This window comes from Engystomops pustulosus, chromosome 10 (genome assembly GCF_040894005.1).
Source record: "Engystomops pustulosus chromosome 10, aEngPut4.maternal, whole genome shotgun sequence".
Taxonomy (NCBI): domain Eukaryota; kingdom Metazoa; phylum Chordata; class Amphibia; order Anura; family Leptodactylidae; genus Engystomops; species Engystomops pustulosus.
Genome location: NC_092420.1, coordinates 56,041,276 through 56,185,454, shown reverse-complemented (window position 1 = coordinate 56,185,454; position 144,179 = coordinate 56,041,276). Strand labels below are relative to the sequence as shown.

At 42.5% G+C, this 144,179-nt stretch overlaps 4 protein-coding genes and 1 long non-coding RNA gene across 5 annotated transcripts; all 5 read right to left on the bottom strand.

Moving 5' to 3' along the window:
• Nucleotides 1–12,577: 12,577 nt before the first annotated feature.
• Nucleotides 12,578–14,257, bottom strand: LOC140104706 (uncharacterized). The gene is made up of 3 exons (XR_011850384.1): nucleotides 13,938–14,257; nucleotides 13,404–13,641; nucleotides 12,578–13,117 (listed from the first exon to the last, which is right to left on the bottom strand). It is a non-coding gene; the product is annotated as an uncharacterized lncRNA (long non-coding RNA).
• Nucleotides 14,258–23,767: 9,510 nt separating this feature from the next.
• On the bottom strand, nucleotides 23,768–31,984 carry LOC140104181 (pancreatic alpha-amylase-like). Its single transcript, XM_072127582.1, has 10 exons — nucleotides 31,803–31,984; nucleotides 27,089–27,235; nucleotides 26,759–26,956; nucleotides 26,427–26,657; nucleotides 25,581–25,714; nucleotides 25,351–25,473; nucleotides 25,156–25,255; nucleotides 24,950–25,071; nucleotides 24,702–24,827; nucleotides 23,768–24,141 (listed from the first exon to the last, which is right to left on the bottom strand). Exons 1-10 carry the CDS (start codon nucleotides 31,968–31,970, stop codon nucleotides 23,952–23,954), a joined length of 1,539 nt encoding a protein of 512 aa, XP_071983683.1. The 5' UTR covers nucleotides 31,971–31,984; the 3' UTR covers nucleotides 23,768–23,951.
• Nucleotides 31,985–37,894: 5,910 nt separating this feature from the next.
• Nucleotides 37,895–45,199, bottom strand: AMY2A (amylase alpha 2A). The gene is made up of 10 exons (XM_072127303.1): nucleotides 45,013–45,199; nucleotides 42,961–43,107; nucleotides 42,522–42,719; nucleotides 42,195–42,425; nucleotides 41,469–41,602; nucleotides 40,500–40,622; nucleotides 39,029–39,128; nucleotides 38,822–38,943; nucleotides 38,470–38,595; nucleotides 37,895–38,288 (listed from the first exon to the last, which is right to left on the bottom strand). Exons 1-10 carry the CDS (start codon nucleotides 45,178–45,180, stop codon nucleotides 38,099–38,101), a joined length of 1,539 nt encoding a protein of 512 aa, XP_071983404.1. The 5' UTR covers nucleotides 45,181–45,199; the 3' UTR covers nucleotides 37,895–38,098.
• A 21,016-nt stretch (nucleotides 45,200–66,215) lies between these two features.
• On the bottom strand, nucleotides 66,216–86,927 carry LOC140103982 (pancreatic alpha-amylase-like). The gene is made up of 10 exons (XM_072127302.1): nucleotides 86,713–86,927; nucleotides 86,090–86,236; nucleotides 80,650–80,847; nucleotides 78,951–79,181; nucleotides 74,332–74,465; nucleotides 72,713–72,835; nucleotides 69,081–69,180; nucleotides 67,822–67,943; nucleotides 67,506–67,631; nucleotides 66,216–66,472 (listed from the first exon to the last, which is right to left on the bottom strand). Exons 1-10 carry the CDS (start codon nucleotides 86,884–86,886, stop codon nucleotides 66,283–66,285), a joined length of 1,545 nt encoding a protein of 514 aa, XP_071983403.1. The 5' UTR covers nucleotides 86,887–86,927; the 3' UTR covers nucleotides 66,216–66,282.
• A 17,836-nt stretch (nucleotides 86,928–104,763) lies between these two features.
• LOC140103764 (pancreatic alpha-amylase-like) lies at nucleotides 104,764–141,375 on the bottom strand. Its single transcript, XM_072126990.1, has 10 exons — nucleotides 141,150–141,375; nucleotides 139,937–140,083; nucleotides 111,869–112,066; nucleotides 111,542–111,772; nucleotides 108,801–108,934; nucleotides 108,604–108,726; nucleotides 108,425–108,524; nucleotides 106,197–106,318; nucleotides 105,908–106,033; nucleotides 104,764–105,561 (listed from the first exon to the last, which is right to left on the bottom strand). The coding sequence occupies exons 1-10, from the start codon at nucleotides 141,315–141,317 to the stop codon at nucleotides 105,372–105,374; spliced, it is 1,539 nt and encodes a 512-aa protein (XP_071983091.1). The 5' UTR covers nucleotides 141,318–141,375; the 3' UTR covers nucleotides 104,764–105,371.
• Between the last annotated feature and the right edge of the window lie 2,804 nt (nucleotides 141,376–144,179).

Below are 144,179 nucleotides of genomic sequence, written 5' to 3'. Positions count from 1 at the left end.
ACTCTCTCCTCTGCCAAAAGGTAATTTGAAGGGTTATATTTAGTGTAATTGAATGTATTCTCGGCAGAACTGCAAATCTCTTGAAGTCATAAGAAGACAAGCAAGTCTGCTTCTCTACTGACAGGCAGCTGAGCATACAAATAGAGTCTCATGAGCTTGGCTATCTATTTTCATTTTTAGGCTTCACAGCTAGGAATTGTGGGAATATCCATGGCAAACTAAATAAAGCGAGCACGATTCAAGACTAAGACTTCGCCTCAGTAAGATGACATTGCAGAGCAAGTGGAGACCATAGGAATAAAGTTGAGGAAAGATGGCAGCAATCTAAACAATATTACAGAAGGTGAAGTATGTAGATTTTTACATGACAATATTGTTCCCTGGTGAAATGTACCCTGATAAATAACCATACCAACATACGGCATGTGCAGCAACATATTTTATTGTAAATCCACCAAAACATTTTACAACATGCATAGAGTTGTTGTTTATCTGTTTCAAACACATTGGGGCAGATTTACTTACCCGGTCCATTCGCGATCCAGCAGCGCGTTCTCTGCGGTGTATTCGGGTCTTCCGGTGATTAAGGCAGTTCCTCCAACGTCCACCGCCGAGGCCCGCCGGAGTGCACGAACATTGCCCCCTCCCCCCCCATTTCCGTCACGTGCATGCCGGCGCCGATGCGCCACAATCCGATCGCGTGCTCCAAAAACCCGGGGAAATATAGGGAAAATCGGCGCAAAACAGAAAAATTTGCGTAACCCACTGGTAAAACGCGATTCGGGCCCTTAGTAAATGACCCCCATTGTGGTACATATATCATGCATTGCTGTTTAGATCTTTTGTGTTTTATATATTTTGTCACTTACCATGAGGCGTACATAACAGTTTCTCATCAACTACCAGCTATGCCCATAATCTATGGAGGATGCCTGCTTCTGTAATTGTAATCCTTCTTTTGTTAAGAATATGATGGCGGAGAAGTGATCTTTACTGAACAGGAGTTAGACTATTACCGTTATTAGGCTCAGTGCTGTTACTGCAGGTTTTCAGATATTGTTTTTAAGTTTACAGGGGAATTCCCATGAAGACAAGATTCTTAAATATACTCAGGATAAAAATTCTGACCTGTCTCTATCAGTCCTGGTGTATACAATTTTGGTTGCCCCAAGATCTGACCGTAAATCAGAAGTCTAGTGTAGGGCATGGCAGATTGTTCTCCTGTCTGATGCTGCACTGAGCTCCTCCCTGCATTGGCCCCTCTCCTTTGCATTCCAAGATGAGCTCATACACACAGACTTCCTACCGGCAAGCAACAGCGCGAGGAGAGAAAATCTGTAAGCTACATACAGATAAGATTTTTATTAAGATGAGGGAGGCACAGCAGTGCTGACAGTGTATGTTATGGCTGAGATAGAGAATGAGAATATCATTGTGTGTTATATGCATCTCTAGGATCATCATCTCTCATTCTATGTGTCAAATACCAGTGAATGTTCAGAAGCTAAATAAAAGTGTATATAAACCTGTACTCTTATAATATAAGCACATTGTCGGCATACAGCATCTCACAGAACAGAGAAATCATGACCAGCCTAGAGAGTGATGGAAGCTAAAACAGCAATAAAACTCAGTAAAATTTAAAGTTAGGGGTTAAAATGATCTTTATTGTGTAAACATCACTAAGGGATTTTTTCATTGTTAACATTTTTTAATCAATATTTAACACAGGCACTTAAAATATATTGTATATAATATGTATAAACATGGTGCTGTATTCTTAAGCAAATACACACTCTTTGCTGATAATCTCCTTTCTCCTAGAACTATAGCACAGAACAGTTGTTTTGAAACCTTGACTTCTTTTTAACTTTACTAGTTGATTCACTCTAAACAGGTCCAAGGACAGAGCAGGCTTCACAATCTGTTCACTTTCTCATTGTAGAGTTATGAAATGGAAAAGGGTGAACTTGGGGGATGCCCTTCCCACCAGTGAGGAATTTCTAAAGCAAGTGATAAATAGGTGTTTCTGTTCAAAGTTATGTCAGCAGAGGGATGAAACCGATTAGAAAAAGATTATTTCAGCAGCCTGGTGCAAAGACACAAAGAATGACCGATGGGAAACAATCTGAAAGACAGTGAAAGAAGGAGTCTTCCATCAGATACTTAAAAATCATTGTTGGCGACTCAAAGCTAGATGACAGAGAAACAGTTACATTGGCAACCCATGGCTGCAGGTGTGCAACATAATTGTTACATTTAAGACTACCTCTCTCTGTGACAACACCTTTTTGCACTCAATGAGGCCAAACCATTTTGCCAAAAAGTTTCAGTAAAGAATACCGTTGCATTATCATTGTCTGTGCTGTTAATCTGTAACCTTGCCTACATCTTCCTCATCACATTCCAAGGGTTAATGTGTGCTGTTACTTCAGTCCCACCTATGTGAATTTAGTATTGGCTGCAATATCAAACAGAGCCTTTGAAGAAGTGCAGCCATGTTTTTCAATTCAACTTTGTAGATATTATCTGTCATTGTATCTCATACTGGTTGAATATATTTTTGCTCTCATAAGAGACATACAGTTCTCGCTTGAACATCTCCAAATTATCAGCCATAACAACATCTTATGGGAGAACGTTCCACAGTCTCACTGCTCTTACAGTAAAGAACCCCCATCTATGAAATGGTAGAACCGCATCTTTGACCCAAACAAACTGCCCACAATGGGCTAGGGAAAGAACTTAAAATAATTACGTAACATAAAAAAATTAAATAATCATATTTTTGTTATAAAACCATAATCATATTATTCTATCTCTGTGATAACAAAAAAGCTATGTGACAACCACAAACCCTTCCTCTAACTGTGGTTATAGACACTCTGGGTATTCAAACCCAGTTATTTACATAGAGGTTTTAAGTGGCAAATGAAAAACCAGACACCCTTCCTCTCACACATTGTAATGAAAGGGTTAAAACTAGACAGCCTTGAGATTTTCAAAGACCCAAGGCTGGCATGGCGATGGCAGTGCCCTTGAAGTCCCTGGCAGCTATGCTGCTGGCGATCGCGTATATTACTGGTAAGTCTTTGATGCAATATGTAGCAAAGACTCAGGGGCTATGGAGAAGGCTCAGCTATTAGGGCGCGTGTCAGTAAGGGGTTAAAGCTTTCTGTCTCAACTATCCTGAATGGAAGCATTTCAAAGGCCAGCAATTTGGAATTGTTTCTATTCAAGACCAGGACTTGTTCAAACTTCCACTTTCTCTCCATTTTTGGAGAGATGGAGAGCTGAACGGATGTCGTGGACAGGCTTGGTGATGGTGGTGCTTCTGGTGGAGGAAGTGGCTGAAATGTCATTGCTACTTTGAAGAGGGTGAGGTGGAGGGTACTGCACTTCTAACTGAGGATGAGATCGCCAAAGATAATCCCATGGAAGTTGATGCTCTGTCTGTCATGTAATTGACCAATGTCTAGACTTTGTGTGGCTCCTTGAGGCCTACCAGTTCATGGTGCACACCCTTGTACCTACTTGCACCACAGGAACTAAGAGGAGCAGACAGAGACAGAACATGTTTTTTCCCCACAACATCAGCTACATCACCACCTCCAGCAGCAGCACCATGGCCACTTCCCTGTCTCTTAATTCTTGTTTTAATTATTTTGAAAGACCAGGAGTACCAAACTATAAAGTGAAAGCACCTTCAGGATCGAGGTATTACTTCATGCTATTTACTGACAACTGCACCTTCAGGCTCGGCCTGGCCTGCCGGGACACTGGTCAAAACCCATGGGCCCTTATCATAAGTCACCATCTCCTGCCTGTGTCTGTGAGCAGGCACATTCAGCTGAGGCTGGAGGAGGGGGGCAGCAGGGGGGACTATGACGTCCTGCAGGAGGGAGAGACAGGTTCTGGGGTTCTGGCGCTGGGGCAGTGAGTAAGACATTTCCTCCTCCCTGCACTGAGCACCTCAGCCCCTGCGTCACTGCAGGAGAACATGGCCCCTGATTCACTGGAGGAGCAGACAGTGAGCTGTCACTAATTACAGACCAGAGGACATGGCCCCCCTAGTTGTCACAGTGGGCCCCCTTCCTCCTGGTCATGCTGGAGTGTCCTCCCCCTGGCACAGCACAGGCTGCTCTCATGTGCAGGAGCTCAGGATGGATGAGGAGCTGCTGCTCTCCCCATGATGGCTTCCAGCACAAGAAAAAGGCACAAAATAAAAGTGCATCACATCTACACACACACAGTGCACCTCATGACATCCCTGCAATGTGTACATACATATAGAATAACAGTGGAGTCAAGAACTACAACTCCCAGCAGTTGAATGAGATGCTGAAAGTTGTACTACTTTGACTGTATTAAGTATTGCTGTAGAATAAGGAGTGATGTCACACGTAATGCGCTGACTGTGTTTAGAAATGGAATCAAAGCGCACGGGGGCAGGATGCGCTTCTATGCAGACGCATGCGATCGGTAACGGCACCCAGTGTCTTGTATTGTCCAAATGCAAGGGCTGAAGGAATCAGTGCGTTACGTGTGACCGCAGCCTCAGTATTACCAGCATACCCCGCATTACGTGTGACCGCAGCCTCAGTATTACCAGCATACCCTCCGTTGTGTTTGACCGCAGCCTCAGTATTACCAGCATACCCTGCGTTACGTGTAACCGCAGCCTCAGTATTACCAGCAGACCCCGCGTTACGTGTGACCGCAGCCTCAGTATTATCAGTATACCCCGCGTTACATGTGACCGCAGCCTCAGTATTACCAGCATACCCTGCGTTACGTGTGACCGCAGCCTCAGTATTACCAGCAGACCCCGCGTTATGTGTGACCGCAGCCTCAGTATTTTCAGTATATCCTGCGTTATGTGTGACTGCAGCCTCAGTATTACCAGCATACCCTGCGTAAAGTGTGACCGCAGCCTCAGTATTATCAGTATACCCTGCGTTACGTGTGACCGCAGCCTCAGTATTATCAGTATACCGCGCGTTACGTGTGACCGCAGCCTCAGTATTACCAGCATACCCCGCGTTACGTGTGACCGCAGTCTCAGTATTACCAGCATACCCCGCGTTACGTGTGACCCCAGCCTCAGTATTACCAGTATACCCCGCATTACATTTGACTGCAGCCTCAGTATTACCAGCATACCCCGCGTTACGTGTGACCGCAGCCTCAGTATTACCTGCATACCCTGCGTACGTGTGACCGCAGCCTCGGTATTACCAGCATACCCTGTGTTACGTGTGACCGCAGACTCTGTATTACCAGCATACCCCGCGTTACGTGTGACCGCAGCCTCAGTATTACCTGCATACCCTGCGTACGTGTGACCGCAGCCTCAGTATTACCTGCATACCCTGCGTACGTGTGACCGCAGCCTCGGTATTACCAGCATACCCTGCGTTACATGTGACCGCAGCCTCAGTATTACCAGCATACCCCGCGTTACGTGTGAGCGCAACCTCAGTATTACCAGCATACCCTGTGTTACGTGTGACCGCAGACTCTGTATTACCAGCATATCCCGCGTTACGTGTGACCGCAGACTCTGTATTACCAGCATAACCCGCGTTACGTGACCGCAGCCTCAGTATTACCAGCATACCCCACGTTACGTGTGAGCGCAACCTCAGTATTACCAGCATAACCTGTGTTACGTGTGACCGCAGACTCTGTATTACCAGCATACCCCGCGTTACGTGTGACCCCAGCGTCGGTATTATCAGTATATCCCGCGTTACGTGTGACTGCAGCCTCAGTTTTACCAACAACCCCCCCCCCACCCATCATGATGTCCAAATTGCAGATTCATCACCATTTCAATGCACAAACATTTGAATAAAAAGTGATGACAAAGTCCTTCACTTCACAAACTGATATCAATGAAAACGTCAGCTTCTCCAGCTCCGTACATTAAAGTTTAAAAAAGAGGTGTGTGAAACCGAGCCTGTAATAAAAATAATGCAACTTTTTTTGTCATGTATGCCACATTTGGAATTTTTCTCCAGCTTCCTAGTACAATGCACGGAATATTAACCCTTAAAGAGTTAAAGGCCAGACCATTTTCATCTTTCATTTTCCATTTTTACCTCTGTGTCTTTAACCCCTACGGGACGCAGCCTCTTTTGGCCTTAAGGACGCGGCCCCATTCTTCAAATCTGACCTGTGTCACTATAAGTGGTTATAGTTTTGGAGCGCTATGAGATATCCAGGGGATTTTGAGATTGTTTTCTCGTGACACATTGTACTTCAAATTAGTTTAAAAATTTGGATGAAATCTCAAATTTGGCAAAAATTTGGAAAAATTCTTTATTTTCAACGTTCTAAATTCTCTACTTTTGATGCAGATAGTCATAGCTCCCAAATAAATTCATAACTTACATTTCCCAAGTATCTGCTTTATGCTGGCATGGTTTTTTAAGATTCCACATATTTTACTAGAATGTTCTGAGGCTCAGAATTTAGGTATCATTTTTCACATTTTTTGTAAAATCACCAAAACCTGTATTTAGATGGACCTGCTCAACTTCTAATTGAGACTGAGAGGCCTAAATAATAGTGAGACTCGTAAATTACCCCATTGTGGAAACTACACACCTCAACGTATGAAAAACCACTTTTAAGAAGTTTGTTAACGCTTTACGTGTTTTATAGGGGTTAAAACAAAATGGAGGTGCAGTCTCCAAATTGTAATATTTTCTCACAATACACCCATTTTGGGTGGAAAATTAAACATTTACAATGGATTAAATGAATAAAGGCTCCACAAAGTTTGTTACCCAATCTCTCCCGAGTACACGGATACCCCATATGTGGTGGTAACCTGCTGTATGGGCGCACGGCCGGGCATAGAAGGGAAGGAGGCGCCATCCAGATCAGATTTGCTATGTCACATTGTACAGGCTATAATTTTTTTCTTTTTTTTATTGTGGACCTATAGGGGCTTATTTCTTTTGCCACATGAGATGCACTTTTCTGGTACGTAATTTGGGGGAATCTATAGGCTAATTGGTGAGATTTTATTAACTCTTTGTTGGTGGAGGAAATGAAAATCATCACTTTTCAGGAAGATTTTTATGGGTTTTTTTTTTTGGCTGTTTACCATACCATAAAAATAGTATATTATTTTTATTCTATGGGTCGCCACGATTACAAAAAGACCTCATTTATATAGATTTTTTATTTTTTTCCCATTTTTACTGCATAAAAAGTAATTTGGCAAAAATGTTGTTAATTTTAGCATCACCGTCTTTCATATGCATAACTTTTTTATTTTTCGCCTCACAAATCTGTTTAAGGGCTTATTTTTTGCGAGAAGGATTGTTCTTTTTAGTGGGCTTATTTTAGAGTGCATAACATTTTTTAAATCCCTTTTTATAGCATTTTTATAGGGTATTAATTGAAAATGATCTTTTTTCTGGAGCTTTTTTTTGTTTTGTTTTTTACGGGGTTCACTTTGCGGATCTAATAACGATTCTGTTTTATTATAAAGATTGTTACGGACGCAGGGATACCAAATATGTGGGGGTTTTGTGTATTTTATTCAATTGTACTGAATAAAAACCAATTTGGAGAAAATCTTGTTCATTTTAGCATCACCATCTTTTCATATGCATAACTTTTTTATTTTTCGGCTGACAAATCTGGTTAGGGGCTTATTTTTTGCGAGAAGAGTTGTTCTTTTTAGTGGGCTTATTTTGGAGTGCATAACATTTTTAAATTACTTTTTAGAGCATTTTTTTATAGGGTATTAATTAAAAATTATCTTTTTTCGGAACGTTTTTGCGTTTTTTTTCTACGGCGTGTACCGTGCGGGTCCAGTAACGATTCTGTTTTATTATACAGATTGTTACGGACGCGGCAATACCAAATATGCGGGGTTTTTTGTGTTTTTGTGTTTTTTATACTTTATTAAGTGTTTTTATGGGAAAGTGACATTTTAGGGGCTTATATTTTTATGTATTTATTTTTTATTTATTATAATGTGTAGTGTTAAGTGTTTTTGCATATTTTTACTTATACATACTTGAACTTGAACCAGTGATGCTCTGATCACTGGTTTAAGTTCAATACACTGCTCTACAATACTATTTTATTGTAGAGCAGTGTAAACTGTCTGAGCAAGCTTGCGCATGCTCAGACAGTTTACAGTCAGACCCGGAAGGGGTCTGGCTGCCATGGAGACCGGGCAGCTCCGGGGCACATGCCAGTCCTCGGAGCTGCCCAGAAGTGGATCGGATCCCCCGGTAAGCGGCACGGAGGATCCGATCCACAGCGCAAACACCCTTACACGCCGCGGTCATATTTGACCGCGGCGTGTAAGGGGTTAACACCCGCGATCGGAGCCGGCTCCGATCGCGGGTGTTAGCGCAGTACAGCTAGTACAGCTGACAGCCGCTGCTTCTGGTACCGGCTCCGTTCGTGAGCCGGTGCCAGAAGCAGGACGTTATAGAACGTCCCCGTGCGCTAAGCATCTAGCCCCGGGGACGTACTATAACGTCCTGGTGCGCCTAGGGGTTAAAAATCCATAACTGTGTTACTTCCATGTACAGAGCTGTATGAAGCTTGTTTTCTGCATAACAAATTGTACTTCCTAGTGATGGTATTTAATATTCTATGCCATGTACTGGAAAGCAAAAAAAAATCCCAATGGGGTAAAATTGACAAAAAAAACTTACTTATGCCATTTTTTTGTGGGCTACGTATGTACGGCTTTCACTGTATGCTCCAAATCATACATCCTCTTAATTTCTTGGGTAAGTGTGATCACGAGGACACCAAATTCATAAAGCTTTTATTCAGTTTTTATATAAAAAATGAACCTTTGGTACAAAAAAAAATGTCTTAAAAGGGGTTTTTCCACGAAGACAAGTTAGGCCCTATCCACGGGATAGGGCCTGACATACTGATCAGTGGGGTCTCAGTGCAGATTGTAAAAACGAGGGGTCCCACTGACCTTTTTTTACTGTATTTGCTTCTCGTCCTACCAATTACAGCAATATAGCTGCATCGCAATATGTTGCCACCTGGATGAAAGCCTGTATGCAAATGAGCCTGTGCAAGTGTAGTGTGCAGAAAGCCTGGGCTGCGTTCACACATTCAAATGGAAGAGGAACAGATCGTCATTTCCAAAGCGTTCAAAAAGCAACAAAAAACGCAATGTGTGAACATGTCCACAGGCTGCATTCACACCTTGCATTTGCAGCACGTTCAGAAATGCAATGAAAATATACATGGGGGTGGCTCGCACATATCGATGAAGCAGTTGGTGGGCCCCCAGAATTAATTTCACTGGTGGGCCCTTGGCACCCTAGTCCGACCCTGTGCACCTTTATTATCTAGTTATTACTGCAAGCTATTTACTGAGAGCAGCACCTGTCAGGAGGAGGAGGAGTCATCATCTCCTGCTGCAGGTCCCTCCTATTTATCAGTGCAGAGACAAGTGAGCAAAAATCCACAGAGAGTTTACAGACAGCACTAGAAGAAGCCTCAGGGATGATGAATCTATTGTTGAACATTCAGAGATTATTATTAAGGAAGTAAAGGCAATTTACATGAAATGTATGTTTTAGGAGTGACCAACCTCTGTAATATGTAGCATAGCAGCCTCTCTTACTAGTTACTTCAGTTAATTTAGCTAATTAATAAGTTCTTAAACATATGTTTGAAATATGGTGTTATAAAATAAGAGGGATGAAACTAATGTTCATGTGGTGCCGCATAAAATTTGCCAGTCAGGAGCCCCAAAATTCCTACTAGTGGCTCTGGTGGAGGGTCTCAAAGAGGGTAATAAACTTGTATTTCTAAATCTAACTATGATTTTGTTATCTAACTATGGCAAAACATTTTTGCAGTCCTGTCCAAAATATCATGGACATGCAGGTACTAATATTAACCCCTTCCCGACATTTGACGTAATAGTACTGCATCGCGGGAGGTGCGTTCCCGCAAAATGCAGTACTATTACGTCAAGCTTCTGGCCCCGGCTCCTGAACGGAGCCGGGGCCAGAAGCTGCGGGTGTCGGCTATATGTTATAGCTGACACCCGCCTCTAACACCCGCGATCGGAGATTTCTCCGATCGCGGGTGTTAACCCCTAACACGCCGCGGTCGCGCTGACCGCGGCGTGTCAGAGGCATTTAAAGTTAATTAAATGCGAATCGGACCCCCCCGCGGCGCTTACCGGGGGGGTCCGCTCCTCCGATCGCAGCCCCGGGACTGCCGGTGCCCGGGGCTGCGCGATCCTCCTCTCGGTGCCGGGTCCGTGCCTCCTGGCAGGACCCGGCTGTAAGACACTGGGCATGCGCAGCATGCTCAGTGTCTTAATTTACACAGTGCAATACATCTGTATTGCACTGTGTAACCTGTAAAAAAGCTTGAACAAGTGATCAGAAGATCACTTGTTCAAGCTTAGATGACAGTAACTGTAAAAAAAGTAAAAATAAATAAATAAAGGTTTTTTACAATTAAAATAAATAATAAAAGAAAGTGAAAGTCCCCCCAAACACCACATTTCCCTTTACACAAGTAATAAAGTATAAAAAAACACTAAATCACGAAAAAACCCCACTTATTTGGTATCGCTGCGTCCGTAACAATCTGTACAATAAATCCTAATCATAATTGGACCCGCTCGGTGAACGTGGTAAAAAAAAAAAACCAAAAACTTGCCAAAAATTAAAACTTTTTATCAAATTGCTTTACAAAAAATGTTCTAAAAAGTGATCCGAAAAAGTTACAAGCACCAAAATGATACCGATAAAAAGAGCAACTTGTCACGCAAAAAATAAGCTTACAACCAGCTCCGTAAACCAAAAAATACTATAATTATGCCACTATAAAAATGGCAATACTAAAACAAATGCAATTTTTTCTATTCTAGTTTTCCTTCAATAAAATTGGACAAATAAAAATAAAACTATATAAATGAGGTATCACCGTAATCGTAGTGATCCGTAGAATAAAAATAATATATTATTGTTATGCTACAGTGAACAACCCCCCAAAAAAATGCTAAAAATCCAAAACAAGAATTGATGATTTTATTTTCCTCCACACGTAAAAAGTTAATAAAATTTCTTCAATAAGCTAAAAACCCACTAAAATTAAGTTTTTTTTACAGTGCATCTTGTCTCGCAAAAAATAAGCCCTTATTTGTCTAAATTGCTTAAAAAATAAATAAAGATTGTATAGCCTATTCCCAACGAACGTTGTTATAGAACAGTGCGGCGGGTAGTGACTTTCCAACACCGGTCAGGGTAAGACGGCGGCTGTTCACTGATCGGGGTAAAACGGCGGCTGTTCCTGACAGCCATCCATCCTGCCCCATGGACCAGAAGGGTTACGTCCCCCCCACACACCCCCAGTTTATTATCGCTGCTACTGGCTCATCAATTCAGACGAGCCAATAGCAGCGAATTTACTTATGACGTCAGTAATACCGATCACCATGTCTGTAGACACTGTGATCGGGGCAGGGTGGCGGCTGTTCCTGACAGCCACCAATTTTGCCTTGCGGTCCAGAGGGGTTTTGTTGCCCCCCTCTGTCCATGTTTGCCGCTATTTGCTGGTCGATATGGTCCAGCCAAAAGCAGCAATATTCGTCACAATGGGCATCGCTAGGGTGAATAAGAGCAACACTTGGCGATAATTTCCCTACACCAACAGAATTTGATAGACCTGATATATGTGGACAATACTGTCGGCCACACTCGGGTCCCAATACAAAACACTAATAATTTGACCAAAAAGTGATGTAACACTTACAAAGAATAAATGTAAAAAATTACCATCTTTATTAGTAGCATACAAATAATCAAGACACACAATGGGTGAACTACAATGGGTTAAAAGCCATGTGTGGTACAATAAATAATTATATCCATATATATAGGTAGGTAATAAATTTGTCATATAGCATAGCCCCAAGTAAACATGCATAAGACAATGGGGTTAAAATAGATGCACAGATAATCCTGCAGAAAAGAATGACAAAAAGAAAGTGAAAAACAAATACCATACCAAATCAGAACACACATGGGAAGTTGCCCCGACACGTGTTTCGCTATGAGCGCTTTATCAAGGGGAGTGTAGGAGAAGAGGGACTCATGGGTATAAAAAGGGAAAGCGGACCAATGGAATAGTTTGTACACACCTGAATTATGAAAGTGTCTGAGTGCAGTGAATGTCCGGACCGGAAAGGAGCCGCACATACAAGTAGAACGGTCCGGCTAGCTACATTGCACGATTACCCAGTGCGCATGCGCAGGATTTCCACAGTGTCGCGAGATTTCGGTCTCGCTGGAAAAGTGGCGCACGCGCCGAAAAAGTGGCGCACGCGCCGAAAAAGTGGCGCACACGCAGAAAAGTGGCGCAGATCGTACAACTATGTTGGGAATACCAGGTAAGTATGAAACCAGACGCATGATTATAAAGAGAGGACCAAAACGGCCACTAAGGGTAGAATAGATCGAGGAGTGATATAAACATGGACCAAAAGATATATCAGTAAGATAAAATGGCCGGTGGTCAAACCATGCCTATATGAAAAAAAGTGCAAAAAACATGAAAATGGTCCAATGTAATTTGGATATGTGGAACATAATAAAGTGCAGGTGCTATAAAAATACATCAACAGTAAAAATGACACAAGAATGTGGCAGTTAATAATACACAATAGGCATAAAGTTTGAGAGCTGAGAATATATAAAAAATAAAGTGCTGCAATGAATAAAGCTACAATACTATAAGGTGCAAGACGGTATAGAGATGAGGTAAAAAAGTAGAATATACCTATGACATTGCAATGAAGACTGATATAGTTCATACAAAAGTGTATCTATATACAGTAATATACAACAAGAACCACATAGAAGGAACAAATTCCAATAAATTGCGTAGGTTATGATAGATCAAGCCGGCATATGCATGTCGGAAAAGAGTACTCCTTATGGTAAACGACGAGTGAAGTGAACACACAGTGAAGTGCCATGCAGTGAAACACACGTGATGATGATGATAAAGGTAGTGGGAAGGGCAGTATGGTAAATGGGGCCAAGGTCAAACTCCTAAAATATGCAGAACGGGAGGTCCAAAATTATTCCTGAAAGAATAAAGAAAACATGTGAAAGACCCACGAGTCTAAAGACAACAAACAAAGTAATAATGCAGAAGAGAATTTAAAAATTACATTAAAAGAAAACCTACACTTAAAAGGGGACCCAGTAAGGAAAGTATGATTACAAGAATGGCGCAAAGCTCAAGTTCTCGTTGAGACCCCATGGGGTGACGGTGTTCAGAAGGTAAATCCATTTTGTTTCTCTTTGTGCCAACACCTTTCTCCAGTTCCCACCCCTGGTATCAATCAAAACCCTATCTATGCCTCTCACCTTCAGTTTTGATCCATCGCACTGATGCCGTTCTTTAAAATGGCGGGGGATGGTCTTCAACTTGTTCAGGTCTGCCTCTTCTCTAGCGGCTTCAATGCCCAGTACGTGTTCCCGAATTCTACGCCGTAGTTCTCTTGATGTGAGACCTACATATATCAGGCCACAAGGGCATGTGGCAAAATAAATCACCCCGATGGTCGTGCAGGTAATCGTGTGCGTGATCGTGTATTGTCTTTGCCTAGTGGAATCAAAAAAAGAGGTGGTAGTCTCAACATTCACACAGGCCACACAGTCACCACAAGGTCGACACCCCCATTTGGGACCCCGAGAGCCAAATATATTGCCGCACGTGGGGCTATTATAGGTGCTCCGAACCAGAGAATCTTTAAGGTTTTTGGATCGGCGGTACGTAATGGACGGATTGGTTTGGATATACTGTTGGAGAGTCTGGTCAATCCTTAGTACCTGCCAATGTTTCATCAAAATACCTCGTATTGTTTCCCACTGTGAGTTGAAAGTAGTGATAAATCTCACCTTGTTATCCTGTTTTTTGGGTTTACATTTTGGAGCTAGAAGATCCTCTCGTTTTATCCTCTTTGCCCGTTGGTATCCGCTTTCAATTGAACGATTCGAGTAGCCCCGTTCTCTGAACCTCTGTCTTAAATCATTTGCTTGAATCTCAAAGTTCGTCTCACAGGAGCACAGTCTCCGTATTCTGAGGAACTGACCGATTGGGATACTGTCTATGAGTTTAGGAGGGTGTGAGGAGCTTGCGTGGAGTAGTGTATTACTTGAGGTCTCTTTCCTAAAGACATCAGACACGATGTTGCCATGGTCATCTACATCAAATAGAATATCCAAAAATTCAACTCGTTTCCTTCCCACCTTGTATGTCAATTTTATATTCTTCTCGTTGTTATTCAGCTCCTGTATAAACTCGTGAAGTTCGTATTCAGATCCTTGCCATATCATGATGATGTCGTCAATATACCTAGCGTACCTGGGGCTATGCTATATGACAAATTTATTACCTACCTATATATATGGATATAATTATTTATTGTACCACACATGGCTTTTAACCCATTGTAGTTCACCCATTGTGTGTCTTGATTATTTGTATGCTACTAATAAAGATGGTAATTTTTTACATTTATTCTTTGTAAGTGTTACATCACTTTTTGGTCAAATTATTAGTGTTTTGTATTGGGACCCGAGTGTGGCCGACAGTATTGTCCACATATATCAGGTCTATCAAATTCTGTTGGTGTTCTAAATTCCTGTATTTTTACAGATGTTTTTTGTTTTGTAACAATGGATTTTCGAGCCCGAGAATCTCAGTGGCGTCTTCAAGCAGATGCTGTCTTTGGCACTCTGGATGAACACAATGAGGACCCAAACGCTAAAAAAAGTAAGGAATTGAAACAAACCCTTAAAAATTTACTACATCGCCGCACTAAACTATGGTGGAACCGTTTGTCTTTGGAGAATTATAACTTGAAAAATTTGATCCCAAGAGGACTTAGGGTCCAAATTTTTCCATCCTTCGGTTTGGACGACCAGGTGTTCTGCACCAAGTGGGAGGAAGCTTGTAATCAAAGCTCACATACACTTATACAGCTCATTATTGATCAAAACACTAAGCAACTTGAGAAACTGGATAAAGAGATCAATGAAATTGAGATATCAGTTAAGCAATTGTTGCCGAATACTGAGCTCGATGCTTTTTCCTTGGAACTTGACGAACTATTTAAATCATGGGAAAAACAGATCAAGACCCAAAAAACGAGGAAGTTCCAACGTGACTTACAAGACTTCACCTTAGGCAAAATATACAAGTGGAAAAACCCGAAATCTGGACTTCAGAATCGGAGTCCCTCTATTTCCTCCTTGTCTTCCTTAGGTGCTACCTCTCAGTTATCCTCGGAGGGGTCGGAAGGGAGACCCAGAAGAGGTAACAAAAGGAGATTTGAGCCGTACCAAAGACAACAGCCGAAGAGATGGGCTCGAGGAGATCGAGATCCGGATGGCAGAAAATCTACATTAAAGGTAATTAACCTGTCTGATATAGAACTCACTAAGTCTCAAATGGAAGTTTTGTCTTTGGGTCTGTCCTTTTCTCCAACTGAAAGCTTCGATTGCTTTACAGCAATAAAAGACCTACACCTCTTTGCCCGAAAACTCGCTTTCAAAAAAATCTTCCATGAAAAAGATGCTGCAAGATCCCCAGAGGACCATGAACATCTGGCCTTACAGGCGCTGGAGGACCTTTTGGAGGAACAGGAGGGTCCCCCAAAGAAAGGTATAATTCCACCCTCCCTATCACCTCGTTCTAGGAACTTCCCCCTCTTCTGTCACTTTCCTAACATTGACCTTTTTGTTAAATTAGTCACACAGGAATTTAAACGGATACCGAGGTTTGGCGGTTTCAGCAATTGCACTAATGTACAACGCAAAGCCATATCCGAGTTAGGTAAGTTGACAGAAGTGGTTATCAAACCCTCAGATAAAGGGGGAAATGTGGTAGTGTGGCCAACCAAGGACTACGAAAAAGAGGCGTTTCGCCAGCTGAGGGACAATACCTGTTACAGAAGACTTACCTTTAATCCTTTGGCCAAATTTAGGGACGAACTGGTGGGAATCCTTAGGGAAGCAGTAACGAACAATGTTATACTTGAAAAACAAATGGATGTACTTGTTCCCAAATTCCCTAAGGTTTCCTCCTTTTATTTACTTCCAAAGGTCCATAAGCGCCTCAACAGTCCTCCAGGACGTCCGATCGTCTCCGGCACCGATAGTCTCTGTGAACCTATATGCAAATTGATCGATTACCACCTGCGCCCTTTGGTTGAAACCTTACCATCCTATTTGAAGGACACCACGGATGCCTTGAGGAAATTTCAAGGTATCCATTTAGATCCAACCATGACTATCGTTACTTGTGATGTTGAGTCGTTATACACGTCTATTCGCCATTCTGACGGTATAGCGGCAACCAGATTTTTTCTGGAAACCTCAAACATTGACCCAAACTTTGCGAACTTACTGGTGTCATTATTGGAGTTTGCACTGTCACATAATTTTTTTCTTTTTCGTGACCTACTCTACCTACAGCTCCAGGGAACGGCTATGGGGGCGGCTTGTGCCCCCTCATATGCCAACCTTTTCCTGGGGCTGTGGGAAAGAGAAGTTTTCATCACTAATCCCTCCAATTTGGTTAACAATGTACTTTTGTACGCTAGGTATATTGACGACATCATCATGATATGGCAAGGATCTGAATACGAACTTCACGAGTTTATACAGGAGCTGAATAACAACGAGAAGAATATAAAATTGACATACAAGGTGGGAAGGAAACGAGTTGAATTTTTGGATATTCTATTTGATGTAGATGACCATGGCAACATCGTGTCTGATGTCTTTAGGAAAGAGACCTCAAGTAATACACTACTCCACGCAAGCTCCTCACACCCTCCTAAACTCATAGACAGTATCCCAATCGGTCAGTTCCTCAGAATACGGAGACTGTGCTCCTGTGAGACGAACTTTGAGATTCAAGCAAATGATTTAAGACAGAGGTTCAGAGAACGGGGCTACTCGAATCGTTCAATTGAAAGCGGATACCAACGGGCAAAGAGGATAAAACGAGAGGATCTTCTAGCTCCAAAATGTAAACCCAAAAAACAGGATAACAAGGTGAGATTTATCACTACTTTCAACTCACAGTGGGAAACAATACGAGGTATTTTGATGAAACATTGGCAGGTACTAAGGATTGACCAGACTCTCCAACAGTATATCCAAACCAATCCGTCCATTACGTACCGCCGATCCAAAAACCTTAAAGATTCTCTGGTTCGGAGCACCTATAATAGCCCCACGTGCGGCAATATATTTGGCTCTCGGGGTCCCAAATGGGGGTGTCGACCTTGTGGTGACTGTGTGGCCTGTGTGAATGTTGAGACTACCACCTCTTTTTTTGATTCCACTAGGCAAAGACAATACACGATCACGCACACGATTACCTGCACGACCATCGGGGTGATTTATTTTGCCACATGCCCTTGTGGCCTGATATATGTAGGTCTCACATCAAGAGAACTACGGCGTAGAATTCGGGAACACGTACTGGGCATTGAAGCCGCTAGAGAAGAGGCAGACCTGAACAAGTTGAAGACCATCCCCCGCCATTTTAAAGAACGGCATCAGTGCGATGGATCAAAACTGAAGGTGAGAGGCATAGATAGGGTTTTGATTGATACCAGGGGTGGGAACTGGAGAAAGGTGTTGGCACAAAGAGAAACAAAATGGATTTACCTTCTGAACACCGTCACCCCATGGGGTCTCAACGAGAACTTGAGCTTTGCGCCATTCTTGTAATCATACTTTCCTTACTGGGTCCCCTTTTAAGTGTAGGTTTTCTTTTAATGTAATTTTTAAATTCTCTTCTGCATTATTACTTTGTTTGTTGTCTTTAGACTCGTGGGTCTTTCACATGTTTTCTTTATTCTTTCAGGAATAATTTTGGACCTCCCGTTCTGCATATTTTAGGAGTTTGACCTTGGCCCCATTTACCATACTGCCCTTCCCACTACCTTTATCATCATCATCACGTGTGTTTCACTGCATGGCACTTCACTGTGTGTTCACTTCACTCGTCGTTTACCATAAGGAGTACTCTTTTCCGACATGCATATGCCGGCTTGATCTATCATAACCTACGCAATTTATTGGAATTTGTTCCTTCTATGTGGTTCTTGTTGTATATTACTGTATATAGATACACTTTTGTATGAACTATATCAGTCTTCATTGCAATGTCATAGGTATATTCTACTTTTTTACCTCATCTCTATACCGTCTTGCACCTTATAGTATTGTAGCTTTATTCATTGCAGCACTTTATTTTTTATATATTCTCAGCTCTCAAACTTTATGCCTATTGTGTATTATTAACTGCCACATTCTTGTGTCATTTTTACTGTTGATGTATTTTTATAGCACCTGCACTTTATTATGTTCCACATATCCAAATTACATTGGACCATTTTCATGTTTTTTGCACTTTTTTTCATATAGGCATGGTTTGACCACCGGCCATTTTATCTTACTGATATATCTTTTGGTCCATGTTTATATCACTCCTCGATCTATTCTACCCTTAGTGGCCGTTTTGGTCCTCTCTTTATAATCATGCGTCTGGTTTCATACTTACCTGGTATTCCCAACATAGTTGTACGATCTGCGCCACTTTTCTGCGTGTGCGCCACTTTTTCGGCGCGTGCGCCACTTTTTCGGCGCGTGCGCCACTTTTCCAGCGAGACCGAAATCTCGCGACACTGTGGAAATCCTGCGCATGCGCACTGGGTAATCGTGCAATGTAGCTAGCCGGACCGTTCTACTTGTATGTGCGGCTCCTTTCCGGTCCGGACATTCACTGCACTCAGACACTTTCATAATTCAGGTGTGTACAAACTATTCCATTGGTCCGCTTTCCCTTTTTATACCCATGAGTCCCTCTTCTCCTACACTCCCCTTGATAAAGCGCTCATAGCGAAACACGTGTCGGGGCAACTTCCCATGTGTGTTCTGATTTGGTATGGTATTTGTTTTTCACTTTCTTTTTGTCATTCTTTTCTGCAGGATTATCTGTGCATCTATTTTAACCCCATTGTCTTATGCATGATAATTTCCCTACGTAAAACCAAGATATGGTACAAAAGTGCGGGCCGTGCACATTGTACAGATTACGCTGTACAATTCTTACGAGCTGTTCCAATGTGCATGTCCTGCCGTATCATTTCTCTGTTTTCAAGAGGAAGATATTAGGAAACTAATATTGGGACAAGAAGGACGGGGCCCCAGTACCTCTGGTTTAGATGTTCCAGGACAGCATTTTCCCGGTGAATTCTGCTGCTTCTAATGGTAGGACTCAATAAAGAGTCTGTTCCAAAAGAGAAGTTAGGATGGACACTACATACTACTAAGAGACCTGCGACAACTCCAGAGTGACAAAAGTTTAGTTGGTCCCCTGGTATATTCTACCTCCTTATACACTAGACATTCACAATTCACGCCCAACCTATTGTGAATTAATTTCGGTAAAATGAATAATTGTAACAACTGTTATGTCCCGTTGCTCCCTATACCCCTCCTTTATCTCATAAGGGGCGCCACATAACGGGCACTGAACTTTCCAGAAATAATTGCAATTTCCATCTTGGACTCCATTGCACATCATATTTGGAAACCACCTATATGTTCAAAATGCTCATTTCACCACATGTATTACACTACACCACATATTACACCTTGCTATATTCCCCAAGGGGTGTACATTCAACAATTAGGGTCACTTTTCGGGTTTTCCTCTGTTTTGGTACCACTACGTCTCTCCAAATGTATCCTGACACATGTGAAGGATTTCTTACAAATTTGGCCTCTAAAAGACAAACATCCCTCTTTTCCTCTACTGTGCGCCCATAAAGCATTTTATATGCACATGTGGGGTACTTCTACACTCGGGAGAAATAGTTTTACACCTTTTTTGGGGTTATTTAATATATTATCCCTTGTGGCTTACATAAATTAGGGGTAAAGTGACATTTATAGGAAAATTTTCACCTTTTTAATGATTCGGGCCTAATTGGATCATTCACCTGTAGGGGCAAATACATATATTACACATTGCAAAATTCTCTAAGGGGTGTGCATTCAAAGATTAGGGTCACTTTTCGGATTCTTATCTGTTTTATACCACTAGGGTTCTCCAAATGCATGTCAAACATTTCTGTCAAATTTGGCTTCTAAAAGGCAAACATTCCCCTTTCCTTTTACTGTGCGCCCATACAACATTTTATATACATATGTGGGGTACTTCTACACTCCAGAGAAATAGGTTCACACATTTTGAGGGGTTATTACATTTTTTTATCCCTTGTGGCTATATAAAATTAGGAGTAAAATGACCTTTATAAGAAAATGTTCACCTTTTATCTATTTAAGTCCTAATTAAATCAAACACCTTTACGGACAAATACACATATTACACCTTGCTAAATTCTCTAAGGGGTGTGCTTTCCAAAATGGTGATACTTGTTGGGGTTTCCCTCTGTTTTGGTACCACTACGGCTCTCTAAATGCATCCTGACATATGTAAAGGATGTCTGTCAAATTTGGCTTCTAAAAGGCCAACGCCCCTCTTTCCCTTCTGAGCTTCACTGCGTACCCATACAACATTTTATTTGCATGTGTGGGGCAATTTTATACTCGGGAGAAATGCTAGTACACATTTTTTGGGGTTGTTTCATCTTTAATGCCTTATGGGATACAAAAATTAGCCGTAAAAGTGACTTTTTGGGGAAAATGTTCACCTTTTTCCTTTTAGGGACCTAATTGAAGCAAACACCTGTAGGGGTAAATACACATATTACACCTTTCTGAATTCTCCAAAGGGTGAACTTTCCAAAATGGTGACACTTGTTGGGGTTCCCCTCTGTTTTGGTACCACTAGGGCTCTCCAAATGCATCCTGACACATGTAAAGGATGATTGTCAAATCTGGCTTCTAAAAGGTCAAAGCCCCTCTTTCCCTTCTGAGCCCTACTTTGCACCCATACAACACTTTATATGCAAAAGTGGTGCAGTTCTGTGCTTAGGAGAAATAGTTTTACACATTTATGGGGTTGTTTCATCTTTTATCCCTTGTGGCTTACAAAAATTTGGGGTAAAAGTGACTTTTTTGAGAAAATTTTCACCTTTTTTCCCTTTTGGGGCCTAATTGAATCAAACACCTGTTGGGGAAAATACACAAATTACACGTTGCTAAACTCTCCAAGGGGTGTACTTTCCAAAATGGTGTCTCATGTTGGGGCTTTCCTCTGTTTTGGTACCACTATGGCTCTCCAAATGCATCCTGACACATGTAAACTTTTTCAGCCATATTTACCCTGCAAAAACGAAACAACGCTCTTTCCATTCCAAGTGCCCCCCTGTGCCCGTACAGAAGGGTACAGTGACAAAATGGGTATTGGCATACTCAAGAGGAATTGCCCTCAACATTGTAAAATGCATTTTCCTTTTTAACTCATTGTGAAGGTGCAAATTTTAGTGTTCAATGAATCTATAGTAAGATAAAATTACATTTCTCTAATTTCACTTTCATTTATCTTTCACGCTCATGAAACGCTCAAAGGGTTAACAAAATTCCCAAAGGTTGTTTTGAATATTTTGAGGGGTGTAGTTTCTAAAATGGTGTCATTTGTGGGGGGTTTCTGTCATGTGGGCCTTATAAAGTCCCTTCTAACTAAATTGACCCTCCAAAAGTAGGTTTTGATGATTTTCGTGAAAATCTGAAAAATTGCACCTAAAGTTATAAGCCTCCTAACATCCTAAATAAAGGAAAAGATGTTTGAAAAATGATGCCAAGTTAAAGTAGACATATGGAAAATGTTAGTTATCAAGTTATTTTAGTGATATGACCAACTTTCCAAAAAGTAGAAAATTTTGAATTTGGAAAACATTGTTTTTTTCAAAATTTTTGCCAAATTTCCATTTATTTCATAAATAAATACTAAATATATTTATTAAATTTCTCAACCAGCATGAAGTACAATGTGTCACGAAAAAACAATCTCAAAATCAACTGGATATGTTAAAGCGTTCCAAAGTTATAACCACTTAAATAGACACATGTCAGATTTTAAAAAATGGTCCATGTCAGGAAGGTGAAAAGTGGCTTCAGCGTTAAGGGGTTAAAGGGCAATTTGATGTCCAAAAATAAGAGATAGATTTGAGAATATCAGCTTTTTATGGCGTCTGTTGAAGATACTTCGTCTGATTCAACACCTTCCTAAGGTCCTGAATTTCAGGACATCAGGTCCTCCTAGTCCCTCTTCTGGGCTGTGTTACGACTCTCCCAGTCACCTGAGATCGGAAAAGTTCATAGGGTGTCAATGGTGTCACATGTAACTCTCTATTAGGTCAGGCTGGAGGCCTGTCACTAGCTGACATAGTAATGCACTGCACTACATAGGCAGTGCAGTCTATTGTACAAAAGATCAAGTGATCTCCTTTCAGTGTTACCTTCTGAAACAAAGTAATAGAAATATTGTTAAAAAATTTTCATGTAAAAAAAAAAATCAATGAAGTAAGAAAAATGAAATAAAAATTATATCAACACACAAAATCTCTGGCCTCTTTAATAAAATAAAATTTAAAGACACACGCATACCCATACCATAAAAATTACAATTGAAAATTATAATAGTTTTTTTAATGAATTACTTTATAAAAAATAACTTTATGAACTTTATGAATGCTAGATTTGCATTATTTCTTTTTTTAATATACTCTACAGAAATGGAGTTCATCAGTAAGACAAATCAAAACAAAAATACAATTACTATACTATATACTATTAAAAACTACATTTTGTCCTAAAAAAACAAGACCCAATGCAGCTAAAGGGACAGAAAAATAAAAATTGTATAGATTGAAGAAGACATTGACAAAAAAAATTAAATTAACTTGGAAAACAGGTGCAGAGATAAGGGGTTAAGGATCTTGTTTCCCAGATTTGTTATTGTTTTTTTCTTTTCTTTTGAATTACTTCCCTGATCCCGATTCCCTGTATAAAATCTGTGTTACCTTGGAAAGCCTGTTCTAACATGCCTGATGAAGGGACCTTAGCCATTAGAGAGTATCAAAATGTCAAGAAGGTTATTTTCTTTGGCCTTTATAAAAACATTCTTTTTCTTATATTCCACCTGTGTAGAGGCTTCTGTGAACCTCTGGCAGTTCATTTACAAGCACTGGTACACGCTGTGTAGAATAATGCTGATATCTCTGCCCATGCTCATAGTGATCTCCCAGTGTCATAAACCAAGGTTTGAGGATTTGGTGCCTCTCAATTTGAAATGAAATGTTAACTGGCACAACAACAAACACAAGACAAAGCACAACCAATAACAAAAGACTTTATATTATGTTTAAGGATTCATGTTCAATTTTTTGGGCTTTTCACAGTGAAGAGCTTTGGATTTTCAGTAATACCTAGAATAGTATTACTAGTAATTACTAGTAATATCTAGAATGTATTTTGTTTTTGGCATATTATGGTGCATAATTTGGCAGGACTAGTGGAAGAAAACAATGACATTCCTGGCATGTGGGATGGTTATAATTGGGGCTTAATTTTTTTTGTATTTAATTTTATTTTAAAATAATAAAATAATAAATAATAATAAAATAATATACACTGTGGCATGCATATGGTGTGTATTTTATATTATGGTTGGGGCTTAAATTATTCCATTTTTACCAGTGTGAAGTTAAAATTTAAAACATTTTGTCACAATAAGATCACTTTTGAGATTAGCATTTCTTTATTTGATGATGAAAATATAAGCAGAATTATTAAGAATACAGAAAGTTTTCAATATTTTAAAGACCTGTATTTATTTAAATATGAACTCATGTTTCTTTAGGACGGGAGAGTCCGCTGACAAAATGGGGTATGAAAGGTATTTGTTTTTTTTAAAGGAAATTACAATCTGGCATCAACATGAATGGCCACGAAAGGATCTTCATCATTGTTGCTGATCTGGAAGCGAGCAGAGCCAGTGCTTCCTACGGAGATCTGTTTACCGGTGCAGCGACTACCTTCCTTCTGTCCAGAGATCACGTCACAGTAGGTTCCAGCTGGGAGACCAGTGTTTAGTGTGACATCCATGTACCTAAAATAGATTTTATAAGATGTGAAGTATGTAATTAACCAAATTTTTTTTTGTGACTATCTAGACTTCTTTGCATATTTTCAGAAAATTCATTACAGGCAGTCCCCAGGTTATGTACAAGATAAGGTTGTTAAGTTTGGTCTTATGTTGAATTTGTATGTAAGTCGGAACAGGTATATTTTATAAGGGCAACTCCAGACCAACTTTTTTTGGCAATTGGCATTCTCTAAATTTTGTGCTGTTATGGGAACAAGGATTATTAATAAAACTTCAGTACAGAACCCTTACACCCAGAGAGCTTCTCCAGAGGTAATAGTGGGCAGAGAGGGCCGTCTGTATCTAGGGGTCATCTGTAAATCGGGTAATGTCTGTATCCAGATTTTACATATATCCACTCATGTATCTAGTTCAAGAGTAGAATAATAGATCACACATAAATGATTGTAGAAGAAGTGAGGTAGACAAGTTTTCTATGTTTCAAAATGTAAAAAAAAAATTACAGAAGTTGTGAATTAAGTGGGATTACTATAAATATATATAAAGCCAAACATAATTCCTACCAGTCATCGTTGTTAAAGACAATGAATCCTCTGTTTCCACGTCCAAATGCTACTTGATTGCTTCCATTGTCCCACCAGTTAGTAAAGGCCTGTCCATCTACCACATTACGGAAAATAACCATGTTCCTGGATAAGAGAACATAAAACAAATTAATAATTTAATTTAAGAAAAAAATGTGAATGCAATACACCAAACATATAGTACAACATATATTGTAATATATTTGTGAAGATATTTTTCAACTTACTTAATCTGGCGCCATCTGTGCTCACAGACCCAGTCATTACCGCAAGTACTATCAGCATTAATAGTCACAGACTTGGTGGATCCATCAGAGTTACTTGGTGGTCCAATCCAGTCATTGACATCCTATAAAAGAAAGAAGCAGATACCTATTATTTTCTAACTACACTCAGCCTAAACCTTTATTTAGTGTATGGTAAGTAATGATACCTTGCCATTGACCCAGTTTCTAGGCCATCTGTAGCTAGACATGACACGTGTAACTCCATAAGGATGAGCCAACATGAAGGCAACTCCCATCTTGTAAAGACTGTGAAGCCAGAAGGTAAACATAGGTGCTAAGCAGAATGAAAGAATATAAACTAATTTAATAATATTTTTTTTATTTTTTTTAACTAACATTACCGTGCATCAAAGAAGGTGAGAATTGAGGCTCCTCCAGCACCATGTCCTCTTTGGTTATCGTGGTTGTCCACAAAGACCAAGGCTCTGTTTGAGGCCATAAATCCCCAGCCTTCTCCCCAGTTCCTATAGTGGAAAAGTGCACGTTATAATGGCTCCTTAAAAATTATGAAGTTTACTTCTAATAGTTTTCTATTATGGTTCAAATTGTGCTTATGAATATAAAAATTTACCTCAAATAAGACATCTTCTCCCCATTCCACTTGCGGATAACATTTCCAAGTTTGGCACCATATTTGAATTCTGTGACTCTTCCGATTCCTAAGTATTCACTGTAAGAAATGGCTTCTCCACCAAGATCAATGACCTACCACCATAATGATAAATGCTATTACTGCTTAGGCCAAAAAAAAGAATAACATCAAATACAGGCGGTCCTCTACTTAAGAACACTCGACTTACATACGACCCCTAGTTACAAACGGACCACTGGATATTGGTAATTTATTATATTTTAGTCCTAGCTGTAACAGTTATCTAATGTGTCTGTAATGAAGCTTTAGTGTTAATCCTGATTCTTATGACACATTTTTAAAATCCAATTGTCACAGAGACCAAAAAAGTTCTGGCTGGGATTACAATGATAAAATATACAGTTCCGACTTACATACAAACTCAACTTAAGAACAAACCTACAGTCCCTATCTTGTATGTAACCCGGGAACTGCCTGTAATCAAGGGGACTGGGTTCAATGCAAACCCCGTGGGGAATTTTAATGACCCTGCTGCACTCCACATTCCCATCCACAGCTGATATCTGCCACACTTGCAGTCCAGACAGAAAACACAGAGCTGGAGACATGCCACTGGTTATATTTATATTTTGAAATATTTTGTACAGTTCTCAAAGGGGTAGCCTGGTGTTCCAGACCTTTAGCTACGGAATAATAGTGTGATTTCAAATTTTGTCCATGGTAAACTATAAATCTACACATCAAATAACCGATTTTCATTCATCTGAAAATGAAAATGTAAAAATGTAAAATTCAGAGAATTGAAACATGACATAAAAACATTACCTCCTGGAAGATAAAGGGTCTGGATCCACCAGCAAACCATCTTGTGTTGAGATTGTTCAGTCTGTCAGTGATAGCCTTGATGTCTCCAGGCCACATGTGTTTGGCAGCATCCAATCTAAAACCAGCTACACCAATGTTAATAAGGTTGTTCATAAAATCAGCAATCTTTCCACGGACATAGTCTTTCTCCAAGGCAAGATCCAGAAGACCAACAAGGCGACAGTCTCTGACCTGAGTAGATGAAACAGATGTGAACAGTTTTTAGATTAATATCTGAAACCTCTTTGTTAAGTATACACTTGCTTTTCAGGAAGGAACAGGAACATACGTACCTGGTAAACATCACCATAGTTCTCAATTTCTCCACTGCCAGTCCTGCACTTGCCATCATTAAAGTCCCAGTTAGAATATGGCACAGAAGGAAAATCTTTTGAACCAGCATTGAAATAACCTCCACAGCTTGAATGAGTACCAGCTCCACCTCCGGCGCCACACATGTGATTGATGATGGCATCCACATAGATATACACCTAAGGAATAAGGGATTAGAAGACATCGCTGTTATGTTAATGGTCAACAATAACAAATGTATTAAAAGTCCTAGATAAAGACAATTCTAATTTTTTAATTATTTCTTTTGATTACTTTTTAAAAACTCTTACCCCAACGTTGTTACATCTGGTCACCATGTCTCTGAATTGTTGCTCATTACCAGAGCGGGAGCAGAGCTTGTAGCTGATAGGCTGGTACCTTTGATACCAGGGTCTCCATGGATTGCTAAGCACAATATGGTCATTTGGTGGTGAAATCTAGAAAATACATAAACATCTAAATGTTATACATAAATTATGATACATTTAGTATGCATAAATAAATACAATATATAATATTCTGCACTAAAAAATAAATATATATATATATATATATATATATATATATATATATATATATACAGTATATAGGCAATACCAAATAGTAAATAAAATATTTTTATTGATTGCAACCATTGCAGTGGTTTTTAAAATGCTCCAGTAATATTGCATTTTATGGCAGAAGTAAAAAGGCTCCCTATGGTTAAAGTACCGTAGAGTGCCTAAAAATTTGTTTAAATAAAATTTTAAAAAGTTAAAAAATAAATAAATATTCAAAAAACCTAGAAGTTCAAATCACCCTCCTTTGCCTAGAACTGATATAAAAATCAACAAATAAGATCATCACCAGAGCCGGATCATAGGGGAGGCTCCCGGGGCGCACTTTGCCTTTAAAGGGGGCCCCCACCAAATTGGGGCAATGTATTTGGCGCCGGGCTCCCCCGGCCGCGGGTCAAATCCCACCGACGTTTCTGCCTTTAGTCTGTGGCAGAGCGAGGGAACAATAAGTTCCCTGCTGCTGGGTCACGTCGCAGAGTGGGACGTCACAGCATATGACATCACCGCGCCGCGACTCACGGTGCAGGCTGTAGCAGGGCGCCGCCATCTTTGTTTAAATACGATCTCCACCCTGACACCGCGAGGGAGGATGAAGACAGCGCGCATCATGGGAACGATGGAGGGTGAGTACAATTTTAGTATTTTATCTAGGACTGTATACAGTTATTATAGGGGGATTGTATATATTTATTATGAGGGTGGGGGTGTATAGAAATAATAGAAATCTGTATATAGTTGTTATAGGGGGTGTATATAGTTATTATAGGGAGATTGTATATATTTTTTATGGGGAATGTATATAGTTATTATAGGGGGTGTATATAGTAATATGGGAACTGTATATAGTTATTATAGGCCGGTGTATATAGTTATTATAAGGGGACTGTATATAGTTATTATAGGGGGACTGTAAATAGTTATATGGGGTGTATATAGTTATTATAGGAATAATATATTCAAAAGGAGAAAGAAGTATGCTATAAGACCCAAATTCAAAGTATAAACAAATTTATTTGTACCGTGGTACACCACAACACAAAATCACATATAAAAACATTTAAAAAGTGTGGAAAACACACAAACACAATACAGTAGGAAGACCTAGCATATGGTAATGCTGGTCCTCCTGACAGCCGCCAGCTCCCCCTACTCTCAGCGACCTCTCCTAACTGCACGTATATCACAACAGTGTAAACTGAAAAATGATGGCAATACATAAAACCAAGATGGCAAAACCCAAACAAACAACTATATGAAGGTATGAAGTACTCAATTGACAATAGAGCCAAATCGCTATCTGAAAATAAATATTTTTATAATAATAATGTTAAATGTTTTTATATGTGATTTTGTGTTGTGGTGTACCACGGTACAAATAAATTTGTTTATACTTTGAATTTGGGTCTTATAGCATACTTCTTTCTCCTTTTGAATATATTATTGGTGTGTTTTTGTATGACTTTTGACCCTGACCATATATATTTAAGGAGTGCTAGTCCTGCCCCTTTTGTTTCTCCTATAGTTATTATAGGGGCACTGTATATAGTTATAATAGGGGGATTGTATTTAGTTATTATAGGGGATGTATATAGTTATTATAGTGGGTGTGTATATAATTATTATAGGGGGACTGTATGTAGTTATTATAGGGGACTGTATATAGTTATTACAGAGGGACTGTATAAAGTTATTATAGGGGGTATATATAGTAATAGGGGCACTGTATATAGTTATAATAGGGGGATTGTATTTAGTTATTATAGGGGATGTATATAGTTATTATAGTGGGTGTGTATATAATTATTATAGGGGGACTGTATGTAGTTATTATAGGGGACTGTATATAGTTATTATAGGGGGACTGTATATAGTTATTATAGGGGGTTTATATAGTTATTATAAGGGCACTGTATATAGTTATTATAGGGGGACTGTATATAGTTATAGGGGGTTCATATAGTTATTATAAGGGCACTGTATATAGTTATAATAGGGGGATTGTATATAGTTATTATAGGGGTCTTTATATAGTTATTATAGGGTTTGCAGTGATTACAGTGATTGCTGGGGGAGCTGCATACAGTGATTGCTGGGGGAGCTGTATATAGTGATTGCTGGGGGAGCTGTTTACAGTGATTGCTGGGGAAGCTGTATACAGTGATTGCTGTGGGAGCTGTATACAGTGATTGCTGGGGGAGCTGTATATAGTGATTGCTGGGTGAGCTGTATATAGTGATTGCGGGGGGAGCTGTATACAGTGATTGCTGGGGGAGCTGCATATAGTGATTGCTGGGGGAGCTGTATACAGTGATTGCTTGGGGAGCTTTATACAGAGATTGCTGGGGGAGCTGTATATAGTGATTGCTGGGGGAACTGTATATAGTTATTGCGGGGGGAGCTGTATGCATTGGTTGCTGGGGGAGCTGTATACAGTTATTGCTGTGTTAGCTGTATACAGTGATTGCTGGGTTAGCTGTATACAATGATTGCTGGGGGAGCTATATACAGTGGTTGCTGGGGGAGCTGTATAGAGTGATTGCTGGGGGAGCTGTATATAGTGATTGCTGGGGGAGCTGTATATAGCGGTTTCTCAGGGGAGCTGTATATAGTGGTTGCTGGGGGAGCTGTATATAGTGATTGCTGGGGGTGCTGTATATAGTGATTGCTGGGTGAGCTGTATACAGTGATTGCTGGGCGAGCTGTATACAGTGATTGCTTGGGGAGCTGTATATAGTGATTGCTGGGTTAGCTGTATACAGTGATTGCTGGGGGAGCTGTATATAGTGATTGCTGGGTTAGCTGTATACAGTGATTGCTGGGGGAGCTGTATACAGTGATTACTGGGTTAGCTGTATATAGTGATTGCTGGGGGAGCTGTATATAGTGATTTCTGGGGGAGCTGTATACAGTGATTGCTGGGGGAGCTGTATATAGTGGTTGCTAGGGAGGCTGTATATGGTTAAGCTGGGGGGCGGTATATAGCGATTGCTGTTCCCTGTCTGGACTACATTCAATGGGGGCCTCCACCATATTTTGCGCCCAGGGGCCCCCCCCAACCTTAATCTGGCCCTGATCATCACCATGTTAGGTATCATTGCGCCCCATAATTTAGATCCATCAAAATATAAAAACCTTTATACCCGGTGGCAAACCCCATTTCTATTTGCATTAGTTAATGTTCCAAGTAATATACTAAAGAAACACTTTTGGTTCATTCATTGTGCAGTATAAATTATGTTTCATCTTTAAAAAAAGGCTACATAATAACCCACATTTTTTATATACTGTGCATAATAACCTATTTTATAAATAATAATAAACCTGAATTCCAAAATTTTAGTTCTGTAATGATTTTTTTAAATTTTAATAAAAATAAATTAGAAAACTGTTTAAATCCCCAAATTGCATTCATTAAATCTAAAAGCAAAAAAACAGCCTTTACAATGTGGTGGCACAACAAATTATATTTTTGTAGAAAAGAAATGTTTGTGTTACGCAAAAGTAAAAAAAAAGAAAATCGAAACTATACAAATGACTAAAATATAAATTCCAATAAATCTAAAGTCTACAAATCTTCAATAAAAATGTACATTTATATTAGGGCAGATAATAGTGTATATATTTTTTTTAATTATTATCATTAAATTATTATGTGCTGGTCGTATGATAAACTGATTTCATAAATATTTCGATAAATCTTTAAGGGTATTGTGACACTTATGCGTTAGCAGCTACTTTCTGTGGTTTGCCACTGATTGCTAAGCTGCATATGATCTTGCAGGTGTAAACATTTGCCTGTCCTGGCATAGCCCAGGAACTAGTGAGATATCTCAAGCATCAACAGTGGCCATTTACGCTAGTATAATATCACCATAATAGTTTTTACAATGGCACAATCTCAAAGGGGAAAAAAATATTACTGGTGATAGAGTGTCCTAATTAGGTCTAGGCAATGGAAAGACTGTTTTTGAAACGTATTTTTGCCTCTTTATTTACGAAATATGAACTTTGTAAAAGTGCCGGAGGTGCTCAGGCTGACGGTGCCTGAGTGCCTCACGGCTTTCCCAAACTTTAATTTATGAACATCCCCGCTGCAAGCCTTCTCCTGCTCCTGGCCGGGAAATTATGAGAGAGCTCACGCCCTGTTCTCATCATGCCCTGGCCCCCTGATATCACTGGCTGAGAGCAGGAGGAGGCTTGTAGCAGGGGTGTGCAGAAATTAAAGTCGGGGAAGCCACAAGGCGCTCGGGCGCTGTCAACCTCTGGCCTCTGGCACTTTAACAAATGTCATATTCCATTAATAAAGAGGCAAAAAAACATCTTAAAAACAGTCCCCCTATCCCCTAGACTGAATAAGCACTCTAATCAGGATACTCTATCACAAGTAATCTGCTGATAGATGTCCTATAAGTACAATTGATTAATATAACAGGTGTTGCCTACCTACCTGAACTCCTCCAAATCCATTGGGTGCCAAAAATCTCTCACACTCTGCTGCAATGTCATCCCATCTCCACTCAAATAAGTGGACAAGTGATGTCCGTCCTGCTCTAGTGTTGGGATTGTATTGAGCTGAGCATAGCCCAACAGCCACCAACAGAAGAAGGAGCTTCATTCTGCCTGCTAATGTGGGGTTGTACTGTTTTTGTTTCTTTTATACTATCAGTTATGTAACAATTTGCATTTCTGAATGAGCACCTGTAACTTTTTTCTGTGATATAAGAAGCCAGGTGACAACAGTCTGGAAATTCTCACATGTAGATGTTTGTTACTAGTACATAATGAACTGAGGAAAATGAGTCTACTAAAGGATATAGGAGCAAATATAACACAAGAATTACAAAGATTAAAACAAAACACATAAAATTTGATAAATAAAGCACACAATTTTAGCAAATTACAAATCACATCTAAAAGTAAATCAGATAAATAGCATTTGTATTGGTAAAAATGTATTTTGTATGACACAGAATAGAGACAAACATCAATTGAAGGTAGTTGTTACTATTAGCATAACCGAATCACTGAACTGGGTCAATAGGATGAATCTGATTTGCAATAACCTGATGTGACCACCCATCACAGAATGGAACTGTCTGCTTCCGATTCCATCCTCTATTGATATGGGAGCAATTGATATGTGGGCTTGTTGGGTGTTGGACCCTTACCAATCTGATAATAAGGATTTATTCAATTAATACATCAATAATTTAAGCACCAGTGCCACACAAATTCTTCTGTGTATCGAACTTTAAATTAATTAGATTTTCTAAATTCACAAGTCCTGCAGATTTTAAATCATATTTGTCTGAATTGACCCTATAACTTTAACTTTCATCCCTTGAAAAAAAAAATATATATTTTGATGAAGATTTGGACCAAAAGGATTATAAGCTAATTAGACTGTCACTCAGGTCACCGGAAGCCTAGATCAGAAGTGCTACAACAAGGAGGTATTCGCACATGAAAAAAAGGGAGACCACACTGGTTGACTAGTTTTCAAATAAGACTTTATTAGATTATGAAAATCAAGTTTAACCAATTCCAGCCTCTTCTTCAGATGAACATGGACGTTTTCTCTAAACACATCACAAGTGTTTTTGAACCCAGTCGTCCAGCACAGTTCTTTTTTTGCAAGAAAGAACACCATCTTTGAACTGTATTGTTTTAACTGTATTTTTTAACCTGTCATAAACTTGAATATTCAACATGCTGAGGCATGTAAAGACTGAGATGAAACTCTTTGGGAGGGGTTCTCTGAGAACTGCATGTCAACTTTCTTGAATGTTTTCATAATAGTTTCTAAATGTCATTTCCAGATGGGCCTAAGTCCTTAGTATGATGTTATTAGTTGCTGAAGTTCAGTTCTTTAGTGGCAATTGAAGACCTGGATGATACTTATTCCATGTTTCTCCGATTTGGCCTAGTTTTGGTTTAATGGCATGGTAGAGTGTGTCATGTGTTGTACAGATGGGTTTATTTATTTACACAATTGTAAAACCTTCAAAGAGTCAAGTGCTACTTTTCAATTAGCACTAATGTATAAAAAAATAATGATGGTTTACCAGCTGATAAATAGTTTGTAGGTCTTTATTATGACAACAAAAATGTTTAAACTATTGAGGTATGGAATCCACAAGCAGCAAGTTTGAAAGTGGGATCTCAATGTATAGGATTTGTGTTTTAGCACATCCCATAGATGCCAAGGCAGTTATACCAAAGTCAATAACTTAAACATTTTGTTTCAAGGTATTTGATCACATAGGGTCTGAGAACAGACTGAAAACACAGGTAGAAACAGTTGACCTTGAGATTTTCCCCTTCCTATCTGTTCTTTCCTATTGTCCCACCCACATTAGGTGGTGGGTAGATGATCCCTCCCTGCATGAAAGTGAAAAACATAGAGACATAGACAAGACAGTATAAACAGATTAAAATAGTCACCAGAGCCAAGGCACAACACAGAATGTACAAGACAGTAGAATAGTCCAGTCAGTATACCAGGAAAAAAGAGTCACGAGAATCACAAGAATGGTATGGTAAGAGGAAAACTTTATAGCCAGCACTAGAGATGAGCGAGTATACTCGTCCGAGTATACTGCTCGATCGAGTATTAGCATACTCGGACCGGCTCGTTACTCGGATGAGTATCTCGCCGGCTCGAGATGAGCAGTAAATATAAAAATATTACACATGTTTGCAGATGTTTTACTTGTAAGAACACATTGAAATAACACTATTCTTCACTTTCCAGGTGATTGCGCGTGTCTCCGCTAAGTTAGGAGATGTTCAGAACATCTGGAATGTGAAGAATAGTGTTCTTTCAATGTGTTCTGCACTTAAATGGTCCTGTATTCACTGTTTTTAATGTTTTAATTCTATTCTTCACTTTGCAGCTGTGCGCGCGTATCTCCGAACCTATCGGGAGACACGCGCGCACACCTGCAATGTGAAGAATAGAATTAAAACATTAAAAACAGTGAATACAGGACCATTTAAGGGCAGAACACATTTAAATAACACTATTCTTCACTTTGCAGCTGTGCGCGCGTATCTCCGAACCTATCGGGAGATACGCGCGCACACCTGCAATGTGAAGAATAGAATTAAAACATTAAAAACAGTGAATACAGGACCATTTAAGTGCAGAACACATTGAAAGAACACTATTCTTCACATTCCAGATGTTTGTGCACATCTCCTAACTTAGCGGGAGACACGCGCGAACACCTGCAAAGTGAAGAATAGTGTTATTTCAATGTGTTCTTACTAGAGATGAGCGAGCACTAAAATGCTCGAGTGCTCATTATTCGAGACGAACTTTTCCTGATGCTCGAGTGCTCGTCTCGAATAACGAGCCCCATTGAAGTCAATGGGAGACTCGAGCATTTTTCAAAGGGACCATGGTTCGGGAATAAAATGTGTTAATTAATTGAAAAAGAATGTCTTCTGATAAGTTAGCAGATGTATGCAAACATCTGCAATCTATTCTTCACTGTTCCGCGTGTATATTATCTCCCGACAAGTTAGCAGATGTGAAGAACAGTGAAGAATAGAATAAAAACAGTGAACACAGTGACCACAGGATCATTTAAGTGAAAAACACAGTGAAGAATAGATTGCAGATGTTCGGCACATCTGCTTACTTGTCGGGAGATACGCTGTCCCGGGATCCGCTGCTCTTCTTCCACTGAAGTCTCCCCGATGTCTCCGTGCCCCTATGTCTCCGTGCCCCTATGTCTCCGTGCCCCGATGTCACCGTGCCCCGATGTCACCGTGCCCCGATGTCACCGTGCCCCGATGTCACCGTGCCCCGATGTCTCCGTGCCCCGATGTCACCGTGCCCCGATGTCTCCGTGCCCCGATGTCACCGTGCCCCGATGTCTCCGTGCCCCGATGTCTCCGTGCCCCGATGTCACCGTGCCCCGATGTCTCCGTGCCCCGATGTCTCCGTGCCCCTATGTCTCCGTGCCCCGATGTCTCCGTGCCCCGATGTCTCCGTGCCCCGATGTCTCCGTGCCCCGATGTCTGCGTGCCCCTATGTCTCCGTGCCCCTATGTCTCCGTGCCCCGATGTCTCCGTGCCCCGATGTCTCCGTGCCCCGATGTCACCGTGCCCCTATGTCTCCGTGCCCCTATGTCTCCGTGCCCCTATGTCTCCGTGCCCCTATGTCTCCGTGCCCCGATGCCTCCGTGCCCCGATGTCTCCGTGCCCCTATGTCTCCGTGCCCCTATGTCTCCGTGCCCCGATGCCTCCGTGCCCCGATGCCTCTGTGCCCCGATGTCTCCGTGCCCCTATGTCTCCGTGCCCCTATGTTTCCGTGCCCCGATGCCTCCGTGCCCCGATGTCTCCGTGCCCCGATGTCTCCGTGCCCCTATGTCTCCGTGCCCCGATGTTTCCGTGCCCCGATGTCTCCGTGCCCCGATGTCTCCGTGCCCCTATGTCTCCGTGCCCCGATGTTTCCGTGCCCCGATGTCTCCGTGCCCCGATGCCTCCGTGCCCCGATGTCTCCGTGCCGCTCCGTGCCGCTGCCCGATGTCTCCGTGCCACTGCCCGATGTCTCCGTGCCGCTCCCCGGTGTCTCTGTGCTGCTCCCCGGTGTCTCTGTGCTGCTCCCCGGTGTCTCTGTCCTGCTCACCGTGTTCTTCAATGTGTTCTTCACACATATATATTGTTCTTCACATACTATTTTGTTCGCACCGTTCCGCGCGTATCTTCCGACAAGTAAGCAGATGTGCCGAACATCTGTAATCTATTCTTCACTGTGTTCTTTACTGTGTTTTTCACTTAAATGATCCTGTGTTCACAGTGTTCACTGTTTTTATTCTATTCTTCATTGTTCTTCACTGTGTTTTTTTAATTAAATGCTCGATCTCGAGCAGGGGAAATACTCGTCCGAGCAACGAGCCGTTTCGAGTACCTTAATACTCGAACGAGCATCAAGCTCGGACGAGTATACTCGCTCATCTCTAGTTCTTAGAAGTAAAACATCTGCAAACATCTGAAAATTTTTTTTTTGCACTGTTCTTTTACTGTTCAGTTTTATTAAAAAAATGCTCGGGTCTCCCATTGACTTCAATGGGGCTCGTTATTCGAGACGAGCACTCGAGCATCTGGAAAAGTTCGTCTCGAATAACGAGCACCCGAGCATTTTAGTGCTCGCTCATCTCTAGCCAGCACCCTAAGAAGGGTAAGCAGGATTCTTATATCATCTCAGAGCTTAGGTCCTGATAGTGATTGGGCTAGCACTCCGAGATTCAGACAACACAGAGTGCAGGTAAGCAATGTGAGAAGTGTGAGAAGTTGTCAATCACAGTGGATTAACTGTCAAAAAAACAAAGCTAGGCTGCAAAAAAAAAAAGATCGGTGTGGTGCTGAACAATCATCATCTTCTCAGCTGCAATCCACAGAAAGAAAATGACATTGACACAGATGTTACAGTATTCCTGAACTTTTTTTTGTTGTGGAACAGGGGACTTTGTTACTATTGCTATGAGGTGTTTATTTTGGGGTGGATGGTGATGCATGCAATCTCTATCCACATCATGATGATCTTTTATTTTTAAGTGTTTAAACATTATGGTATGTGGGGTACAAATCTGACACCTAGAAGTGGGTCTTCAAAGAGAAAGAATCATTGTCCAAATACAAATGGAAGCACCATTTGCAAGTTCAAAGTTGAAGGACACAGTGACTACACTACATGGACATGGCAGGAAAAGCAAACTATTGCCAGCTGCCACCAGATTTCTAAAGGGCTACATGGTCAAAAACCCAAGCGTGACTACAAAATAGCCTGCAAAAAGATTTTCTTAAGTAAAACTCTGCATAGTATGGCATACAATAAAATTTAAAGGTTTCTATTCCCAGACTTAAAAATGGACACCTTTTCTGACTCTGAGGTACACAAAAAGCCAACTGCAATATGTTAAAAATAATTTTGCTGTGTGAAAAGATTAAACAAATATAACATTTTGAGGGCTTCTGAATTAGCATTACAGGCGGTCCCCTACTTAAGGACACCCGACTTACAGACAACCCATAGTTACAGACGGACCCCTCTGCCCACTGGGACTATAGTAAAGCATCCAGAGAGCTTCACCAGAGGTCACAGACTGCAATGATCAGCTGAAAAGTGTCTGTAATGAAGCTTAATTGATAATTCTTGGTCCAATTGCAGCAAAAATTTTGAAACTCCTATTGTCACTGGGGCAAAAGAAAAAAATTTGTCTACAACTTCAATTGTAAAATATACAGTTTCGACTTGCATACAAATTCAACTTAAGAACAAACCTCCAGACCCTATCTTGTATGTAACCCGGGGACTGCCTGTATGTCTAAAAAAGGAAGATTAAGCAGAGTGGTGGCTTTGCAATGCCTTGGAACTCCTCTGATTTTTATGGCCTTAAAAAATTTTGTGTGTGGAGGACAAGGACAGGATAAGTTGAAATACAAAATGGAATTCTTTAAATTTCTTTTTTGAATGCTTTCAATTTTAACTTATCATAGACGATGATGAAAAAAAATCTTTACACCGAGTTCTAGCTTTATGTTAGTTTATTAGGTGATAAAAACTTGAGCAGGAATAATAACAATACAGAAAGGGTGGTTAGAGTTTCTATCCCACATGGAGTGAATCAATGTTCTAGAGACCTGCATTTCTGTAAATTGAGACACAAGTTTCTTTGGAACATAGAGGTCACTTCACAACATGTGATATAGAAGGTCTGGTTGTATGAGATATTACAATCTGGAATCAACATGAATGGCCACAAAGGGATCTTCATCATTGTTGCTGATCTGGAAGCGAGCAGAGCCATTGCTGCCTACAGAGATCTGTCTACCGGTGCAGCGGCCACCCTCCTTCTGCCCAGAGATCACATCACAGTAGGTTCCATCTGGCAGACCAGTGTTTAGTGTGACATCCATGTACCTAAAACAGATAACTTAACATGATACACTTTCTAGGTATTCAAGTTTTGTCTGCAGATTTTAGATCAATTTATTATGCAATGCATCCTATTGCAAAAGAAATGTTGGTTATCATATTTGGTTGTGAATAATTGAAATGACTATAATATTATATATAGTAAGAAGCTAAACAAGATTCCTACCAGTCATCATTGTTAAAGACAATAAATCCTCTGTTTCCACGCCCAAATGCTACTTGATTGCTTCCATTGTCCCACCAGTTGGAGAACGGCTGTCCATCTACCACATTACGGAAAATAACCATGTTCCTAAATAAAAGAGCAAAATATTCATTAGAAACAGTAAGAGGTGCAATACATTGTGCTTTAGAATAGCCTGACTATTTGTTATACATTTTAAAATTGGTCTCGAAGATGTTTTCACTGATAAAATATAAACTTAATATCGAATTGTCAGTTACATTATGTGCATGATATTACCATTAAAATTTATAAGAATATTAACAAAGAAAGACGTACAATTTGAGACACTTACCTGATCTGGCGCCATCTGTGCTCACAGACCCAGTCATTACCGCATGTAGTATCAGCATTAATGGTGACAGGTTTTGTAGAACCATCAGAGTTACTTGGTGGTCCAATCCAGTCATTTACATCCTATGAAGAAAGTAGCAATTTCTAATTATTTTTTTTTATCAGTTTTATCTTGAAGCAATATTAAACACATTGGTAGTAATCTTACCTTGCCATTGACCCAGTTTCTAGGCCATCTAAAGCTGGACATAACACGTGTGACGCCATAGGGATGAGCCAACATGAAGCCAACACCCATCTTGTAGAGACTGTAGAGTCAGAATGTAAACATAGATGTTTAGCAAATTGAATGGGTGAATCAAAAACAGTGATTAATATGAATACATGAAAGATTCTGACTATTTACTTTCATGGGAAAATATATGATTATAATCTTGTTAAAAACCCCAAATCAAAATGTCAGATCTGGAAATTATCAAATTACAATTTTCTATAAGGTTTTATATTTTTAAAAAGCATTAAGATTAGAGATGAGCGAGCACTAAAATGTTTGAGTGCTCGTTATTCGAGACAAAATTTTCCCAATGCTCGAGTGCTCCTCTCGAATAACGAGCCCCATTGAAGTCAATGGGAGACTCGAGCATTTTTCACTGACAGAACACATTGAAAAAACACTAAAGAAGAACAAATTGCAGATGTTTGTAGATGTTTTCACTGAAAGAACACATTGAAAGAACACAGTGAAGAACACATTGTAGATGTTCCGTACATCTGCTAACTTATCGGAAGACACGCGTGCAGAACAATGTTCTTCACAATAGTATATGAAGAACAATATGTGTGAAGAACACATTGCATATGTTTCCATACATCTGCAATGTGTTCTTCACACATAATGTTCTTCATATACTATTGTGAAGAACACCGTTCGGCGCACGTGTCTTCCGATAAGTTAGCAGATGTTCAGAAAATCTGCAATGCGTTCTTCACTGTGTTCTTTCTGTGCTTTTGTTCCTGCACCAGCCCACTTCGCTCTAGCCTCCACTTTAGCCCCCGCTCCGATCCTCCCTGCCCGCTCCAGCCCCACTCCTCTATGCCCACTCCACCCCCCGCTCCACTTCTCCATGCCCCCTCCTTGATGCCCGCCCCGATCCTCCATGCCCGCTCCAGCCCCTGCTCCGCTCCTCCATGCCAGCTCCGTGATGCCTGCTCTGATCCTCCATGCCCACTCCAGCCCCGCTCCCCTCCTCCATGACCGCTCCAGCCCCCGCTCCTCCATACCCGCTCTGTGATGCCCGCTCCGCTCCTCCATGCCTGCTCCATGATGCCCGCTCCAGTCCCTGCTCTGCTCCACTTCAGCCTCCGCTCCTGCATGCCTGATCCAGCGTCGGAGCTCGTGTCTTTGGCTAAGTGAGCAGATCTGCAATCTGTTCTTCACTGTGTTCTTTCACTTAAATGATCCTGTGTTCACTGTTTTAATTGTATCCTTTACTGTTCTTCACTGTCTTTTCTTAATTAAATGCTCGATCTCAAGCAGGGGAAATACTCTTCCGAGCAACGAGCCGTTCCGAGTACTCTAATACTCGAACAAGTATACTCGCTCATCTCTAATTAAGATACAAAAAAGTCTACGTAGGTTTGAAATGACTTTAATTGTACTGAGAAAAAGCTAAAGGTACCGTGCATCGAAGAAGGTGAGAATTGAGGCTCCTCCTGCACCATGTCCTCTCTGGTTATCATGGTTGTCGACAAAGACCAAGGCTCTGTTGGAAGGCATGAAGCCCCAACCTTCTCCCCAATTTCTAGAGAGTGGATAAATAAACTAATAAATAACTAATATTTCTTAACTGGTAACAGACCTTTATACAGCAAACCTTTATTATAGAGCTATGGTCCATTTTTTAAAAAACATATTTAGCTTGTGAAAAATAGCTTGTTTGACATCATGTTGTTAAGTCTATTAAAATGTACATAACTCTTAAAACATTGGGGTTGATGTATCTCTAAATTGTCTGCCTATGTGTGGCATTGTTTTGGCACCGTTGTGGTGCAGTTGCTGCTTTTTTACTTTCCATTGTGCCAAATGAACATAGGACAATGCAAAGCCACTTCGACCCTGCTTGTACCAAATTAATTAAACTTTCATAGCCAAGTTCTCACAATTGGACTTAATTCATGTAATGCAAGTTTTCGTTTTAGTTGCAAGTTTTGGCGCAGAAACACTCCAGCCACTCCAAGTCAAATAAATCTTACAGGCAGTAAAGCGCCAAAGACAGTTATAGAACACTCCCAATGAGCCTGTCTAATGATAAACTACCCCCATTTAGTCTACTTTGGAGTGCTCTAAAGTAAGAACATTAAATCTACACATCATTAGCAGTATTACTCAATCTGTCTGAAAATGTAAGACTTCCACCTTTCTAGTATGCTACATCAAAAAAAAAATTAATTCACCACCTCTTAAATTTTTTTCCAATCTGTGAAAGCTAACTTTTCTGAACTAATTTCCATAGCATGAAAAAGTATTGGGGAAAAAAATAAAGACATTTTGCATTTATTATCTTTTTTAAAATAAATTTAAATTTTAAATAAATTATTAACACTGTATTATTAACATTGTAAATTGGCTGATTTATGCTACTACTGACTTCAAGTAAGACATCTTCTCTCCATTCCACTTGCGAATAACTGTTCCAAGTTTGGCACCATATTTGAATTCTGTGACTCTTCCATTTCCAAAGTATTCATTGGCTGATATAGCTTCTCCTCCAAGATCAATGACCTATAATAACCCAAAAAGATCTAAACAATATTTTTAATTATTGTTCCATAACTTACATTTAATGGTTAAAGTCCACCATCATAATGAACAACTTTGAGTATTACTTTAATTCAATAAATACATCAACATATTAGCAGTCTCTAGTCTTCTACCTCTTTACTTTGTGCTGGTTACCCAGGAGAACCCATATCCAGTTCTTGACGGTCCAAAAGGTTACTAAATGACCAGATAGGAACAAGTACTCCTCTGGTCCTGATTCTCCTCGCCCCCATCATAGTTTGCGTGCTCCTGCACAATGTGTTGTCCTGTGCCAACACATGTCTTGCCCCTACACTAACACTGTAATATGACTTTCTTTCACTTCACTTGATCCCCTCTTACACAGTACAAGAGGCCACATTGAGTCCAATTAATGACTGGCCTGAACCATTTTTACCACTGGGAGGAGATTCACCAGAATTAATAAATTAATAAGCTTCTAGTCCCTTCTAGAAAATTGCATATTACAGAAAACAGTCATAGAATGTATAATCAATCAGTTGGTAACATACCAGTCTAACACTGGGAAAAATATTGTAAAAAAAAAAGTTACCTCCTGGAAGATAAAGGGTCTGGATCCAGCAGGAAACCATCTTGTGTTGAGATTGTTCAGTCTGTCAGTGATAGCCTTAATGTCTCCAGGCCACATGTGTTTGGCAGCATCCAATCTAAAACCAGCTACACCAATGTTAATAAGGTTGTTCATAAAATCAGCAATCTTTCCACGGACATAATCTTTCTCCAAGGCAAGATCCAGAAGACTAACAAGACGGCAGTCTCTGACCTGAGAACCAAAATAGATGTCTCCATCAATGGTAGATAATGGGCAGACTAAGATATATCTATTTCTGTATAATCCGGCAATAATCAGTAAGTGTACCTGGTAAGCATCACCATAGTTCTCTATATCTCCACTGCCAGTCCTGCACTTGCCATCATTAAAGTCCCAGCCAGAATATGGTACCGCAGGGAAATCTCTTGATCCAGCATTGAAATAGCTGCCACAAGTTGAATGAGTGCCAGCACCGCCGCCAGAGCCACACATGTGATTGATGATGGCATCCACATAGATATACACCTAAGTAACACAAGATTAGAAGACATTATTGTCTCACTAATTTTTAGCAACTGTCAAGGGGTTGAAAGCTACTAGAATGTAAACATTTTTATGTGTCAATTATAAATAAGTTTACCAGTTGATTAAACTTTTTGAAGTCTGAGGGGATTAGCTACCAGTCCAATTAGGATTATCTTTAATGGTACCAAGGTTAGGACAACTTTATGCTCATTTAATGGATTTATATAGAAATTTTACCTACCCCAACATTGTTACATCTGGTCACCATGTCTCTGAATTGTTGCTCATTACCAGAACGAGAGCAGAGCTTGTAGCTAATAGGCTGGTACCTTTCCCACCAAGGTCTCCATGGATTGGTGACAATAATGTTTTCATTTGGAGGAGAAATCTAAAAATGAATAAAAAATAAGTCTTGTATAAAATGTAGCCTAAAAGGCATTAGTAAGGGAAACTGGTATATTGGGGCATCTTTATAAAACGTGTCCTAGGGTTAAACAATGCAGAGTAAGACAGTCTTATTCTGCACCAGATCAATATGGTCTGCTGCTGGCTAATAAATCTGCACCTCCGATTAGGATGAAATTCTGTAGTGTCAGGAGTATTTTTAGCGCTCGGTCACACCCCCTTTTCACAGGCCACGCCCTGTTTGTCGTGCTAGGCATGTGAGAGCCAGAAAACTGTCTAAAACCCATTCTAAATGTGGTGCAGACACTTTTTTAGTGCATACTACAACAAAAGTATGTCGCAGACAGATTGATAAATCTCCTTCATTGCGTCTTACCGACTCTTTCAGTTCAAATATTGTCCCTTTTATATTTAAAACCTCTTTCTTACATTTTGTAGACAGTTTTTTGGATACCTCAAATTGCACCACTAAACATTCTATTTAGAAGATCTATTTTTTTGTTGGATGGTGTCCTGTGCAGAATCTTGTTCTATTAACATGACTATATACTGGCTTGCTTTTTGTCTTACTACTTCTTTTTAGTAGCGTCATTTTTCAGTTTGGGATAACCTTATTGTTCAGTAACCATCTAGCAAAAGGAAAGGTCCAAAGAAAAATGTCCAAAGAAAAATTGCCCTGTGCACAGGGCTGCAGGGCAGTCTATAAAGTTCTACTTTGGGGGGGGGGGGGTCATTGCACTCCTATATATCCATCAATTTGTTTTTTGCAAGACAGAGTGAAGTGCATTTAAGTTTTTGGTTCTTTGTAATAACATTTTTTTAAAGCATCATACCTTGGCTTTCAAACATTTGATAGGCTTTCAAATAAATTAGATGCTGTGGTTAACATTAGAGAAGCAAATAATTAATTAAATAATCTAAAAACCAACTCATGTTAATCTTCAATCAATTTCTTAATGACTTCAACTGTTGATAGCTGTGTGTATGCTTTACATACATACATACAAACATTTGCAATATTTTGTCCTGAAATGCCTATGCTACATGTGGTTACAAGTAGCTACATTGTATAAGACATAAGTACTGCAGATTTATCTCTAGTCTTAGAAACATTTAGATAATATGGCACATGTCAGTTGACAACCGAGCTAAGAAGCATACTATAGAGTTAGTGGGAAAATAGATTCACTACATTAAGAAAGTTAGTTGCATACCCCCGCCAGAGCATAGTATTGTATGTTTTTACATATTGAGAATACTAGATCAAAAATCATTCCAAAAGAACAACAATCCACATGGATCTGGGGGAGAAGAACAACCCAACCAAATCACAAAAAACAGCTCACAAACCAAATACTAACCCCCCCCCCCCCAAAAAAAAAATTAACATAAAATGGTTCCAAAAACAACTTTATTAACAATAAAAGGTCAGACACAACACTCATCTGTATGTTCTAAGGGAAGGATACCGGATAATACCAAGTCCCACTGGATAACAGCCCATATGGTAGGTATACATTTCAATGATCTTAATCGAAACACTGAAGGCAAAATTCAGTCCCAATGAAGAGCAAGTGCTAACTATCATTGGATATCCTCCCACATCACATCACATCAACTGCATAAACACACAAAAATTATGATAAACGCTTACCCATAGTGATGAATTAAAGCAGTTGGACACTGTAAGAGTGAAGTTTAATACAATGTAAGACGATAAGGGTGCTAAGTATCTTGCTACCAACACCACATCCTTCTTTGGTCCCGTTTAAATAAGACAGTAAACCACGAACAGTTTTAGATGTGGAAACTATCAGTTAATAATGTAATACAGTAAAAAACATTGGACACATCATAATCAATCATATAGGTTGTGTCGTCTACCCACCTGAATTCCTCCAAATCCATTGGGTGCCAAGTATCTCTCACACTCCGCTGCAATGTCATCCCATCTCCACTCAAATAAGTGTACAATTGATGTCCGTCCTGCTCTAGTGTTGGGATTGTACTGAGCTGAGCATAGCCCAACAGCCACCAACAAAAGAAGGAGCTTCATCCTGCCTGCTAATGTGACAACGTACCAGTCTTGATCAGCTCTTTTATATGATGAGTTATCTAATGGTTTGTTTTTCTTATTGACCACCTGTGACCTTTACTGTGCAAAACCAGGTGAAGATATTGTGAAAATTCTCAAGAAGACATGTTTTCTCATTTTTGTAGCATGTTCATATCAATTGAACATGATACACAGAACATATATGAACAATGATAACAAAAAGTCACATAACTATAGTAATGTAGGGAAAATGTCACTCTGCTTACCTGGGTGCTGGTTCATCCTATCCCCCTATTATGTACGTGTCAATTTACCTCATATTAGTGAATATCTATACAACAAGTATAGAAGTATATATCACATAACTTTCATTGATAAAATGTAAAAATAATGTGCTGACATGTGGCTGCTTTATTTCATAGTTAATAAATTATTTATGGTCCTAATAATGACATATCCAGTGATTGTTTTCTTTATTCTAATGAATAATTGTTCACCAACTGTGGGTGAACAGATCTCAAAAGAATAGAAGAATAATGTTAGCAGCATAAAATAATTGCAGTGGGATGATGTTTACTGTACTATAAGAGTGTAATGAACCATGTTTCTTGAATGAATTATAAAAACACAGAGAGAAATTCATCCCTTCAGCCTGTCTTCTTGCTTATTTTGTTGCTAAATTGGTGCATCTGCAGATTTGGGCAATTTTTTGTGACTGTTGCCTACTATCGACATTTTTCAATTCTCCTAATTTATGCCATATTTGTTAACTAAACGTGTGACTGATGTGTGACACAAATACACTGTAGACCTCAACAACTTATGCACCCGATTTATCAAGCAGACAAAACCACTAGCTCATTCCTGCCTAATGATAAATTTCCTCCACCAACTCTGTCCCCCACTATGTCAACAGGGTTGTCTGCGATCATTACAATGCAGACTTCACTTCCTACCCAGTGCACCTTTATACATTATACATCCTGATTCTTAGCCCCGTTCACTGGGCCCATTACCGCCTTGTAACCTAAGCCATTAGGTGGTGAGAACTAGAGAGGAGTGCATTTTCAAAAATTAGATTTTTTACTAATTAGCCAAAGTTTTCAAAATAACCTAATTTACTGCAAAGTATTTTGCCACAATGCAAGCATTAAAAATGCTATTTTAAAGCACTGGTTTGTTGACATTACCACATGAAACAGGTCTGGAGACATGGAAGGAGCAGTTTAGGAAATAGTCCAGCAATCCCCCTATAGTTGTCTAAAACTCTTCTTTTATGCATGTTATAGCGTCACACTTAGGCTGACTCACAGTAGAACAGTTTAATCTTGTGGGCCCCTGAGCTTGGTGGAACGTCGGACCCTGCATGAGGTGTACAGAACCCTCACAGAACATGTTACAGTTATTCAGCATAAAGGATTTCAACGACCCTATTATAATATATGTCTAAATGGGGCCACCCTTCCACTTAAAAAATATAGATATGTGTACACTCACACATGTCTATGCAGTCACACACATTTATACACTCCTGTGCACACATTTATGCACCCATATATACATCTATACACAGATACAGTATATACATATACTATATAGTACATAAACATATAGTAAATATACATCATATTAATGCACATACATTATATACACACCATAAACATAATATAAACACAATACACACACATATAACATATACACAAATACATACATCACCATATCCAGATACAAAGCATATATTCATACATATGCAGCATATACATATCACATATACACACATGCATACAATAAATCTGACTTCATGCAGCCCAGTAGCTGCTGACCACGTGGGGGAAGTAGATGGCAAGAAGTAGAGACCATAGATTCCTAGTACTGAAGTTCCACTCTTACCCAACTGTTCTTGTCCTGAACTGCTGGCTCAGGTTTGTACTGTAGAAGATGTGCACTGTTATAAACATATTGGGGCACATTTACTTATCCGGTCCATTCACTTTCCAGCGGTGGCTTCTAGGACGAGCGTTCGGGTCTTCCGGCGATTCATGAAGGTCCTGTGCCCGATGTCCACCAGGTGTCGCTGCTGCGCCGAAGTCGGCCGAGGTGCCCCGGAGTTCATCGTCTTCATCGTGGTGCATGTGAGTATGGCCCGTGCGACCAATTTTTTTTTTAAATGCGGCAGTTTTTCCGAATCCGTCGGGTTATCGTTCGGCCACGCCCCCATTTCCGTTGCATGCATGCCAGCACCGATGTGCCACAATCCGATCCCGTGCGCCAAAATCCCGGGGCAATTCAGGTGAAATCGGCGCAAATAGGAAATATTCGGGTAGCACATCGGGAAAACGCGAATCGGGCCCTTAGTAAATGACCCCCCATATATTGTACAGTGTGCAGTAAAAATGCTTTGGCTGCTACCCCTGTAGTTACGCCTCTGATATAAGTATATAATCTACCAAATTCCCCACTTTATTTTTAAGCATTATAGATGCATTTGATTACTTATGTCTAATTTATGTCTAGCCAAACAGTATCATTCCATCCTGGGACTTCTCAACCACTCAGAATGCCGGACCAAGCTTACAGCAGTCTGCTGTGTTCACTCCGCTCTTATTAGCTTTTCCCCAGACCGCCCCTCCAACACCATAGGCTGGTGGTGACTGCCAGGGTTCAAGCGGCCGTCACCATCTCTTTGGACCGCCCCTCATGAATACGTCTGACCGCTGTAAGCCTGGTCCGGCGTTCCAAGGTCTATGGCAGTGCAGTGTTTGCTATCTTTATCGGTATGTTCCAATAAAACTAACACTTTAATACTGCTTTTACTGGGGTAGGGCTAGGGAGCTGCTTACTAAAGGAACTTACTACTTACTAGAGGGTTTATTCGGGTTGACAGCTCCTCCTAAAGAGATCCTAGGCCAGTGATGGCTAATCTATGGCACGCAGAGATATTTTTGCTGACAGCATCCAGGGGCAGGGCAACTCTCCTACTGAGAGCACAACACAGTACCATTCACTAACAGAGTTAAGATAGACACTGTGGGGAAGATTTACCATACGCTCCATGCCAGCCCCCTCAACTGGCTGCAGCACCCCTCTACAAGCTCTCCTTGCTCACATAGCATGGATGTGACATATTCACGATTTTAATCAAAAATTCTTGTGCTGCGCAGGAATTTGCTATTTATTCACTGCTCCCTCTATATGCATGGCAGACTTACCAGAAGAGTTGCCCCACCTCTGGATTCTGATACTGTCTGCTTTGTGCTCCGACTTCACTACCTGACAGCATCAGTATCTGGAGGTGGGGCAACCGATAGCTGATGGCGTGACGTGAACACGGCCATCTTACCTCTGTTTGTGAAGGCAGTTAGTAAAGTCAGAGCTCCTACCTGTGCTAAATTTACTGCAGTCTTGCACCCAGACAGCTGGGAACAATAGAACAGTGTCACACAGGTGCCTTGTAAGTATCAAATAGCTGGACCAAGGTCCATTCCAGTGACTACAGGGGGACTAAGAGATTCATCTCAGGCATGTGTGCTCCTTACACTATCTTAAAGCAGCTACCAAAATCTTACCCTGCTACCAATATTCCCACTATAGTTACCATTCAGCAATACTGACAGAAGAAAACACCCCATTAGTGACAGTCAACCATGCCCAGACCTCACTTAAAAATATAACTTTTTGTTATACAAATATCACAAAAATTATGGATTTTTCTATAAGTGACACCCCACAGCTATGCTAGTATTCTTTTGCAAATTTTAAACACCAAGCTCAAAAGGTAGACCATCACTGGCGTAAGCTAAAAGCAAAGGCCAGTCAGTAGCTTGCTGACAGGGCAACCAGGACCATAACTGCCCAATGCAGGGGCTAAAAAACTATAGGTCAACTATGTTTTAGGAAATTGATATCAGAAGATATTTGCAAGCAGCAGTAAGTGGTGACCCCCAGGCACTCAAATAAATGAATGAAACAGCTGCAAATATAAACATCAAAACAACAAATTTTAATATATTTCTTTATTCATGGTCAAGACTATCTTTCTCTAAGCTGATCTAAACTTTATCTAACTAGTTTGCAAATTTTCAGCAGAGGTTATTGGGCTGTGGAGCATCTCATGGCTGTGGGAGCACATGCTACTCCATGTCCCAGTAGCCTTTTGTGTCCTTGGCACAGCCCTAATACATTTTGTACTTGCGTCCGCTTTTTTAAACTCTGCTTATACGGAGTGGCCCCCTCAGTGCAGACGGCTGCCATGGTAGGTGACCGGTTGAAGATGTTGGTGGCTCATGAGTGCACTGAGGACGTGGATGGCGGTGGGACAACAATATTCATGTATATAACATTCATGTAGTAATATAAAAGATGTTCATCTCTCAGCTAACAAAAATATTTTACAATATTTCATAAAAAACAACTAAGCATCCTCTGTATAAAAGCCCAAATCCCCCAAGAAAATTGGCCCTATGCTTGCTCCAGACTCCTGTGCCTGCACTCTCTCTATAGATCCTCTTTCTCTGTGCAACAAAGCACTGACATATCTGTCACTAAACGCAGGCAGCAAGCAATTGTATCCTGAATGGTAGTCATTGGCATCAGTCACATGTGTGGAAAAACCTACTAGATTTACACCTGATTTATCTTGATAAATTCTAGTCTTTCCACACTTTCCGCACTAAACACTTGCTTTGATTGCTGGCGAGGACCAATTCTGCCAGTTGCGCCCCCACAATTCCATTTGGGCTGCCCAAAAGTCTAGAGAATCTTGGATATGAGTTGCATTCCACAAAGGCTACTGTCTCCTGCTCCAGGTACTGCTCCATGTCATGCTGTTGCTGCCAGCTAGTTACCTCTGTGGCAGGTGGCGAAACGTTTTTGTGCTGATAGAGCTAGCACTGCTACGACCAAGTTAACTCCTTAAGGACGCAGCCATTTTACAGCTTAAGGCTCAGTCCCATTTTTTGGATTCTGACATGCGTCGCTTTATATGGTTATAACTTTTGAACACTGTTACTTATCAAAACGATTCTGAGATAGTTTTTTACACACATGTTGTACTTCATTGTAGTGGTAAATTTTGGCTGATAAGTTTTGCGTTTATTTACAAAAAAAAAGAAAATATGATGAATTTTCTGAAAAATTTGCCATTTTTGAAATTTGAAATCATTGCGTTTTCAGGCAGATAGATTTACCACCTAAATAAGTTGCTGAATAACATTTCCCTTTTGTCTACTTTACATTTTCACCATTTTTGAAATGTCTGGATAATTTATTTTGATGTCACGCGGCTTACAAATCGAATAGCGCTTTTCCGGATTTTCAGAATTGACTATTTTGGGGATAAATACAGTTTTGAATGAAAATTTACATATTTAGCATCAAAACCCCCCATATAACCAACCTAATTTCAAATCTGCACCCCTCAAGCTATCAGAAACAGATTTTACGAAGATTGTTAACCCCTTGAGATCTCCATAGTAATTACATCAAAATGGAGGCGAAATTTAGAACAGTCAAATTGTGCCGGTTATACATTCATTTAGCCCTAAAATTTACACATTTCCAAAAGATAAAAATACAAAACCCACCATACAATTTGTTCTACAATTTCTCCCGAGTACAGAGACCCCCCAAATGTGGCCGTGACTTGTTTTATGGGCACACAGTGAGGCGCAGATATGAAGGAGCGCCCTGCAGCTGCCAGGATTTTACTTTCCTCATTGGCCTCTTTTGAAGGCTGTAAAATTTTAGCTTTTGCGCTATTAGGGCCATGTGACGGCATTTTTTTTGCGGGACGAGATGCTTTTTCCAGTGTTACCATTTTGGGGTTGGTATCACCTATTGTTGAAAATTTAGGAACTTCTTTTTGAGAGCAGGAGTAGAAAAGCATCAATTCTCTACAGTTTTTTTTTACTTTTTTTCTTTGTGGTGTTCACCGTATAGACTAATAATCATATTATCTTCATTCTATGGGTCGATACGATAACGGGGATACCAGACATGAATATATTTTCTTGTGTTTTACTAAATTTGTAAAATAAAACCCTATTGTGGGGAAAAATCTATCATTTTTGTATTGCCATCTTCCAAGTGGCATAACTTTGTTACGTTTTTGGCTACGGAGCTGGTTGATGGCTTGTTTTTTGCGGGACACGTTGCACTTTGCACCAGTATCATTCTAGAGTACATATGTTTTTTTGATCACTTTTTATAGCATTTTTTGTGGGATTCAATAGGTAAAAATCATAATTTTTGGAGGGTTTATAACAGTTTTCTTTTATAGCGTTCATCGTGCGGGTTCAATAATTATTTATTTTTATTCTACGGGTTGTTACGGACGCAGTGATACTATATATGTGGGGTTTGTGTTATGATTTAGACTTTTTTTTTAGTTATATGTCTCTTTATATGTTTTGGGGCTTTTGGGCATTTTTGGTGATTTATTACTTTATTTTTTTATTGAATAATTTTTTTTTTTTACTTTTTCACTTTTTCCACCATGGGAAATGAACAAGCAATCATCTGATTGCTTGTTCATAATAATACCCTGCGATACTGCAGGGCATTATCAGTGTCAGCCTATGCACTTGCATAGGGTGGCACTCTGCCAGTAAGATGACGTCACAGACGCCATCTTACCGGCAGTTCCTGCAGGTAACACTGGGGTCCAGATCGGACCCCAGTGATACCGTAGCAATGATCGGTGCCCCCCGAAAATGATTCGGGGGGGCCGATCGTGGGGGAAAGACACCCCAGATGCATGTTCGATGCCGTGGTCGTGATGACCGCGGCATTTAACGGGTTAATCACCTGCGATCAGAGACAACTCCGATCGCGGGTGTTACACTGGGGTGCCGGCTATCAGTCACAGCCGGCACCCCGTGTTTCCCGATGCCAGTTCGGCTCAAATCTTGAGCTGAACCGGCATCGGCTCAGCGTCTGATATATCGGACGCTGAGCGCTAAGTCACTGAGCTCAGCGTCCGATATATCGGACGCTGAGCGTTAAGAGGTTAATAATAATAAAGCTTTATTTATATAGTGCCAACATGTTCTGCAAAGATCATGGGGTACATACACTCACCGGCCACTTTATTAGGTACACCTGTCCAACTGCTCGTTAACACTTAATTTCTAATCAGCCAATCACATGGCGGCAACTCAGTGCATTTAGGCATGTAGACATGGTCAAGACAATCTCCTGCAGTTCAAACCAAGCATCAGTATGGGGAAGAAAGGGGATTTGAGTGCCTTTGAACGTGGCATGGTTGTTGGTGCCAGAAGGGCTGGTCTGAGTATTTCAGAAACTGCTGATCTACTGGGATTTTCACGCACAACCATCTCTAGTGTTTACAGAGAATGGTCCGAAAAAGAAAAAACATCCAGTGAGCGGCAGTTCTGTGGGCGGAAATGCCTTGTTGATGCCAGAGGTCAGAGGAGAATGGGCAGACTGGTTCGAGCTGATAGAAAGGCAACAGTGACTCAAATCACCACCCGTTACAACCAAGGTAGGCAGAAGAGCATCTCTGAACGCACAGTACATCGAACTTTGAGGCAGATGGGCTACAGCAGCAGAAGACCACACACCGGGTGCCACTCCTTTCAGCTAAGAACAGGAAACTGAGGCTACAATTTGCATTAGCTCATCGAAATTGGACAGTAGAAGATTGGACAAACGTTGCCTGGTCTGATGAGTCTCGATTTCTGCTGCGATATTCGGATGGTAGGGTCAAAATTTGGCGTCAACAACATGAAAGCATGGATCCATCTTGTATCAACGGTTCAGGCTGGTGGTGGTGGTGTCATGGTGTGGGGAATATTTTCTTGGCACTCTTTGGGCCCCTTGGTACCAATTGAGCATCGTTGCAATGCCACAGCCTACCTGAGTATTGTTGCTGACCATGTCCATCCCTTTATGACCACAATGTACCCAACATCTGATGGCTACTTTCAGCAGGATAATGCGCCATGTCATAAAGCTGATTAAATTACAAAAAAAGGAGGACCAATTGTCACGGCAGGGAGTTATTTACATAGGAAAATGCAAAACTGCCAGAGGCAGAAAAGGTACCCATATCCGGACAGCAAAAATATGTAATTGTGTTATAAAACGTCACTTTTATTGAATATCAAAATAAAATGATTTGTGTGGACATATTTACTACAAAGCACTTTTTAAGTATTGCAGTTAAAAACACAGTAGAGTCGGCTCCATGGGTCAAATGAGGAGTATAAACTCGCTGATAGTATTATCGCATTGATGTCATGCATACAATATGTAGGTTTGAGGACTTAGCTAATTCGTGAGGAGTAAAGAGATAGACTCCACTAGATTTCCAGTTCACTGGATTAGCCCCCACTTGACTCAGTCTAAGAGTTTGTGGCAATTAATCGCCTGGTTGTCACAGAGGCAATGCTATGCTGATGGATGTGCATAAGAAGCTGCTCCTGAATTTAATGTAAAGGCCAGTTATTACTGGTCCCCTTAGATTTGACTGGGGTTGGTCAATAGTGTGACCAGGGCCCTATGCAGCGGGAGTCTAAGAGATTGATAGAGAACCACTAGCCTCACTATGCTACACCTAAAGCTAGAGATTTAAAGTATTCATGAATAGTGAATTTGACTCAGAGCCTGACTGATACTGCTAATTAAAAAGACGAAACACATATGCCCCCCAACATGTTTCACCAGCAAGCTGGCTTCATCAGGGGTAGGGCTATTAGTGTCGGCGGCGAGACAACGCCGACCATTTAAAGGTGAAACTCCTCCCATTTTTTATCCAATAGCCTATAGTATATAATAGATATAAACGCCTTCCTCATACTAATACCTGATAGGTCCGTGTTATGGTGACATCTAGCGAGGGGCGGTGGTCATGGGCATGATGGCGAAGCGAAACATCTGATGGCTACTTTCAGCAGGATAATGCGCCATGTCATAAAGCTGGAATCATCTCAGACTGGTTTCTTGAACATGACAATGAGTTCACTGTACTCAAATAGCCTCCACAGTCACCAGATCTCAATCCAATCATCGCATCATGGATGTGCAGCCGACAAATTATGTAATGCCATCATGTCAATATGGACCAAAATCTCTGAGGAACGCTTCCAGCACCTTGTTGAATCTATGCCACGAAGAATTGAGGCAGTTCTGAAGGCAAAAGGGGGTCCAACCCGTTACTAGCATGGTATACCTAATAAAGTGACCGGTGAGTGTATGCAGATAAAACAAGACATTACAGAATAATAACATAATCTGATGAAACTATAGGAATGACGGCCCTGCCCGCAAGAGCTTACAGTCTATTAAGATAAAGTGGTGAATAAGAAGGTAAACGGTCTGTCCTTTCCTTAATAGATAAAATAATTAAATATTGCTGAATGATCCATTCATCGGCTATCAATATTTGCAGAAATCTGCAGAGAATCCTGCTTAAGCCCTTAAGGAAACAGGTGGTTTGTACGTTAAGGCTCAGTCCTTATTAAAAAAAATTTGACCAGTGTCTCATCCTGTAATAATAACTTTTCAAAACTTTAAGATATCCCTGTGATTTTGAGATTCTATTCTCATGAGACATTGTAGTTTATGGTAATCAGTTTCTTTTTTGGGGTTTAAAAATTCAATAATTTAGGAAAAATTTGAAAAAATGACAAATGGACAAAAAGTCACAACACAGACTTTTTTTTATGGAAACCTTTTTCCATTGGTCTTCTTTTTATTTCCTTCTCAGAAATTTCAACTCCTCAGATTTTCAAGAGATTTGAAAAGTGCTAAATTTTGGTGACCAATTCAGTTTGGAAGTGCCCAGTAAAGGCTTATGTACTATATACCCCCACAAGTAACACCATTTTATGAACCTACCATCTCAAACTATTCAAATCTGCCTTTGAGAAGTCTGTTAACCTTTTAATTCTTTCTCTTTAAACAAACAATAATGGATTAAAAAAATTTAAATTTCAATTTTTGAATAAGATTTTTCTCATTTATCCCTAAAATGGACACATTCAGAAGGAATTTGAGATAAATATACATTCCAAATTTTTTGCCCACTTCTTCTGAGTACGGCAATACCAGACATGTGGATGTCAAATGCTGTTTCGTCTTACAGCGAAATCAAGAACTGAATTAGTGCTATTGGATTTTTGGCAGGCCGATTCGGCTACAAATGTTTTGTGGTGCCGCAGTGTACTTCAAGAGCCCCTGAAGTAACAGTACAATAGAAAACCCCCAAAGATGTCACCATTTAGGAAATTACACCCCTCATAGAATTTATGTAGGGCTGTATTATCTGAGATGCTGGCCCAAATGTTATACAAAGTGAAGAGGGCAGTGTAAAACTTGTGCTACTGTGCATAAATACCCGAAAAATCATCCTGTGGGTTATTATGGGTATGGCAATACACAATGTGTGGCAATAGTCTTACAGGCTGGGGACATGGCAGGCCTGAGAAGGGGCAAGCAAAATTTAGCTTTTCACTAGACTGATGTTGGGGTGCCCCTGAGGTAACAGTAAAATCGGCCCAATTTTAGGAAAGGGCACCGCTAAAAGAATTTATTTAGGGTTGTATGAGCATTTTAACCCTTAAGATCCTGGCTCCAATGTAACAGAAATTGAATGGTGTAGAGTAAAATTTGCATTTCATTGCATTGAAATTGAATGGTGTTTTCTCAAAATTTGTCATTGTAGTGTCGAAAGTATTTTGCACAATTCATGCCACTGGAGACAAACACCCCAAAAATCATCATGCAGGTTCTGCTGGGTATGGCAAAACCCAATTTGTGGCAATAATCTACAAGATAGAGACACAACAGGGCTAGGAAGAGAATGGCATTTGGAGCACAGAATTTTAAAATTTTTTGGCATCATAATTAGAGATGAGGGAACATACTCGTTCGAGCATTAGCTTACTCGCAACTGCTAGTTGCTCGGACGAATATTTCGCGAGCTCGAGAAAATGGCATCTCCCGCCGTTTTGATTTTTGGCGGCCAGAAACAGAGCCAATCACAAGCTAGGAGACTCTGCAGTACACCCAGCATCATGTGGTACACTTACATGTCGATAAGTGGTTGGCTGGCCTGATCAGGTGTCCATGGAATATACTAGCCACTGCCCGTGGTGCTCGAATCATTCTCTGCCTGGATGCCGTTAGGGATAGAGCTGCTGCTGGTCAGGGATAGCATTAGGGTGTTCTATTAGATAAGTGTTAGGCAGGAGGAATTCTACAAGAACCCAACAGCCCTTGTTAGGGCTACAATAGCGTTATTTAAAAAAAAAATTTGCTTGTGGCTGGGCTTGCTGGCACTAGTAGTGCAGCTACTACCATATTGTGACGAATTTGCAGGGAGACTGGCGAATGTTATTTTTGGCTCTTAGTCACACATATCCATTTCAAACAGCTAAGTGGGACAATTTATTGGGGGTTTGATTGAATTAGGCACAGTCTGGTGATTTTTTATTTTTTTTTCAAAAGTGAAAGTGAAAGTCACAGCACAAAGTCCTTTTGTGTGCTGTCAGTGGTGCAAATGCAATTTCATCTAGCTTAGTCTGCCTGCTACTGTTTAGCAAGCTAGTCTCCAGAAATCCCAATCCACATTCTCTCTGCCGGTGAAGCGTACTGTACGTCACGTGTGGCGTAATCTAATACGATTTTTGGTTTACATTAGCACCGGGACATTCAGCGATCCGCATTTCAGTTTGATTTCTGACTTCTTCTTCGTGTTTCGTTTATAAAGAAATTTAAAAAAAACAAAAAAAAGTTATAAAAACTAAAAAAACAACAAAAAAAATAATAATAAATTTTCTCTTTTAATTTTTATTTTTGGGGTGGGAAATCTCCATTACAGCCATCAAATTTTGTCTACTGTAGTTCAACGGTTGTGCCTGCTACTGTTTAGCAAGCTAGTCTCCAGAAATCCCAATCCACATTCTCTCTGCCGATGAAGCGCACTGTACATCACGTGTGGCCCTGGGGCCGCTCATATACTGCCGACGCCGAGGATTGCGGGGCCTACCTCGGTCACGGTCTCTCAGGCCTACTATGACTCATCCCACCCCTCCTCCACCTCCTCCTCCAAATTACTATCCGTGGGCATGGCTCCATCAGTCAGCAGCTCTAGGCGCAGCAGCAGTGCTGTCACTAAGCGACAGCAGGTGGTGCTCAAACTGCTGAGCCTAGGCGATAAAAGGCACACCACCCAAGGGCTATTACAGGGCATCATGGAGCAGACCGATCTGTGGCTGGCACCTCTGAACCTGAAGCCAGGCATGGTTGTGTGTAACTGATGGCGGCTCTGCAACTCGGCAGACTGACACATGTGCCATGCCTGGCCCATGTGTTCAATCTGATAGTTCAGCGGTTCCTCAAGACATACCCCAATCTGTCTGATTTGCTCACGAGGTGCACCGCATCTGTGAGCATTTAAGAAAGTCAACCACAGATGCTGAACTCTCTGGGCAGCGCAGCGCCGCCTCCAACAGCCCGCTCACCGACTGTTGTGCGACATGCCCACGAGATGGATTTCCATATTAACCATGTTATCCAGAGTTTACCAGCAGCATGGAGCGATTGTAGAGTGCCAGATGTCAACTTCCACCAGAACTGCTAGTCAGGTCAGTCAGCTTCCTCAAGTCTGACTGAGGAGTGGATGTCTGATATTGGTCAGGTGCTGAGTAACTTTAAGGAGTCAACACAGATGGTCAGTGGCGATGCCGCCATCATCAGCCTCACCATCCCGCTGATTGGCCTGTTGAAAAACTTTCTGGTCAGCATGAAGTGGGAAGCTTTGCACCCTCTGGTCTGTTTCTCAGCGTGTATCGGAGGAGGTGGATGAGGAGGAAGAGGAGGAGAATGTCGGCAAGACAGAAGAGGGGACCATTGCTCAGTCCTTATTAACTATTCAGCGTGTATGGGCAGAAGAAGAGGAGTTGGAGGAGGAAATGGAGAGTTAGGCCAGTGAGGGGAGTGAATTCTTGCGCGTTGGGACTCTGGCGCATATGGCAGATGTCATGCTAGGCTGCCTACCCCGTGACCCTCGCGTTCAAAGAATTTTTTTCAGCACCGATTACTGGGTATTCACTCTCCTGGACCAACGGTACAAGCAAAATCTTTCCACTCTCATCCCTGTAGAGGAAAGGAGTGTGAGAGTGCATGAATACCAGCAGGCCCTGGTGCACAAGCTGAAACAGTATTTCCCTTCTGACAGCGCTAGCGGCAGAGTGCGTAGTTCTGCGGGACAAGTAGCGAGGGAGAGTAGGCGAGCAGGCAGCTTGTCCAGCACTGGCAGGGGTACGCTTTACAAGGCCTTTGCCAGTTTTATGTCACCCCAGCAAGACCCTGTCCACAGTCTCGGCAGAGTAGGGGTGATCTTTACAGAAAGATGGTGTGGGAGTATGTAGCTGACCATACCATTGTCCTAAATGATCACACAGCTCCCTACAACTACTGGGTTTCAAAACTGGACATCTGGCCCCAACTGGCGCTCTAGGACTTGGAGGTTCTTGCCGGCCCTGCCGCTAGCGTGTTGTCAGAGCGTGTTTTCAGTGCAGCTGGTGGCATCATCACCGATAAGCGTACACGCCTGACGACTGACAGCGCTGACTGGCTGACGCTTATCAAGATGAATCAAGCATGGATTTCTCATGATTTCCATTCTCCACCTGGTGAAAGAAGCTCAACCTGAATAATTCTCATGTATGCACTCCTCCTCCTGATTCTCCTCCTTCTCCTTTGTACACTAAAGCAGAGGTAACTGGCTATTTTTTTGCCAGGGCCAACTGGCTCTAGCTATAGTACTCTATGTATTACATTTTTTGGAGGGCCACATTCGCGGTCCTCAGTATTGAAAATGTTTTGAGAGTGCCACATACAGGTACTCTATCTATTTCATTTTTCTGGAGGGACACCTACCCGGTCTGCTTTTTTGAAAACTTTTTTGGACTGCCACATACAGGCACTATCCACATTTAATCGTCTCCATAGCAGCCTCCACATGTCATCTTTATAGCCGCCTCGACACGTCATCTTTATAGCTGCCTCCACACGTCGTCTTTATAGCTGCCTCAACACGTTGTCTCCATTGCTGCCTCCACGCATCGTCTCCATAGCTGCCTCCAAAAGTCGTCCCCATAGCTGCCTCCACACGTCGTCCCCTTAGCAAATGAGCTGTGCCAGGCTACATTTTCGGGTGTTTCACCGGCTGTGATTTTCTGGCGCTTTATAAGGGTCACTCATTTTCACAATGCATGCAAATCTGGATGACTGAGTGCGCATCTCCCCCCACACATGCCTCCACACATCATCCCCATAGCTGCATCCACACGTCGTCCCCTTAGAAAACGTGTCCAGCAAAATTTTGGGTTGTTTTAACGGTTTCCACATCCAACTTGTTAACTTTTTCGCCACCCTGCTGTGTTATCCACAAAATTTACCGCCAAACTTTTGTCTATGAAAGATATTATTTCAGCGCTACTTGCGCATCTCTTTACGTTCCCCTCCCCCGCCATAACCAGGCCAAATAATTATAAGAACAGTGCTATATTTGATCGTACACAAAAGGTTTTTAGAAATGCTGTTTGTAGCCGGAGTACACTCTGGTTATGTCGCCTGGACAATTGCCAGCCTGAGGCTGCGGCCGCTGCCTCCACACATCTTTCACATAGCTGCCTCCAGACATCATCCCCTTAGCAAACGAGCTGTGTCAGGCAGAATTTTCGGGTGTTTCACCAGATACGGAATGGAACTCGACCCATCTGTCACCGCCTTGCTGGAGACTTGAAGACCCATCATAGCGGCGCAATATGGATGCCCCATACCATCGCTCCTAATCATGGAACCATTTCCGGAAAAAAAAATAGAACCGCAATGCTATTCCATTATTCGTAGATGAAGTATTCAAACGACCCCGCCTGCTTTGAAAATGAGAATTTTTTCAAAGTAAACACTTCGGGCCCCCAGGTCCATTTTGGGTGGGGAGGAGCCGAGAGGCACGTCCTTGGACAGGCGAAAGCTCGCCTGACAGCGGACCGTCAGCTCCATCCCAAGATCCAACGAAAATCGTTTTAACTGCAGCAACTTTAATCTATGGATAGTGCATAGTACAAAATATCCAGAATGTCATCTTGTGCCCAGCTCTTGCCACAAGAGACAAACACCCCAAGAATCATGATGCAGGTTCTCCCAGGTATCGCAATACCCCATACGTGACAATAATCTACAGGCTGGGCACATGGGAGAGCTCAGTAGGGAAGGTGCGGCATGCAGCATGGATATATAAGCGGTGTGAGAGTGCATCGTTCAGGGTACAATTATATATCCAGGGACGTGTGCTAAATCCTGAAACAATCTTTCATGCATAACCCTGGTTTCTCGGGGCATATGTGACAATTGAATATTGTTTGTTTTTTTATGCCCCTTTTGGAGCACATTCTGCACCTCTTCTGTGTCCTTCCATTGCTGGAAGTTCGAGGAACTTCTCCTGGAAAGTGCTGCCTTTGTGCAATACGTGCTGTGGCCTCGCTTCCAGACGTTGTAGCACTCCCCCCTTCCTGGTTTCTAAAAATCAACTGCTTAACTACCACCTCTTTAATTTCCAAGAAAGTTCCCCTCTGGCCTGCACATGTAGCATGTATCAATTATACAGTATCATCTGCATGACGTGCATGGACAGCTTCTTGTACTACGCCCTCGACTTCCGCATAACGTTATATGGCTGAAGTACATGGTCCGACAAATCCACCCCTCCCATGTACCTTGGGGGCAGGGGTGGTGGTGTGCCCATGTATTGTTGTTAGTACAAGGACGTCCCTCTTATCCTTGTACCTAACACACAATACTGAGTTGCTGCTTACTGCTCGGCTCTCGTCCCTTCTGAGCTTTTCCCCTAGCAGTGACCTGGGGAGACCTCTCTGATTCCTTCTAAAAGTGCCACATGCCACAGTTTGTCTGTAGGCACTTGAACAGGGTAGTGCTGGTATAAGAATTGTCCAGGTAGAGGTGGTAGCCCTGGTCCAGTAGTGGGTGCACCAAGGAGGAGGGCAGTATGGCTACAAGACTAGGTGGGGAAAAGTGTGGCTACAGGGTGAGGAGGGGGGCAGTGTGGCTATGTCGGGGCCGCGGACAGTGTGGCTACTGGAGGGGGGCCCACTAAGGCTCTGTTGCTCAGGGGCCTACTAAATCCTGGAGCCGGCCTTGTTGCAGGCCATATAATTTTATACCTTTAAGTCAGTATATGTCCTCCGGGACATAATTGGGGGAGACAGTAACCCCCACAACCTACGCAGAACAACGCCTACTCCATTATGCTACGCCTGCTCCTCTACATAACGCCTGCTCCTCCACACAATGCCTAATCCTCCACACAATGCCTGCTCCTCCACGCTACTGCTACTCCTCCACAGAACGCCTATTCCTCCACAGAACGCCTACTCCTTCACGCTACTACTACTCCTACATGCTACTACTAGAACACTTAAAAGTGTGTTTGAGGTGGATAGGGAAAACGAACAATGGGGAGGCAATTGTATGTTTTGGGGTACAGTAAAGGGACAGATCACTAGCACAACTCTCTCCAAAACCACCAATGACAAAATGGCGATGTTGGAGAGTGTGGGGCTAGTAAGATCAGCCCCCCAGCATCATAGTTCGCTGTCATTGGGCAATCTGTATGGATTGGCCAATGGCGGCGATCGACGTCACAGGACAATCAAATCAGTCCTGTGATGTCATCGGAGGGGTGTTGGCTGGCACGGTGCCTGGCAACAGAATGACGTCCAAAATGCAAGTAGAACTCGTGTTAAGTTACTGCGCTCAGCATCCGATATATTCGATGCGGAGCGAGAAAACGTAGTAAAAGTTACATGCACTTAGGCTATGTGACAAGCCTGCCTGAAAAGATAAGTTTTTAGGGCACGTGTGAAAGATTGGTATTTATGTATTAGCCTAATAGTTCAAGGTATTGCATTCCAGAGAATAGGTGCAGCTGGAGACATTAGTAAGAGGTTCTAATTAAGGAAGAAAGTAATCCCAGATCACTTAAAGATCAAAGAGCACAGACTGGGAAATAGACAGATGAGGGCAGAGAGGTAGGGATATGCCGCACTGGGTGAATAATTTCAAATGAATACAGGAGATGATGAGTAGCCAGTGCAGTGATTGACAAAGAGTGGATAGATCTGTGTAGTGTCAGGACTGATAGACCATTCTTGCTGCTGCATTAAGAATAGATTGTAGAGGGGAGAATTTAACAAGTGGAAGACCCTAACAGTAAGAGGAGACACTAAAAGTCTGGTCAGAGAGATAGTAAAAATTCCAGTGGAGCTAAGCCTTGTGAGGAGGAGCTGGTGGTCCGCATTACCAAGTGTTGCATAGAGATCCAGAACAATGGGGCTCATTTACTAAGGGTCCGCGGACCGCATTTTCGTCGGGTTTTCCGGAGATTTCCGTGCTGCGCTACATTTAACAGGGGTTTTTGTCGCATGATATCGGATTTGGCGCAATTGCGCCAACTTTCATGCGACGTAAATTGGGGGCGTGGACGTCAGACAACCTGACGGATTCGTACTATGAACAGGATTTAAAATTCAAATTGTGTTGCATGACATGCACTTACAAGCACCGGGAAGGAGAAGGTGAACTCCGGCGGACCTCAGTGGGGAAGCGACATGTGCAGGAAATTGGGCACATGAGCTACGTGAATCACAGCAGATCTGAATCCTCGACGGACAACGCACATTGGGGATCGCAATGGGACTGGTAAGTAAATGTATCCCAATGAGTAGAAAATAGCCACCTCTAGATCTTGCAATGAGTTGATCATTTGAGATTTTAGAAAGAGTGAAGAATCCAGATTAGGGTCAGGGGGGGGGGGGGTTATGGAGGAAATTACCAGAGAGATAATGAGTTAACGCTGGATTTTTATAAGTAATAGGCTTACATGTTTGAAGAATGTTTGAAGGAGGAGGAGGGAAATACACCAAAAGAAAGATAGAGATTAAGAATTTGAGTGAGATGAGACATGACTACTGGGAAATGGCCTATGCGAGAAGTGAGGTAGCATAGTGAGCAGAGGAAAGACGCTTGGAGTCTTTTTCCTTTGTGACTGTTCCCAAAGGAAGAGCAGAGTGAGGAACAGATGGGAAGTGGATCCATCAGGCTTGTAGATTGGGAAATTTCCTGTCGGATACAGTCAGTTTTGTCATAAAAATAGTTGGCAAGATCTTCAGAGTGAGTAAGAAGTGAAAAGTATCTAAAAGTCTTCAAGGATTATTAGAGACAGAGGTAAGTACATTGGTGATAGACCTGTTTCTCAAGGTGTAGGGCAGATTTAGTTATGAGCATATGTTTGAAGTAAGAAGAGTCTGCAGATATGAGTGTGTTTCTCCCTACCCAAGAGGCACTCCTGGAGCACTACCGAAGGAAACAGGTTTGGTTCATGTGCCAAGGTTGCCTGCCTCTGTGTTGAAGATTTTTGATAGAGAGTGGTGATACCTCATTAAGGGCTCATTTGACAATATGATTATAATGGTTAGTAGGATGTTAAAGAAAACAGAGACAGAAGATGCTTCAGAGATTTATAAGAGGTTATTTCTCGCTTCACAGAAGTCAGAAGACAGAACATGTGTAATTTGACTTCAATGGGATTCATGTTAACTACAGGTTTCGAACCAAATTTTTTCTTTATGTTAAGCCGAACCCATTGAGCCTGGATTTTGACAAAATGATACATAGTGGGACTTATTTACTAAGGTCCCGCGGCCGGGAATTGCATCGCATGTGATCGGAAATTGCGTCGTATGTGATCGGATTGTATCGCAATCGCACCGGCTTTCACACGACACAAATCAGGGGGCGGCCTGATGGACAATCCAACGGATTCGGACAACGCGTGGGATTTAACATTGAAAATTGTGTCGCAAGCCAAGCACTTACATGCACACGGAAGAAGAAGGTGAACTCTGGTGGACTTGATCAGGGAAGCGACAGGTGCAGGATATCGGGCGCAAGCTGGTAGCGAATCCCGGCAGACTTCATCCTTGTCGGACATTCCGGATCGGATATGGCACAGGGACCAGGTAAGTAAATGTGCCGCAATATGTTTGATATGTATGCATGTACAGGTTCACCAATTACACTTTAGCTGCTAGCTGCCCAGCCTGTTTATTATCCCCTGACAATTAGGAAGGGGTTAAATAATAACATTGATATAAACAAAACGTGTACTAATACATTATTAGAAAAGAGAACATTCAAGGATGCTAATTTCAGTTCATTCAAGTTCAGCAGGTTATGCGATTATCAACATGTTTTATGTATTAATCATTAACAGTCTTGACATTGGTTCAATTATCTGGGTAAGAGATACAGTAAATGGAAACATTTTATCTCTAACAATTTGTTCATATAAATAGGTCCAGAATGAGGATGAAGGATATATATAATACTCATGCTTTTCGGTGACAGATATGGTTAATAACATATCGAAATTAATTCATGACATTCTTGCCAACATTGTTTCTAGTAGAAACAAAACTTTCAATTTTGTTTAAGTTCATCGTCATGGGAATTATGGGGGTTCTCATTCCATCTCCAGGTACATTAATGCATTTTATTTTTATTAATTTGATTTTGTAGATTAAAAAATACAAACAAAATAGTTTACTTTTAAATATTTTTACGTTTTTGATGGTTTCAGTGATGTATGGTGTCAATCTTTGTGGTAAATGTTTTGATGGTGTTGGAGGTATAAATGTATGGGTATCTTTTAATATGAAACAGATTTAATGTTAAAAATATTGTTTGCATCATGCATTATTGATTTTTACCCTATATTTTAAAAATCTATAAAGGAACTTTAATTTTACTTTTTATGCTCATAAAGGCACTAAATTATAATTATAATTTTTATTATAATTATGTAAGTATTTATTATAATTAATCATTATTATTTATAATTATTACATTATAATTATAAATAAGAATTATGTATTATAATTAATATTATTTATATTCAGAACAGGTAACATAGAATCACTATTATTTTACTTTATGAATTGCCATTAAAATAAATGTCTTTAAAAATGTTCTGGAATAAATAGTCATAGACTTCTTCTTCATTTTCAAATAATTTTTAGGATTTACATTGTCTGTAAGTGATGTCTCCGTGAATTGTGTTATTTATGTAAATAAGATTTGATGCCTAGTTGCAATTTATTGGCAATGTATTCCAGATACAGGCACGATAGGTTCTGGAGGCTTGTTCTAAAGTTGAATTTGTATATAAAGTCAGAACTGTTTATTTTATAATTGTAACCCCAGAGAATTTTTTTCTGGTCTATGTGACAATTGGATTTTAAAAATGTTGTGAACCAAGGTTAACAATAAAGCTTTATTGCGGACACCTGTGATAACTGCTATAGCTGGTTATTGTAGCCTAGGGCTAAAGTACAGTTAATTACTGTACCAACATCCAGAGGTTCGGTCGTAACTAGGGGTCGTATGTAAGTTGGGTTTTCTTAAGTAGGGGACCGCCGGTATATGGTTAGTGAAGTCTTACAGCTATTGATGCTTCACTGGGGGATTCTGGTAAATATAAAATAATATGTTTTCCAGAATGGGATAAAGAAAACATTGCCTCTTAGCTATTTTGTAAGACCACCCCCTTAAAGGAAATCTACCACTAGGTAGTATTACAAAAGGATTCCAAACTGTAGAGTGCACTCTGTGTCTGCATCTGTACAGTACAGTGTAAGGAACTGTAGAGAGGCTGGAACATAAAGGCTTTCCTTAAGGATATTTGTTTCTAAGATAACCAGATAAAAAACAACAACATTATTTTGCATTATTATGTCTATTTTATATGTGACTATATAGGGCTCTCAGTAGTCATGTTGAGACATTTTATTGTTTTTAGTCCTTATCCAAATTTGAGCCAAGGTAATGAGTGGAACTACCATTGATTCAGCAGAAGATCCAAATCTCAGTGGTGGGAAGTTTCCATTTTATGAAATACAACAAAAAGCTAATTTAAAGACCTTTCAAACTTTTTTGTTTTACAGAATTTCAACAAACTTTATTTAATTCCATTCTTTTTGGACTGTTAAATGCAATCTATAATTTAGCATTTACATGAATAGCAACAAATGGATCTTCAGCTGTATTGCTGATTTGGAAGCGGGCAGAGCCATCAATGCCCACACTGATCTGTTTTCCAGTGCAACGGGTGCCTTCTTTTTGTCCCGAGATGACATCACAGTAAGTACCAGCTGGGAGGCCAGTCTTCAGATTTACATCCATATTCCTGAAAGGTTTCAGAATATTGAGCAACAATGTGCATGGATCTCTTTATAACTTCCAATTTTCTTGTTATTTAGAGTTTGAAGACACTATCAAATATGTTAACAATGGCCTTTGCTAGCATGCGCATGCGGTGGTAAAAATAATTCTAAATAATGCAAACAGAGTTACCAAAAATCACCAGTAGAGAATTGACATACTGTTATACTATACTATATTTGCAGTGACTAGTATAAAAAATGACTAGAATAAAACATTTGAGCTAATTCCCACCAGACAATAACTGTCTAAGCTACCACAAAAATTATGATTTGCAAAAGACATCTAAATTGCTAAACGACCCTCCAAAATACTTATTTATTTTTTTATTCATTTAATTTGTTTTATAGAGAACTTGTAGAGCCATGCAAACTTATAGAAATTGGTTATGTGGGCAAAAATGGGCAGAACAGTCATGTGCTTTTAAGTGACACCTATGGCTTCTAAGGATAAAATTCGGATTGGAAGAATAGAGAGTGAATAATCAGCTTTAATTTGGAAACTGGTCAATTAAAGTTGTCCTACCTATAAACGTTATTCCTGCAAAATATAAGAATAATAGGGCACCCATAGAAGTGGTTATCCAACTGTACAGTTTAATTTCCACACTGTAGTGGAAACTAAACAGGCACGGTCTCCGATGTGTGAACAGATATCAATACAAATGCTGGCGAAGGACCAAGTCCAGGCTTCTGAATAGCAAGATAAAGGATGCCACAGTTCATGAACGACTCCCATCTCTACAGTGTTTGGCATGCTTCTTTGCCGTGAATAAAGGGTTGGGTTTTACTGATGAGTGCACAGACTATATTCTTCTCCTGTATGCAGTACATGTTACCATTGAGATGTTTAGTTCTATTTACTTCACTATCAGTGAGTACAATAAGTACATAAAGCTTTCCACTGGATGTATGGTCACTTACAGGACGCCATCATAGACAGTTTTATCTGGGTCTGCTAAAACCTAGAAAACCCTTTATTTTCTACAAAATACTCACCAATCTTCATTATTGAAAACAATAAATCCTTTACTTCCACGTCCAAAAGCAATCTGGTTGCCTCCATTATCCCACCAGTTAATCAAGGTCTGTCCATCAACCACATTGCGGAAAATAACCATGTTCCTAAAGAAGGGAACATCTTTAATATATATATATATATATATATATATATACATATATATATATATATATATATATATATATATATATATATATTTATGTATATATATATATATATATACGTTTATGTATATATATTTATATATATATATTCAAAATAATCAGATTTTACATAGTAACCCAAGTGACTTACTTAATCTGACGCCAACGGTGCTCACAGACCCAGTCATTGCCACAAGTTGAATCAGCATTAATAGTGACAGGCTTAGTAGACCCGTCAGAATAGCTAGGAGGGCCAACCCAATCGTTTATATCCTGGAAAAATACAAATGTACATTTAGGGTTTTTTTTCCCAATAACTCCATGCTACATAAAACTGTTGCAACATTATTAAAATGAATTTACACGATACACTGAGAGTTCTTTTGGGAAGCAAAATGAGCAATGACCAAGGGTCATACCATCTGAAGGGTTATTTAAAACGCTGACCTTGCTAGACAGCAAACTGCATAACAGAAAAGCATAATGCTTGGCTTAGAACTGTCTAGTGCTGTCTATGCACTTTTTCTCAACATTTCTTTGGCCACACCCTTTTTAATCTGAATTCATGCCCCTTTTGGGGCTTATTTACTAAGGGTCTGCGGCCGTACGTTTGTCGTATTATCTATAATTTTCGGGTTTTGTGCGGCTGTGACAGGTATTTAACAGGGGATTGTGTCGCATGCGATTAGATTTTGGTGCAGCTGCGCTGGCTTTCAGAAATCAGGGGGCGCCCCGTCGGACAATCCGACTGATTTGGACGGAGCAGGGGATTAAACTTTCAAATTGTGTCGCACGATCAAGCACATACATATACCGGGAAGAAGAAGCTGAACTCCGGCGGACCTGAGCAGGAAAGCGACACATGCAGGATATCAGGCGCATGAGCTTAGTGAATCGCGACACAGTGCATTATCGTCAGACAATGTACTTTCGATGAACTCCTCCGGGCGGTTAAGTTAATGTACCCTATTACCTTTTGAACAATACCAGTTGAAAATGTCTCTAAGGTCTCAAATGTAAAATCTGTCAGAAACCATTTCATAAATGTTGTATAAGTTGCTTTAGACAGAATTTTTTTTAGCGAATTGCCACAGATGTCTGCAATAGTAGTTTCTAGATAGTGGATTAGCTAACTGTACACAGAGCCTTCGGTGTTGTCATGTGGAGAATTACGCAGCTGACTGGGCTGCATAGTTCTTACACTCTCTTCCGAGCTCGTACTTCTAAAAAATCATTTGAATTTATCTTTTAATATTTTCTGGCAACGCAAACTATTTGTTTTTCAAATATTAATATGAAGACCAAAATATAGTTTCAGTAATAGATATATGCATAGGTTCACTTATAAAAACTATGATAATAATACAAATATTTATATTTATATTTCTCAGTTACATTCTATCAAGTTACCTTTCCATTTACAAAATATCTTGGCCATCTGTAACTTGACATGACTCTTGTAAAGCCGTAAGGGTGTGCCAGCATAAAACCTATGCCCATTTTGTAAAGACTATAAAAACAAAATATATCAACAAATTAGTAAAAAAATTTAAAAGTATCATATGCACACAATTTATTACAGTTCTATTCGGAGCCTTCACTTTGATCCTGATTGTTTCTTGTGCAGCTACTTGCTACTATTTTTAATATGCAAAAATATAAAGTGGGTCCTGTGTATAAAATCACACACAATTTGATCTAAATGGTTCATATTCACATTCAGAGAGTTGTGTTAAGTGGTGTACCCCAAGGGTCAGTGCTAGGTGTGCTTATTTTTTATTGAGGTAGTTTTGTGAAAAATTACATTTTTATTTTTGAAGATGACAGTCAGCTATTAAATATGGTACAGCCTACAAAGGATATATATTACCTGCAAAATGTTTTCATGAAAAAGTCCAAATTTCTAGTGCACGGCTAGGAAATGCATTTTTTTTCCAATATATAACCTCCATATCATGTAAGAAGGAGCAGTACAGAGTGGGCAGGACAAGGCTTAAAATTAAACCAGCCAGACCATCTTAGGATATCCAGTGCAACATCCATCACGGAAAAACATAAAGACTGGTGCACACTCTTTATGAATACCCATCACTGACCATTTGGACATCAACATGTTGCACAGGTTCAGTGTGGATAAATGTGAGATTATAAACCAAGGTACTAATAATCTGCAATCAACATATGTCCTAGGAAGAGTAAAATTGGTAGTCGACAAGGATCTGGGTGACTTGAAAATCATAGATTAAGTAAAAGCTTGCAGTACCTTTAAAGACAGCAGGATCTTGACATATATTAAGAGAGGAATGACATAATATTACTAGTTAAAAAACATTGGCCTCATTTTGGAATCTGGATCATTTTGGGAAAAATACACCAAGCTGGTTGATTGTCTTCTGAGCAGGTAATTAATCAGGTTGCAGCCCCTTAGCAACCTCAGGCATGTCCTCTGTGGACATGAGCGTGATTGGTCAGGAGGAACATGTGACTCAGCTTTATAAAAGTAGATTCACGTGCCCAGACCCCATTACGCACAGGAGACACAGCTAGGGAAAGGTTGCTGCTCTACATAGGGCCAGTCAGACAGTCCGGGACTTCTCAAATACCAAGAATTGCCTTTTTGATGGCACTTAGATAGGGATAAGGATGCTGTGACTAGGCACTGTGAAGAAATGAATAAATGTTTTTTTATGTTTTCATCATTTTTAAAATTTCTTTATATTTTATTACAATTTCACATGGCTTACAAATCATTTAGCCCTAAAATTTACACATTCACAAAATATAAAATCTCCAGAGACACCAAACATGTGGATGTTACTTGTTGTACGGGAGCACAGTGGTGCTCAGTAGGGGAAGAAGGCCATACAGTATTTAGTGGTTTATAAAATATTTGTTTTTTCATTAATGTGGCCATGTAAAGGCTTTTTTAATTTTTTGTGGTAGAAGTTGCATTTTCCAGTGACACTTTTTTGGGGTGACTCTGCCCTATGGATGAATATTTATTAACTTTTCTGTGTGGTGAAGTAGAAAAAACATCAGTTCTGTAATAAATGTTTTTCATTTTTCTTTGGTGTCCACTGTATAGACTAAGTAACATGTTTATTGTGAGGTTTTAATAATTGTTTAGTTTTATTTTACGGGTCCTTACCGATATGATGATACCAAATATGTGGGGTTTGTCTGAGATTTTATCTTTTTTCCTTTATACCTTATATACTCGAGTATAAGCCCAGTTTTTCAGCACAAAAAATGTGCTGAAAAACCCAAACTCGGCTTTTTCTTCGAGTCAAAAAAATAAATATATCTAAACTCACCTTTCCGGTGACTCCTGTATATCTTCTGTGCGATCTGTCCGGCAGCGGCGGCAGGCTATATACACTGGGGCAGGGTCTCGCAGGCTGTATACACTGGGGCAGGGTCTGGCAGGCTATATACACTGGGGCAGAGCCTGGCTGGCTATATACTGGGGAGGCTGTGACCAATGCATTTCCCACCCTCGGCTTATACTCGAGTCAATAGGTTTTCCCGGTATTTTGTGGTAAAATTAGGGGCCACGGCTTATACTCGGGTCGGCTTATACTCGAGTATATACGGTAGGTCATTTTTATATATAAAAGGGAGTTTAAAGCATTTTTATTCATTTCTTGATTTTTTTTATTGTTTCCATTTTTCTTACCTTTTAACTGACTATGGGATGTGAACAAGCAATTGTTCAATTGCTTGCTCATTATAATATCCTGACATACAATGAGTATTTCAGGGTATTATCACTGTGACAGGATCTTACAGGCTATGACTATGGGCAGCACGTATCAGACCCCATTAGTGATTGGCTCCTCCAAACCGCAAGAATGTTGCAGAGGGTCTCAATCCGTAAGCCATTTAAATGCTGTGGTAGCACTCAGTAACAGCTAATTACCAGTGCTTGGTGCCAAACATGTATGGTGAAGAGTGGGAAGGGGTTAATCCCTCATGTAAATAAATGGGTTTGAATACCGAGTGCAGCTTTGACTGCTGTGACTTTAACATAAATTTCTTTTATTATTTTAAGTACTTTCCCTAATCCATTTTGGGCAAGGCAGTTTCCCTGTTATTCCCCCCAATTTCATCCCTCTCGTCTGTACTATCCAAATTTTACAAGTATTTCTGCATTTAAAAATTTGGTTCCCATTAACCTCAGCTCAATAGAGATTAGTGGAGCAGAGCGTTCATGCACAACCGTCTTTTCTATAACTCTTATGGAGCAACGAGGGGTCGTTCGCACCCATCGTTTTTGCGATCTGTGGGGGTCTTAGCACTGAGAACTCTAATGATCAGCAAGTTAGGCCCTAAATTTTCTTAGCGGCAAAACTCCTTTAAAACAGAATAGGTGCCCCTAAATTGGGGTTTTCATGATTTTCATAAAAATGAGAAAAATTGCACCCACAATTCTGAACCTCCTTACATCCTAAAAAAAGAGAGGATGCATAAAAAGCCATGCCTGTAGAAAGCAGACATTTGGGAAATGTTAGTTATAAAGTTACTTGGGTGACTATGACTATCTGCCTGAAAAGCAGAACATTTTGAACTTTGGAAATGAATAATGTTTAGAAATTTCCTTTTTTTTCATAACTAAACACAAAAGATATCAACATTTTTCTATTACTGTGAAGTACAATGTGTGACGAGAAAACAATCTCAAAATCCCCAGGATATGTTAAAGCATTACAAAGTAAGATCCTATAATGACAATTTTAAAAATCAGGTCTAGTCCTAAGGCCCTATAATGGCTTAGACCAGAAGGGGTTAAAAGTGTACATAGAGAAGCCATAGCACAGTTTTGTTATTTTGGAACCCATTATGCTGATTGATCTTTCTACTTTTTCTTGAGAGCCCAACCTGAAAAAAAGCTCTAAGGAGAATAATAAGGAGGATAACATAATGAAGGATGCAAGAAGTTTTCCTCCTCTTGCTGCAAGTGGTGAAAGGGCCTCTTCACATTCCATTATTTTAAATTTAATATAATGATTTAATTCTTAAATTATGTAATTCATTTATCATACCGAGAGTCAAAGAAAGTGAGGATGGAGCCTCCTCCTGCACCGTGTCCTCGCTGATTATCATGGTTGTCTACAAAGACCAAGGCTCGGTCATGTGGCATAAAGCCCCAGCCTTCTCCCCAGTTCCTATTGAGAAATAAATGTATTATTCTAAGAATCTAAATATGGATGTATGGTTAATAGAGATAAGCGAGTATACTCGTCCGAGCTTGATGCTCGTTCGAGTATTAAGGTACTCGAAACGGCTCGTTGCTCGGACGAGTATTTCTCCTGCTCGAGATCGAGCATTTAATTAAAAAAACACAGTGAAGAACAATGAAGAATAGAATAAAAACAGTGAACACAGTGACCACAGGATCATTTAAGTGAAAAACACAGTGAAAAACACAGTGAAGAATAGATTACAGATGTTCGGCACATCTGCTTACTTGTCGGGAGATACGCGCGGAACGGTGCGAACAAAATAGTATGTGAAGAACAATATATATGTGTGAAGAACACATTGCAGAACACGGTGAGCAGGACAGAGACAACGAGGAGCAGCACAGAGACACCGGGGAGCAGCACAGAGACACCGGGGAGCAGCACGGAGACATGGGGCAGCGGCAGCACGAAGACATGGGGCAGCGGCAGCACGGAGACATGGGGCAGCGGCAGCATGGAGACATCAGGCAGCGGCACAGAGCGGCACGGAGACATCGGGGCACGGAGACATCGGGGCACGGAGACATCAGGGCACGGAGACAGCGGGGCACGGAGACAGCGGGGCACGGAGACATCGGGGCACGGAGACAGCGGGGCACGGAGACATCGGGGCACGGAGACAGCGGGGCACGGAGACAGCGGGGCACGGAGACAGCGGGGAGCGGCGGGGAGCCGCACGGAGACATCGTTGCACGGAGACATCGGGGAGCGGCACGGAGCGGCACGGAGACATCGGGGCACGGAGACATCGGGGAGCGGCACGGAGCGGCACGGAGACATCGGGGCACGGAGACATCGGGGCACGGAGACATCGGGGCACGGAGACATCGGGGCACGGAGACAGCGGGGCACGGAGACAGCGGGGCACGGAGACATCGGGGCACGGAGGCAGCGGGGCACGGAGACATCGGGGCACGGAGACATCGGGGCACGGAGACAGCGGGGCACGGAGACAGCGGGGCACGGAGACAGCGGGGCACGGAGACAGCGGGGCACGGAGACAGCGGGGCACGGAGACAGCGTATCTCCCGACAAGTAAGCAGATGTGCCGAACATCTGCAATCTATTCTTCACTGTGTTTTTCACTTAAATGATCCTATTCTTCACTGTTCTTCACATCTGCTAACTTGTCGGGAGATAATATACGCGCGGAACAGTGAAGAATAGATTGCAGATGTTTGCATACATCTGCTAACTTATCAGAAGACATTCTTTTTCAATTAATTAACACATTTTATTCCCGAACCATGGTCCCTTTGAAAAATGCTCGAGTCTCCCATTGACTTCAATGGGGCTCGTTATTCGAGACGAGCACTCGAGCATCTGGAAAAGTTCGTCTCGAATAACGAGCACTCGAGCATTTTAGTGCTCGCTCATCTCTAATGGTTAATTCTTAAGCCTGGTAATTTTAAAATCACCTCAAGTATACCATCTTCTCTCCATTCCACTTACGAATTACATTTCCAAGCTTAGCTCCATATTTGAATTCTGTCACACGTCCATTCCCAAAATATTCACTAGCTGAAATGGCTTCTCCTCCTAGATCAATCACCTTATGGAAATATATTGTTGTAATTGATATAAAAACATAATCAAGATTATTATATATCACTCAACTAAATAAGTGCAGTGTTTTCAAGTAAACTCTTCATTTAAAGGACATCTACCAGGATGAAAGACTATATGCAAATGAGCCTGAGGGGCTCCATTAACACCTATGGGGCATGGAGACCCTCAGGCTCATTTGCATACAGTCCTTCATCCTGGTGTTATATGCCCTTTTAGACTTATTTATGTTGTCAAATAGAAAAGAATGTTGTGTTACCATATAGTTCATATGGTTGAGAAAAGACACATCTATCAAGTTCAACCGAGCAGGGAAAGGATTGGATAAAGAAGGGATTTAAGGTGAACAATTCTATATAACATAACCATCAATGTTATTTTGATGTAAAAAAGCAGCTAGACCCTTCTTGAAGTTCCCTGCTGTCCACACTGTGACCAGCGCCTGAGGAACGCTATTCCACAGATCTTTCTGGCTTTAGAGGCAGAAAGGACTCTCCCAGATTTACACCACCTAGGACATATGTTGCCTCTGGATTATTAGCCCCAGGCGCATAACCTTCATTTGTCCACATTGAACCTCATTTGTCAAACATTCAGTATTTTCAAGTCACCCTGCAGCCTATGAACATCCTCCACATACTGTATTACACTACACAGCTTGGTGTCATCTGCAAAAATATACAGAGTGCTATTAAAATACATTAAATAATAATGGGCACAGAACCCTGGGGTACACCACTAAAAAGTGGTGACCATTCTGGTAGCAATCATTGACCACAACCCTTTGGATTTCATCCTTTGTACAGTTTTCAATCCAATTGCAAATAATTCCTGCCAAACTAATAGACTTTATTTTACCCATCAGGACAGTGAGGGAGGAACAGTGTTGAATGTCCAAGAACACAATATCCACAACAGCTCCTCCAGGCATCAGATTACATCTTAATTAAAGCAGATCAGGTTAGTCTGACAACATCCATCCTTAGATAATCCATGCTGGCTGTCACATTTACCGTTGATTGCATGGACCACACTTCAGATTGTCGTTTCTTGTGACATCATCATGGAGCTCGATTATAGGCAGATTGATTTATAACAGATTTATAAAATCCTCATATACTGCATATTGTAGTATGGCAGCATGTAGGATCAATTAGACAACCTAGGGTAAAGTACTCTAGGGCAGTGATGGCAAACCTTTTAGAGGCCGAGTGCCCAAACTACAACGAAGACCCGCTTTTTTTATCGCAAAGTGCCAACACAGAAATTTAATTTGTGATTTATACTCCCTTCTCTGTCAGTTTTCATTGATACCAGCACCCTGAGGACACCAATAAAGCAGAAAATAGTTCCAGGTAGCAATGTCGTTTTAAAATACCTCTGTGCACAGCAAGTCCTGGGCTGTCTGGGACTGCAGGAAGATACCTGGAGTCATCTCTGGTGATGGCCTGAGTGCCCACAGAAAGGGCTCTGAGTGCCACCTCTGGCACCAGTGCCATAGGTTAGCCATCACTGCTCTATGGGGTCTTAAAAATAGTAAAACCCCCTTTCCCTAAAACTGATAACAATAAACAGTAAAAATCATAAACATGTGAGGTATCCTCATTTTCCAAAATGTCCAATATATCAAAAAATAATGGTATTCTGGGTATTTAAGCCTGTAACAGGAAAAATGGGACCCAAATGGGAGAAACATTAAAAAATTTATAAAAAGCAACCAAAGGGTCATATAGTCCCAACAGTGGTAGCAAAGAAAATGTCAACTCCTAATGCAAAAAAAATTACTTCTCACACAGCTCCGTAAACTGAAGTGTAATAAAGTTATTAGCGCCAGAAGATGGTAAATTTAAGACTTTCTTTTTTGTACAGAAGGTTTTCACTTTTATAAAAAATATTCGAACACAATAAAACCTATATAAATTTGGTATCCCTGTTATTGTACCAGCCCAAATAATAAGAGAGGTGTCATTTAGAGCGCACAGTGAAACCAGTAAAAACTAAGCCCGTAAAAAAATGGGGTTATACAACCTAGGGTTAAAGGGGTTTTCCCACGATTCAAGTTAGGTCCTATACATGGGATAGGGCCTAACTTGCTGATCGCTGGGGGTCTAAATGATGAGTCCACCACAGATCACGAAAACGAGGGGTCCCTTGGGGTCGCAGTTATATTAGTCGAAACCCTAATCGCTGTGGGAGGGTAATAGAGTGGACGGCTGTTCTGCTCCGTTAATCTCAATAGAGCTGATGTAGATTGCCAAGTGCGGTTTATCTACTCTCTTAAACAAAAACTCTTATAACATTACAGGAACTAGTGCTAGTATCCAGGGGGCTATTCTATGTCTATCTTCATGCCTAGGGAGAGAAAAACCTCTCTATCATGGGCTATGTGAGGTCCTATATTACTAGGAGGGGGTTCAGTTTGAGCCATGGGTCCCAAATCTTAAAGAAGGATTGCTGTTTACCCTGTCTAAACACAAATATCTTTTCAAACGTACAATGTTATCCCACCATCTGACTTAGGTTTCGATATCTCAATTGGGAAGATGATTTACAGTTTCTTGCTATAAGTAATTTGGTGGCTAGTAGTATGTGTGTTTTGAGTTTTCAATGGTGGTATGGGATTACTACCATATCTAGTAGCAGTAAAGCTCAATGTGGTTCCCTTGGGAAATAGGGCCCAGAACAATGCAAATACTTTGATTCAAAGGGGTTTGATTTTAGGGCATTCCCATAAGACCCCTTTTGCCCACACTCCCTCCAGCATAGATTAGGGCTTCCTGGGAACATTCTGGCTAACTGTTTTGGGGTGTGATAACACCTGGTTAGTACCTTTAAGTGCACTTCTGTTAGATTTGCACACTTCCTGGCTGTTGCTCCCCATTTAAATGCTTGAAGCCATTGTGACTTGGTATAGGTGCTTTTCGGATCCTTTTCCCAGTTTAGTATATGTGCTCTTTTCCCCCACTCCCTTCACCTCTCCATATGGACTTCATAAATAGGCTGTGTGGTATGGAAGATCTTTGGGTCCTCCATTGATAAATAATCTTGGGCAATTTTGAGTAGGTATAGGTTGTCTGCTTGTACGGTTCCACGTAAATTGGGCTTCCCCAGGACCTGGTTCGGGAGGTCTAGGAATTGTATTTCCGTGCATTGTTTAATTTCCCGCCTCCCGGGCCACAGGCGCACCCGTGCCCCACTCTGCTTCTCCGGTCCCCCGCTGGCTGACTTACCTAGCTGCAATTAAGCACTGAATCCGGCACGCAACAGCTTTCTGAGATTTGAAGAGCCAGCACGCCGAAAATTGGTGCTAGCCGGCCGCCCATTCTGTTTAGATTCCAGCCCCTCCTTGTGTCCCCTACTGGATCTTCGTGTCTTGTGCTCTAGAGAAAGCTGTGTTCCATGCCCTTTGATGTTATTGTGATTTCCCTTGTGACCCAGGTTCCATTACTACCCTCCTATGCTGCCTGCCTTGACCTATTACTACATCCCAACTCTGATCCCGTGCTGCCCATCCTGACCTCCTGCCTGTGCCCGGCTATAATTTTGCTCAACGTCTTTGTACCTTGCCTTGGCTGTCACTGCAGCAAGTCCAACATGCTTTGCGGCGTGCTCTGTTGTACCGGGTACCATTTAAATTACGGTCCCAGCTGTTGGCTTATGTCATCATCCGCACTACCCCTGGAGCCTGAAAGTAGGCCTGCAGGTTGGGAACTCCCATCCCTCAATATTGTTTTTAGAGCAAATAGAATAGACACTGCTTCTCTCAGTTTGGTTTTCCCCTATATAAATGTCATAAGATTTTTCAGCATTTTCTGTATAAATGTTGTTTCAATATGCACTGTTAGAGTGCAAAAGAAATATAATTTCTTGGGAAGTATCATCATTTTGTACATAACAATCTTCCCATCCAGGATATTTCTAGCTGATGCATACTATTCGACTACCTTTGGAGGTTTGGTAAGGTATAGCCTCCCATGAGGGTCCCAATGAGCGACATAAGGATCGCCATCGGAGGCTTGTCACTCTTATGTGAAACCTGCCTAGTTATTGTATACCTTGAAGTTTTAAATTTTCATGTTTACAGTGATTTCCATTAATAACACACTAGATGTTTTGGCAGTAGTCTAGTTATTTTAGAAACAGTGTCTACTTATCCTCAGAAATGGACTGTGATTTAGTGATCCATTGTCTCAGGTCCTGTGGAGCATCAACAGACACTAGCATTCCTGACCTGAAAATTTCCATACCCTGAATCCTGCCACCTGCACCCGCCACAGTCCTTCTTAGGGTTTTCGTCTTGGCAGTTGAACCTCTCCTGCCAGTAACATGAAGCTGGTCTGGCTTTATACATAGCAATCCATTGTCATGTTACCTTATTTGGTTAATTCATATAAACTTTAAACAGTATGGAGAATTGTATGATAATTGAGGGAATTCAACAAAATAAAAAAAAAAAAAAAGTTTATCTTACCTCCTGATAAATAAAAGGTTTAGCACCACTGGGGAACCACTGAGTGTTTAAGTTGTTAAGTCTGTTGATAACAGCCTTGATATCTCCGGGCCACATATGTTTAGAAGCGTCGAGCCTGAAGCCAGCCACACCAATACTGATGAGCTTATTCAAAAATTCTGCAATCTTTCCACGCACATAGTCCTTCTCCAGAGCCAAGTCCAAGAGTCCCAAAAGCTGGCAGTCTCTTACCTGCGAGAATTACAAATCATCAACATTCTAGGATTTTATCCACTTTATCCAATATAAAGCAAAATTTTGCAGAATGTGTACAACATTGTGAACTCAGGGTTTTTTCACTCATTTCTTGATCTCCACCTTCAAAAATCTGTGTACAGAGGTGTCTGAGGGCTTTTTTTGTGCGGAAAAAATGTTACTTCTCCGTCACATTATTTATTATTCCATATAGCAAAAAAGACAAAAGGTGCATCATTCACCCAGAAATTCTTCTTTATTTAACAGAATTCATAAAACAGAGAGGTGTAGAAAGGCATAACTTGCCGTGACAGACTGTTTTGCGCTCTCCTGCGCTTCGTCTAGCCGTAGGCTAGGCAAAGCGCAGGAGAGCGCAAAACGTTGCGTTTTTCCCTAGATGGTCTGATCGTTCCTACCATATACTGCAATACTACTGTATTGCAGTATATGGCATTTTTTTACAGTATTCATGGCTCATTGTAACGAATCTTCAGAAACCATGCAGTCATGGCAACAGATCAGCGCCCCTGGTGACGTTTGGGGGAGCGACGATCGTGCCCACGTGCCGCCATCTTTTAAATGCCGCCGACAAAGCTGCAGCATCGGAAGAATTAATAGCAGTGGGGGTTTGCTGCAATATGCAACAAACCCCACCTGTGTATTAAGAGGGCTCAGCCCTTCATACAGTCCCACCTCTGTGCCGTACAGCTACTGCGTGGAGCATCAAGGGGTTAACTGGACAAAGCATGCTGGATGATAAATCTGATGTAGTTTATCGCAGTCCAACGTTACATCTTGGCATCTTACATCTTAGTTTAGGCCAGAAAAATGCAACACAATTCCAGTCTGATGTGATTTTTTGGTACAACTTTCACATGCTCTTTTTCCAGCAAAGACACAACCATTTGTTGTACATTACTGTATGTTAAATTAGAATAATTAATAGTCATAATCCCTGAGTATGATTACTCATGTTGTAGTTTATTATAAAACTTATGTTATCATAGTAAATCAAAGCCAGCACTTACCTTACCTCCAGTGCTACAATTGCTTAGAAGAAATCTACCATCAAAATCAAGCCTGGTAAACCAGGGACACTTACTCATACTGTAGATCCAGGCACCATGACTGTCAAAATCTTCTTATATTTGTTACCCATTTTTGCTAAAATAAACTTTTAAAATTTTGAAGGAGGACTCGGGGGGAGGGTGTTTATCCAGAGCCCCTTCTTGCTGTCACTTCACAGGCTGTTACACTGTTACCATGGGTAAGAAATACAAGAAGATTACCCCAGTCACAGTGCCTGGATCTATGTGTAAGTGTCTATTTATCTTATTTTATTTTGATGGTATATTTTTATTAATGGAGAGGTGACCACGTGTAGAGATGACATCTGAGTCATGCTATAAATGAATGAGATGGGAAAACTTATTAAAGAGATTTTCTTTTAGCTTTCACACATTACCTGATAAGGATCACTGTAACTTTCAATACCTCCTGTTGAAGATCTACATTTGCCATCATTAAAATCTAGGTTGGAGTATGGAACACCAGGGAAATCTCTAGCACCAGAATTGAAATAACTCCCACATGTGGATCCAGTGCCAACTCCTGCACCATAACCTGTCATATGGTTCATGACAACATCGACATAAATGTACACCTAAAAAAAAGTAGTAGTTAAACATTAAAAGGTGTTAGAACACTATTGTTTAGTATGGGTAAGGCTACTAAAATGTACATTAATTAATAAGTGGGGCTGCTAAACTCTCCGAATAAGGGGGCGTCTTTACTTATTCACAACGATACAGCTTAGGGGGTGCTGATACGTATAATTGTGCTACAGGTTAATGAGGCAGGATGCTTAAAGGGGGTTTCCCAATGTTATTGTTTGTTATACAATTTTCCAATATACTTTCTGTATCAATTACTCACAGTTTTATAGATCTCTCCTTATTGTCCTCCTGTAGAAAGCTTCCATGTTTACTAACAGTGAATAGAAATCTAACCATGGTCACACAGGTGCATGGCTCATTATATCACACAGTTCTGATTACTCTCTGTGATACTAACTAGCCGTGCACCTGTGTGACCATGGTCAGATTTCTGTCCACTGGAAGTAAACGTAAGACCTTTCTATAGAATGACAGCAAGCAGAGCTCTAGAAACCAGTAAGGAATTGAAACAGAAAGTATATTGAAAAATTGTAAAACATTTTATAATGCAAACAATAACATTCATTTGTTGAAATGGGAATACTCATTTAAGGACATGGTATTAACAAGGCGGTGCTGCTGCATCATATGAACTATTGAGGGAGTGAAAAGGATCTACATACATTAATTAGGGTTTCTGTTTTAGAAAAAATAAGTCAACTAACTAAAGTAAGAATGTATAAAAATAATTTATTTGATGGGGGACATGCATTTAATGTGGGGGCTATAATTAATTAAAAAAGGGGGCACTGCATACAACAACAATTTAGTGGGTAAATTATATATTTATCCAGGAGAAACTGTAGAATAATTTAGTCAAGAACATAGTATTTCTAATATGTGTTGATAAGTCACAGTGTATTATTTGATACATGTGGGGGTAGCAAATTCTGCAGAAAGATCCTATTGCTCTATATCTGATGGAGAAGGATTGTCACCTGTGAGGAATCTACCAGGACAAAGACCAGGAAGGACCCGATCAGCACAGAGAAGTGGCAATAGCTGCAACTGATTGAAACTGATGTCTTTCTTTGCACAATGGCATCCGTGGTGTGAAGTATATATATATATAAATACTTTGAGTATAAAATTTATACACAAGTATAAGCCGAGTTTTTCTGCACAAAAAAATGTGCTGAAAAACTTTACCTCAGCTTATACTGAAGTCATGAGAAAACACTGTACTCACCTTCCGATGTCGCCCCTCCACACCCTGGCAGATGCTCCGGCATCGGCTCCGTGTCCCTGGGCTGTGAAGGCTGTATACTACGGGGGATGGACAGGCAGTATACTACAGGGGGCTGGTAGGCTGTATACTACAGCGGGCTGGCTGGCTGTATACTACAGGGGGTTGGGCAGACTGTATACTACAGGGGGGCTGGGCAGGCTGTATACTACAGGGGGCTGGGCAGGCTGTATACTATAGGGGGGCTGGGCAGGCTGAATATTAGATGGGGCTGGGAAGGCTGTATACTACAGGGGGCTGGGCAGGTTGTATATTAGAGGGGGCTGGAAGGCTATATACTAAAGAAGGCTTGCATGCTATGTACTATAGGGGGCTGGCAGGCTATGTACTATAGGGGGCTGGCAGGCTAAACACTACAGGGGGCTGGCGGGCTATACACTACAAGGGGCTGGCAGGCTATACATTACAGAGGCTGTCAGTCTATATAGTGCAGTCAATAGGTTTTTCCAGTTTTTTGTATATAAACATATATATATATATATATATATATATATATACACAACTTATGTTGTAAGGTGTCTGGTAAGGTTGTGGATGGAAGATAACAGAAATCAAGAAGGACTGCATGATGCTTTATTAGAACATAAGGCTTTTTTCTTTAAAGTTATATGGGTTGGATTTCTTGGACTAGAGGGCAGGCTGGTATGGGGGGTTTCCAGTCCACCCACCTAGTCCAGGGTGTTCTCAGGTGAGGCTTGCTGAGGTCATCAGTGGGAAATAAATGCATTACCCAGGATGTCAGTCTATGGAAGTGAAGCCTGGGAACAGGCCACCTGCTTGAAACCTGTGCAAGGCATGGACCTTGTGACTTTGTTTTTGGTGTAAGGCATTAGGCCTGCACTAGGATAGTGAGGTATCATGCTGTATAGCTAGAACCGGACAGGCATAGCATTTTGTTTTATAGAAGTAAAAAGAATTGGACGGCACTCACCCAAATCCTGTGGCATAAAAAGTTCTTCTTTATTGAAAAGATCGGGACATCACAAACAGGTTACAGCGGGGAGGGAGTGATGCATGGTGCTCAGAGAGAGGCTACGGCCGTTTCGCGCTGTCTGCGCTTCTTCCGGCCTCCATGTGGGGATTAAAACAATGCAGGCTTTTAAGCTCTCAGGGTGGGATAACAACCGCCCTAATCGTGGTTATACACATGGTGATAGGTTCAAAAACAACAACACATTAGTTGGGCGGCACCAATCATATACAGCCTAAACCCTGTCAAAAGGCTAAAACTCACCTGGGGTCCATGTGCGCCACACCTCTACTCCCTTTAACAGGTGTACCCGTGGTTTGCGGCGCATTTCCGGACACGGCCGGTAGCTCCGCCCCCAACAGGATGTCCCACGTGGGAAACGTCACCTGATCCTAACCCCGCCCACCGCACTCACGGGTCACATGACGCGTCACCGTGGTAACCGTTGACAGCGTTCCAGCGACACCGGGTGAGTGACTCAGCGATGGGGAGGGGGAAGGAGAGAGGATGTGCATGCGCCTTGGCCCCAGTAGGTGATACGAAGCCTTGTTACATTATAGCGTACATGTGTTTGAATCGTTTCATTCTATTCTGCGTGACCACTTACATGAGCTAATATAACCTGTGAATTAAAAACAATACGGTGGGTAGGACTTCCACCTAATCACCCATTATGTACATTGCAACAAGGATATAAGGCTCGGTCAGTGCGACCCCAAGCATCATAATTTCGTTTATAGAAAAATGCCCCAGTCAATTTTATCGTTCAAACCCACTGGTCCCATGGCATTTGAGCGTATGATCCACCTATTCTCTGTTTGTAATAACAGGCGTTCTCTGTCTCCTCCCCTCTTTAAGTTTTTTATGACCTCAATCCCCGCAAATTTCAAAGTTTTTGTATCCCCTCCATGACACTCACGTATATGTTGTATGAGACGGGGGGCCCCTACACCTGTTTCCACTGATCTCAAATCTCAATTCTCAAATCTCATTTGAGATCAGTGGAAACAGGTGTAGGGGCCCCCCGTCTCATACAACATATACGTGAGTGTCATGGAGGGGATACAAAAACTTTGAAATTTGCGGGGATTGAGGTCATAAAAAACTTAAAGAGGGGAGGAGACAGAGAACGCCTGTTATTACAAACAGAGAATAGGTGGATCATACGCTCAAATGCCATGGGACCAGTGGGTTTGAACGATAAAATTGACTGGGGCATTTTTCTATAAACGAAATTATGATGCTTGGGGTCGCACTGACCGAGCCTTATATCCTTGTTGCAATGTACATAATGGGTGATTAGGTGGAAGTCCTACCCACCGTATTGTTTTTAATTCACAGGTTATATTAGCTCATGTAAGTGGTCACGCAGAATAGAATGAAACGATTCAAACACATGTACGCTATAATGTAACAAGGCTTCGTATCACCTACTGGGGCCAAGGCGCATGCACATCCTCTCTCCTTCCCCCTCCCCATCGCTGAGTCACTCACCCGGTGTCGCTGGAACGCTGTCAACGGTTACCACGGTGACGCGTCATGTGACCCGTGAGTGCGGTGGGCGGGGTTAGGGTCAGGTGACGTTTCCCACGTCGGACATCCTGTTGGGGGCGGAGCTACCGGCCGTGTCCGGAAATGCGCCGCAAACCACGGGTACACCTGTTAAAGGGAGTAGAGGTGTGGCGCACATGGACCCCAGGTGAGTTTTAGCCTTTTGACAGGGTTTAGGCTGTATATGATTGGTGCCGCCCAACTAATGTGTTGTTGTTTTTGAACCTATCACCATGTGTATAACCACGATTAGGGCGGTTGTTATCCCACCCTGAGAGCTTAAAAGCCTGCATTGTTTTAATCCCCACATGGAGGCCGGAAGAAGCGCAGACAGCGCGAAACGGCCGTAGCCTCTCTCTGAGCACCATGCATCACTCCCTCCCCGCTGTAACCTGTTTGTGATGTCCCGATCTTTTCAATAAAGAAGAACTTTTTATGCCACAGGATTTGGGTGAGTGCCGTCCAATTCTTTTTACTTCTATACAATAGTTTGGACTATTACTTTTTTCTGGAATATTGGCACCACAGTCATCCTGAATATTGAGCACTAACCCGGTGGTTCCGTGCCTAGGTCGCCAGTGGACTGTGTACACTAAGTGGTTGATGGAGGTGCCGCAACCGGCTGTTTTTCTTGCCTGAGAAAGCATTTTGTTTTATGTTTCAGTTTGCTAAATAAATGCACAGTTTGGACCTTAAACCTGCTTTGTCATTGCTGACACCACTGTTTAAGCTGAATTCCCTACAATATATATATCTATATGCAGTATGTATATATAACTTGCATGTATATGTATGTATATTTGTATTGCATATATATATATATATATATATATATATATATATATATACTACATATGTGTAAAGCGCACATATGGTATATATGTATTACCCAATATATTGTTTGAGATAGGCAATATGGTAAAAATTTAAATATATGAGACCCTGATCCAAAGTTTGCATTGGGGCCTTGGAGTCTTGTTATGCCATTGGGGTAGGTAATCAACAACTTTAAAATGCAAACTAAGTATTGCCCTTTAACAAAAAAAAACAATGGAATAGAAGAATAGATAATAATATCACCTTGCCTATAATATTTTTTCCTGCATATAAAGTCTATAAAAAATAACTCTAGAATGGATGTTTTTCAGTTAACCCCCCCCCCCCAAACAAAAATAAAATAAAAATTATTAAAAAGCCATGTACATTAGACTAACACTAACAGCACTCCACAAGCTCTATCTATGCCAAAAGATGCAGCAATTCTCTTTCTTCCAAAGGTGTTTCATAATAGCTTAGAATTATAACATAAAAATAAACCAATTTAATTTAAGTACATGTAGCAAATAATCAAATTTAAATATCTTCACAAATCAAATAGCCTGGAATACTATTTTAATAAAACTGGAGACGCGAGAACACATACCCCAACATTGTTGCATTTTGCCACCATGTTTCTGAACTGTTGCTCATTCCCAGACCGGGTACAGATCTTATAACTAACAGGTTGGTATCTCTCATCCCAGGGCCTCCATGGATTTGTAATAATATAGTTTTCACTTACTGGAGATACCTAGAACATATAGAAAATATTATTTTTGAGCAAGACATTTTTGCCCAAAATCATGCATCTCACACATCTCCACAAATGAATAACATGCCAGCATTGCAATAGCATATATATCACTTTATGGCACATGCAAGTCACAGATGATTTATTAAGCGAAATATGATTCATAATAACTAACAGCAAACTTATTCAATCAGAATATAACAATAAAATACTGCATTGTGAATAAGTTGTTTCTATGTATTGCCTTTGTGGAAATCAACACAATACTCTTCTTCAACATCTAGTACTCAAGTACACAAACCAGAATTTGGGTTGAATTTGTAAAATCTGGAATGTGAAAATTGTCCATAGAATTGAAAAAGAAATAATTGTTATCATACAACTAAAAACATCATTATGTAATGGAAAAATCCTTTTACAAGACTTTCAATTTAAAGTACATTTGATTTGGAAAAGGTCAATATATTAACTCATACCTGAACACCCCCAAATCCATTTGGTCCCAAATAACGCTCACATTCTGCAGCAATATCATCCCAGCGCCATTCAAACAAGTGGACGATAGAAGTTCTGCCTGCCCGGACATTGGGATTATACTGGGCAGTGGCAAGGCCAGCAGTGATCAACAATAGGATTAGCTTCATTTTCATTTCCGAATAGACCGACTCTTGTCTTAGAGTATTTATACCATGAGATGAAGGAGGAGCTTAGGAGAAAATCTGAAGCAGCTGAAATCGAATTAGAATATTCTCACTGTAGATTTCACAATGGATGCCTCTATATAGTAACAGCAAAGACATGTGCGTCAGAATATGTTACGATTTATAGCTCATCTGAGTAGCTTATCTGTTTCCGTTTTCCTGATACATCATAAAATCTATTTGCAGTCAGTGGATATATATATTACCTTATTTTTAGCTTTTGCTGTACATCAAGGTCAGGTTGTTATTATAGTTGTCACCGACACATCCTATGTCACCGAAAAAACAGGGAAGGTTTAAGGAAACAGCATTAGGGTTTCTCACACAAAGTGGAGAGTGAGCTCAGGGGTGCATCTAGTCTTTCTGCTAATGTGTCCACTCAACCCCCATAAATGGACTGTGATGAATGTAACTGCTGTAAGTATATATTATTTTCACTCTATTTCAAAACCTACAAAGTTCTTACACAGCAAAGCTCTTCATACAGTTATGTCTCAGGCAGACATGTAAATTAGTAAGTGGATTTTTGCAATAATAGGACATAAAATTGAAATTAGAGTATTAAGAGGGGAAATGTCACACGTGTAGGGACAAGTGTAGGGAAAGTCTTTATGGGAAGAGTCTGTGGACCCTCTGGACCACCGTGGGGGTTGGTATGAGACCAGCTGTGGCAACCAAGGCAACAAAAGCAGGAAACAGTCACAACCTGAGATGACCGCAGGAACGCAGAGAAGTACTGGTAACGCTGGTACAGAGTGAGGACACCGCTGGGCTGGAACCCTGGACGGCACGGCAAAAGCACAGGAAGGGAGGAGGTCACCACTGGGCACAGTCGTACGGGACTGGACCACAGGATATGGACCACAGGACACGGACCACAGGCTATGGACCACTGGACACGGACCACAGGATATGGACCACAGGACACGGACCACAGGACACGGACCACTGGAGACGGACCACAGGCTACGGACCACCGGACACGGACCACAGTACACGGACCACAGGCTACAGACCACCGGACACTGGCCACAGGATACGGACCACCGGACACGGGCCACAGGAGGCGTCTGGAAATGCACAGGAACACAGAGGCGTCTGGAAACGCACAGGAACATAGAGGCGTCTGGAAACGCACAGGAAACAGGACCTCGGGAAACATATAGGAACGGAACCTTTGGATACACACAGGAGGCTTTCACTTCAGTGGGAAGACTTGAAGATCCGACGGGGAGTGAAGGGAGCCGCCGGGTTATATAGGAAACCCAGAAGTGACCAGCGCCAATGGTAAGGACGCTTGCCCTTTAAGTTCAGAGAATTGAGCATGTGCAGGAGGACGGGGACGGGGACAGACAGCCAGCGGAGCACGGGTGTACCCGCGATCCGTGACATGGATTGCGGGAGCACCCGTGACAGGAAAGATGACAATAAACAAAATGTGAAGCTGTGAAAATACCTCAGATACAAAAGAGTTGACTAAAGTACCACGTTTGTCCACACAAGGTTGTCATTATATTAAAATATAACTTATTAAATTGTATGTATTAAAAATAGCAAAAGTAGAAGAGATGGGAGAGTAGAGATGAGCGGACCTGATGGTTGGGTTAGGGTTCAGCATTTGGGTTTGGCCGCCTGACCCATTGGTGGCCATCCAGCAAATTGACAAGTTGCCTAGGACATCACTGGTGTTCCCCCGACCAATCACACTCATGGCTAATGGATAGGGCAACATGTCCATAGCTAAACCCGAATCTGACCATCCGGTCAGCTCATCTCTAGTAGTGAGCATAGGTGCAGGTACAAATATGCCTGGCAAAAAATGCTGTAAGGATGTACACAAATTGATACATTCAATACAACAATAGGTAATGATAGCAAAATTCTTATATTAATATCAATAATGGCATAGAGGCAAAAATATAAATCCTGTATGGCTTTAATTTTACCCTGACGTGAGGCTCTCTGTGGATTTCATGTTCTATCACATTGGTACAACCAGGGCTTTCCGTGAAGAGATCCTTGTTCCCCTGCAGCATTTCCCTACAATGTTGTTTTTGGGAGGGGGATAAGGCTTTTTACGGCTTTGATGGCTGACTCCGATTGAGTCACTAGACAAGAAGCCTCGGAGGGGTCTCTCCCTGATCAGATTGACATGATAGATCTAGAAGGGCCTCCTCTTCCCTGGCTGATGGACCCTATAGTTGACCACCCCAACCTTTTCCTTATTTCATAGGGCCCCTGCCATTTTGCTAGGAACTTGCTCTCTACAGTACGGACTAACACCAGTATGCAATCTCCTGGAAATGTCTCACACGGGCAGATCTATTATAGACCCTGGCCTGTGACTCTTGGGCCTAAAGAAGATGCTCCTTTACAATTGGAATCACCCTGGACATCCTTTCCTGAATCTCAGCTACATGCTCAACCACACTTTCAACCACACAGGGTGTAACCTCACTTTCCCAAGTTTCTTTTGCCACATCTAAGAGACCTCTGGGGTGCCTGCCATTAAGTAATTCATAGGGTGAAAACCCGGTGGAGGATTGGGGCACTTCTCTAATAGAAAATGAAAGATAAGGTAAAAGACAGTCCCAGTCTTGCCCATCCTTCTCTACCACCTTTATCAGCATGGCTTTCAGGATCTTATTAAATTGCTCCACAAGACCATCTGCCTGCGGGTGGTAGACTGATGTGCGCAACTGGATGACTTTTAACACCTTACACAGTTCCCTCATCACCTTTGATATGAACGGGGTTCCCTGGTCCGTTAAGATCTCCTTGGGAATCCCTGTGGGGGAAAAAACATATAATTACCCCATGGCAATACTTCGCGAGGAGGGGTTCCTTAGGGGAACAGCCTCGGGGTAACGTGTCGCATAATCCACAATGACCAGGATGTATTGATGCCCCCGAGCTGAATTCACTAAGGGTCCTACCAGGTCTATTCAAATGGGACCTCAATAATTGGAAAATGGACCAGAGGGCTAAGGAAATGTGCTACTGGGGATATTATCTGGCAGATAGGGCAGGATTGACAGCAATCTCTGATTACAGCCTGGTCAATAGAATTGCTGTAGTACCCTCTCCAGTGTTTTGTCCACCCCCAGGTGACCTCCCAACATGTGTGAATGGGCCATATCCATAACCATACGTCTATATGGCACTAGGACTAGTGGCTGTTCCACTATCTCATCCCTTATTTTAGTCACCCGATATAAAAGGTCCTGATTCAGGGCAAAAATGTGGGAACCAGTTGTCTGCCCCAGGTTCTTGAGGTGCCCCATTTAACACTGTAACATTCTATAGCGCCTTTTTTTTAGGTCAAGTCCCGGAGTTGGGCTGTGCCAAAATTTTCCATGGATATGTTTAAGTCAGAGACAGCTGCCTCCTCTGAAGTTGAATCTTCCTTATTCTCCCCTATTAGGACGTTCAGAGGAAACCATGGTGTTTCCTCAGAATTCCCATCAACAGGGTTGACTTGGTTCTCTGGGGAAGTTTGCAGAGCTGCCTTGGCCTATAGGTCCCAGAACAGGGGGCAATCACGTCCGACAATTCCCTCATACATCAGTTGCTTAACAATCCACACATTGTGCAACACAGTAACCTGGTCTGTCCCAAGCATAACCTGAGTCACTGGGTAAACCTTGGTGTCCCCATGGATGCATATACCACCCAGATTTTTCCAGAGGGCCATAATGTGAGGGAGAACTGCGGCGACCCACATAGCAATCCATGGGCTGTGTGTTGAGGGGACACTGGGCCGCCATATGACCCGCACGTGACATCTCCAACAAATCACCTCCCGGTGTATCCCTTTGGTCACTGGTTTGCGCCTCCCTTGGTGTGACCATCATGAGGGGTTTTAGACCCCAGTCTATGACAGTCCAAATCCTTTTAGGGCTTCCTATATGAGGATTTCAGATCCCCTGGCCCTCCCAGGGATTTCTCCATAGTGTGGAGCCTCTCCACCAATCCTACTAGATCATCTGCATTCTGGGGGTCACCCTGTGTAACCCAGCACTGTATGGCGCAGGGAAGCGAGTGCATAAATCGGTCTACAACCACTGGTTCCACAACCTGGGCTGGAGAGCAGGTGTCTGGTTGCAACCACTTCAGGACTAGAAGCCACAGGTCAAACAGCTGTGATCTTGGCGGCTTTTCCAGGCCATAGGCCCAGTGGTGTACCCTCTGTTCTCAGACTGCTAAGCTTTAACCAAGCCGTGCCAGTATCTCTGCTTTTAATTTGGGGTACTCCTTGGTATCCTGCAGGGATAGAACATAATGTGCCTTTTGGGGCTCCCCAGTTAAATATGGAGCCAGTTCTTCAGCCCACTGACCTGGTGGCAGCTTCTCCTAGTCAGCTACTCGCTCAAATACTGTGAGGAACGCCTCAACGTCATCCTCCGGGGTCATGATCTGCAATGCTTCCCTTTCAGTCTTTCTGACACGATCATCATCTTGGTTTGGCAAAGCTGGACTCTCCAGCATGCTGACGGCATCTGTCACTGCTGCCATCTGCTGGACAAGGAGCTTGTTGATCTCCCGTTGGGCTTGCAAAGCCTCAGCATGTGCTCTCTGTTGATGCAAATTTGCCTGTACAAGATGCTAGATCACCTCCTCCATGGCAGCTGCTGTGTGCTGGCTCTGAGCTGAAGCCTTTCCTCTGAACAAACAGTATATCTGGGGGATTATACCCACATACACCACCAATTGTAAGGGATCAACTCAAATGGCAACTTCAGTAACAGTCCAGGTAACTGTTTTATTTCTTTCAAAACACAGTTTAACAAAACAGAATAGCTTTCTTCAGCATATAACAGAAAGACACATCCCATATAAACAGGCTTGACTCACAGTCCTTTAGGTTGTGTATCCATCCACCAGCATGAGCAGACAATGTCACTATTGCGGATCCTTGGCTGTGTATCACCTCCAGCTCTGCATGCAGTATAGCAGACTCCCAGACTGCAAAAACACATCCACCAGCTAATCTGAGCTTCCTGGCTTTATCTGTCAGCCAAAAACAGGCCTGGATATGTGGTAGTAGTCACCCACCCAGCTCTTTGACTATTCCAATGAAAGTCGGCCCGGATCATCTATGGACGCCCTACAGTTTGCTTATCAGCCAGGCATTGGTGTAGATGATGCCATCATCCACCTACTACATCGAAATCTTTCTCACTTGGAGAAACCTGGGAACACTGTGAGAATAATGTTCTATCAGTGCTTTCAATACCATACAGCCAGGGCTACTAAGGGACAAACTGGATCTGGCTGGAGTGGACCACCATCTCTCTAGTTGGATCCTAGACTACCTCACAAACCGACCTCAGTATGTGAGAGCCCGGGACTGTGTGTCGGATACTGTGCTGAGTAGTACAGGTGCACCTCAGGGTACGGTTCTGGCTCCCTTCCTCTTCACATTGTACACAGCAGACTTCAGGTACAATTCATGTAGCTGCTCCCTTCAGAATTTCTCTGATGACTCTGCTATAGTAGGCCTCATTACAGGTGAGAACGACAGGGAGTACAAAGAACTGATCCGGAAATTTGTGGACTGGTGCCAGTGAAACCACCTTAGGATTAATGCTGGGAAGACCAAGGAGATGGTGGTGGACTTTTGTAAGCACAGTCCTCCTTCTCAACCGGTGGTTATCCATGGGACAGACATTGAGGCAGTGAAGTCTTATAAGTACTTGGGTGTCCTCCTCAACAATAAACTGGAGTGGGCAGAGAACATAAACGCACTTCACAGGAGGAGTCAGAGCAGGCTACACCTGCTGAGGAGGCTGAGGGCATTCGGAGTGCGGGGGGCTCTTCTTAAGACCTTCTTCAACTCTGTAGTGGCACCAGCCATCTTCTTTGGTGTAGTCTGTTGGGGAAGCAGCATCTCAGCTAGAGAGAGGAGTAGACTGGACAAACTGATTAGGAAAGCCAGTTCTGTCCTGGGGGGTCCTCTTGACACAGTGCAGGTGGTAGCTGAGAGGAGGACACTATGTAAGTTGAAGTCTATTCTCGAGAATAGCTCCCATCCCATGCATGAGACTGTGGTGGCATTGGGGAGCACATTCAGTGACCGACTGCTTCACCCCAAATGTGAAAGGGAGCGTTATCGTAAGTCATTCCTCCCTGCTGCCATCAGGCTGTTCAACAAACAAGGCCCAAACAGAAGTAACCTGCGCCCCCCACCTAACCAGTCCCTGCAAGTCCCATCCACAGACGAAACATCAAACTGCCGATCATTGCTTGTCTCTTTTTTTGTCTTTTTATCCCCCTTTTCTTTTTGTTTATTTATCCCTAATATTATTGTTGTCATAGTTTCTGCTGCTGTAACGCTGTGAATTTCCCCACTGTGGGACTAATAAAGGATTATCTTATCTTATTAACTCCTTAAAGGGTTTGTGCCGCCATAGCAAATGGCTGTAATTGGGTCCAATGCATTGTGACAAGTACTTTCACCATTTACACAAAATCTGCAGCCTTACTGAGATAACTCCTTTTGTTCTGGTTGCTGGCGCCCCCTGGTGGTAGCTGTGTCCCATCCTGAGTTACAGCTGATCTGGCCGAGTCTGCGCACAAGGATTCAGCCAGCTGCTTTACAGATCACTCCACGGGCTCACAGCTCCTCTCAACGCTGAGAGATCAGCTGACACACTACAGCCAATAGGAAGTAAAAGAGGAGGAGGGGCAGAGAGCTCAGACATCTACCGTGAAGTGAAGGATGTGATGTCCACTGCGTACCAGCTCCCCAGGTGCTTCTGCTGCTCAGAGGAGTCCTCCCCTAACATGGATCATAGCAATGTAGCAGCCCTTTCCTCCCTCCACCATTAGTCAGGTCACACAGGAGGCTGCAGAGATAACACAAGTAACAGGCTGAGCTCTGACCTCTCCTGATGCAGTCCTACTCTCCACTATTCACTGTCCCTCCATGCTACCCTGCTCTCCTGCAAAGGGGCCCCTGTCCCTGACTAGCAGGGAAGTTGCTAAAGATCAGTAACATGTGAGAAGCTGTCACCTATTTATCTATCCAAGTCCTATATCTATCTCATATCTATCTATCTATCTATCTCATATCTATACATCCATCTATTTTATATCTATCTAATGTGTATTTTGTCACAATTTGTTGTTTTTTGTTTGCCAGCCCGTCTCTTGATGATGGACCACAAGTTCTCAATGGGATTAAGATCTAGGGAGTTTCCAGGCCATGGACCCAAAATCTCTCTGTTTTATTCCCTGAGCCATTTAGTTATCACTAGAGATGAGCGAACATACTCGTCCGAGCTTGATGCTCGATCAAGCATTAGCGTACTCGTAACTGCTCGTTGCTCGGACGAGTATTTCGCCTGCTCGAGAAAATGGCAGCTCCCGCCGTTTTGCTTTTTGGCGGCCAGAAACAGAGCCAATCACAAGCCAGGAGACTCTGCACTCCACCCAGCATGACGTGGTACCCTTACACGTCGATAGCAGTGGTTGGCTGGCCAGATCAGGTGACCCTGGGATAGACTAGCCGCTGCCCGCGCTGCTCGGATCATTCTCTGTCTGGATGCCGCTAGGGAGAGAGCTGCTGCTGGTCAGGGAAAGCGTTAGGGTGTTCTATTAGCTTACTGTTAGGCAGGAGTGATTCTACAACAACCCAACAGCCCTTCTTAGGGCTACAATAACGTTATACTTTTTTTTTTTATTTGCTTGTGGCTGGGCTTGCTGGCACTAGTAGTGCAGCTAGTACCATATTGTGAGGAATTAGCAGGGGGACTTGCTACCGTTGTGTTTAGCTCTTAGTGACACACATATCCACCTCAAACACCAAAGTGGGAAAATTTATTAGGGGTTTGATTTCAATTAGGCACAGTCTGCCAGTTTCTTTTTATTTTACGTTTATTTTTTTAATAACTCAGTGTCATCTCATCTTGCATAGTAGTGTGCTTTAATACTTGGCTAGAAAATAGCCATAGGAGAATCCAAACGGCTTACTTACGCCTACAGTAGCGTTATATATATTTGATTTCTGGTTGATCTGCTGGTGGCTGTAGTTGCTGCAGTGCATCTACTAGCAAATTGTGAGCAATTTGGAGTGAGACTTGCGACCACTGTGTTTTGCGCTTAGTGACGCACATATCCATCGCAAAGACCGAAGTGGGAAAATTTATTAGGGCCCGGGGTTGTATTTCAATTAGGCACAGTCTGCCATTTCCTTTTTTATTTTACGTTTATTTTTTTCATAACTCAGCGTCATCTCATCTGGCATAGTAGTGTGCTTTAATACTTGGCTAGAAAATAGCCATAGGAGAATCCAAACGGCTTACTTACGCCTACAGTAGTGTTATATATATTTGATTTCTGGTTGATCTGCTGGTGGCTGTAGTTGCTGCAGTGCATCTACTAGCAAATTGTGAGCAATTTGGAGTGAGACTTGCGACCACTGTGTTTTGCGCTTAGTGACGCACATATCCATCGCAAAGACCGAAGTGGGAAAATTTATTAGGGCCCGGGGTTGTATTTCAATTAGGCACAGTCTGCCATTTCCTTTTTTATTTTACGTTTATTTTTTTCATAACTCAGCGTCATCTCATCTGGCATAGTAGTGTGCTTTAATACTTGGCTAGAAAATAGCCATAGGAGAATCCAAACGGCTTACTTACGCCTACAGTAGCGTTATATATATTTGATTTCTGGTTGATCTGCTGGTGGCTGTAGTTGCTGCAGTGCATCTACTAGCAAATTGTGAGCAATTTGGAGTGAGACTTGCGACCACTGTGTTTTGCGCTTAGTGACGCACATATCCATCGCAAAGACCGAAGTGGGAAAATTTATTAGGGCCCGGGGTTGGATTTCAATTAGGCACAGTCTGCCATTTCCTTTTTTATTTTACGTTTATTTTTTTAATAACTCAGTGTCATCTCATCTGGCATAGCAGTGTGCTTTCATACTTGGCTAGAAAATAGCCATAGCAATAGGATAGCATCGTTTGGTTTTAAAAACTAAAAAACACACAAAAAAAAAAAACACAAAAAAAAGTTAAAAAAAAAATTAAAGTTATAACTCTCATTTTCAAAATGTTTAACCCGAGGGCTAGGGGTAGAGGACGAGGGCGGGGACGTGGGCGTCCAACTACTGCAGGGGTCAGAGGCCGTGGTCCTGGGCGGGGTGAGACACCACCTGCTTATGAGGGAGCAGGGGAACGCCGCAGAGCTACACTCCCTAGGTTCATGTCTGAAGTTACTGGGACTCGTGGTAGAGCACTGTTGAGGCCAGAACAGTGCGAACAGGTGATGTCGTGGATTGCCGACAATGCTTCGAGCAATTTGTCCACCAGTCAGTCTTCCACGCAGTCCACCCATGTCACCGAAATCGGCACTCCTCCAGCTCCTGCACCTCAGCCTCCTCCCCCCCAGTCTGCCCCCTCCCAGCAAAATTTGCCATTTGAACCTGCATACTCTGAGGAACTGTTTTCTGGACCCTTCCCACAGTCACAAACCACTTGTCCGGTTGCTGATGAGCAATTTTCCGATGCCCAGGTTTTCCACCAGTCGCAGTCTGTGGGTGATGATGACCTTGTTGACGTACTGGAAGAAGTGTGTAAAGAGGTGTCCGACGATGAGGAGACACGGTTGTCAGACAGTGGGGAAGTTGTTGTCAGGGCAGGAAGTCCGAGGGGGGAGCAGACTGAGGGATCGGAGGATGATGAGGTGACAGACCCAAGCTGGGTTGAGAGGCCGGGTGAACACAGTGCTTCTGAGACGGAGGAGAGTCCTCGACCAGAACAGGTTGGAAGAGGCAGTGGTGGGGCCAGACGGAGAGGCAGGGCCAGAGCTGGTGCATCAGCGCCAAATGTGTCAACTAGTGAAGCTCCCGTGGCGAGGGCTCCTGCGGCGAGGGCTAGATTTTCAGAAGTCTGGAGGTTCTTTAAGGAAACACCGGATGACCGACGGACTGTGGTGTGCCACATTTGCCAAACCAGGATCAGCAGGGGTTCCACCACTAATAGCTTAACTACCACCAGTATGCGCAGGCATATGAATGCTAAACACCCCACTCAGTGGCAACAAGCGCGTTCACCTCCGGCCGTGCACACCACTGCTCCTTCCCCTGTGTCAGCTGATAGTCAGCCCCCTGCCTAGGACCCTGCCACAAAAACCCCATCGTCGCCTCCACGATCCTCCACAGCATCCACCAGCGTTCAGCTCTCCATACCCCAGACGCTGGAGCGGAAACGCAAATATAGTGCAACCCACCCGCACGCCCAAGCCCTTAATGTGCACATCTCCAGATTACTAAGCCTGGAGATGCTGCCCTATAGGCTAGTAGAGACCGAGGCCTTTCGCAGCCTCATGGCGGCGGCCGCCCCTCGGTATTCGGTCCCCAGCCGCCACTACTTTTCCCGATGTGCCGTCCCAGCCCTGCACCAGCACGTGTCAGACAACATAATCCTTGCCCTGACCAACGCCGTTTCTGACAAGGTCCACCTGACCACGGACACGTGGACGAGTGCTGCCGGGCAGGGCCACTATATATCGCTGACGGCACATTGGGTTAACTTGGTGGAGGCTGGAACCGAGTCTGACCCTGCGGCTGGTCATATACTGCCGACGCCGAGGATTGCGGGGCCTACCTCGGTCCAGGTGTTTCAGGCCTACTATGCCTCCTCCTCCTCCCACCCCTCCTCCACCTCCTCCTCCGAACGACCATCCGTGGGCATGGCGCCATCAGTCGGTAGCTCTAGGCACAGCAGCAGTGCCGACGCTAAGCGACAGCAGGCGGTGCTCAAACTGCTGAGCCTAGGTGATAAAAGGCACACCGCCCAAGAACTATTACAGGGCATCACGGCGCAGACTGATCTGTGGCTGGCACCGCTGAACCTGAAGCCAGGCATGGTCGTGTGTGACAACGGCCGTAACCTGGTGGCGGCTCTGCAACTCGGCAGACTGACACATGTGCCATGCCTGGCCCATGTGTTAAATCTGATAGTTCAGCGTTTCCTCAAGACATACCCCAATCTGTCTGATTTGCTCACGAAGGTGCGCCGCATCTGTGCGCATTTCAGGAAGTCCAGCACAGATGCTGCCACTCTCAGGGCAGCGCAGCGCCGCCTCCAACTGCCCGCTCACCGACTGTTGTGCGACGTGCCCACGAGGTGGAATTCAACACTGACCATGTTATCCAGAGTTTACCAGCAGCGCCGAGCGATTGTAGACTGCCAGATGTCAACTTCCACCAGAACTGGTAGTCAGGTCAGTCAGCTTCCTCAAGTCTACAATGAGGAGTGGACGTGGATGTCTGATATCTGTCAGGTGCTGAGTAACTTTGAGGAGTCAACACAGATGGTCAGTGGCGATGCCGCCATCATCAGCCTCACCATCCCGCTGCTTGGCCTGTTGAAAAACTCTCTGGTCAGCATGAAGTCGGAAGCTTTGCGCTCCTCACAAGAGACGGGGGAAGAAGATTCCCTTGTTGATAGCCAAAGCACCCTTAGGTCTGTTTCTCAGCGCATATCGGAGGAGGTGGAGGTGGAGGAGGATGAGGAGGAAGAGGAGGAGAATGTTGGCGAGACACAAGAGGGGACCATTATTGAGTCCTTCACTGTTGAGCGTGTATGGGCAGAAGAAGAGGAGTTGGAGGAGTTGGAGGAGGAGGAAATGGACAGTCAGGCCAGTGAGGGGAGTGAATTCTTACGCGTTGGTACTCTGGCGCATATGGCAGATTTCATGCTAGGCTGCCTATCCCGTGACCCTCGCGTTCAAAGAATTTATTCCAGCACCGATTACTGGGTGTTCACTCTCCTGGACCCACGGTACAAGCAAAATCTTTCCACTCTCATCCCTGGAGAGGAAAGGAGTGTGAGAATGCATGAATACCAGCAGGCCCTGGTGCACAAGCTGAAACAATATTTCCCTTCTGACAGCGCTAGCGGCAGAGTGCGTAGTTCTGCGGGACAAGTAGCGAGGGAGAGTAGGCGAGCAGGCAGCTTGTCCAGCACTGGCAAGGGTACGCTTTACAAGGCTTTTGCCAGCTTTATGTCACCCCAGCAAGACACTGTCACCTGTCCCCAGTCTCGGCAGAGTAGGGCTGATCTTTACAGAAAGATGGTGAGGGAGTACGTAGCTGACCATACCATCGTCCTAAATGATCACACAGCTCCCTACAACTACTGGGTTTCAAAGCTGGACATGTGGCACGAACTGGCGCTGTACGCCTTGGAGGTTCTTGCCTGCCCTGCCGCTAGCGTCTTGTCCGAGCGGGTTTTCAGTGCAGCTGGTGGCATCATCACCGATAAGTGTACACGCCTGTCGACTGACAGCGCTGACAGGCTGACGCTTATCAAGATGAATAAAGCCTGGATTTCTCCTAATTTCCAATCTCCACCAGGTGAAGGAAGCTCAACCTGAATAATTTATCCACTCCTCCTCCTCCTCATTTTCCTCCTTCTCCTCCTCTTTGTACAGTAAAGCAGAGGAAACTGGCTATTTTTTGACAGGGCCCACTGGCTCTAGCTATAGTACTTTATGCATTTAATTTTTATGGAGGGCCACCGACCCGGTCCTCTGTTTTAAACAATTTTTGGGAGTGCCACATACAGGCACTCAATCTATTCAATTTTTCTGGAGGGCCACCTACCTGCTCCTCTGGTTTGAAAACTTTTTTGGACTACCACATACAGGCACTCAATCTATTCAATTTTTCTGGAGGGCCACCTACCTGCTCCTCTGGTTTGAAAACTTTTTTGGACTGCCACATACAGGCACTCAATCTATTCCATTTTTCTGGAGGGCCACCTACCTGCTCCTCTGGTTTGAAAACTTTTTTGGACTGCCACATACAGGCACTCAATCTATTCCATTTTTATGGAGGGCCACCTACCTGCTCCTCTGGTTTGAAAACTTTTTTGGACTGCCACATACAGGCACTATCCAAATTGAATTGTCTCCATAGCAGCCTCCACACGTTGTCTCCATTGCTACCTCCAAAAGTCGTCCATATAGCTGCCTCCATACATCGTCCCTTTATCAAACGAGGTGTGTCAGGCAGAAATTTGGGTTGTTTTCATGGATTCCACATCAAAGTTGTTAACTTTGTGGCCACCCTGCTGTGTTATCCACAAAATACACTGGCAAACTTTTACCATTTACGGATATTATTTCAGCGCTTCTTGCGCATCTGTTTACATTCCCCTCACCCGCCATATCCTAAACTTATAAGAACGCTACTACACTTGATCTTATACAAAAGGTTCTTAGAAGTGCTGTTTGGGGAGTAGCCTAGAGACAGGGGCTTGGATTGGCGAAAGCTCGCCTGGCAGCGGAGCGCCAGCTCCATGCCAAGAACCAACTAACATAGTTTTAACTGCAGCACCTTTAATCTACTACTAGTTCACTGCCTCCATACATGGCCGCCTTATCAAACGTGCTGTGTCAGGCAGAATTTTGGGTTGTTTTCATGGCTTCCACAACAAACTTGTTAACTTTGTCGCCACCCTGCTGTGTAATCCTCAAAATATACTGGCAAACTTTTACCATTTACGGATATTATTTCAGCGCTTCTTGCGCATCTGTTTACATTCCCCTCACCCGCCATATCCTAAACTTATAAGAACGCTACTACACTTGATCTTATACAAAAGGTTCTTAGAAGTGCTGTTTGGGTAGTAGCCTAGAGACAGGGGCTTGGATTGGCGAAAGCTCGCCTGGCAGCGGAGCGCCAGCTCCATGCCAAGAACCAACTAACATAGTTTTAACTGCAGCACCTTTAATCTACTACTAGTTCACTGCCTCCATACATGGCCGCCTTATCAAACGTGCTGTGTCAGGCAGAATTTTGGGTTGTTTTCATGGCTTCCACAACAAACTTGTTAACTTTGTCGCCACCCTGCTGTGTAATCCTCAAAATACACTGGCAAACTTTTACCATTTACGGATATTATTTCAGCGCTTCTTGCGCATCTGTTTACATTCCCCTCACCCGCCATATCCTAAACTTATAAGAACGCTACTACACTTGATCTTATACAAAAGGTTCTTAGAAGTGCTGTTTGGGAAGTAGCCTAGAGACAGGGGCTTGGATTGGCGAAAGCTCGCCTGGCAGCGGAGCGCCAGCTCCATGCCAAGAACCAACTAACATAGTTTTAACTGCAGCACCTTTAATCTACTACTAGTTCACTGCCTCCATACATGGCCGCCTTATCAAACGTGCTGTGTCAGGCAGAATTTTGGGTTGTTTTCATGGCTTCCACAACAAACTTGTTAACTTTGTCGCCACCCTGCTGTGTAATCCTCAAAATATACTGGCAAACTTTTACCATTTACGGATATTATTTCAGCGCTTCTTGCGCATCTGTTTACATTCCCCTCACCCGCCATATTCCAAACTTATAAGATCGCTACTACACTTAACTTGGTGCAGGCTGGGACCGAGTCTGACCCTGGGGCTGGTCATATACTGCCGACGCAGAGGATTGCGGGGCCTACCTCGGTCCAGGTGTTTCAGGCCTACTATGCCTCCTCCTCCTCCCACCCCTCCTCCACCTCCTCCTCCTCCGAATTACCATCCGTGGGCATGGCGCCATCAGTCGGTAGCTCTAGGCACAGCAGCAGTGCCGTCGCTAAGCGACAGCAGGCGGTGCTCAAACTGCTGAGCCTAGGTGATAAAAGGCACACCGCCCAAGAGCTATTACAGGGCATTCCACATCAAACTTGTTAACTTTGTCGCCACCGTGCTGTGTAAGCCACAAAATATACTGGAAAACTTTTTTCATTTACGGATATTATTTCAGCGCTTCTTGCGCAGATGTTTACATTCCCCTCACCCGCCATATCCCAAACTTATAAGAACGCTACTACACTTGATCTTATACAAAAGGTTCTTAGAAGTGCTGTTTGGGGAGTAGCCTAGAGACAGGGGCTTGGATTGGCGAAAGCTCGCCTGGCAGCGGAGCGCCAGCTCCATGCCAAGATCCAACTAACATAGTTTTAACTGCAGTACCTTTAATCTACTACTAGTTCACTGCCTCCATACATGGTCCCCTTATCAAGCGAGCTGTGTCAGGCAGAATTTTGGATTGTTTTCATGGCTTCCATGTTAACTTTGTCGCCACCCTGCTGTGTAATCCACAAAATATACTGGCAAACTTTTATCATGTACCGATATTATTTGAGCGCTTCTTGCTCACCTCTCTGCCACCCATTGGTTTGAAGCCTGAGTCCATTTAGGGTATGTTGCCATGCCACTCTCTAGCCTGCCGCTGCTGCCGCTGCCGCTGCCTCTGCATGCCGTCCCCTATAGTGTCAGGGTCAATTATTGGATGTTTTAGATGCTATCTAGCTTCATTCTGTCACTCTGTCATGGCCATGCTGTTGCCCATAATTTTGGCATAATGGTGCGATTATGCAGCCTCAGAGGCATCCATGCATGCTGCCCCTGCTGTTTCCTGTCCATTTCCGTGGTGTTTCCATCCTTTTCTGAGGTTCCCAGGTGTTTGGCCAAGCTTCCCTGTGCAGAGCCTTGGTCCCCTTGAAAAATGCTCGAGTCTCCCATTGACTTCAATGGGGCTCGTTACTCGAAACGAGCACTCGAGCATCGGGAAAAGTTCGTCTCGAATAACGAGTACCCGAGCATTTTAGTGCTCGCTCATCTCTAGTTATCACCTTTGCTTTATGGCAAGGTGCTCCATCATGCTGAAAAAGGCATTGTTGATCACCAAACTGCTCTTGGACCGTTGGGAGAAGTTGCTTGGAGGACATTCTGGTACCATTCTTTATTCATGGATGTGTTTTTAGGAAAGACGGTGAGAGAGCCGATTCCCTTGGCTGAGAAGCAACCCCCACACATAAATGGTTACAGGATGCTTTACAGTTGGCATGAGACAATACTGGTGGCATTGCTCACCTTGTCTTCTCCGAACAAGCTGTTTTTCAGATGTTCAAAACAATCGGGAAGGGGATTCATCAGAGAAAATGACTTTACCCCAGTCTTCAGCAATCCCCTTTTGCAGAATATCAGTCTGTCCCTGATGTTTTTTCTGGAGAGAAGTGGCTTCTTTGCTGCCCTCCTTGACACCAGGCCTTGCTCCAAGAGTCTCCACCTCACAGTGCGTGCAGATGCACTCACACCTGCCTGCTGCCATTCCTGAGCAAGCTCTGCACTGCTGGGAGTCCCATCCCGAAGCTGAAACACTTTTAAGAGATGGTCCTGGCGTTTGCTGGTCCTTCTTCTTGGGCGCCCTGGAGCCTTTTTGGCAACAAAGGAACCTCTTCTTTGAATTATACTTGAATTCCTTGATGAAACGTTAGATTGTTGACTGAGGTGCAATCTTTCTAGCTGCGATACTTCTCCCTGTTAGGCCAGTTTTGCGCAGTGCAATGATGAGTGCACGTGTTTCTTTAGAGATAACCATGGTTAACAGAAGAGAAACAATGATGCCAAGCACCAGCCTCCTTTTGAAGTTTCCAGTGTTGTGATTCTTGTCCAGCCCTGTCCTCATCAACACCCACACCTGTGTTACTGGAGCAATCACTGAAACCATATTAGCTGCTCCTTTTAAGGCAGGCCTGCAATGAAGTTGAAATGTGTTTAGGGGAAAAAGTTAATTTTCTAGGCAAATATTGACTTTGCAATTAATTGCTGTTAAACTGAACACTCTGAACACTGCCATTATAAAACCCGATGCAGTAGACTTTGTAAAAATTAACATTTGTATCATTCTCAAAACTTTTGGCCATGACTGTAGGCCGTAAATAAAATTGATTGGATCCCATAGCAGGCTTTTTGATATAGCAGCCATAAATGCTGGCGTGTCTCCCGATGATATTTGGACAAGCTGGACAAGTTTTTAGTTCCTCTACTTCTGCACAATTCATATCTAGCAGAATACAAATCTTGATTATCACAGTCTTGCACCTACAATTCTCAGCTGTGGGATGCAGATCTCTCCATCTTCAACTTGTTTATGTTTGTGTCGATGTGACCAAGACTAACTGGAGGCCATGGGATTCCTGTTATGTAAATCTGCCATCATAAACCTGTGCTACAATCTCTTTTTCCACATGACCTAATCCAGCACTACATTAACCGATAAACTGGGTCAGGCATTAGCTCCTCCCATTTCTAGGCTATCTAGCTAGCTATCTATATATAAATATAAAAAGTAGAGTTCAAGTCCGCACAGCTTTGTGGAACCCCTAAGGAGGGGGGAGAGGAAGCCCGCCAAGGTCGTAGCTTGCTCCTTATGCAGATACAAATTGGAAAAAGCGAGCAGCACTCCAGAGGTAGAATTCAAAAGTTGGTGATCTTTATTGAGGCAAGTGGCAATGTTTCAAGCTGCTTGAAAAAGGTGTCCAACACCGAAACGTTGCCACTTGCCTCAATAAAGATCACCAACTTTTGAATTCTACCTCTGGAGTGCTTCTCGCTATTTCCAATTTGTATATATAAATATACATATATATATATATATATATATATATATATATATATATATATATATATATTTATACGAGTAACAAAAAAGTGGCAGCAAGCTTGAGAAAAGCTCCGATGTGTGAGGAACTGAAACGTTGCTACACATGGGAATGAAAGTACCTTGAATTTTTCACTGGAAATCTTGGAGTGCTGCCATTTTTTTGTTAACCGTCTATTGTGGATCCATGTTGAGGCTCCGTGATTTTGCACTCAAGCCTCATCTTTAATACAGGTGCTGCTCTTTCTCCCTTTATATATATATACTGTATATATATATACAATATATATATATATATATATATATATATATATATATATATATATATCTGGTAGAATATCTTGGTGCTTGAGTTTCAAAGGAAATAGACAGAAAGGTCTCATCAAGGCGTTTTTATTCCAATAGTAACATTTTTTTTTAAATGCATTTTGACACCAGGTGGGGTGTTCATTACCAATGATAGTAATACATTTTTAAATAAACCCTTCATATAGGAAGGGTTTATTGGAACCTTTTAGTGTTAAACCGACACGTAAAACAATTACATAAATTCATCTCTAGGTGAAAGCATTTTATGACCAATAAAATCATCCCTATTAACTAGCAATGTCTGCAGGAGAAATGGTGCCATTCTAATTGTAGAGTATGTTTGGCCCTTGATTAAGTGGTTTACAACAACATGTTCTTAGTTTGGGGCTTATTTAGGTATTTTTCCTTACATAAAAAAATATTAGAAAATATAGGTCCCCAAAAAAGTGCTTGTACAGAAAAACTACAAAAAAAGCTACAAAATAGCAATATGTAAAGTAACCTTGAGCACATGATCACATGGCAGCAATACATGACAAATTCATCACGTATTTTGGCCATGTAGCCCATGGCAGCCATAGGCATCTCCTAATCAGCATTTGGACAGCTCCACAGTTAAGCAATGTTTGTGGCAGTGTTAAGGTCCTACTAAATTGTATAAAAAAAGAATGTAGTTTTACAATTTGGCATTGATATGAATAGCAACAAATGGATCATCATCTGAACTTCTGATTTTGAAATCTGCTGTTCCAGCGCTGCTCACAGTAATCTGTTTGCCAGTACAATGGGAGCCTTCCTTCTGTCCCGAGATGACATCGCAATAAGTGCCAGCAGGAAGTCCAGTGTTCAAGGTGACATCCATGTCCCTGAAAGAGCGCTCACTTTAATTTGATGTATAAATAAACTTAATATTACTAAAAAATGTAGGTTTCTAAAATTAAACAACACTAAAAAACAGGGCAAGTGGTATGAGAAATTGACAGCATTATTTTAGTCTTTTCGCCTAAATGGGGTTGATCTACAAAATGAAATAAAAATTAAAAAAAAAAAAAAATCACCAAAATTTAGGCTAGAATTGAAAATTAATTCTGGCCAAGCTACCATGTACAACATTTATTGAACGTTTTAGACTTGGGTCAGATAAAAGTGTGATGACAATGGGCCATTGGTGTACACTAAATTGTTATGGAGATGCAGGACAATTCCACTCACCTGTTATCATTGTTAAACACAATAAAACCCACGTTTCCACGCCCAAATGCGACTTGATTTTCTGCATTGTCCCACCAATTAGTGAGAGCTTGGCCGTTAGCGACATTCCGAAAGATGGCCATGTTCCTAAAAAAACAATTAAAACATATTGTAAACAATAAGAATAAAATGTTCCTTTATTTATGTAACATTTATAATCCATGCCCTTCTATGAAGGTAGGATATTATTATGTAGAAAATGTATTACATTAAATTGAAACATTTAAAGTCTTTGAATGTTATAGATTACTTTATCTGTCTCCATCTGTGCTCACAAACCCAGCCATTTCCACAAGTGGTGTCTTCATTGATAGTGACGGCTTTCGTAGACCCATTGCCGTAGCTTGGTGGTCCAATCCAGTCATTTATATCCTGCAAACACAAGATGCAAATTATGATTTCCCACAGAATATGTTCTTTGCTACTGAGGATTTGTCATTAAGATGTACAGCATCTACTTGGTGTGGTCATTTGAGAAAACTGGAAGAAAAACATTATGAGGAATGACACTTATCAGTGACATCTGTTTGGTGGAAGTCCATCACCTGGGGCCCACACCAATCAACGGTTCAATGCTGCCTCTGGCTCAAAAAGTTATACAGGGGATGGAGACAGAAGCACATATTTTTATATCTGTAGAGCAGCCATTTTTGCTACTTGTTAGTTGTTGTGTAATACCAGAAAATTGAAACCCATTTCCTTTTCAACTGAAATTAACCAACAATGAAACTTGTGCATGCTTTTCCCGAAAATTTATCTTCCTCAATGCCCCCCCCCTACCCACCATCTAATTTGCAGTGTAAAACCTGCTCCTTATTTATCAACTAAGCCAGCTGTGTGCTGTCTTTAACAGGATTCAACAAAATAGTAAACTACGTAAAAAGCTACATAAACTTTACAGCAACACAATATTAGAAAATCTTTTAACAAATTATTTAGAAAGATGGCCAATTAGGAACAGAGAATGAAAATTTACAACAAAAAATGACTGTACATACTATTAAAGGGGTATTCTAACCAATTCAAGTTAGGCCCTATCCACGGTGATGTGATCACGGAGATCACGGTGATCATAGAGATGAATCCAGCAGAATGGTCATGCATGGCCATCTACTCCATGACTCTCATGGAGCGACGAGGGCTCTGACTGAGGTACGTGGGAGCCCATCGGACCCCTCGTTTTCGTAATCTGTGGGGGTCTCATCACAGAGACCCCCAATGATCAGCAAGTTAGGCCCTATCCACAGGATAGGGCCTAACTTATATTCATGGGAAACTCCTTTAAAACAATTATGATAACAATTGGGCAGAGCTGTCTGTTTGTAACCAGGGGTTGTCTATAAGTCAGATCTTCTTAAGTGAGGAACTGACTGTACATCAACAATTTAGAAAAATACAGTAACCTACCCATCCACTATTACACATAAGCTATGCTTCTCAGTAAATTATAGAAAAATGAATACAGGCGGTCCCCTACTTAAGAACACTCGACTTACATACGACCCCTAGTTACAAACGGACCTCTGGATATTGGTAATTTATTGTCCTTTAGTCCTAGGTTACAATGATCAGCTGTAACAGTTATCACAGGTGTCTGTAATGAAGCTTTAGTGTTAATCCTGATTCTTATGACAACCCAACATTTTTAAAATCGATTTTCACAGAGACCAAAAAAGTTCTGGCTGGGATTACAATGATAAAATATACAGTTCCGACTTACATACAAATTCACCTTAAGAACAAACCTACAGACCCTATCTTGTTTGTAACCCGGGGACTGCCTGTTTGTGGTTCCTTTGTATACAATTTGATCATAGCCACTTCCCAGCAACCTGTGTAAAGTAGATCCTTACTCTATTGGGTGCTGCAACACTACGCACCATTGGGGGGAGCTACATAGCAGTTAAAAAGCTTATCCCCAAGACTCTGGGCAACATCACCTGACAACATTCACATCATAACGCTGTAGTACTTCCTAATAATCAAGAAGAAGCATTGCTTTACAAATTAGTAGTTTCACTTCTAAAATATAGATCAGATAATTTTGCAACTATAATTTTACATCTGAAAGACAGTTAAGTTCCATTCATACAACTGTATTGGGGACCCTGAGCTGGCCACACAAATTGTGGCAAGATCATGGCACCCACATAGGTCTATTACACCTGGTCATTGTGACTGAGCTGCATGGCCCCACCTCATAGTATAGAGCAGGTGCTAGTTTTGGCCTGATTTGCAGCGTGGCCACTCAGCTTTCCATGGAGAGGGGAAGGGTGAGTGGCCACCCCTCACCCCTCCAGTCGATTGTGTGCTTAGCCTGAACTCTGGCCCAAGTAATGCACACAGTTGTTTGCATTAAGACTAAGATCATTTTAATACAAAAAGTGTTAATGTAAAAAATACAACTGTTACTTAAAAGATGATGAAATAGGGAATATACAGTAGTCACATTCATTGCAGATAGAGTTTGTATATTACCTTTCCTTCTACAAAGCTCCTAGGCCAGCTAAAACTAGACATGACACGAGGAAATCCATACGGATGCGCCAGCATGAAGCCCACTGCCATTTTGTACAAGCTGTAAAGATTATTATCAAAGTTATTGAAAAAGACCAGACTAAATCTTCTAATGTGTAATCAATGTTATCAGTCCTTACCGTGCATCAAAAAAGGTGAGTATAGAGGCTCCACCTGCACCATGGCCTCTTTGGTTATCATGGTTATCTACAAATACCAAGGCTCTATCGCTCGGCAGGAAACCCCAACCTTCTCCCCAATTTCTGGATGATAAAATAATGGTAAGTGTAGTATACACTGTTTATAGACTTTAGTGACTTCTTCATTTTAAACTTACTTCAGATAGGCCATCTTTTCTCCATTCCACTTACGCATTACTGTTCCAAGTTTGCCCCCATATTTAAATTCTGTTACCCGTCCAATGCCAGAGTATTCATAAGCTGATATTCCTTCTCCCCCCATATCAATCACCTAATAAAAAGCAATAGATGTTATTAGAATGAAAACTCATTTTCACTTACAGTCAAGTCAAAGTCTTCCAACAAGACCCCACAACTGAGCCAATCAGTGATTGACAGCCGGTCCATCAGGGGTGCCATGATCCATGGGCTGTATAAAAATTATAACCCCTAGAAATCTAAAATTCACTTCCTACATATGGTACTAGAATCAAGGTTCTTGGCAATGGAAAATGTGTCTCTAATGACCTTCTTTCAAATTTGTGGTTTAAGGACCCCTAGGCGGTCCTACAAAGGTCTTGAAATAGCTCTTGTGTACATGTGTATTAAGAGCAGATATACAAGAATTTCCTAGATAAAGGTCCTTTTCAGTATAAAATTTGGTGGGTGGTTTGGGTAGCCATGGGCCCTCTAAAAGGTTTGGGCCCAAGGCTACTGCCCAAACTGCCTATATTATCCATTACTGCTGTCCATAGTTTAAATTATTTGATCAGAGGTTACCTCAACTACATCAATCTCCTATCAATGACCTTTTCTATGAATAGCGTATTTAAGGTCAGAAAGTTTTAAAGAGAATTTACCTAAAAGTAACCATGCAAAAAGTTAAGTAATTGCACCAACAATTGGTGAAGTAACTTAGACAATTCAATAGATGATGCAAAGTATGTCTCCATAATCAAAAACTATGCCGGATTTAACATCCAGCATCAGACACAGTGATAAATCTGTCGCAGGAGAAGATTGTCTAGTCTATCTCTGCACTAGTGTAAAGTGGGACAAATCTCCCCCATAGACTAATAAACCCCACTCTATAATGGCAAAAACAATATTCCACAATTTTATTGTTACAGTTTCTAAGTTTAATAACCTGTCCTAGTATTCTAATTCACTTATTCCACTAAATACCTTCTTTGACATCCTTTGAACCTTCTGTATTTCAGCCATGTTCTTCTTTTTAATTGTAGATTATATATATTTATCAATTTAGTGGATGAAATATGTAATGATTCAGGGGATACTAGATGATAATTCACAGGGCATATAGTATATATTATAATATGATTGGGGTCAAACATTGTATGTTTTAAATGTGGAGGGCACAGTGCAGTCACTTGTGGTAAATACACAACCCTCTATTACATATAGAAAGGGACATTCCCGCAGAGACCGCTTGGTGCATAGCCATTTTGTGCCTTCAAGAACAAATACTTGGTTAAACAGTTTGAACATAATGGGGAATTTCCAGTGTAAGAGATGCATCACTTGTTCTTACATGTTGAAAACATAGAAATTCACCTCTAGTGTCACAGGCGAGACCTTCGAGATAAGATCTTTTATTAATTGTAGATCAGAGTGGTTGGTCTACAGGGCTATCTGTGGCCTGGAGTATATAGGCAAAACAAAACAAGAATTTTGGAGAAGGATTGGTGCCCGTGTAGGTGATATCATCAATCAAAGAGATACTCCCCTAGCGAGACACATAGTGGAACAGCATAATGGTTGTACGGTGGGTGCCATTAAGTTCCATGGCATTATGAAAATTCCACGTAGCCCAGGAAGTGGGGACTGGGAGAAGAGAGATTTGCAAAATGAAATCAAATGGATTTTTCATCTCAAACGGTCTCTCCAGGCAGGTTAAATGAATCCTTAAGCTAAGCCCCTTTTCTAGATCCCTAGATACAGTCAGAAGAGCTTCCTCAGGTGGGTTATATGTAATTTATAACCTATATCCCGTATTTTAGATCCCTAGATAGGTGTGACTGATCTATTAACACCCATTTGCTACCTACATGGGGTGGTCCGCACATCATATTGACTTTACGTTACTGTTCTCCTCCTGAGTAAAGAATCTGTTTAAATATCATCCTTTAGTACAATGAAGGTCCGTACCTGTTATCCCCTCCCTCTCTTATGCAATATTCACTATATGATTGCCGTTTGTACCATGAATATGGAGGAGCCTTAAGTTGGTTTTGGGTTGCCTTAGGATGCCGAGAGAGATAGGATAATACTTTAAATGGACCGCTTTTCACTCCTTCTCCACGCCTACAATGATGATGCTGGAGAGGGGAGTGTCTTCAGGCTCTGGATCACGGAGCACTGACTGTGAGTGACGTACTTCCATCTCTCTAAATATATTTCATTATCTTATTTACATTGGCTGCAACTGCCTGGCTTTGGTCAATGCCCCAAGTCTTTTTCTGCCACAGTTTTAGCCATAAGGTGAGCAATCTATGGTTTTTGTGGCTTTCTCAGTCCTGTTTTTGAGCCCTTGAGTGCCCTTGAGGGAAAACTCAGAGCAGATCCTGTTCTTGGCTGTGTTTGGGGATGGGCTAGTCCCATAGAACTCAATGGGGCTGCAAAACAACATGATCGGCACATGGTTGAACTACATTTGCAACTCATATTTGTAATGGGTTGCTGGGTAACAATCACATGACTTCATTAGCTAGTTTTTGTGCAGGCCTGCAAATCCAAGCAACACATGGGCCTAGTTTGTGAGAACCATCAATTGTGTTTTCTACACCAATTTTTCAGATGTATATTCATATTACCAAATGTATCCCCTCTCTAGAGTATATATAATGTTTATTATACCCATACACAATAAATACCATACCTCCTGGAAAATGAAAGGACGAGATCCATTAGGGAACCACTGAGTGTTCAAGTTGTTTAGCCTCCCAACAATTGCTTGCATGTCCCCCGGCCACATGTGTTTAGAGGCATCAATTCTGAATCCAGCCACCCCAATATCAATCAGCTTGTTCAAGTAGTCTGTAACCTTGTTGCGCACATAATCCTTTTCCAATGCCAGATCTAGAAGATTCACAAGACGACAGCTTCTGACCTGTGCACATTTCAGAGCAAATGAGGGGAGCAATGATCTGACAAATCTACTTTATACTGCATTAGAGTTTAGCTGTCCAATGTTTCTGTATCATACCTGATCTGCATCTTGATAGTCCTCAATATTACCGCTGGTGGTTTTACACTTATCGTCATTAAAGTCAAGGCGTGAATATGGCACGTTGGGAAAGCTTCTCAAATTTGTATCATATGTACTGCCACAAGTGGATGAAGATCCTTTTCCAACCCCCGCTCCACACATGTGGTTAATGACAGCATCTACATAAATATAAACCTGAAAATAACAGGAAACACTGTTATTATCACAAAATGCTTATAGCAAAGGCTTACACTGGGATGAGACTATCCAATTTAGTGATTATAAGATTAAAGGAATATCTACTAGAGATGAGCGAGCAATAAATATAAAAATAAAATATGTCTGAAGAACAAATTGCAGATGTTTCCATACATCTGCTAACTTATCAGAAGTATATTTGCATTGACTGCCATCAATCGCAAATGTGTGTATTACTTTGATGGTGTATTGACAATTCCCTCTCCAATGATATAATGAGGACAATCTCCTGAAGGGACACATCATCCCCTAAATTTCAGCATTGGTATGGCTCTTACTTGCAGAACTCTCATGACCATGGTTACCATCCTCGCAAAATGTAAGTATTGAGCGTCACTAGCGGTTCTGGAAGCCGGGATCATCCTGTACACATGTTGTTACATCCGTGTAAGAGTCTTCCGCATTTCATCAGACTGAGAAGACGTTCTAGTTTACTTCAATAAGCAGTCTGAACAGTGCTCTAGAGGCTGGGCTGCTGATTGAATTTACCCCCACCATCTCGCTGCAAGCTTTCCTGAGAAGCAGCAATGGTTAACATGTTCAAACACTCAACTGGAGCAGAAAATCACTGTTCATGTGGTATTGCTAGCAGTAAATATAAAGAAGTAAGATGTACTGGTGGTCTTCGTGGCCAAGTTATTTTCAGTGACTAAGGGGTTTAGAGTACCAGAGGATCTCCTTTAACCTCTTCCTAAAATACCATAGACCCACATTTCTGTGGATTTTATTATAGATTTATCTCCCGGGGATAAACTGTTATTTTGGCAGTTTGTGATAGATTCTCTAAAATGTGTCAACTAGTATCCTTCAGGAAACTGCTAAATGCTAAACTGTTACATGATTTTTAGTCAGATCAAGCACCCAGCTGGCATTCCAGAAAACATTGGGGCTTATTTACTAAAAGTTGGATTTTGGCACATTGGCACCGGCTTTCATGGGACAGAAATCGGGGGGCGAATCTGAGTGCTGGATTTAACATTTAAATTGTGTCACAAGACAATGCATTTACATGCACTGGGAAGAAGGAGGGGAACTCCGGCGGAACTGAGAGGGGAAGCGACAGATGCAGGAGAGAATCGCGCCGGAGTCCATGATCATCGGACAGCGCACAGCGGGGATCGCGACAGGACCAGGAAAGTAAATGTGCCCGATCGTCTATAACCAGGGGCTAAAATAACCAGGGGACAGACAGACTCAATTAGACCTTAGAATAAATAATATAATAAATAATACTAATAATATACTAAAATATCTACATTTTTCTGTAACTAAGGGTTTATTTATCAAATTCTTGTCTTGTAGGAACATTTAGTTAATATAGACTGTGCACATTCGGGGCTCAGTTTCTCATAAACCTGATTAAAGACCAAGACAGACATTGACATCATTGCTATCACTAATACAAAACCCATGTCAACACTGAAGGGGTTTTCAGTAAAAAAAAAAAAAATACAAATGAGCAGGTAACATCACGGGTATTGGTATTCTGTACAATTTGATCCAAATTTATTTGTCATGAAATGCACATTATTTTTAACATTATTTTTTAGCATTTAGCATTATTTTTAAGACTAAGAGAGTGTACATGGATTTCCTCTACTGTAAAAGCACATTTTCTTTTAAAGAAGTTAACATAAAATGAACCATTAATGCACTCTATGCATTGTTGATGTGGTAAAGGACTATACTAGATGCAAACATCCGGTTTAAATGCAATATTTACATAAGTGTATATAGACCCATTTCCAACAACCACTATTTCAATGGTTTAATAGTACATTGGGGCTCATTTAATAAGGGCCATGCGGACCGCACTTTCGTCGGACATCCCGATGATTTCCAGTGGGACAGGTATTTAAAAGGGGTTTTTGGCGCATGCAATCGGATTTTGGCACAATCTCACCGCCTTTCATGCGACACAAATCAGGGGGCAGGCCGTTGGATGATCCAACGGATTCAGACAAACCGCGGGATTTAACTTACATGCACCGTGAAGAAGAAGGTGAACTCCGGCGGACCTGTTCGGGGAAGCAACACATGCAGGATATCAGGCCACAATCTTCATGAATCGTGGCACAGTTCATCCTCGTCGGACAGTCCAGATCGGGGATCGCATAGGGACCGGGTAAGTAAATGTGCCATTTCAAGTATGCTAGTACAGCAAAAAACTATTTGGCTGATTAGAGAAGCTATAAAACCGACCTTGCTTTAAGCTGGTTAAGAATCTGGAGCATCACATTTGTTTTTTCTATGAAACTCTCACAATGTCTTGAATAAAAGAACTTTCATGTAAAACTCAACAGTCTATTGTTGTTCTTAGGAATGAAGGCCATTCCATGTGACAAATTGCTAAGAAACTGAAGATTTCCCACAATGGTGTGTACTATTCTATTCAGAGGAGAGCTCAAACAGGCTCTAACCAGAGTAGAAAGAGAAGTTGGAGGCCCCCGCTGCACAACTAAGCAGGGCAGAGAAAAAACCATATCTGACACTAGCTTATAAAAGGAAACATTACTATTGGCAAAAGAACACAGACACTGAATAGAGAAAGAAAAAAAGTGCTATGGACAGACAAATCTAAGTTTGAGGTGTTTGGATCACACAGAACACAGAACAAATGAAAATATGCTGGAAGAGTACCTGATGCCATCTGTCAAGCATGGGGGAGTCGCTGATGCTGGTAAAGTGGGTGATTTTTACAAGGACAATGGGATTTTTAAGAAAGAAGATATCCCTCCATTTTGCAACGCCATGCCATACCCTGTGGACAGTACTCGATTGGGGCCAATTTCATCCTACAACAGGACAATGACCCAAAGCACCTCCAAATTATACATGAAGTATTTAGGGAAGAAGCAGGCAGCTGACATTCTAGCGTTAATGGAGTGGCCAATACAGTCACCAGATCTCAACCCCATTGAGCTGTTGTGGGAGCAGCTTGACCGTATGGTACGCAAAAAGTGTCAATCAAGCCAATCCAACCTGTGGGAGGGGCTTCTGGAAGCATGGGGGAAATTTTGCCAGATTACCTCAGCAAACAGATAGAGGCCAAATGTTTGCAATGCTGTAATTGCAGCAAAGGGAGCATTCTTTGATGAAAGCAAAGTTTGAAGGAGAAAATTATTTTAAATTAAAAAAAAAATATGTAAAACAATATATGGACTACTCATTTGAAAAATAAAAGTAGAGTTTTCATGGAAAACACACAATTTTTTGTGTGATCACAAACTTCTGTGTATCTATCAGCCTTCTATGTAAAATTACCTTCAGCTTCTTCTAAAGTGGGACAGCACTTTCTGGTTGTGACAACAGCTAAAGGAACTGAGGCCAAAGCAGTTTTCCATCTTTTCCTATAATTCTGAGCTCTCCTCCCATGCCCTATTAGTAGCCAAACCAATCAGGACACAGAATCTCAGGCTGAATAACCTCCTCAGTCTTAGGCTGCATTTACACAGACATATGCTCGCCCCACCGCATCCGGCCACGCTGGAGATGTCCACAGTGTCTATTGCGCTCAGTAGCTGTATGGTGACCACACACTTGACACCATTCCGTACCATGCACAATGAAAACATAGAGAATGTGGCTGCAGCATTCACCCCTCCTCTCCAGTGCACGGCTGTAGGCTACCCCTTGCTTTGGCCGGGCGAGCCTACGGCACAAGCAGCTTTATTGCTTTACAACACAGATGTGACTCTAACCTGAGAGATAACTTCAATTTTTTTTGCATCCTCACATCCATACTAACTTGCATTACAGTAATGCATACACACATATTATCACACACACACACATATATATATATATATATATATATATATATATATATATATACTGGATATAAAATTTAGAGACCAGTTGACTTTTTTACAGAAATAATGTCATAATGTTAACATATACTAAAGTATATCGACATAAAATCTTTATTTTAGATCTATATCTATAATGCTTGACTTACAAAGCCATCCACAACATGTCCTCTCCATATATCTCTGAACTCATCAGGCAATACCACCCCACACGTAATCTCCGCTCCTCACACGATCTTCAGCTTCACTCTACTTCTATCCGCTCTTCTCAAAACCGTCTCCAGGACTTCTCCCGTGCTTCCCCCATACTCTCGAACTCTCTACCGAAATGTGTCAGACTGTCCCCCACTTTCGAAACCTTCAAGGGACTCACATTTTCTGGATCGCCTATAATGCACAATAACTGCACTGCTCCCTCACCTCATGTATCCCCCCTCATCCTTGTGAGCTTTCACAGGCAGAGTCCTCCTCCTATTAGTCTCCTGATCACTGTAGTTTTGTATTTTGTACTTTTTCCCTGTTTTTGTCTTAATGTAATTTTAATTATGTGACCCCCTCACTAATTGTACAGCACCATAGAATTAACAGTGCGCTATAAATAAATAATAATAATAATTTTGCAAAAAAATGCAATAACTAAACTTGCTGAAGGTTACAGTCACCAATCAGAAGGACTAGTACAGGTCTATGCTTTGAATGACTTCCGCACATCTGTGGCCACAGGAGTAGTCTCTCACACTGCTCTGATGGGATTTTGGTCCATTTTTCTTCCTGTCTCTTCCACAGTTCTGTGACTGTTGTGGGTCTCTTTGCAATAACTTTTTTACCCAGGATTTTCCTGAGGCTTTCTATTGGGTTTAGATTGGGATTCAATTTCTTTTTTTCATTGTTTTCTGTTTCATGGAACTGCTTTACCTGTTTTGTCATGTGACAGGATTGAGTGAAGAATAAACGGAAGTAATCATGTGTTGTTGAAGAAGGTTCTGATTAGTAAAAAAAATGGACCTGTCATCATTTTTTTGCAGACTTCTATTGCCTTCTGTAATCAACATCAGTGAAAAACAACATATAATAAATGCGCCTGACTGACAGCATGCTGACACGGAGCCGATGCCAGAGCATTCATGTAAAGAAGAGGACCTGCCAGGGGGGGTCGGAAGGTGACTACTAGAGATGAGCGAACATACTCGTCCGAGCTTGATGCTCGTTCGAGCATTAGCGTACTCGAAACTGCTCGTTGCTCGGACGAATACTTCGCCCGCTCGAGAAAATGGCAGCTCCCGCCGTTTTGCTTTTTGGCGGCCAGAAACAGAGCCAATCATAAGCCAGGAGACTCTGCACTCCACCCAGCATGACGTGGTACCCTTACACGTCGATAGCAGTGGTTGGCTGGCCAGATCAGGTGACCCTGGGATAGACTAGCCGCTGCCCGCGCTGCTCGGATCATTCTGTGTCTGGATGCCGCTAGGGAGAGAGCTGCTGCTGGTCAGGGAAAGCGTGAGGGTGTTCTATTTGAATAGTGTTAGGCAGGAGTGATTCAACAAGAACCCAACAGCCCTTCTTAGGGCTACAATAACGTTATACTTTTTTTTTTTTGTTTGCTTGTGGCTGGGCTTGCTGGCACTAGTAGTGCAGCTAGTACCATATTGTGAGGAATTTGCAGGGGGACTTGCTACCGTTGTGTTTAGCTCTTAGTGACACACATATCCACCTCAAACACCAAAGTGGGAAAATTTATTAGGGGTTTGATTTCAATTAGGCACAGTCTGCCAGTTTCTTTTTATTTTACGTTTATTTTTTCATAACTCAGCGTCATCTCATCAGTGTGCTTTCATACTTGGCTAGAAAATAGCCAAAGGAGAATCCAAACGGCTTACTTACGCCTACAATAGCGTTATATATATTTTATTTCTGGTTGATCTGCTGGTGGCTGTCCTTGCTGCAGTGCATATACTAGCCAATTGTGAGGAATTTGGAGTGAGACTTGCGACCGCTGTGTTTAGCGCTTAGTGACGCACATATCCATCGCAAAGACCGAAGTGGGAAAATTTATTAGGGGTTGGATTTCAATTAGGCACAGTCTGCCATTTCCTTTTTATTTTACGTTTATTTTTTCATAACTCAGCGTCATCTCATCAGTGTGCTTTCATACTTGGCTAGAAAATAGCCAAAGGAGAATCCAAACGGCTTACTTACGCCTACAATAGCGTTATATATATTTTATTTCTGGTTGATCTGCTGGTGGCTGTCCTTGCTGCAGTGCATATACTAGCCAATTGTGAGGAATTTGGAGTGAGACTTGCGACCGCTGTGTTTAGCGCTTAGTGACGCACATATTCATCGCAAAGACCGAAGTGGGATAATTTATTAGGGGTTGGATTTCAATTAGGCACAGTCTGGCAGTTTCTTTTTATTTTACGTTTATTTTTTCATAACTCAGCGTCATCTCATCAGTGTGCTTTCATACTTGGTTAGAAAATAGCCAAAGGAGAATCCAAACGGCTTACTTACGCCTACAATAGCGTTATATATATTTTATTTCTGGTTGATCTGCTGGTGGCTGTCCTTGCTGCAGTGCATATACTAGCCAATTGTGAGGAATTTGGAGTGAGACTTGCGACCGCTGTGTTTAGCGCTTAGTGACGCACATATCCATCGCAAAGACCGAAGTGGGATAATTTATTAGGGGTTGGATTTCAATTAGGCACAGTCTGCCATTTCCTTTTTATTTTACGTTTATTTTTTCATAACTCAGCGTCATCTCATCAGTGTGCTTTCATACTTGGTTAGAAAATAGCCAAAGGAGAATCCAAACGGCTTACTTACGCCTACAATAGCGTTATATATATTTTATTTCTGGTTGATCTGCTGGTGGCTGTCCTTGCTGCAGTGCATATACTAGCCAATTGTGAGGAATTTGGAGTGAGACTTGCGACCGCTGTGTTTAGCGCTTAGTGACGCACATATCCATCGCAAAGACCGAAGTGGGAAAATTTATTAGGGGTTGGATTTCAATTAGGCACAGTCTGCCATTTCCTTTTTATTTTACGTTTACTTTTTCATAACTCAGCGTCATCTCATCAGTGTGCTTTCATACTTGGCTAGAAAATAGCCAAAGGAGAATCCAAACGGCTTACTTACGCCTACAATAGCGTTATATATATTTTATTTCTGGTTGATCTGCTGGTGGCTGTCCTTGCTGCAGTGCATATACTAGCCAATTGTGAGGAATTTGGAGTGAGATTTGCGACCGCTGTGTTTAGCGCTTAGTGACGCACATATCCATCGCAAAGACCGAAGTGGGATAATTTATTAGGGGTTGGATTTCAATTAGGCACAGTCTGGCAGTTTCTTTTTATTTTACGTTTATTTTTTCATAACTCAGCGTCATCTCATCAGTGTGCTTTCATACTTGGTTAGAAAATAGCCAAAGGAGAATCCAAACGGCTTACTTACGCCTACAATAGCGTTATATATATTTTATTTCTGGTTGATCTGCTGGTGGCTGTCCTTGCTGCAGTGCATATACTAGCCAATTGTGAGGAATTTGGAGTGAGACTTGCGACCGCTGTGTTTAGCGCTTAGTGACGCACATATCCATCGCAAAGACCGAAGTGGGATAATTTATTAGGGGTTGGATTTCAATTAGGCACAGTCTGCCATTTCCTTTTTATTTTACGTTTATTTTTTCATAACTCAGCGTCATCTCATCAGTGTGCTTTCATACTTGGTTAGAAAATAGCCAAAGGAGAATCCAAACGGCTTACTTACGCCTACAATAGCGTTATATATATTTTATTTCTGGTTGATCTGCTGGTGGCTGTCCTTGCTGCAGTGCATATACTAGCCAATTGTGAGGAATTTGGAGTGAGACTTGCGACCGCTGTGTTTAGCGCTTAGTGACGCACATATCCATCGCAAAGACCGAAGTGGAATAATTTATTAGGGGTTGGATTTCAATTAGGCACAGTCTGGCAGTTTCTTTTTATTTTACGTTTATTTTTTCATAACTCAGCGTCATCTCATCAGTGTGCTTTCATACTTGGTTAGAAAATAGCCAAAGGAGAATCCAAACGGCTTACTTACGCCTACAATAGCGTTATATATATTTTATTTCTGGTTGATCTGCTGGTGGCTGTCCTTGCTGCAGTGCATATACTAGCCAATTGTGAGGAATTTGGAGTGAGACTTGCGACCGCTGTGTTTAGCGCTTAGTGACGCACATATCCATCGCAAAGACCGAAGTGGGATAATTTATTAGGGGTTGGATTTCAATTAGGCAGAGTCTGCCATTTCCTTTTTATTTTACGTTTATTTTTTCATAACTCAGCGTCATCTCATCAGTGTGCTTTCATACTTGGTTAGAAAATAGCCAAAGGAGAATCCAAACGGCTTACTTACGCCTACAATAGCGTTATATATATTTTATTTCTGGTTGATCTGCTGGTGGCTGTCCTTGCTGCAGTGCATATACTAGCCAATTGTGAGGAATTTGGAGTGAGACTTGCGACCGCTGTTTTTAGCGCTTAGTGACGCACATATCCATCGCAAAGACCGAAGTGGGATAATTTATTAGGGGTTGGATTTCAATTAGGCACAGTCTGGCAGTTTCTTTTTATTTTACGTTTATTTTTTCATAACTCAGCATCATCTCATCAGTGTGCTTTCATACTTGGTTAGAAAATAGCCAAAGGAGAATCCAAAAGGCTTACTTACGCCTACAATAGCGTTATATATATTTTATTTCTGGTTGATCTGCTGGTGGCTGTCCTTGCTGTAGTGCATATACTAGCCAATTGTGAGGAATTTGGAGTGAGACTTGCGACCGCTGTGTTTAGCGCTTAGTGACGCACATATCCATCGCAAAGACCGAAGTGGGATAATTTATTAGGGGTTGGATTTCAATTAGGCACAGTCTGCCATTTCCTTTTTATTTTACGTTTATTTTTTCATAACTCAGCGTCATCTCATCAGTGTGCTTTCATACTTGGTTAGAAAATAGCCAAAGGAGAATCCAAACGGCTTACTTACGCCTACAATAGCGTTATATATATTTTATTTCTGGTTGATCTGCTGGTGGCTGTCCTTGCTGCAGTGCATATACTAGCCAATTGTGAGGAATTTGGAGTGAGACTTGCGACCGCTGTGTTTAGCGCTTAGTGACGCACATATCCATCGCAAAGACCGAAGTGGGATAATTTATTAGGGGTTGGATTTCAATTAGGCACAGTCTGCCATTTCCTTTTTATTTTACGTTTATTTTTTCATAACTCAGCGTCATCTCATCTGGCATAGCAGTGTGCTTTCATACTTGGCTAGAAAATAGCCATAGCAATAGGATAGCATTGTTTGGTTTTAAAAACTAAAAAACACAAAAAAAAACTAAAAAACACAAAAAAACACAAAAAAAAGTAAAAAAAAAAAATTAAAGTTATATAACTTTCATTTTCAAAATGTTTAACCCGAGGGCTAGGGGTAGAGGACGAGGACGAGGGCGGGGACGTGGGCGTCCATCTACTGCAGGGGTCAGAGGCCGTGGTCCTGGGTGGGGTGAGACACCACCTGCTGATGAGGGAGCAGGGGAACGCCGCAGAGCTACACTCCCTAGGTTCATCATGTCTCAAGTTACTGGGACTCGTGGTAGAGCACTGTTGAGGCCAGAACAGTGCGAACAGGTGATGTCGTGGATTGCCGACAATGCTTCAAGCAATTTGTCCACCAGTCAGTCTTCCACGCAGTCCACCCATGTCACCGAAATCGGCACTCCTCCAGCTCCTACACCTCAGCCTCCTCCCCCCCAGTCTGCCCCCTCCCAGGAAAATTTGGCATTTGAACCGGCATACTCTGAGGAACTGTTTTCTGGACCCTTCCCACAGTCACAAACCACTTGTCCGGTTGCTGCTGAGCAATTTTCCGATGCCCAGGTTTTCCACCAGTCGCAGTCTGTGGGTGATGATGACCTTCTTGACGTAGTGGAAGAAGTGTGTAAAGAGGTGTCCGACGATGAGGAGACACGGTTGTCAGACAGTGGTGAAGTTGTTGTCAGGGCAGGAAGTCCGAGGGGGGAGCAGACTGAGGGATCGGAGGATGATGAGGTGACAGACCCAAGCTGGGTTGAGAGGCCGGGTGAACACAGTGCTTCTGAGACGGAGGAGAGTCCTATAGCAGAACAGGTTGGAAGAGGCAGTGGTGGGGCCAGACGGAGAGGCAGGGCCAGAGCAGGTGCATCAGCGCCAAATGTGTCACGTAGTGAAGCTCCCGTGGCGAGGGCTCCCGCGGCGAGGGCTAGATTTTCAGAAGTCTGGAGGTTCTTTAAGGAAACACCGGATGACCAACGGACTGTGGTGTGCAACCTTTGCCAAACCAGGATCAGCAGGGGTTCCACCACTACTAGCTTAACTACCACCAGTATGCGCAGGCATATGAATGCTAAACACCCGAATCAGTGGCACCAAGCCCGTTCACCTCCGGCCGTGCACACCACTGCTCCTTCCCCTGTGTCAGCTGATAGTCAGCCCCCTGCCCAGGACCCTGCCACAAAAACCCCATCGTCGCCTCCACGATCCTCCACAGCATCCACCAGCGTTCAGCTCTCCATACCCCAGACGCTGGAGCGGAAAAGAAAATATAGTGCAACCCACCCGCACGCCCAAGCCCTTAATGTCCACATCTCCAGATTGCTTAGCCTGGAGATGCTGCCCTATAGGCTAGTAGAGACCGAGGCCTTTCGCAACCTCATGGCGGCGGCCGCCCCTCGGTATTCGGTCCCCAGCCGCCACTACTTTTCCCGATGTGCCGTCCCAGCCCTGCACCAGCACGTGTCACACAACATCATCCGTGCCCTGACCAACGCCGTTTCTGACAAGGTCCACCTGACCACGGACACGTGGACGAGTGCTGCAGGGCAGGGCCACTATATATCGCTGACGGCACATTGGGTTAACTTGGTGGAGGCTGGGACCGAGTCTGACCCTGGGGCTGGTCATATACTGCCGACGCCGAGGATTGCGGGGCCTACCTCGGTCCAGGTCTCAAAGGCCTACTATGCCTCCTCTTCCTCCCACCCCTCCTCCACCTCCTCCTCCGAACTACCATCCGTGGGCATGGCGCCATCAGTCGCTAGCTCTATGGCACAGCAGCAGTGCCGTCGCTAAGCGACAGCAGGCGGTGCTCAAACTGCTGAGCCTAGGCGATAAAAGGCACACCGCCCAAGAACTATTACAGGGCATCACGGCGCAGACTGATCTGTGGCTGGCACCGCTGAACCTGAAGCCAGGCATGGTTGTGTGTGACAACGGCCGTAACCTGGTGGCGGCTCTGCAACTCGGCAGACTGACACATGTGCCATGCCTGGCCCATGTGTTAAATCTGATAGTTCAGCGTTTCCTCAAGACATACCCCAATCTGTCAGATTTGCTCACGAAGGTGCGCCACATCTGTGCGCATTTCAGGAAGTCCAGCACAGATGCTGCCACTCTCAGGGCAGCGCAGCGCCGCCTCCAACTGCCCGCTCACCGACTGTTGTGCGACTTTCCCACGAGGTGGAATTCAACATTAACCATGTTATCCAGAGTTTACCAGCAGCGCAGAGCGATTGTAGACTGCCAGATGTCAACTTCCACCAGAACTGGTAGTCAGGTCAGTCAGCTTCCTCAAGTCTACAATGAGGAGTGGACGTGGATGTCTGATATCTGTCAGGTGCTGAGTAACTTTGAGGAGTCAACACAGATGGTCAGTGGCGATGCCGCCATCATCAGCCTCACCATCCCGCTGCTTGGCCTGTTGAAAAACTCTCTGATCAGCATGAAGTCGGAAGCTTTGCGCTCGTCACAAGATACGGGGGAAGAAGATTCCCTTGTTGATAGCCAAAGCACCCTCAGGTCTGTTTCTCAGCGCATATCGGAGGAGGTGGAGGAGGATGAGGAGGAAGAGGAGGAGAATGTTGGCGAGACACAAGAGGGGAGCATTGCTCAGACCTTCACTGTTCAGCGTGTATGGGCAGAAGAAGAGGAGTTGGAGGAGTTGGAGGAGGAGGAAATGGACAGTCAGGCCAGTGAGGGGAGTGAATTCTTGCGCGTTGGGACTCTGGCGCATATGGCAGATTTCATGCTAGGCTGCCTATCCCGTGACCCTCGCGTTCAAAGAATTTATTCCAGCACCGATTACTGGGTATTCACTCTCCTGGACCCACGGTACAAGCAAAATCTTTCCACTCTCATCCCTGGAGAGGAAAGGAGTGTGAGAATGCATGAATACCAGCAGGCCCTGGTGCACAAGCTGAAACAGTATTTCCCTTCTGACAGCGCTAGCGGCAGAGTGCGTAGTTCTGCGGGACAAGTAGCGAGGGAGAGTAGGCGAGCAGGCAGCTTGTCCAGCACTGGCAAGGGTATGCTTTACAAGGCTTTTGCCAGCTTTATGTCACCCCAGCAAGACACTGTCACCTGTCCCCAGTCTCGGCAGAGTAGGGCTGATCTTTACAGAAAGATGGTTAGGGAGTACGTAGCTGACCATACCATCGTCCTAAATGATCACACAGCTCCCTACAACTACTGGGTTTCAAAGCTGGACATGTGGAACGAACTGGCGCTGTACGCCTTGGAGGTTCTTGCCTGCCCTGCCGCTAGCGTCTTGTCTGAGCGGGTTTTCAGTGCAGCTGGTGGCATCATCACCGATAAGCATACACGCCTGTCGACTGACAGCGCTGACAGGCTGATGCTTATTAAGATGAATAAAGCCTGGATTTCTCATAATTTCCAATCTCCACCAGGTGAAGGAAGCTCAACCTGAATAATTTATGCACTCCTCCTCCTCCTCATTTTCCTCCTTCTCCTCCTCTTTGTACACTAAAGCAGAGGAAACTGGCTATTATTTGACAGGGCCCACTGGCTCTAGCTATAGTACTTTATGCATTTAATTTTTCTGGAGGGCCACCTACCCGGTCCTCTGTTTTAAACAATTTTTGGGAGTGCCACATACAGGCACTCAATCTATTCAATTTTTCTGGAGGGCCACCTACCTGCTCCTCTGGTTTGAAAACTTTTTTGGACTGCCACATACAGGCACTCAATCTATTTCATTTTTCTGGAGGGCCACCTACCTGCTCCTCTGGTTTGAAAACTTTTTTGGACTGCCACATACAGGCACTCAATCTATTTCATTTTTCTGGAGGGCCACCTACCTGCTCCTCTGGTTTGAAAACTTTTTTGGACTGCCACATACAGGCACTCAATCTATTCCATTTTTCTGGAGGGCCACCTACCTGCTCCTCTGGTCTGAAAACTTTTTTGGACTGCCACATACAGGCACTATCCAAATTAAATTGTCTCCATAGCAGCCTCCACACGTTGTCTCCATTGCTACCTCCAAAAGTCGTCCATATAGCTGCCTCCATACATTGTCCCCTTATCAAACGAGGTGTGTCAGGCAGAAATTTGGGTTGTTTTCATGGATTCCACATCAAAGTTGTTAACTTTGTCGCCACCCTGCTGTGTTATCCACAAAATATACTGGCAAACTTTTACCATTTAGGGATATTATTTCAGCGCTTCTTGCGCATCTGTTTACATTCCCCTCATCCGCCATATCCCAAACTTATAAGAACGCTACTACACTTAACTTGGTGCAGGCTGGGACCGAGTCTGACCCTGGGGCTGGTCATATACTGCCGACGCCAAGGATTGCGGGGCCTACCTCGGTCCAGGTCTCAAAGGCCTACTATACCTCCTCCTCCTCCCACCCCTCCTCCACCTCCTCCTCCTCCGAATTACCATCCGTGGCCATGGCGCCATCAGTCGGTAGCTCTAGGCACAGCAGCAGTGCCGTCGCTAAGCGACAGCAGGCGGTGCTCAAACTGCTGAGCCTAGGCGATAAAAGGCACACCGCCCAAGAGCTATTACAGGGCATTCTAAAAGAGATTAGAAAATAAGCTGTCTGAGCAGAAAACGAAGAAAGTCTGGAAGGGTCTAAAACTAATCACCGGTATACCAACACGAACTGAGGGGGCAGAAGGGGATATAGAGAAGGCAAACGAATTGAATAATTTCTTTAATCGTTTTGATGATATGAGTAATTCCATAGTGTTAGGAAGTACTGTACGGGATGGTGTAAATTTAAACATGGTGGGGGAACACTACGAGGAAGGAAAACAGGAGATGATGCCACCGATTAAAGTTGAGGATGTGGTACTAGAATTAGGACGTATAAAATCTAGTAAAGCTGGAGGCCCAGACATGTTGGATAATAGGGTCTTGAAAACGTGTTGCAGAGAGCTAGGTGAGGTTTTTACATATTTATTTAATATGAGCCTACAATGTGGAATAGTGCCAACTTTATGGAAAACTTCGGTCATAGTTCCTGTGAATAAAGTTCCTCGACCGAAAACGTTAAACGATTACAGACCAATAGCGCTGACCCCGGTGGTCATGAAAATCTTAGAAAGACTGGTTATGCGGCACTTATCCAGTGTAGTGAAGGATTTTGTAGACCCACTACAATTTGCATATCGGTGTGGGCTGGGGGTAGATGATGCATTAATTAATCTGTTACATAGAGTATGTGCTCATCTTGAATCCCCCAAAACAGAAGTTCGTTTGACTTTTTTTGATTTTAGCAGCGCATTTAATACGATCATTCCAGCATTGCTAGAATCGAAGCTGCAGCTTATGCAGATAGAACCAACTATGATCAAATGGCTGATGACTTATCTGCGCTGCAGACCACAGAGGGTTAGGTTGGGTGACATATGGTCTGATGAGGTGGTGTGCAGTACGGGGGCCCCCCAGGGTACTGTGTTAGCTCCCTTCTTGTTTATTCTATACACCTCGGATTTTAGGAAAAATGATCCGGCCTGTTTTTTACAGAAATACTCGGATGATTCGGTAATGGTGGGCTGTATCACAGAGGGGGATGATAGTGAATATCGAGAGTCAGTGAATACTTTTACTGAATGGTGCAGCTCAAATGGTCTCGTATTAAATGTAAATAAGACGAAAGAATTGGTTATAGATTTTTCAAGGAAAAGGGGCGTTATGCCCAAACCGCTCATTATAGCAGGGACGGAAGTGGAGCAGGTTGGTAGCTATAAATATTTGGGCGTAATTATTGACAATAAATTAAGCTGGCATGAGCATATTGATAAGGTCTCTAGACGTGCTAATAGTAATCTATTCTTCTTACGCAGACTAAGAGCATTTGACATCCCGAGGACTATGTTGGTCGGTTTCTATAATACGGTTATGGTGAGCGCATTTGCATTTGCCCTAGTGGCTTGGGGCAACTGTATTTCTAGTAGGGACTGTCAAAAGATGGATAAAATAATTAAGAAAGCCTCCTCGATAGTAGGTTTGCAATTTGATCGATGGGAAAAACTTGTACAGTGCGGGATAATAAGGAAATTGGAAAAAATTAGAAATAATAGTGACCATCCAATGCATGGCGTGCTGCAGGCACAGGTCAGTGGTTTTAGCTCCCGTTTTATTCTTTTGCGCTGCAGGTCGGAGAGATTTAAAAAGACGTTTATACCAGCCGCTCTCGAGCTATCAAATATCGCAATTAGGGGTAAAATAGGAATGTTTTAGAAACTAAGATTATTGGAAATATGGGTTCCATTTTATTACTTTTATAATCTATTTAACTAATTATTTACTTATGTGTATTGGTGCTTTTACTCTGTCTTATTGTATATGTGTTCTTTTTATGTGAGTTTTTTATATATGTGATGTCTTGTCAATTTTATGTATTGCTGAGGTGACACTTTAAATGCCCTTCTGGGATAATAAAGTATTATTATTATTATTATTCCACATCAAACTTGTTAACTTTGTCGCCACCCTGCTGTGTAATCCCCAAAATATACTGGCAAACTTTTATCATTTACCGATATTATTTCAGCGCTTCTTGCACATCTGTTTACATTCCCCTCACCCGCCATATCCCAAACTTATAAGAACGCTACTACACTTGATCTTATACAAAAGGTTCTTAGAAGTGCTGTTTGGGGAGTAGCCTAGAGACAGGGGCTTGATCCATGCCAAGATCCAACTAACATAGTTTTAACTGCAGCACCTTTAATCTACTACTAGTTCACTGCCTCCATACATGGTCCCCTTATCAAACGAGCTGTGTCAGGCAGAATTTTGGGTTGTTTTCATGGCTTCCATGTTAACTTTGTCGCCACCCTGCTGTGTAATCCACAAAATATACTGGCAAACTTTTATCATGTATCGATATTATTTGATCGCTTCTTGCTCACCTCCTTTGGTTCCTCTCTGCCACCTATTGGTTTGAAGCCTGAGTCCATTTAGGGTATGTCGCCATGACACTCTCTAGCCTGCTGCCGCTGCCTCTGCATGCCGTCCCCTATAGTGTCAGGGTCAATTATTGGATGTTTTAGATGCTATCTAGCTTCATTCTGTCACTCTGTCATGGCCATGCTGTTGCCCATAATTTTGGCATAATGGTGCGATTAAGCAGCCTCAGAGGCATCCATGCATGCTGCCCCTGCTGTTTCCTGTCCATTTCCGTGGTGTTTCCATCCTTTTCTGAGGTTCCCAGGTGTTTGGCCAAGCTTCTCTGTGCAGAGCCTTGGTCCCCTTGAAAAATGCTCGAGTCTCCCATTGACTTCAATGGGGCTCGTTATTCGAGACGAGCACTCGAGCATCGGGAAAAGTTCGTCTCGAATAACGAGTACCCGAGCATTTTAGTGCTCGCTCATCTCTAGTGACTACACTATTGTTTATAGACTCGAGTAAAAGCCGAGTAAGGGGTTTTCAGCACAATTTTTGTGCTGAAAAACTCGGCTTATACGCGATTATATAAGGAAAGTGTTGTTCTCTATTTTTGATCTATAGTATATATACACCTCTGAACTGTTAAACAGATGGACCTAGAATCTAATGCATATTTTTGACTACTATATACACCACCAATTAGGATGTGTCAGCAAGGCTGTACAGCAGATGCCATCACTCTCCCCTCTTCCCAGACCAGTGGGGAAGTACAGAGAACGAAGAAGACAGAGCACAAACAGTAACACTAACCCAACTATAACCTTGTGGAAAGATGAGGAGGTTTGCAGAGCAGGCTTATGGATGATAATCTGTGCACTGTGTGTGGGAACATGATGGGCAGACTGAAGACAGGAGAGACCAGCCATGAAGTAACTGCTTCCTGTAATCACTGAGCAGAGCCTCACCTCTATCCTTTACTGACCCTGCAGTCCTCTGCCTGTTTCATGTTACGGATTGTTCTTAGCAACAAGAATGAGGGGTGAAGAGAGAGGAGCTGAGGCAGGATGTTACCAGGCAAACAACTACAATAAAATAATACATGTATATTGGAAAAAAATCATTTTCATCTATTGCAGCCAGGCCCGGCTTCAGCACCCGGCATACCTGGGCAAGTGCCGGGGCCCAGAGAGCTGCCGGGGGCCCACACACGCTGTGCACATCTTCACTTCCTGTTTTGACTGAGGAAGTGTCCTGTGCCCTGCACTGTTCCTCCCTCACTCGGACAAGGCACAGGACAGTTAGAGGCTGCTGAGCAGCCTGTGAGATACAGCACATAATGGGTTAACCCACCCTTCCCCAATCTCCTCTTCACACGGAGCTGCAGTATAGCAGAAGTCTGGCCTCTTAGAGATCGGGACGAAGAGATGGAGGAGGAGGAGAAGCCTGAAGACTCCTCAGTGTGATACCAGGGCTGCTGCAGACACCATAGGGTGTAATGGTATGTCACATGTATGGCTGTGTATTACTGATCCATATGGTGAGTGTATGCTATGTGTGATGATGTGTTTCCCTGCATGTGTATCTGTTTTCATGTATCTGTCTGTCAGTGTGTGTGTTTGCCTCAATGCTGGTCTGCATGTATCTGTCTGCATGTAGCTATACTTGCCTGCATGTGTGACTGCCTGTATATGTGTCTTGCTGCATGTATGACTGCCTGTTGGTTTGTATGTACATGAGTAGGAGAGAGGCTTCTGTTTCAGCAGTGATGTGTATTATGTGATTCTGCAGCAGCAAAGTTGTGTATTAGGAGGTTCCGCAGCAGCTGAAGTGTGTATTATGATGTTAGGCAGCAGCAGTGATCTGTATTATGAGGTTCCGCAGCAGCTGAGGGGTGTATTATGAGGTTCAGCAGCAGCTGAGGGGTGTATTATGAGGTTCCGCAGCAGCTGAGGGGTGTATTATGAGGTTCCGCAGCAGCTGAAGGGTGTATTATAATGTTCCGCAGGAGCTGAAGGGTGTGTTATGAGGTTCTGCAGCACCTGAATGGTGTATTATGAGGTTCTGCAGCACCTGAAGGGTGTATTATGAGGTTCCGCAGCAGCTGAAGGGTGTATTATGAGGTTCTGTAGCACCTGAAGGGTGTATTATGAGGTTCCGCAGCAGCTGAGGGGTGTATTATGAGGTTCCGCAGCAGTTGAGGGGTGTATTATGAGGTTCCGCAGCAGCTGAGGGCTGTATTATGAGGTTCCGCAGCAGCTGAGGGGTGTATTATGAGGTTCCGCAGCAGCTGAGTTGAAGCTTCAGTTTTATTACTTGGCAGAGGGGCACAAAGATTTAGGCTTGTCCTGTTGGTTAAATGACCTCAAAACTGCCCTGACCGTGATACAGCTGTTTGGGATGATAAATTAGGGAATAATTTAGGTAACAGGAGATTTCTGAATTTTAAATGCTGCCACATGGGTTCACTGCAAAGGGTCCCCCTGAGGTTCTGTCGCCCAGGGGTCTACTGAAACCTGGAGCCGGCCCTGATTGCATCATGCCAGACGCAGGATTTGAGACTTTTTGGCCCTATCTACACATACATTTTGCAACATATTCTAATTTTATACAACTTAAACCATTTTGTACAGAAATCTCAAAACAAAACCCAAGGAAATGGTATAACATACAGTATATACTCGAGTATAAGCCGAGACCCCTAATTTTAATACAAAAAACTGGAAAAACCTATTGACGTGAGTATAAGCTGAGGGTGGGAAATGCAGGTCCTCTTCTACCCATCACGGTTTTGGCATTGGCTTTTAAAATGTGGGAAGCAAAAAATGGAATTGGAAAAGCTGAAAGTGACGTGATCTCGAAAGAAATAGACTCAATAAAACGTGTACTTTGTAATAGAAAATACAGATAAATACATGTAAGAAAGTAATTCTTTACTGGAATTAGAGATGAGCGAACATGCTCGTCCGAGCTTGATGCTCGTTCGAGCATTAGCGTACTCGAAACTGCTCGTTGCTCGGACGAATACTTCGCCCGCTCGAGAAAATGGCAGCTCCCGCCGTTTTGCTTTTTGGCGGCCAGAAACAGAGCCAATCACAAGCCAGGAGACTCTGCACTCCACCCAGCATGACGTGGTACCCTTACACGTCGATAGCAGTGGTTGGCTGGCCAGATCAGGTGACCCTGGGATAGACTAGCCGCTGCCCGCGCTGCTCGGATCATTCTGTGTCTGGATGCCGCTAGGGAGAGAGCTGCTGCTGGTCAGGGAAAGCGTTAGGCTGTTCTATTAGAATAGTGTTAGGCAGGAGTGATTCTCCAAGAACCCAACAGCCCTTCTTAGGGCTACAATAACGTTCCACTTTTTTTTTTTTTTATTTGCATCTAGTACCATTTTGTGAGGAATTAGCAGGGGGACTTGCTACCGTTGTGTTTAGCTCTTAGTGGCACACATATCCACCTCAAACACCAAAGTGGGAAAATTTAGTAGGGGTTGGATTTCAATTAGGCACAGTCTGCCATTTGTCCTTTTTTATTTTACGTTTATTTTGTTTAATAACTCAGCGTCATCTCATCTGGCATAGTAGTGTGCTTTCATACTTGGCTAGAAAATAGCCATAGGAGAATCCAAACGGCTTACTTACGCCTACAGTAGCGTTATATATTTGATTTCTGGTTGATCTGCTGGTGGCTGTACTTGCTGCAGTGCATCTACTAGCCAATTGTGAGCAATTTGTAGTGAGACTTGCGACTGCTGTGTTTTGCGCTTAGTGACGCACATATCCATTGCAAAGACCGAAGTGGGAAAATTTAGTAGGGGTTGGATTTCAATTAGGCACAGTCTGCCATTTGTCCTTTTTTATTTTACGTTTATTTTGATTAATAACTCAGCGTCATCTCATCTGGCATAGTAGTGTGCTTTCATACTTGGCTAGAAAATAGCCATAGGAGAATCCAAACGGCTTACTTACGCCTACAGTAGCGTTATATATTTGATTTCTGGTTGATCTGCTGGTGGCTGTACTTGCTGCAGTGCATCTACTAGCCAATTGTGAGCAATTTGTAGTGAGACTTGCGACCGCTGTGTTTTGCGCTTAGTGACGCACATATCCATTGCAAAGACCGAAGTGGGAAAATTTAGTAGGGGTTGGATTTCAATTAGGCACAGTCTGCCATTTGTCCTTTTTTATTTTACGTTTATTTTGTTTAATAACTCAGCGTCATCTCATCTGGCATAGTAGTGTGCTTTCATACTTGGCTAGAAAATAGCCATAGGAGAATCCAAACGGCTTACTTACGCCTACAGTAGCGTTATATATTTGATTTCTGGTTGATCTGCTGGTGGCTGTACTTGCTGCAGTGCATCTACTAGCCAATTGTGAGCAATTTGTAGTGAGACTTGCGACCGCTGTGTTTTGCGCTTAGTGACGCACATATCCATTGCAAAGACCGAAGTGGGAAAATTTAGTAGGGGTTGGATTTCAATTAGGCACAGTCTGCCATTTGTCCTTTTTTATTTTACGTTTATTTTGTTTAATAACTCAGCGTCATCTCATCTGGCATAGTAGTGTGCTTTCATACTTGGCTAGAAAATAGCCATAGGAGAATCCAAACGGCTTACTTACGCCTACAGTAGCGTTATATATTTGATTTCTGGTTGATCTGCTGGTGGCTGTACTTGCTGCAGTGCATCTACTAGCCAATTGTGAGCAATTTGTAGTGAGACTTGCGACCGCTGTGTTTTGCGCTTAGTGACGCACATATCCATTGCAAAGACCGAAGTGGGAAAATTTAGTAGGGGTTGGATTTCAATTAGGCACAGTCTGCCATTTGTCCTTTTTTATTTTACGTTTATTTTGTTTAATAACTCAGTGTCATCTCATCTGGCATAGTAGTGTGCTTTCATACTTGGCTAGAAAATAGCCATAGCAATAGGATAGCATCGTTTGGTTTTAAAAACTCAAAAACACAAAAAAAAAAAAAAAACACAAAAAAAAGTTTAAAAAAAATTAAAGCTATAACTCTCATTTTAAAAATGTTTAACCCGAGGGCTAGGGGTAGAGGACGAGGGCGGGGACGTGGGCGTCCAACTACTGCAGGGGTCAGAGGCCGTGGTCCTGGCCGGGGTGAGACACCACCTGCTTATGAGGGAGCAGGGGAATGCCGCAGAGCTACACTCCCTAGGTTCATGTCTGAAGTTACTGGGACTCGTGGTAGAGCACTGTTGAGGCCAGAACAGTGCGAACAGGTGATGTCGTGGATTGCTGACAATGCTTCGAGCAATTTGTCCACCAGTCAGTCTTCCACGCAGTCCACCCATGTCACCGAAATCGCCACTCCTCCAGCTCCTGCACCTCAGCCTCCTCCCCCCCAGTCTGCCCCCTCCCAGGAAAATTTGGCATTTGAACCGGCATACTCTGAGGAACTGTTTTCTGGACCCTTCCCACAGTCACAAACCACTTGTCCGGTTGCTGCTGAGCAATTTTCCGATGCCCAGGTTTTCCACCAGTCACAGTCTGTGGGTGATGATGACCTTCTTGACGTAGTGGAAGTGTGTAAAGAGGTGTCCGACGATGAGGAGACACGGTTGTCAGACAGTGGGGAAGTTGTTGTCAGGGCAGGAAGTCCGAGGGGGGAGCAGACTGAGGGATCGGAGGATGATGAGGTGACAGACCCAAGCTGGGTTGAGAGGCCGGGTGAACACAGTGCTTCTGAGACGGAGGAGAGTCCTCGACCAGAACAGGTTGGAAGAGGCAGTGGTGGGGCCAGACGGAGAGGCAGGGCCAGAGTTGGTGCATCAGCGCCAAATGTGTCAACTAGTGAAGCTCCCGTGGCGAGGGCTCTTGCGGCGAGGGCTAGATCTTCAGAAGTCTGGAGGTTCTTTAAGGAAACACCGGATGACCGACGGACTGTGGTGTGCAACATTTGCCAAACCAGGCTCAGCAGGGGTTCCACCACTACTAGCTTAACTACCACCAGTATGCGCAGGCATATGAATGCTAAACACCCCACTCAGTGGCAACAAGCCCGTTCACCTCCGGCCGTGCACACCACTGCTCCTTCCCCTGTGTCAGCTGATAGTCAGCCCCCTGCCCAGGACCCTGCCACAAAAACCCCATCGTCGCCTCCACGATCCTCCACAGCATCCACCAGCGTTCAGCTCTCCATACCCCAGACGCTGGAGCGGAAACGCAAATATAGTGCAACCCACCCGCATGCCCAAGCCCTTAATGTGCACATCTCCAGATTGCTTAGCCTGGAGATGCTGCCCTATAGGCTAGTAGAGACCGAGGCCTTTCGCAACCTCATGGCGGCGGCCGCCCCTCGGTATTCGGTCCCCAGCCGCCACTACTTTTCCCGATGTGCCGTCCCAGCCCTGCACCAGCACGTGTCAGACAACATAATCCGTGCCCTGACCAACGCCGTTTCTGACAAGGTCCACCTGACCACGGACACGTGGACGAGTGCTGCCGGGCAGGGCCACTATATATCGCTGACGGCACATTGGGTTAACTTGGTGGAGGCTGGGAGCGAGTCTGACCCTGCGGCTGGTCATATACTGCCGACGCCGAGGATTGCGGGGCCTACCTCGGTCCAGGTGTTTCAGGCCTACTATGCCTCCTCCTCCTCCCACCCCTCCTCCACCTCCTCCTCCGAACTACCATCCGTGGGCACGGCGCCATCAGTCGGTAGCTCTAGGCACAGCAGCAGTGCCGTCGCTAAGCGACAGCAGGCGGTGCTCAAACTGCTGAGCCTAGGCGATAAAAGGCACACCGCCCAAGAGCTATTACAGGGCATCACGGCGCAGACTGATCTGTGGCTGGCACCGCTGAACCTGAAGCCAGGCATGGTTGTGTGTGACAACGGCCGTAACCTGGTGGCGGCTCTGCAACTCGGCAGACTGACACATGTGCTATGCCTGGCCCATGTGTTAAATCTGATAGTTCAGCGTTTCCTCAAGACATACCCCAATCTGTCTGATTTGCTCACGAAGGTGCGCCGCATCTGTGCGCATTTCAGGAAGTCCAGCACAGATGCTGCCACTCTCAGGGCAGCGCAGCGCCGCCTCCAACTGCCCGCTCACTGACTGTTGTGCGACGTGCCCACGAGGTGGAATTCAACACTGACCATGTTATCCAGAGTTTACCAGCAGCGCCGAGCCATTGTAGACTGCCAGATGTCAACTTCCACCAGAACTGGTAGTCAGGTCAGTCAGCTTCCTCAAGTCTACAATGAGGAGTGGACGTGGATGTCTGATATCTGTCAGGTGCTGAGTAACTTTGAGGAGTCAACACAGATGGTCAGTGGCGATGCCGCCATCATCAGCCTCACCATCCCGCTGCTTGGCCTGTTGAAAAACTCTCTGATCAGCATGAAGTCGGAAGCTTTGCGCTCGTCACAAGAGACGGGGGAAGAAGATTCCCTTGTTGATAGCCAAAGCACCCTCAGGTCTGTTTCTCAGCGCATATCGGAGGAGGTGGAGGTGGAGGAGGATGAGGAGGAAGAGGAGGAGAATGTTGGCGAGACACAAGAGGGGACCATTGTTGAGTCCTTCACTGTTCAGCGTGTATGGGCAGAAGAAGAGGAGTTGGAGGAGAAGGAAATGGACAGTCAGGCCAGTGAGGGGAGTGAATTCTTACGCGTTGGTACTCTGGCGCATATGGCAGATTTCATGCTAGGCTGCCTATCCCGTGACCCTCGCGTTCAAAGAATTTATTCCAGCACCGATTACTGGGTGTTCACTCTCCTGGACCCACGGTACAAGCAAAATCTTTCCACTCTCATCCCTGCAGAGGAAAGGAGTGTGAGAATGCATGAATACCAGCAGGCCCTGGTGCACAAGCTGAAACAGTATTTCCCTTCTGACAGCGCTAGCGGCAGAGTGCGTAGTTCTGCGGGACAAGTAGCGAGGGAGAGTAGGCGAGCAGGCAGCTTGTCCAGCACTGGCAAGGGTACGCTTTACAAGGCTTTTGCCAGCTTTATGTCACCCCAGCAAGACACTGTCACCTGTCCCCAGTCTCGGCAGAGTAGGGCTGATCTTTACAGAAAGATGGTGAGGGAGTACGTAGCTGACCATACCATCGTCCTAAATGATCACACAGCTCCCTACAACTACTGGGTTTCAAAGCTGGACATGTGGCACGAACTGGCGCTGTACGCCTTGGAGGTTCTTGCCTGCCCTGCCGCTGGCGTCTTGTCCGAGCGGGTTTTCAGTGCAGCTGGTGGCATCATCACCGATAAGCGTACACGCCTGTCGACTGACAGCGCTGACAGGCTGACGCTTATTAAGATGAATAAAGCCTGGATTTCTCATAATTTCCAATCTCCACCAGGTGAAGGAAGCTCAACCTGAATAATTGATCCACTCCTCCTCCTCCTCATTTTCCTCCTTCTCCTCCTCTTTGTACAGTAAAGCAGAGGAAACTGGCTATTTTTTGACAGGGCCCACTGGCTCTAGCTATAGTACTTTATGCATTTAATTTTTCTGGAGGGCCACCTACCCGGTCCTCTGTTTTAAACAATTTTTGGGAGTGCCACATACAGGCACTCAATCTATTCAATTTTTCTGGAGGGCCACCTACCCGGTCCTCTGTTTTAAACAATTTTTGGGATTGCCACATACAGGCACTCAATCTATTCAATTTTTCTGGAGGGCCACCTACCTGCTCCTCTGGTTTGAAAATTTTTTTGGACTGCCACATACAGGCACTCAATCTATTCCATTTTACTGGAGGGCCACCTACCTGCTCCTCTGGTTTGAAAAATTTTTGGGACTGCCACATACAGGCACTATCCAAATTAAATTGTCTCCATAGCAGCCTCCACACGTTGTCTCCATTGCTACCTCCAAAAGTCGTCCATATAGCTGCCTCCATACATCGTCCCTTTATCAAACGAGGTGTGTCAGGCAGAAATTTGGGTTGTTTTCATGGATTCCACATCAAAGTTGTTAACTTTGTCGCCACCCTGCTGTGTTATCCACAAAATATACTGGCAAACTTTTATCATTTACCAATATTATTTCAGCGCTTCTTGCGCATCTGTTTACATTCCCCTCACCCGGCATATCCTAAACTTATAAGAACGCTACTACACTTGATCTTATACAAAAGGTTCTTAGAAGTGCTGTTTGGGGAGTAGCCTAGAGACAGGGGCTTGGATTGGCGAAAGCTCGCCTGGCAGCGGAGCGCCAGCTCCATGCGCATCATGCGCTTCTTGCGCATCTGTTTACATTCCCCTCACCCGCCATATCCCAAACTTATAAGAACGCTACTACACTTAACTTGGTGCAGGCTGGGACCGAGTCTGACCCTGGGGCTGGTCATATACTGCCGACGCAGAGAATTGCGGGGCCTACCTCGGTCCAGGTCTCAAAGGCCTACTATACCTCCTCCCAACCCTCCTCCACCTCCTCCTCCTCCGAATTACCATCCGTGGGCATGGCGCCATCAGTCGGTAGCTCTAGGCACAGCAGCAGTGCCGTCGCTAGGCGACAGCAGGCGGTGCTCAAACTGCTGAGCCTAGGCGATAAAAGGCACACCGCCCAAGAGCTATTACAGGGCATTCCACATCAAACTTGTTAACTTTGTCGCCACCCTGCTGTGTAATCCACAAAATATACTTGCAAACTTTTATCATTTACCGATATTATTTCAGCGCTTCTTGCGCATCTGTTTACATTCCCCTCACCCGGCATATCCTAAACTTATAAGAACGCTACTACACTTGATCTTATACAAAAGGTTCTTAGAAGTGCTGTTTGGGGAGTAGCCTAGAGACAGGGGCTTGGATTGGCGAAAGCTCGCCTGGCAGCGGAGCGCCAGCTCCATGCCAAGATCCAACTAACATAGTTTTAACTGCAGCACCTTTAATCTACTACTAGTTCACTGCCTCCATACATGGTCCCCTTATCAAACGAGCTGTGTCAGGCAGAATTTTGGGTTGTTTTCATGGCTTCCATGTTAACTTTGTCGCCACCCTGCTGTGTAATCCACAAAATATACTGGCAAACTTTTATCATGTACCGATATTATTTGATCGCTTCTTGCTCACCTCCTTTGGTTCCTCTCTGCCACCCATTGGTTTGAAGCCTGAGTCCATTTAGGGTATGTCGCCATGCCACTCTCTAGCCTGCTGCCGCTGCCTCTGCATGCCGTCCCCTATAGTGTCAGGGTCAATTATTGCATGTTTTAGATGCTATCTAGCTTCATTCTGTCACTCTGTCATGGCCATGCTGTTGCCCATAATTTTGGCATAATGGTGCGATTATGCAGCCTCAGAGGCATCCATGCATGCTGCCCCTGCTGTTTCCTGTCCATTTCCGTGGTGTTTCCATCCTTTTCTGAGGTTCCCAGGTGTTTGGCCAAGCTTCCCTGTGCAGAGCCTTGGTCCCCTTGAAAAATGCTCGAGTCTCCCATTGACTTCAATGGGGTTTGTTATTCGAGACGAGCACTCGAGCATCGGGAAAAGTTCGTCTCAAATAACGAGTACCCGAGCATTTTAGTGCTCGCTCATCTCTAACTGGAATCATTGCAACATATGGGATATTGCCAAAGCTACTCTTACTCAATTCAGGTCCAGCAAAGGTCATCATATGTCAATATTTTAGCTGAAAGTGTTTCTAATGAATATATCATCATCATACCATGTTTGTAGTCTTGTGAATTCTCATCTCTGGCGATTTGAACGCCTTAGGGTACAACTAATATTACTATAATATTTTGCAGTATTCAGATACAGCTGCAGGATACTCATATCTCATAAGAAGTTTTGCCCATTTGCCCATATCATAGTATTTGGTTTAAGTTTTCTCTGGTCATGTTACCATATTCTGTATCGTTTTATTTTGGCTAGCCTGTCCTCTGCTCACCTACTCCCTTCCGTCTCTTTTTATGTTATGCATAAGAAATCATCTGGTACTGTGCTGCAAGGATCAATAAATGATGTCAAGAATGAATAAACTATTTATTAAAATCGGTTTAAAAACACATGTTTTGGGTATTTTAACTGATAAAGAGTATAAATACTCAAAAAGTGTATTTTAAATAGATTTTAATAAACATTAATAAACATTGTCATTCTTGACAACATTTTTTGATCCTGGAAGCAACATACAAGATGATATTTATTGGCCTTAACTTATACTGCTAGATTCCCATACCAGTGACTGGGAAGGGCTGCTCCTCACCGGACAACATTTGGTATAAAATATCTATCCACAGGTGAGCAGCACTTCCGTGTCACCACCCCAAGCATTAATTATCAATAGATATTTATTTTGACTGTATTACACAAGGAGCCGTCTCCTTGACGTCCTTTTTTCTTACTACTATCTAGCTAACTAGCTCCTATGTCCAATGAAAATCAAACAGCACTCCACAATAGATAAAAAATACTCATGTACATGAGCAATTGGCTCCTCATTCATGTCAGCCCTTACTTTTTCCCTTTTTCGTACTCCTCATGTCAGCATCATTATAACAGTCTATACAATTTCAAAATAGACGATCATCTCATCCCTGTTATAGGCAACAGATAGATCTCCCCAAACTCTAATATAGAAATCATTAGAGGAAAACTCATATTGATAAACAACAATTCCAAAGTTATATTTGCTAACCAGAGGCTGAAGGTACATAATTTTGGCATTTGTCCAACTAATGGTATCAAGAAGAAAGAAAAGAAACTGAGGAGACCCAGTGTTATAAATTATGGGATAGATTAGATAAACATTTCACAACTACTACACACTGTACTGGAAGTGAGATGGTAAATACCCCAACATTGTTACATCTGGTGACCATATCCGTGAATTGTTCTTCATCACCAGATCGGGAACAGATCTTATAGCTGATTGGTTGGTATCTTTCCCACCATGGCCTGTAAGGATTTGTTACAATCAAATGCTCATTCGGAGGTGAAATCTAAAGTAGAAAAAGTTCATAGATGTAAGGTTCAAAGGCAAATACTTCATATGTAAAGGCATCCATAGGATAGAAAATTAGGATAGAGAGCAAATCCTACATTCAAAAGGACCACAAGCGAACATATAAAATAGTCTGCGGTCTTTTACATGACCAGGAGAGTGGTGAAAGTTGTTAATGATAGTCATAAAATGAGTTTTATTGCTCTATTATAACACCCACATTTTATACTTGTTTTGGGGCATAGATGTATAAAGATGTTGTAACATTCAAGTTACTTATACAGAAGGCTAGGAGTTGTGAGAGACTACAAAAAGTTACATAAATACTTTTCAGATACTTTTACAAACTGTATGAAATGTGTGGCTTCATGTGAAGTAGGTCAGACCGCTGTAGTATCACTGTGCAACCATATTTGGTACAATTTCCTGCCATTAGCTAACCCATGGTGATGGTGAACCTTTCAGAGAGTGAGTGCCCAAACTACAGCCAGTCCGGGGCAGCCTGGGATTACAAGAGGATACCTTGAGTCAATTCTGTGCTGGGAGAGGCCTTTGAGAGCCACCTCTGACACCCATGCCATAGGTTCACCACCATTGGACTAGACAGTCTAAGACTACACTTTGGGGCAGAATTATTAAAGTAGTTGTAGTTTTCTGGTGTACAAGTCATGAAATAGTTACAATTCCTGACCTACAGACAGGAATTGTGACTATTTCCCCCTCACGCCACATCCATGCAAGTAGGCATTAAGGGGGGTGAAGATAGCCACCCCTGGTTACAAAGTGGGCCGGCACAGGGGTCCCTGCCCTGCATAATAGCTATAGCCTGTGCCAGAAGTTGACACAGGTTATAGCACAAGTAGCCTTAACTTTGCATATCTTTGAGTTCATCTCCCCTATAGATCTGTATCTTTCTACGTCTATGAACAATAAAGGCTGTTTGATTTTAATATATATACAGTAGACATGAAAGAATTATAGATTGATAAGTACATAGATAGATAGATGTCTGATATATTTATTGATCAAATTATTAAATAAGTTTCATTTAGACAGCACCTTACCTGAACACCCCCAAACCCATTTGGTCCCAGATAACGTTCACATTCTTCAGCAATGTCCTCCCACCGCCATTCAAACAAGTGAACAATGGATGTTTTCCCACAAGCTACATTGGGATTAAACTGGGCAGTGCAGAGCCCTGGCAGCAGAAGCAGCAGCAGCAAGGTCATGTTGATCAGTCATGTGTCCAGCATCTTGTCTCCAGCCTATTTATAGCAGCAGCAGACGATGAGGCAACTTCTGCTCTAGTGAGCTGCTGATGTCAGGCACGCTTCCGTTTCTGAGGTGAGAGGGAAGAGAACACTGCAGCAGCACAGTAAATTGGATAAGACAAGTGCATGAATTGGATGTAATACACGCTACAGCTATAAGCTTTAAAGGGTATGGACATGTAATGCTTAAAGGGGTTGTCCTACTATTGTAAAAATTTGCATCCAGTCTAAGGAGGGTTTTTAAAAAAAAAAATGGACTTTACTTACCTGCTCCGGTGCTCCGGGGTCCTTTGCCATGGTCCCTCTGAGCCATGCCCATACTGGTTTACAGGGTCACAGAAGCTCTGTTTTAACAACTTCCAGGTGGCCTGGCACACTCACCCGTCTCCCATTCCTGTGCCTGATACAGTGCTGGTACAAGAAACTGCTTGCAAGGCTGTCTGGAAGTTGTTGGCGTTCTATTTAGCTTCAGGATGATGCTGCCACTACCATGCTTCACTTGGATGGCAGGTGATGACACAACCTGGACCAAAAAGTACAGTCTTTATTTAATCAGACTATGTTTCTCATAGTCTGAGAGTCTTTTAGATGCTAATTTGACTGACTACCATAAACTAAAGGGGAACATGGCAGCACAATATGTACATAAAATACATCATATTAAAATTGGTCTCAAAGAAAAAACACTGATTTCTTTGTAGTCTTACACATGCTAGAATCCGTTGCAGCTTTTGAGCTGATATACAGTACATACATTTATCTATTTTAATTAGCTTTCTTTGAAAAAAAAAAAAAAAACAGTGTGAAATATATACGTCTCAACTCTCAACAACGATAATCTGGAAGATGAGATTCTTATATTTATTTGACACTAAAAGCATGGTTCTAAATACTATAGAACCAACAATAGGTTTTTTCTCCAGCCACTTGAAAATACTCATCTCAGACAAATATGGGTCTTCTCAGCTCATAGGACTTTGGAGATAATTTTTATGGGTAAAAAGAGGATTCACATAAATGACAACTCTAGAAAGAACATTTCAGTACCTGCAGTTGATGCTAGTTTAGTGGGGTAAAATCTGGTGACTGGTTATGACTATGGCTGGTCTCAGGTGTTGGAAGGCATGGGTGTATGGAAGGCATGCACTCATAAGAACTTGGAACTTGACCTAAATATAATGCTATGAGTTTTGGTTCAGAATCTGGACCTTCATTAGGCATGAAACAAGAATTGCAACCACAATCTCATACATACACTTACCACATTATAAAACTAAAGAGCTGGGTTCGGGACCTGGTCACATGACCTCCGGTTCTCCGGATACATCCAAATTTACAGATAATATAACTGAAATCTAAAATAAAAATACATTACTTGCAGTATTGTCCGCAAGACAGTATCAAATGTTTTCTTAAAATGAATAAAAATTGTGGATACCCTGCCTGAGATCCCACAGCAGGCAGCATTGTGGTCCATTTGGCCTATGAAAGTCCTGAGGTGGGACAAACTTACCCCCTAGCGCTCTCGGTACAGGATGCCTCTAACAGGATTTTCTTAGACTATACATTAGGGTACTAACAGCACTTTCTATCAGCACCATAACTAAAGAGTAACTATCCCTAGAAACAGATCTATTGTGCGACAATGGGATGTTGTACACCAGTCATATCGTGTGGGCGATATGTCACTAAACATACTAAAAGGCTCTGAATTTTTGCACTGCACTTATAATCTACTCAATCCAGGCTAACATAGATTTAAGCTATCATCTGTGCCAGATTTGTATACTAAATTTGGCTGATCTTTCCCTGCTGCACCCAAATATTTAAATTTGTAGTTTGCAGTAATCAATCATGACTTCCACACAGTCACCTAAGTTGTCTACTTCTGGTGCATTTTATATTTCTGCCAGCCATCTCTTCCAGAAGATGGACTTCCTATGACAGTGATAGCTATCCTTTTAGAGACCTAATAAGTTGTTGCTACCTGTTTTGTAACAGCTTTTAATTGTATCAGCATCCAAAGGACACCAATACAGTTGAAAGAAAGAGGAGAAATTCAGATTATCATTGTAGCTTCCTTCTAGGGTCCCCTGAATAGAACTGTGGGGCCCAGAGCAGGAGCTCTAATAATAATAACACAGCCTTGTCTGCACCTCCTTGCTCCTCCTGTAGTCCCAGGCAGCTAAGGATGTGTAGCTTTTAAATAGCACTGATCACAGTACCTCCTGGGTGGCCAGGGACTGCAGGAGGTGGTTTTGAGTCCTACCTGGAAGTTCTGCGCTGGGATTATGTCCTGGGTGCCCACAGAGAGTGCTCCAAGTGCCACCTCTGGCACCACTGTCCTAAGACATCGGGTCTCTACTGGCTTCTGGAGGGAACCGTGCAGTCTGGACGCCCATTCCGTCATACAGACAATATGTACTGCACAGCCTCTCCATCTGCTCTCCAACCCGGAGGTTTCATGTGACCTACCAGTCCTGGAGTCCCCCAGCGGTCTCAAGGAAGGTTTAACAGGGTAAGTATAATATGGGTAACCCTATTAGGCTCACCCACATGTTAAACTTTCCTCAAAGTGGCCAAACCTTTTATGGAATGTGCCAGTCAGACCTAGTTAGGCCATCAAACCATAGACTAGATCCCAATGAGTGGAAAATAAGCCATCTCAAAGCACTAAATTATATACTGCTTTTATTATTTACAGGTGTCAAATTGATTGTTCTGTTTCATATTACTTGCCTTATCAACTGTAGTATTCATGTTTCCTGTATTAATGTTTTTTGTCTGACGTTGTGTTATTCCACAACCAATGAAAAAAAC

Bases quoted from the DNA above. Each gene is read 5' to 3' on its own strand.
- AMY2A (XM_072127303.1), bottom strand. From the start codon at position 45,180: ATGAAGCTCCTTCTTTTGTTGGTGGCTGTTGGGCTATGCTCAGCTCAG. The intron at 40,623-41,468 runs GTCAGTAGTAGC...TCCACTCTCTAG, and splicing joins GAGAAGATGTCTTACTTGAA to AAATTGGGGAGAAGGTTGGG. The intron at 38,596-38,821 runs GTAAGTGTCTCA...TCTTTTATTTAG, and splicing joins CACAGATGGCGCCAGATCAG to GAACATGGTTATTTTCCGTA.
- LOC140103982 (XM_072127302.1), bottom strand. From the start codon at position 86,886: ATGAAAATGAAGCTAATCCTATTGTTGATCACTGCTGGCCTTGCCACT. The intron at 74,466-78,950 runs GTAAGATAAACT...TATTTCCATAAG, and splicing joins AACCTTTTATTTATCAGGAG to GTGATTGATCTAGGAGGAGA. The intron at 67,944-69,080 runs GTAACTTGATAG...GTATTTTTCCAG, and splicing joins GATATTTTGTAAATGGAAAG to GATATAAACGATTGGGTTGG.
- LOC140103764 (XM_072126990.1), bottom strand. From the start codon at position 141,317: ATGACCTTGCTGCTGCTGCTTCTGCTGCCAGGGCTCTGCACTGCCCAG. The intron at 111,773-111,868 runs GTATGATACAGA...AAATGTGCACAG, and splicing joins ACTATCAAGATGCAGATCAG to GTCAGAAGCTGTCGTCTTGT. The intron at 106,034-106,196 runs GTAATCTATAAC...TTGTTTTTTTAG, and splicing joins CACAGATGGAGACAGATAAA to GAACATGGCCATCTTTCGGA.
- LOC140104181 (XM_072127582.1), bottom strand. From the start codon at position 31,970: ATGAAGCTCCTTCTTCTGTTGGTGGCTGTTGGGCTATGCTCAGCTCAA. The intron at 25,072-25,155 runs GTATCATTACTT...TTTCTTTTATAG, and splicing joins GAAACTGGGTCAATGGCAAG to GATGTCAATGACTGGATTGG. The intron at 24,142-24,701 runs GTAGGAATTATG...AATCTATTTTAG, and splicing joins GTCTTTAACAACGATGACTG to GTACATGGATGTCACACTAA.